The sequence below is a fragment of the Manis javanica genome, chromosome 16 (assembly GCF_040802235.1).
Source record: "Manis javanica isolate MJ-LG chromosome 16, MJ_LKY, whole genome shotgun sequence".
Lineage (NCBI taxonomy): Eukaryota > Metazoa > Chordata > Mammalia > Pholidota > Manidae > Manis > Manis javanica.
Window position 1 is genome coordinate 58,124,939 of NC_133171.1, and position 136,433 is coordinate 58,261,371.

General features: G+C 43.6%; 4 protein-coding genes across 17 annotated transcripts; 3 read left to right on the forward strand and 1 right to left on the reverse strand.

Moving 5' to 3' along the window:
- Nucleotides 1-3,949: 3,949 nt before the first annotated feature.
- Nucleotides 3,950-15,646, reverse strand: BRD2 (bromodomain containing 2). 5 transcript variants are annotated; one of them, XM_073224939.1, is made up of 13 exons: nucleotides 15,280-15,646; nucleotides 11,374-12,683; nucleotides 9,579-9,882; nucleotides 8,862-8,999; nucleotides 8,249-8,387; nucleotides 7,953-8,161; nucleotides 7,487-7,861; nucleotides 6,849-6,977; nucleotides 6,419-6,664; nucleotides 6,049-6,314; nucleotides 5,140-5,444; nucleotides 4,789-4,911; nucleotides 3,950-4,679 (listed from the first exon to the last, which is right to left on the reverse strand). In XM_073224939.1, the coding sequence occupies exons 2-13, from the start codon at nucleotides 11,397-11,399 to the stop codon at nucleotides 4,543-4,545; spliced, it is 2,397 nt and encodes a 798-aa protein (XP_073081040.1). In that variant the 5' UTR covers nucleotides 11,400-12,683; nucleotides 15,280-15,646; the 3' UTR covers nucleotides 3,950-4,542. The 5 variants fall into 5 exon arrangements, with proteins under 5 accessions (XP_073081040.1, XP_073081042.1, XP_073081041.1 ...); XM_073224941.1 differs by lacking the exon at nucleotides 15,280-15,646 and adding an exon at nucleotides 13,926-13,950; XM_073224940.1 differs by lacking the exon at nucleotides 15,280-15,646 and adding an exon at nucleotides 13,640-13,858.
- Nucleotides 15,647-27,497: 11,851 nt separating this feature from the next.
- LOC108396399 (HLA class II histocompatibility antigen, DM alpha chain) lies at nucleotides 27,498-31,170 on the forward strand. 2 transcript variants are annotated; one of them, XM_017659247.3, is made up of 5 exons: nucleotides 27,498-27,666; nucleotides 28,903-29,187; nucleotides 29,888-30,166; nucleotides 30,400-30,525; nucleotides 30,899-31,170. In XM_017659247.3, the coding sequence occupies exons 1-5, from the start codon at nucleotides 27,513-27,515 to the stop codon at nucleotides 30,901-30,903; spliced, it is 849 nt and encodes a 282-aa protein (XP_017514736.3). In that variant the 5' UTR covers nucleotides 27,498-27,512; the 3' UTR covers nucleotides 30,904-31,170. The 2 variants fall into 2 exon arrangements, with proteins under 2 accessions (XP_017514736.3, XP_017514729.3); XM_017659240.3 differs by having other exon boundaries at nucleotides 27,499-27,666; nucleotides 30,400-30,528.
- A 6,883-nt stretch (nucleotides 31,171-38,053) lies between these two features.
- LOC108396410 (HLA class II histocompatibility antigen, DM beta chain) lies at nucleotides 38,054-43,256 on the forward strand. 2 transcript variants are annotated; one of them, XM_017659270.3, is made up of 6 exons: nucleotides 38,063-38,323; nucleotides 38,968-39,249; nucleotides 40,520-40,804; nucleotides 42,246-42,362; nucleotides 42,526-42,561; nucleotides 42,914-43,256. In XM_017659270.3, exons 1-6 carry the CDS (start codon nucleotides 38,269-38,271, stop codon nucleotides 42,928-42,930), a joined length of 792 nt encoding a protein of 263 aa, XP_017514759.1. In that variant the 5' UTR covers nucleotides 38,063-38,268; the 3' UTR covers nucleotides 42,931-43,256. The 2 variants fall into 2 exon arrangements, with proteins under 2 accessions (XP_017514748.1, XP_017514759.1); XM_017659259.3 differs by lacking the exons at nucleotides 42,246-42,362; nucleotides 42,526-42,561; nucleotides 42,914-43,256 and adding an exon at nucleotides 41,369-42,239 and having other exon boundaries at nucleotides 38,054-38,323.
- Nucleotides 43,257-44,019: 763 nt separating this feature from the next.
- LOC140846858 (anthrax toxin receptor-like) lies at nucleotides 44,020-112,703 on the forward strand. Of its 8 annotated transcripts, XM_073224960.1 has the most exons (15): nucleotides 44,020-44,611; nucleotides 45,109-45,152; nucleotides 93,131-93,202; nucleotides 94,375-94,446; nucleotides 95,645-95,726; nucleotides 95,837-95,870; nucleotides 96,867-96,946; nucleotides 97,029-97,097; nucleotides 97,467-97,547; nucleotides 97,634-97,694; nucleotides 100,214-100,283; nucleotides 100,850-100,940; nucleotides 102,428-102,649; nucleotides 104,990-105,076; nucleotides 107,791-112,703. In XM_073224960.1, the coding sequence occupies exons 3-15, from the start codon at nucleotides 93,156-93,158 to the stop codon at nucleotides 108,007-108,009; spliced, it is 1,215 nt and encodes a 404-aa protein (XP_073081061.1). In that variant the 5' UTR covers nucleotides 44,020-44,611; nucleotides 45,109-45,152; nucleotides 93,131-93,155; the 3' UTR covers nucleotides 108,010-112,703. The 8 variants fall into 8 exon arrangements, with proteins under 8 accessions (XP_073081061.1, XP_073081062.1, XP_073081060.1 ...); XM_073224961.1 differs by lacking the exon at nucleotides 45,109-45,152 and having other exon boundaries at nucleotides 44,020-44,647; XM_073224959.1 differs by lacking the exon at nucleotides 45,109-45,152.
- The last annotated feature ends 23,730 nt before the right edge of the window (nucleotides 112,704-136,433 follow it).

The following is a 136,433-nucleotide window of genomic DNA, read 5'->3' on the forward strand; positions in this document are numbered from 1 at the left end:
TGTGAGCCTGTTTCCTCACCTGTAAAAGGATGATGAGCCTCAACATTATTGTGAGGGCTTAAGTATAAAGTTGCTCCTCAGTGTCTGGCACATTGATGAGTTCTACATGAGTGTGTTATACAAATAGATAAATCACAGAGAGATGTCTTTGGGAAAAAGCATAGCATCTTTTCTGGACATGTGTACTGAGTACCAGGAATCTATGGGACATTGCCATTAGGCAGTTAAAAAACAGATGTGGAACTTTGGAGTGAGGTCTGGACAGATTTTATGGGTGGGAGTGGCTTCCAGAGGAATGGGTAAAATTGCTTAGAAGTTCTGTGCAAATAAGAAGAGGATCAAGGACGGTAACAAGAGGCAACAGCTCATGGAAGGCTGAGGCAGAGACTTTCGAGAAGCAGACTAAGGGGCTGTCTGAAAAGAGCAAGTGCTAGGACCAAGAGGTATCCCAGAAACCAGGGGAAGCCATAGGTGATGCATTAGAGGTCAAGGGAGACAGAACCTCTGCATTATAAATGGAAGCTCACCTTTCAAGAAGAGAAGTATAAGAAAGTAAAGAGAAGGGAAGAAAAGAACCTGAAGGCACAAAAATAGAACAGATTCAGGAGGAAGTCATAAATAACATGCTTATTAGGTGGAGCCAAAGACCCCCTGTGGCTGCCCACAAGTGCTTCAGAGCTCCTGCGCCTTGGGCAAGCCTGGCTGGTTTTGTTCACACCTGCCAGGTGGCCCTGATTAGTCCAGAAGCTAACTTCCATTACCAGAAAGCTCTGGGACTCTGAGGGATATAAAGGCATATACAACTGCTTTTCTGTTGATGTGTGGAGCTAAAATAAGTAAACATAAGAGATCAGTCCCATCCATTTAATCTCCAAGCACTGCTTTCAAATCTACCTCATCTACAGTGCTGCCTCTCCATTCCAACCATTATCCTCACTTGCTGGGACTGTCTACAGCAGCTGCTTTCTAAATCATCACTGCATCCATTCTCAACACCCCACAAACCCAATGATTCTCCTTCCTTACTCTGGTTTCTTTGAAGTATGTATCTCCTAGCTCCCCACCAGCCCACAGTATTGGAATTCTAGTGTAGTTCTTGGGGCTAGACTGCTGGGTTCAAACCCCACCTCCAGCACTCACTGGCTGTGTTGGGACCTTGGGCAAGCAATGTTCCTTAACCTTTCTTTGTGGACTTATTTCAACTGTTAACTGGAGATAACTAACTTAAAGGATTTATGAGGATGAAATGAGTTTATAGCTTTTAGTATGGTGCTTGACCTAAGTGCTCAATAAACATGAGCTATTATCAAAGTTTTCAGGATAAAAATTCAAATCCTTATGGCCTAAACCCCCTCCTTGATCTGGCTCTGCCCAAATTCCTAACCTTCATTCTGCACTGCTTCAGCACCACCTGCATCGTTTGCTGTTACTACGGGGGCAGCAAGCTGACCCAGTGCTGGAGAGCAGCTGGTAGGATTTTGCAGTCTGAACTAGAGGTGATAGAACAAAGTGGGTAGAAGCAAAGATGTGAGATCATGGAAATATCAGATCAGTTCCTTTCTACCATTCCCACATCTTTCCAGCTCCCTATCAGTCCCTCTCTCATGGTTCAGGGCTCAGTATGTAAGGATAGAACTGAAAGTTACTACAATAGCTTTTAGCTCTAGTGGAGTCCTAATATGCAATGTGGGTTGACCATCACTGCTAGAACTTAATTTATTGCTACCTTCACTACCATCTCCACCAGATTCCACTGAGTAATTTCTTGGAGTTGGTTTTGTCCTGGGAGCCCTTCATGCTGGCCCCTCAGAGAAGCAGGACTTTCCAGTCACAGTAGTCCTGAGGGAATTCAAGAGCAAAGGCGGCAAGACTGGGACAGGGTCCACAGTGCCATCAGGGTGAATATCTGGGAAGATCAAGTCACTGTACCATGACAGCTAATGACCACAAAGTTTTCTGACAGAGCAGGCTTCTTGCAGACAGGGCCTCCCTTGTCTTCTATTTTTATCCCATACCCTCTGATTTAGCAGAGCTTGGTGGTTTCTAGGTCTATTGATCTGGTTAAAAGTGTTTGTGAAAAAATGAAAGGCTATCAGAGGAACTCATACGTGTTGACTGAGTAACTGCTTCCAAAGGATGTACTGAGCACATGGCAGAAGGAAAAAAAAGCCAAGGCTGTGGAACCTGTGATGCCAAGAGCTGGGAAGAGCACACAAGAAATCAATGCCCACAGCAGGACCCAATAGCTACGTCCTTTCAGTTGTGCTTTTAACTATCCCAATGCCTTAAGGGCACAGGATGAGACACAGCTAAGGGAGATAGTAAATCAAAAGGACGGCCTGGCCCAACTGTAACTCTAGGGCCAGGGGCCAGGGCAAGAGCTACTGACGGACTGAAGGTAAGGCTATCAACAGCCCACACACTGCCTACACAGATGTACCTATACACTGCCTCCTAATGTGGCAGGGCAGCTGTACCACAGGCCCAACACCATTCTTCCCCAACCTCAGCTATTCTGCAACCAAGGGGAAGAGCCAAGCCTCTTCCTCACAGAATTTAGGGCTCTTCTCAGTTCAGATACCAAAGTGCCTCAAGGATACAATGTGAGAAACTCATCTTTTGATAGTTGAAATTTTTCCCCAACTACAATAAAAGATTATGTGAACAGATGGTGATGCAGCCACAGACTGTTAGGATTCTTTAGCCTCAAAAAACTGACTTTAAATTCCTTCCGAGATATACTGCTAGAGACAGAAATGAATACAAATGAAATTGTTTATAAATTTAAGCAAAAACAATCCCCATCTCACCCCCACAGCAAAACTCAGACCATTTTCAGAACCTCTTACCACTCGAGTTCTCGAGGACAGACTCAAAAGGAGTGTAGTTTACTCACTTAACTCCCTCAATTTGGCCAGAGTCCAAAAAGGGATTTCCTCCTTGTAGAATCTTAGGACTTTGCAAAAAGTTTTAACAAGTGGTTCTCACCCGCTTGTGCATAACCACCCCAACTTGGAAACTTGTTGCCCAGGCCCCAGTTTGCAAATAATTCACTAAGAACCCAGAAATCATTGCAGTAGTTTGAGCCACACTGGAGTCCTCACATGCCATGGGGACTTAAGAATCACTGCTGAGCTCAATGTATTGCTCCTTTCAAAATCTTCACTACAGTCACTGCCAGATGCACCCTGCACCTTGTTTCTGGTATCATTTATGGCAAAATAGACCATGTTTCACATTCCCAACCTTTATTTCAAAATTCAAGTGTCCTACTATGTGGTCCACTGCACAAAGCTCAATGTCTTACTTCCAGTCTGAGCCCCAAATTTCAGAACCCATATTCCAGCTCCTTTAACTACACAATCACCAACCCCCTTAGCAAAACAAGGGGTCAACCTTGGGGAGATTTTCTTTGTGATTTGAACTTAATTGCTGAATTTGCTCTCAATTAACTGACACTCTACTATAAACCATACAAAGTCCTGTAAAGCTGTGGCTGGAGGCTGAAGCTGCTAACTGTAAAATTAGGCACCACTGCCCTCTCAGGGCAGATTCCCAGCTCAAATACCTGCTGTTGGCCACCCCCACCTTTCCTGTTTTGGTGTTCAGGAGACAATCCACACAAACATCCAGCAATAGAGGAAAACTAGAACGTACTGCCAGTCTTAACTTCTTAACTTTGGCATGAATGACCCAGAAAAAGGGCTTTTTTCTTCACCTAAACCAGAGCAAACTATTAACCTCAAGGCTATTTTGAGATTCACTTCATAAACGACAGACTTAGTTTTCTTACCACAGAAACAGCCATACTGGCTTAAAAACTAAGGCACAATCCAACTATAGGATGGCTCTTCCTTTTTCTCACCTTTCAAAATTCTCTTAGCCAAGTCTACCACATTCTTTTGAAGCACCACAGAAACAAATTTTATTAAGGTGATTAACTCAAAACTTGAATAGTATCTTCTTTATTTACAAGTCAGAATCAACAATGACAATCCAGGGGACCAAATGGGGAGATGACTGAAACCCCCCGAGACCCCAAATGGAGAAGGAAAAGGGAAAACAGAGTAGAAAAAAAAGTCAACGTAAAAAAAGAGCTCCCCCTTCTTCCCTCCCCATAAAGGCTGAGGGGACCATAGCCCCACACTACTCAGCCGTATCTAGCTTAAAATAAATTAGAACAACCAACCTCAAACAAGGCCTTTACAACAAGTGAACAGGGCAGCTATGGCCTCAGGCAACCCTTTATCATTAAGGCCTTTCCCCACTCCCGCTACCCCTGCCCCACCCATCATTTTGAATGGCGGCTCTACACCCAAGAGATCACTCTTCAGTGGGACTAGGAACAACCTTCTGTCCATTTATGCCTCTCCTTCAGTGAATGTCCCTGCATCCCTCCCCGCTGCAGAGCCAGCTCTCCTACAGTGGGGGGAGGGGGGTTAGATGACGGAAGTGTCACAGCAGGGGAGGGGATGGGTGGTGGGGCAGGGTGATTTAGGGGTCCGGTCCTGCGGAGCCTCCTGCCCCATCTGGCCCGGTCCCTTAGCCTGAGTCTGAATCACTGGTGTCTGAAGAGGAGGAGGATGAAGAGGAGGAGCTGGAATCTGAGCTGGAGCTGGAAGCACTGAGGCGAGACACTGCCACTTGCTGTGCTGACGAGGACTCTGTTTTCTCACTTGCTGCAGAACAAAAGTGAAGGAAGGGTCAAGATATAAAAGTCTTACCTCCAGTAGTCAAGAAAGGTGGTGGGATGTGGTAAATTTGCAATGTCTTATTTAGGATACTCACCTTTCTTTGGGGGCTTTTTGGTAGAATTGAGCTGCCCACTAACATCTTGTAACCGCTTTTCTAGTTCCCGCTTCTTCTCTAAAGCCAGTTCCTCCTTTGTCTTTCCCACAGGTTTCTTAATGGCTAAAAAAAATGAAATGTATCAAGACTAAGACTGCTGTAAGCACATTCATTTTATTGCCCCCCAGTGTCACCAAGTTCCTTCTTGAGCACCAGGACTAATGCATCACACCATCCCGGGAGCTGACAATCCCAAGTCCATCAAGCACACCCTTAATATTGTTTCCTAAATCATCCTAAAAACATGAGGATTGCTTTATTAACAACTAGTAGACCTCATTTAATACTTACTGTAGGGCTTCCGAGGTTTCTTTCGGAGGCAGGAAAGGACGTAACGCTCAAGCTCTCTAAGTGTGGATGGCTTGAGTGTTTCAAAATCAATCTCAATCTCCTCTGGGTTTGAGTCACGTAGAGAGGGCTCCCTGGCTTGGATTATGTGTACAACTCGACCCAGTTTCTCTCCAGGCAATTTGTTGATGTCTAGGCTCAACTGCCGCTTCTCATCATAACTCATGGGCCTGCTTTCCTCCTCCTCCTCAGAATCATAGCCTGTTGGCAAGGCTGGTGCGGCTGTCTTTGTGGCCTTTTTGGGCAGTCTGAGGGCAAAAGAGAATTGTCAATTGAAGAAGCATCATTCATCTGTCCACACACATTCTCCCTGTTCCATCTGGTAATTTGGATTTCCTACTTGGAGTGGTGCTTTTCATTAAAGCAAATGGGTTTTGTCAGAAATGGGCTACTAGGATATACCAGGCAAGCAGAGCTTCTTACATGCCAAGCATTTCAGTTTACTTTCGGTTTTGAGAACCAGATACAGGTATATTGGCATGGGTCAATCTTTTTGCTTACCCATCACACTATGGGAAACAAAAGAATAGTACTGGTTCATTGCCTTAGAGAAAAGGTAAGCAAGCAATGGCCCGGGGGACAAATATGGCCTATCACTTGGTTTTGTAAATAGTTTTACTGGAACACAGCCACATTCACGTTTACACACTGCCTATGGCTGCTGATGTACCATCAGTTGGTAGCTTGAGACCCAATGGTCCTCCAGTTTCCCCACCTGGCCATTACAGAACTTGCTTGCTGGCCCATGGGTTAGGTAAAACTCTGCCAACCAAGTAGGAAAAAATACCCTCTCCTGAAGAGTTCATAAAAATCGCCAAGCTTGTCTCTGCTTCCTACCCTGTTAGAACTCACTTGGCGCCACTTCCTCCAGGAGGTCCAAATCCAGGGGGCCCTAGTGTAGCAGTACTGCCACCCCCACTGCCATTTGCTTTCTTGGACTTTTTTGGCTGAGATGGACGGGGTGCCCGAGGCCCCTTGTCATCTTCATCGACCCCAGATCGACCTCGGTGCTTCTCTGCCTTTCGTTTCTTCTTTTTCTCTTTTTTTTCTCTCTTTCGCTTGGGTTTGGATATTGGGCCTTGGGACAGGGCAGCCAGTTGTTCATGTACTGCCCGAAGCTAGAGAAGAAATGAATCAGATATGATATGGAAAAAACAACAGAAGAGTCAGGGCAGACAGGGTACGAATGCCTTACCCAGTGAACTGAGCAGTGACAGAATACCTGTTCCTGCAGTTCAGCCAAGCGATGAGCTCTTTCTTCCTCAGAGTCAGAGCTTTCACTCTCTTCCTCCTCTTCCTCCTCCTCCTCTTCCTCCTCTTCCTCAGAAGAACTCTCACTGCTACTTTCCTCACTGGAGGACTCTGACGATGATTTGGCCATGCCAGGGGGCAAGGCAGTAGAGACTGGTAAAGGACCTGGCTCCAGTGGTTCATCTGGCATCTTGGCATAACGGAACTCAAATACATCCTAGATAAGAAAGGCAGACTCAAAGCCATGCTGGTAGACTGCACCCCAACTACACCCAGCCACCTGTTGGTGTAGTTCCAATTTATAACTGTATAACTGTATGGACTGGGAGATTATCACATTAAAGTTTGTGCATTCTCTCCCCACATCAGTTCATTCTTCAAACTCCAACCCTGAAACTCACCTGTAGCTTTCGTGCCATGGCCACAACATCGTGGTCCGGGGGATTGTACTTATAGCAGTTGGAGAACATAAGCCGCACATCAGCAGCAAACTCCTGTGCATCCCGGTAATCACGATTCTCCATCTTCCGCTGCAGAAGGAGGCAGCATCAGAAGCTGCACAGGCAGGGAGACTCACCTTTCCTGCCAGCCCCAGAAACTGCAAGAGTAGCTCTCTCTTGAGAGCACAGTGAGGATGACCTTAAGGATCTATGCTCTGGGGTTCAAGTTTGAAGTCAAAGGAATTTGGGTGGGTTGAAGAAATATCTATGTCTAGAAAAAAAAATCATTTCTAAGTGATGGGGAGGGTGGGTGACTTCTATCCTTCCACAACCCCTTTAACTTCTCTAACCCAACACTCCCAATAACTAGAAGTTAAATGTAGATGAACAGTTTTGTGTCTTAAGACAAAACCCACCAGTTTCGAACTCCAGGAAATATGGACTCTTATTATACTCTACCCTTTGCCCCATTACTGTTTCTTAAAAGTAAAATACCAAGAATCAAAGATTGCAGTATGCCCATAAGAAGTGACTGTTTTATTGATCCCCAGTGCTCCAATCACTGCCTGAGCGTCCCATCTGCCCCATGCAGTGGGTACCTTGACAGTGCTGAGGTCCATGGGGTGCTTAATGATGTCATGGTAGTCATGCAGACCAAGAGCAGAAGCATCCACTGGTTTATAGAAAGGCCAGGCATAGGCAGCATGCTTCTTAGAGAGTAACTCCTTCAAAATGCCATTGCAATGTTTTAACTGTTCTGATAGCTTTCCTTTCTTGGAGCTCTGGTGCTGCTGCTGAGAGTCAGGCAAGTCTTTGCGTGGGGGTTTGATGGGGCGGCCACTTTCTCTACGCATAGGGGGAAGCCGTGCTGCCTTAGGCTCAAGACCCCCAGGAGGACTAGCTGGAGAACCAGGTGCCAGGATAGCTGTAGGTGTAGGGGTTGTAGTATCTGCTTTCCGCTTCACTCCTTTTTTCTGAAGAAACAAGATGGAGCTTTTACCACAAGTTCACTTCATTCAAGACCTTTCCCTCCCCAATGCCCAAAAGAAAAACACAGATCTGTACCTTGGCAAGGGGCTGGGCTGGGGGAGCTGCAGAAACAGCAAGGAGTGGGGGTCCAGCAGAGTGCAAGGACTTGAGAAGGGGAGAAGAGATGACCGATGGGTGGGGAATGTTTAGGACAGTCGTAGGTATCTCAGGTGGTGGAGTATACAAGTGAGAGACAGAAGAAACAGCAGGCACCTGGTGGGCAGTGGTGATACTGCCCTGGAGTGCTAGAAAAAGAAAAAAAGAAAAAAATTAGTTTGATAGATCTTTCCCACATTTTGGTCTCCCATCAGCACAACTCCCACTCTTCCTACCTGCCAATTTGGCCCCCTTCTTGTGGCTGTTCTTAGGGATGGTCACGACAAGCTCTTGTTCCTCTTGTGGCATTGATGCCACTTTCTGTAGGAAGATTTTTTCCAGTGTTTGTGCCATCAGGACAATATCATCAGTGGGCTATAGCAAACAGAAAAGTTCAAAATGCCAGCAGAAGACAAACCATTTATTTTTCTGAGAACCCCTAGCCCTAGGCATCGTCACTACCACCCCCTTAGACAACTTTGTCGTTAAGTTCCTGCACTGGGTCACTTAATTCCCACTTTCTCTCCCTCAAAATACAACAAAAATTTCAGAATATTGAGAGCTGATCAAGAAAATAGATCACCCTGTATTCAGGTCTCTGGAAATTTCTGAGGAAAAGGACCCCCACCCACAATGAAGTCTTCTACTTAAATTAAGCTTTAACACTGGATCTCTTACGCCACATCACTGTATTCAGTGGTACCCTTTGGAGCTCAGGTTTTCTAGATCTTGACTAGTCTTGAGAACACCTTTACAAGTAAAATACAAACTTCATGTGGACAGGACATGCAGCAACAATAGAAGCACTGTCTTTCCCCATCTACTAGTAAATGCACACAAAAAACTCACCTTATTGTAGATGTAACAATTGGTAAACATGGTATTAAAATCCTGCATACACTCTGAGGCAGCCCAGTAATAGTTGTTTTCAAGTCTTCTCTTAATAGTACCCATATCCATAGGCTGTTTTATAATTTTGTGGTAATCCTAAAAACAGAAACACTAGGTCAGAACTACTGAAAAATGTCTCTTCTACAGAAAACTACTGACCCCCACATATACACACACACCCACACACACCCTCTAAGTGAACTGAACTGCGGCCCCAATTCAAAACAAAAAACAAAAAAATGGAATAGGATTCTTAACACCCACTGGGAGGTCCTACTGCCTTTCTCTAAACCACCCACCTCCCGCCCACTCTGGAAGGTTTCCCATCCTGTGACATTACCTCTGGGGCTGGCTATCCATGGGCTGCATGTGGGAAAGGAAGAAGCTAAGAATTTTGGCCACCGTGGTCCTCTCCCAACCTGGGGTGGGAATCTGTAAAATGGAGCCAGGGCACAAAAGTTAAGGACACATGGAGGGTGCAATGAGATGCCAAGATAGCAAGCGGTCAGATCAATCATAAAGGACCAAGAATCCAGAAATCTGGTGGCTATCTGCCCTTCAAGAGAGATGGGAATTCTAGGGGCCGCAGCACCTATACTAGGCAGCCTACTTCTCCACTCACACATCCTCGCTCATTCCCATCCATGCCTTCCCCACTCCAATCTCTCTACTCACCGGCAGACCCAGTTTGACCGCATCCACAGGCTGCCGGAAGGGCCATGCAAACTGATGTTTCCACAGCGCCTTCATCACCACCTTGTGCAGATATTGCAGCTGGTTGGTAACTCGTCCTGGCTTTTTGGGATTAGACACCTCGGGGGGGGGTGGGTTGGCAGGGGTCAGTTGTAAAGCTGGCACCGAAGCCATTGTGGGGCTCTCAAATCCCTCATACAACAGGGAGGGTTTTCGAATCCTTTTTCCAGGTGCTGCTGCCTCTGGGCCCAGCCCCAGTAACCCTGCATTCCCCTCCCCAGGAAGCCTGTGGAGATGGAAAATAAAATTAGATGTGGTAAGCTTACAGAAATCAGGAATGCAACTTATACTACATACCCAATAAATTCAGGCCTAGAACCTGATAAAAGGCAGTCAACTTATTAAGTAATCTTAATTACAACCAGTATCCAGACAATCTGTGAAGCTTTTGCTCTTGTCCCCCCCAACTTTCCCCGGTTTTACTTTCAATATACACCCGTCTAGGTCTCACCTTTTGCAATCTGATACACTTACTACTTAATGGTTGCATATAAGACATAACATCTCAGAAACATAGGCTTAAGGGAATGGGACTCAAGCAAAATGGGTGGAAGTAAGAAACTCAGCCCCAATCTTCCTCACTAGGGGCTTTCATGGTTGCCATGGTGGTTGAGCCTGAGGGAAGGTAGCTACTGAAAAAAAGAGGAAGGGAACAAAATTGGGAGAATACTTCATAAAATGCTTGAGACACCTAATAATTCATCTGGGCAAAAGAGACCAGTATCCTCCATAAGCTCTGCATAAGTTCAGTTAGAAAATACACCAGAAATCTAATGGAAAACCGTACCGACTTGAAAAAAAAAAATCACACAAGGGGGCATTTGTTAGACTTCGCAGCCTGGAATAACAGCTGCCAGCCCCCCAAAATCATTCGCAAATTCAGTCTCCTTCCTTACAAGGGACAGCAGTCACAACAGTCAAGGTCACCAAATTCCTTCAAGAATGAGATACCACCTTCCCCATCCCCCTAGCCGAAAAGACGTGTGATTTCACTAACAGCTCCCACTGCAGCTCAAAGGCCAGCAGTGGTTCAAGTTTACATTCTCTCTGGTGCTCCTCAGTACCAGGTGTTTCTCAGACCCTAAAACTGAAGACACTACACCTCACCTTAATGTTTACACCCGCAGCGCCGGATTAGGGGATCCTCAGCTCCACCCTCCTGCCCTGCAAGAAACTATCAAAAATACCCCCTCACACAACAAAACCTCTTTAATCCAACACAAAACCGACCCAGTCACTGAAAGACGAACAGGTTTAATGACCTACTAGACACTGGGAAGATAATCCCCCTGGCCCTACTCTGGAAATCCCCGTTGCCAGTCCTTGAAGGTCTATCACCATGGCAACTCTGTAAGGCACTAAATGTGGCCACGAAACCCCCCAAAAGGCCAGGGACAAACGGCCACTGGACACCAAACCCACTACCCCCAAGACCTGCTGCCTCATCACATCCCACCGCCAACGGTAAGAGCGGATCGCAACGAAGTGCAACATACAAACGGGCAACCTGTACTCCCTCCACACGCAGCATCGGGGCCACTACCACCGTTCCAAAACCGTCACTCCACCCCTCCGTGAACCCCGAGCGCGAACAGTCGCGCAACGAAATGGCAATGTGCCCCAGTCATTCCCGTACTCCTCCGAACCCGACGTCCCATACGCCCGGTGCCGCAGTCCCCCAACGCCCCCTTCCCACATGCGCCTCGCGAGGACATACTTATGGGGAGTCACGTTTTGCAGCATCTTGACCGCGGGGAACCGGCGCTGCCCTCAGCCGCGAAAAGCCCAGGTGGCTTCGGTTCCCCTTACCGTCCGGTCCAGCATAACACGGTAAAGGGGGGCGGGGTGGGCTGCAGCCCTTGGCCCTCGAGGCGACAACCCCCGTGCTGGGCCGGCACGAAAAGTCTTCTCCAGTGCTTCTCGAAAAGCTCTCGGGAGCTTGGCGCGCTCCGGGAGGACAGCAAGAAAATGGCGGCGGCCTCAGTTGAGGCGGTTGAGCGCGGGGGGACGGACTCTTCAAACCGTAAGACGGCTCCAGATCTCAAACAGAATCGTCAATGTTGCCCTCTGTTGATCCGCAAGGATCCCCTTTTCCTGCTGGGACCGTCCGGATAGGACAAGGTCCCGTTTCGATCTCGGATGGAGGCGGATGAACACAAAAAGTGGTTTAAGGAGCCGCTGCCACCATCTTTGAAATCCTCTCGAGGGCGGAGTAGAGGGAGTGGACAGACTCCGAGGATTGGGCGGGGCCCGAAAAAGGGAAGCTTCGGGGGCTTCTATGTGGTCTGTACTGTCCGCCGGGACCGATCATAGGCCGAGACGCAGGCCATATCCAAACGGATGGACGTGGATTGCAATGGCGGCCGCTGGCGACTCGAAGGCTCTCTACCAGCAGGCAGAATTCTCCAGCCCGTTCTGGACGTTGCTCTGCTCCAGCGCGAAATGGCGCCGCCGAGAATCGCGCCAGCCCTTTATATATAGGCAGGAGGGAGGAGCCTCGCCGCTCATGCGCGCCACCGTGCTCGAGATTTCCCCCACCCCCTCCGCGCGCGCACGCTCGCTCACGCGCGTGAAGCAGCACAGTCGAAGGGGGAGGAACACCTCTCCGCGGGAGCGTTTCCTATTGGTCGGCAGAAACGATGACGTCATAAACCTCATTTCCAAGGCGTCGGTCACCAGGCAGAAGACTGCCGCAGAGACCCATAGGGAAGCGGCTACCAGCCACATCTCTTGAGCCAATTGGCTGCGCCGTGGTACGGTGACTCCAGGGGAAGAGGGAGGTTGGCAGGGGCGCAACACTCTCTCCCCGCCTCCTCTTCTAACAAAGTCTTCCCAAGCGTCCAAGCCCGGTGCGACTGGCGACTGCCAAGCTCCGGCAGGTCGTGGCATCCGCTGCTCCTCCATTGGCCAGATCGGCAGAACTGGAGGGGGCCGCGTGGGCGTAGTCAGCCTGGGCCCGCTAGGGTGTGGCTGCACGACGCCGGACGGGTTGTTGTTCTCAGCAGGGAGGCCGCTGCAGTGAAGAATCTGAAAGGAGAAGACGCCATCTTAGAAGCAGCGGCCTGTAACTGGCAAAACAGCTAAGGGCTCCCGAACGTAGCAAAACAGGGAATCTAACTTTCCTACGCTCCACAATTAAAGATAGAGGCTTGCAGGTGTTTTTAAGATTCTCCCCGTCCTTCCCCAGGCCAATCGAAAGACAAAGACGAAACACAAAAGAATCTACAATCTGTTAGGATCCCAAAGGATTATCAACAACAAGGCAATCAAACCTAGCCCACGTTCCGACACTTGTATCCCAAGCACCTCTCCAATCCCTCCCCACTCATACCTTCAATTACCAATACAAATGACCTGGCTCAACAAAACCTTGGCAGCCCTAAGTGGAAGCAAAAATCTCCAAATACTCCTAATACTCTTAAGATGAAACCCACCTCCTTCCCAAAGTTCATCCCGGTGTCTGGCTCAGAGCGGAAAAAACAAGTCCTGCGAGGGGCGTATCAGGGTGAACACCCTCCCCCTCCTGGCGAGCTCAGACCTTTCCCCACGCTCACCGCCCTCCCCCAATCCCGAGGGCAGGCCTGCACCGCCCCCCAACAAGGGTCCCTCCGCCGAGGGGGCGGGAGAGGGCCCCCCCCGCCAGGGTCCGGAGTCCTCCCCACGGAGCGGCTGGTCCGTCGGTCAGCGCCAGGGAGGAGGGCAGGCGGAGGCGGCAGCAGCTGCGGCTCAGACTAGCCCTCCTCCTCCTCCTCCTCCCCTCCCCCCGGGCTGTCCGCCTCCGAGGAGGGGCAGGAGCCATTTTGGGAGCTGTTTCGCCCCCTCCCCCAACCCACTCATTTCTTGTCTTCTCCAGTCAAAAGTTATCAGAATAGGGTTAGATTACATTTGACTAAAGAGCTGGAGCACATCAAGGTCAGGATTTCTAACGCCTGGGATGACCCTGCTCCCGTCCCCTTACCGGCAAGTTAAAGAATTTACCCCACCTGGGCTTTAGCGGGAGGTCTCTTCCCCATTTTCCCCTTTCTGGAAACCAAGAAGGAACACAAGACTATGCTGAGAGGAAATAAATCCAAGTCAGCGAATTCAAGACCGCCCCCGCCCCCACGCTGGAAGGGCTCATGAGGGTCCATGAGCTCCACAACCACGTCACCCTCCCAACTTCGCAGTAGCTCTTGGGCCCTAACTCAGTTACTGCGTCTAAAATGGCCGTCAATCTCCCCGTCTTCTCGACAACCCGAGTCGGCAAACCCTGCGGGGGTAAGGGCGCACCGGGAAATCAGTCTCTCCGCCTTCCTCCCACCACCCCATCGCCTGGCAGGGATCAGGCGTCGGCCGCGAAGTACAAGAGGGTCCGACCGGATGGCTGCCGCAAAGAAGGCAATGACACAGCAACTTTGCAGAGGCCCTCTCCTCTCCCCCCACTCCCCTCCCCCTGGTGGCCCAGCCTCCCAAATCTGATTTTCGCCACCCAGGGCCTTGCAAGTCTGCACAGAGGGCCCATCAGGAGGCCAGCCAGGGGAGAAAAACCTAAGCACGTCGACAAAATACCGGGCCTTCGAAAGCGAAAGGGCAGCCAGACGTTAACTCTGGCATATTTCCCTGCATTCCGGAAAATCACTGCTCCCAATCCCTCCAAGTCCTCCCTTCCCCCACATGAGTCACTGGGGAGGCTACTGCTAGTCAGTAATTTGGAAAAGTAACTCTTCCCTCCTTTCCGTTCCCTCCCCCGCAGTACACAAGGAGAGAACTGTTCAGGAATGGGGGAGGGGATGAGCCAGGCAAAAGTGACACCCTGGAGAAACCCGAAACCCGGTGAGCTGAGAAATCTTATTCCAGGTTCTAAGCTTCACTCCCTCCTGTCTCGTACCACGCTTTATACCATCCTCCCAGCACCCACCTTGGGCCTGGTTTCTGCGTTCAAGCGGATCCCTAGCTTTCAGTCTGTAAGCCCTCCCTAGCCTGGGATAGACACAGGCTCAACCAAAATCCCACAGGAGCAACAAAGGTTTGTGCAGAAGGGTCCGTAGGCCGTGTCCACGTGAATGCACACATTTGGTAAGTGACTCGAGGCATATTCTCCACCACGCCATGTGATTAACTGCTAGTTTCCTACCGCTGACACAAAGGAAGCACAGAAATGCTCCTTCCAAAAGTCTCTGGGGAGAAAGGGAGTGGGCACCCGGAAATAATCTCAGTTCACTACCCCGGTTGCCCATTCTAAACATTCACGTCCATGAATACGAACTACGGTCACCACTTCCACTCCTCAGCCCACTGTGTCACCCTTCCCTCCGACCGCCAAAAAGGAACCTTCTCACCTGGCTCCGGGCTCCTGTACCCCCCAGGGGACGAATGGAATGGAGGGGGAACACAGCGCCCCAAGCCCTTTTGCCCTCCAATTGGTATGGAGGCAAGAGGTTGGGCATTCCCCTCCCCCACCAGAGGAGCACTCTCCCGCTCGCCCCCCTCGACGCTCCCATTGGCTGTAAACTGTTTGAAGGACGAACGTTCCCAACCTCAAAATTCTTTTCTGAACCCCAAGAATCTCCTCGGGCTCCCCACCATTAGTTAAGCACTTCAACGAGGGTCAACGTCCCCGTTCCCCCCAAGGGCCCCTTCTCACCTGGATGCAGGAACCTTCCAAGGGGGCTCCAATGTTCCCCTCGACTTGGTGCGGGGGGAGGATGTAATCCGGGGTGTCACCCTCCTCCCCCACCCCGGAAACCGAAACTGGGTTGGGGGAGGGGGCGTAGCCCCCAGCCCCTCCCTTCACGACTGAGCTGGGGGTGGGGAACACATCGGGGCCGCGCGGCCACGTCAGCAACACCCAGATTGGCTGACGTGGTCACGTGCCGCTGCCCTCTCTCCCTCCCCCAACACCCCCACACTGCGGGGACCAGTTTTCCGAAGGTTCCTGGGGGTCGCAAAAAGGGTCGAGGGGGTCGCATAGCCCAGGACTATCTCCAGAGACCCAGAACACCTTAATGCCATTGCTTCTCCATATCCCCGCCTTCCTATCCCATTGTCTTCAATCCTGTCCCCCCCCACTCGCCTCTCCGTACGGGTTCAGCATGGCTGCCGCAGCCCGGGAATACGCACTGCGCAGACGCAAAGCTGCGACCGGATGGAGGGGTGTAAAGGGCGCCAAAGGCCGCGGGGAGAACAGCAGTACGCAAGCGTCCGGGGCCTACCCGCAGCTCCCGCGGCTGGGCTCCGAGCGCGCGCAGTGGGTGGGGCGGAAGTGGGCGCGGCGCGCCGACCTCCTGCTCTGCAGCCCCTCCCCCACCGCTCACGGTTTCGCGCAGCGGCCTACGGCGGCTTGACTTGGTTCTTTTTCCACCGGTGTAAGGGGGCAGCTTGGCACGTCGTGGCCAGGAGTCTCGTGGAAACGCGCGCTGCCGAGCTGTCTTGAAGGAAAATGGGGCCTGAACCTGGAGCTGAGAGGGTTTGTAGGGGGGCGCCCCTCCGCCGGTGCTGTATGGTTCAGCCCCGGGAGAGGGAGTTTTTCACCTCTCGGTGCCTACAGCGGGGATATGAGGTGCGGACGGTAGATGTGGGCGTTTTGTTTAGCATCTGTGGTAGGCGTTTTTATGACCTTTCATATCCCCTGAAACTACCTAAGCTACGTTACTTAAGGGCTTCAAATCTCTGGACTCCTCTGCCTCCCACAAAACTTACCAGTCTTTTCTGGTATCTTTTATTTCTTCACTGATCTTGTGCTCAACCATTTAAGTTAAAATTCGTCGACTTTTGCCTTAGGGAAATCAATCTTGAATCAATCCCATAAAAATCTAGGGATGTTACCGTGATTCAGTTGTCACCTAAAGCAGAGCTTTTGTTCATAGCCAATAATCCCTCCCTTGACTCTCCGCATGGTCCAGATTTTCGCTGTAGTCCATAACCCCCATTCCCCACTAACAGAACAGAAATGCCAACTTGCAGGAGAATTCAAAATTTTCCATCCCCTTTCTAGAAACTGGGCAATGCCTGTAACCTTTTACTGCTGTTCTGTAAGTCCTTTCTTCGGTTTAAGAAAATTACTTTTTTTTTTGTCCTGGCCAACCTTAACTATTACTCCAAAGCTGTCCTCCGTTATTTGCCCTTTGGCATTTTTAACTTATCCCTTCTGCTGGTTTCCCAGCCCCTCAAACAGGAAAAAAAGAAAACAACCTTATCAATATTCTGTCGCCTTGTAGACTCTCTTCACCTCTCAGCTGCCTTGCACTGTCAAGACCTGAAATTGTCATATAAATTTTCCTCTCTCAGCCCATCCTCACTTGTCAGCCCATTTCTTAACATTACTGAAACTGTTCTGGCAGATGTCACTAGGGACCTCTTAATTGGCAAAGTCAGGAAGCACTTTTCAGTTCTCACCTTATTTGACCTCTCTGAAGCATTTGACATTTGATGGTGTTTCCTCCCTAAAATTCTCTACTCTCTTGATTTCTGTGACCAGGCTCACCTGTTACTTTTCTTCTTGTCTAACTGTTCCTCTCCAGGCTCTTTCCTGGACTTCTTTATTCTCTTTCTATGTGTTGTTGATGTTGCCAGGATTTTGCCTCAGTTTGCTTCTAGTTCTATTCATCTTTAAGTAATCACTTAGTGGCTCAAAGCTTCAAATCTGTGTCTTTAGTTCAGATAACTCCTGTGCTGGTCTTGCTACTAAATAGTAATTACAGTTTAGACAACCCTCCAAACACTACATGTTCAAAATTGATGCCATCTGTATGCATGTTAGACCTGCTCCTTCTATATTGCTGGCTCATAGTAGCTTTTCAGTTGCAAAGCCTGAAATCTGGGATCCCATTCTCGATTTTTTTTCTCATGTTATATACACTTACTTTGCTTCTGAAATATCCTTTGAATCACACTCTGTCCTAGTGCTGTCACCTGATTTACACCAAAAGCATCCTAACTGATAGTCCTATCTCTAAAGCTGCACTGTCCCAACACACTAGCCACTAACCAGCTACATGTGGCTATATAAATTACATTAAATACAATTTCAAATTTAGTTTCTCAGTCGCACTAGCCACACTTCTTGTTTCTTTTTTGTTGTTGTTATGGTTTCTAATTAGCCACATTTCAAGTTCTCATTGGACAGCACAAATTATAGAACATTTCTGTCATTGCAGAAAGTTCTGTTGAACAGTGCTGCTCTAGATTTTCCTCTCTGCCTCTGTGGCAGTACTTCCAGGAGTGAGCTTTCCAAATACAACTCTGGTCATATGCTACTGTTTAAACCCTATATTAATTTCACACTGCCTGTGTGATAAAGTCCAAATTCCCAGGCTTGCCAGAAAGGTATGCCTACCTCTCCAGCCCTGTGTCTAGCCACTTCCTCTTTTACTTAGAGAAACCGTTTTGTTTTATGTATCTCTGCTTTATACACACTGTTCTCTTACGTGGAGTAGGCTTTTCCTCAATTCACCTAATCCCCAAACCATCATCTGAAAAGCCTCCTCTTGCTCCCAAAGTCAGCTGACCCCTCATTCCCTGGTGTACTTCCCTCTTACGATTGTGCCTTTCACAGTGAATGCCATTTATGTGGTCGCATGTTTCTTTCCCCTATTAGATTCTGATCTTGAGAGGAGGGTTTTATTTTACACTTAAATATATATATATTCCCAGCCCCTAGTAAGCACCTTACCAATGTGAGGTATTCACAAAGGGAGCAAATGTTGAATGAAATTGATGCTAAAGTGTGTGACTGAGGTAAGATTGTAATGTATATGTTTCTGGGCACCGTGCAAAGTATTGGGGGAAATAATCATAGTAAGATGTAATCTGGTCAAGTACATATTTGAGACATGGAATGGTGTGAGGAAAGACAGAAGCAGAATAGCACAGGTCATTTTTACAGAGACAGTGCAGTCCAATAAACTATTCTTATATAACTAGAGAGGCAGAGAGAAGACTGGTAAGTACATTATTTGAAACAATATTGTGAAGAATTCCCATTGCCATTAAGTTTGGACCCAGTGAGGAGCCATTGAAAGTATTTGATCAGAATTATGTAATTAGATAGGAACTGTATCTTCATATCCCCAGTGGCTAGCACTGCACCTGTTAATAAATGCCAAATAAAAATGTCAGGGGTTGGAAGGAGATGAGACTGATGATAGCTAACATTTATTGAGTACTTGCAATGTATCAGGTTCTCTTTCAAGTGCTTTATATGTATTAACTCTTTTCACTCATAACCCTATAGATATTACTGTTTTCATCCCCATTTTTCAAGTGAAACAACTGAAGCAAGAGACGTTAAATAATTTACTCATGATCACACTTTTAGTGAGTGACCAAGGCTGGGATACAAACCCAGGTAGTCTGCCTCTGGATGATATGTTATTCTGGTTACTAGACAGCAGGTTGTTAAAGATCTAGGATCAAAGTTGAGGAAAAAAGATTAGGAGTAGACCTGAGAGGCATCTTCGAGTTGATGTTTCAATCAGTCATGCAGGTAGGTGACATTAATAGGGGAGGAAGTTTAAAACAATTTAGTTGTGAGTCAGGGATTGAGCTGTGGGTTAGATCCTCATACTGGGAGCGAGAATAGGAAGTGGAACCAGTGGAAGAGCATCAAACAAGAAGGAAAAGAACAACATACGGGTAAGCCAGAACCAGAGAGGGCTCCAGTGAGGACTTCATGTTGGCTGAATGAATGACTGAGCAGGATATTTTAAGCTTGTTTATACGATGGGACTTCTTTGGCAGTTTGATGAACCCTTTATACTTTGATAATACAAGTAGTAAATGTGTATATGTACAATGACCAAAATATTTTAAAAGATGATCTGGTAATATGTGTTTCCACATGAATACAATTCCTATGTTTCTTAAAAGTATATTAAATAAAATGACTTGTTGGCAGGTCTCACAACTCTCATAACGAGATATTTTGAGATGTCTGTATATGTAATAGGAAATATTAATTGATGACTTCTGTTGATGACATTACAGGTATTGCTAGTACTACAAAGATTTATTTTCCACATTCATAGACTTAAACTTCAGTTATATGTTACTAAAAATAAAGGTGACTTTTTAAATTCTGTCCAAGTTCATAGACCCCTGAATTTTGTGACATGTGGATTTCAGGTTGAGAACCCCTGTTCTAATTGAATGAGGAAATGAGATCCTACAAATACTTGTGAGAGAATGAAGAAAGGGGAAAAACTTACTGGGTTGGTAATTGGAAGTCATTACTGATAATGGAGAGTAGTTTCTATAGCTGGGGATAGAATTCAGAGTACCTGAAAAGCCAGGCCAAGTAACTTAGACCAAATATGTAGACAGGAGAGTTATGTTTTTGAGGGGGAAAGTGAGACGCTACAGTGAGATGTAGGAAGACGTGTTTGGCAATGGTGTGCACTGGGGTTTGGTTTTGAAGAGACTGGAGGTGGGTCAGCTAAGCATCTTAGCACACATTCATGCATGAGATGAGAGGAATAAAGTAATTGCTATGTCAGAACTGATTGTGCTTAGAACCCACAGGGTTCACGAACTGGATGAATGATAGACCTTGGACCTTATCTGACAGTATAAGTGGTGGTCCACGAGCTCCACATGGTCGTGCTTCTACCTGACTATGGCCTCATCTGTACTGTCCTCTTCTACTCACTAATTATGCTCCAGTCATACTGGTCTTCCTTCACTTCCTTGAAGGAGGCAGCCTTTTTTTTGCCTGTCTTTGGTCTGTAATGCTGAAATGCTGTTCCCCCTGCTGGAGCATTCTTCTCACTCTGCCTGCCTAACTCCTACTGATCCTTCAGATCCCATCTCAGTATCAGAAGGTTCTCCACTCCAGTTAGTCTCTATTGAGATTTCAGTTCTTTTCCATCACAGTACCTTTTATAATTTGCTTTTATAGATTTGTTTGCTTGTTTAATGTTTGTTTATTTTCATTATAAGTTTGATGATGGTAGGTATTTGGTGCCCAGCATACTTCTAGCATATAGAGGGTGGTCAATAAATACTTAATAAGTGAATGAATCTCTTTGAGCTACAGTTTCTTTTTATATAATAGGAAACAAATTCCAGCCTTGGAGATTAGTTGAGGGGATTGCCACATCCTAATAATGTAGCTAAAAGGGAAGGATGAATATGGATATGAAGAGAGATACTGAGCCAGGAATGAGGGTAAATGTGGGGGCTGGATGACTAGGTTTGCTGGCTAAAGTACGAAGGGAGTAGGAAGAACATGGCTGTTGGCAAGGAGCTTGGGAAGGACCTCGCTTGGAGTGGGAGAAGTGGTGGGATACACAGGGGAAGGCAGTGGGGGTGAAGGTATTCTTATAGCAGCCCACAGACATGCATGGTAAGATTTACTGTTGAAATATCTGTTGGAAGGGACGGTCCATCATTCACCTAGTGCCTAAAGGCTCTTCAATGCTCAGGTTTCAACACCTTCAGTAACAGCCCATTTACCCAACGAGCAGTCACTTGGTAGGCCTTCTTGATGGGTACTGAGAAAATAAAAAAGAATAGGACATGATCCCTTAAGGATCTTGTAGTGGAGGTGAGCTAACTGTGAGGCAAACATACAAATAGAAATAATATTAAAATGATGGTAATGACAATGATGGCAACACAGGTAACTGGTAACATAACTGAAGAGAGTTACTCATCTCCACTCAGGGTTCCAAGGCGGCCTAAGGGAGGTGAGATTTTGCCTCAAAGGACATACAGAAGTAGGTTAAGTAGAGTCCAGATCATTAAGGATTATGCAAGGAAAGCAGATTTCAGAGAACCTTGAAGATTGTATGAAACTATAATTTGATCAGATATGCATAATAAGATCCCTTTAGCAGCACTGAAAAGAGGAAGATTGGAGAAAGATCAAGTATCAGAAAATTGCAGTAATCCAGGAAAAAACAAGCATACCAATGAAGGTGTGAACCATTGGGGATAGAACGAAAAGAGAAGACAGATTCAAGAAATATTAAGGAAGTAGAATTGAGAGGACTTGGTAAACAATTGGATAAGATCTGAGGAAGATGAAGTCCAGGCTGACTCCCACATTTGTAGCTCAGCTAATTGATGGGAATTGTTTATTGAGATCTTGAATACAGGAGTTCAAACATATTGGGAAGGAAAGTTGATGAATCTAGCTTTGTAAGTTTTGAAATAGAGGTGTATTCAGTAGCAATTCCTAAACTTAATTTGCCTAATTAGTATTCATTATTGAATCATCAACAGGGCTTATGAGACAATGTGAAATAGAAAACTCACCAGTTTTTTTAAATAAAGGCACATTCTGTAAACCATAAGATGCTGCTTTTCATTTAAAGCTCTTTTCTCTTAGACATTTTTTTTAGGTAATTGGGGGAAAATGAACACAGATTGACTTAAATGAAGTTAAGTAATTGTTTTTCATTTTTTTGGTTGTGGTGATAGTATTGTATTATGTAAAGTGAAATGTTTTTAGCTACTGTAGATAACCTTAGAAATATTTTCTGGTGAAATAAAATGACAGAATTTGTTTAAAATACTCCAGAAAAAAAAAAAAAAAACCAAAGTGTATGGAGCAGGAAAATAGATAAAGCAAGAATGGAAGACTTAGAATATTGAAAATTGAAACTGATGAGAGTACATGGGGTTTTTTAGATTCTTCTCTTTTGTGTTTGAAGTTTTTCATAGTAAAATGTGTTTAACTTACTTTAGTTATAGATCCAAAGGAAATCAGTTAGTGAAATAAATATTTTTTATTAATAAATCAACATTGAATCATATAAATATATTCTGAGATTGTGCCAAGACTTATGGCAGAGCAGAGATCATCAGGTAAATGCCATGTTGCACAGTTAGTTGGGAAACACTGTCTGAGCAGTAATGCACAGATTTAACCTCATGTGTATGCCTCAAATGATCTCATGTAATTGTGTGGGATGCCATATATTGTAGGTGGTAGTCTGGTTTGTGATGATTCTCCCTTCTGTCCGCAATAGCTCTCATACATAGAGGTGATTTTGTGCCTGGCCACAGCTAATTGATCCAGAGGTACTCACCCACTACAAGCTGAGCCAGTCAGATGGTCTCTCCCAGCAATGTGAAACTTGAAAGATAGAGTCTGGAGGCCTTTGAAGATGAAACAATATGGCAACTTAACCCTTGCTGCTAAGGGGCCTGAGCTCCCCTTCAGAGGCCAGCTTATTCCACTCTTTTTTTTATTTCATGAGCTGGCTCAGTATGCTTCCAATAAATCACCATTTTAAAAGTTAAGTGATCCAGAATTGGTTTCTATTGCTTACTACCAGAATATCCTTGTTATATAGAGTAAATTATATAATAAAAATTATTAGGTAAATGTGTTTGGTGTTTATTATATCTGTGTTGAAATAAAATAAAATATTGCTACTATCAAGTTTACATTTTAAACAATTTCTTGAGGGACACTTTTGTGAGAAATACAGTTTGAAAATTGCTGTCATGCAACATCCAAGTGGAGATGCCTAAAGGCAGTTGGTCATATGGATCTGAGTTGAAGGGGTGATTTTGGAAAATGTCAGCAAATAGGTGGCATCTGAAGGCATGCGAGAGTAAATGCCATCTAGGACAAGTATATAGTGTAAGAGAAAAAGTTTAGGCCAAAGATCCAGGAACACCGACACTTTAGGGGTAGCTGAAAGGAGTTCAAGAAGGAGACTCAGAAGAAGATTCCAGAGAAGTGGTAGGAAAAGCTATGAGAGAGTGCCATCTGGGATGCCAACAAATAGGCCATTTTCGGAAGGAGGGCGTGGCCAACTATCAAATGTGAAGACTACAAAGAATCCATTTGGTTTAGCAACACAAAAATACTGGTGAAAATTTCATTGTTGAAGGTTAAAGGTTAAATGGCAAGTATGAAAGTGGAGAGATGGTTTCCCATGACGTTTTCAGGAACTTCAGCTTTGTCGGGAAAAAGAAATGGGGCAGTACTAGAAAGGAATGGGGGAGCTGAGTGTTAGAAAGCCATAGCCTACTGGATTTACAGGTATTATGCCATTATTTTCAGACATTCATATCTAATGACCAAAATAGTTACTGGAATGCAGAACTGTCTGCCTTGCTCTTCTCGCCCACCATTACCACTTCCCCAAACTAAAGAACTATTTTTGAGATAATCTAAGATGCAGGTTGTTGGAGAATCCTGACAGGAGGAAGGATTGATTGCATGGAGGGAAGGGTAGTTATCAATGTTTGAACTTGTTACTATTCATTTACACTGGGAGAGAAAGGAGCCAACCACACCTCGCCATAGTCTTGATGATGGGTGGTTACATCTCTCCTCACTCTGGTCTTGTCTGCACTCTACTTGGTGGAGAACTTGGACCCCTTGTCCTGGTTCCTCCCACCCAGAGTGGTTGCTGTGTCTGCTATACCTGTCTGTGTCTAGCCCGCCCACTGTTTTCCTCCAGACCTCCTACATAATGTATTAATTAACCAATTGCAACCCCCAAGGAGGAATGGAGATTTTCTTGGAGGGTGGGCTTATTTTGGGTCCCCCCATCCCAGTTCTGACCACGCGCATAGAATAGTATTCAGCAAACTATGGTCTGAGCAAAATCTAGTCCACAATCTGTTTTTATATGACCCAAGAACTAAATGATTTTTGCATTTTTAAATGGTTGAATAAAAATGAAAGAAGACTTATGTTTTGTGGTTCATGAAAATTATATGAAATTAAGATTTGAGTGCCCATAAGTAAAAAGGAGGTTAAGAACAAAGCTCCAGGGAACACCAATATTTAATGAGGAACTAAAAGTAGTCCACAACAGACACCCTAGAACTGGGAGGAAAAGCTGGAAGGGAAAGCAGGGAGGGAACCAGGAGCACAGCCATGTTCTTTCACTAACATGTTGCTTGTGGCTGTTTTTGTGCCGCAGCTGAGTACTTGTTACAGGGATGAGTGGCCAGCAAGCCTAAAATACTATCTGGTCCTTTACAGGAAGTTTGCTAGCCACTGGTTTAGAACTCTAAGTGGCTGTGAACCATGTATCCCCCTACAGTCCTGGTGATATAAACCTTCCTACTTCCTTCCCTAAGGACCTGAATCTTCCCACTACTGGAACTACAGATGGGTTAGTTCACAAAGAGCAGGATACTGGGAAAATGCTATTTTTTGGAGTGTAACACAATGATATCCAAACCCGACTCCAACCCTGACACTGCCCACCGCAGCACACACCACACACACACACACTAGCGTTTGAGAAGATTATGGAGTTTGGCTATTATTGCTGCTGTTAGTTTTTCAAAAGGGAGTATGGGTTTTGAAAGTCTCAGAAACTGATGGACCATATCTACATAGATTAATTTCCGAGATTACTTAATTACCACACTAGCTCTTTCCCACTGCCTCTTCCCCCACCCCTTCTGTCTTTCTTTCTCTTCTCTATCAAACCTGCAGCATATACACTGACAGTTTCTTCCTCACCTCCCACTTACTTCTCAGCCCACCACAATCTGGAGTTGACTCCCACTATGAAATTGAAACTGCTCTCAATAAATTTGTCAAAGATTTAACAATTACCAAATCTATGGACCCTTTCCAGTCCTTCCTTGACTCCTGAGCAGCATTTGATAATGCTGACCTTGCCCTTCTTCATGGAACTCCTCTATTTCTCTGAATTGGCTTCTTCCTTGTTCTTCTCTTAGCTCTCCAGATTCTCCGGGTGCACCAGATTCTTACAGATTAGTGCATAGCAGTGTACTGGTTACTCTCTAGTGTCAGTGGGATGCCCACCCTCTGTACTATGCTCTGGATTGCTCTGCCTAGGAGTGTTCAAGGTGTGTACTTCCCAGCCCTCCTGGCAAGTTGGCTTCCTGCTAGATTCTCTTAATATGAGGCACTGGCAGGAAATTAGAAGGTAGGAGAAACAGAAGCTTCCTGCCTTAGTTTCTAACAGAGTGACAGTTGCTGGTAGATCCCACTACAGCAAAAATGGGTGATTCTGGACTCCAGCCTCCTGTGCAGAGGAAGAACCTTCTCAGTGATCCAGCCTTGATGGAGATGGCACCTTTTCAGTAGATCCAGAACCAACTATAACACTATCTCTCCCAGGGAAACAATAGGTGTAGACATGGATTCCAGCTCAGGGGGCAATAGCAACTTCTGATTCCAGGCATCCCTCTCCCGATTTGTACCTCCAGCCACTCTCTTTTTTCCTTTTGCCCTTTTTGCCCTCTTCACACCTTTGTAACCAATTTTCTATATTCAACTTTCTCAGTCTGAAATACCTAGGGTAGTTATATGTTCCTGACTGGATCCTGGATGACAACTTAAGAGGTTTGAGGTTTGAACCCATGCAGATTATGTCCTGGTGTCACTTCCCGCTGCCTCTGCACGGTCTACATGGGTGCTCTCATCCCCAGCCTCTGCTTCAACATTTGTGCTGATGACTCCCAAACTGAGGTTTTTGAGCCCATACTCAGAAATCTCGTGCCTCCTGCATGGCTGTTCCACTGGCATTCTGGATTCAACATGTACAACACTGAACTCATTCTCTTCTTCATCAAACCTGCTTCTATGGCATTCATTTCTATTTCAGTTAAGTCCATCACTGACCATCACCCAGCACCCAATCTAGAAGCCTTGGTGTTTTGTTTTCCTTGGCCACCCCCCACATCTAATCAGAAGCCAATCCCTTTAGATTTTACTGCCTAATTATCTCAATATTCTATTCCCTTTATCTCTTCTGTTCATGATTTAACTCAGGCTCTTTTATTTCTCACCTAAATTATTGCTGTATTGCTATAAGAGGGTGATGTGTGTGTGCAACTTTTTATTTCGATTCACTATCTTGTATAGACTCTTGACCAGCAGTTTTGCCTTAATTCTTTCCACACTCTTTAAATCCATTGTTTGAAATGCCAGAACACTTTTTCTAAAATGTTGAAATGATTATGTCGATCCTCAGTTTTAATATCTAAGTCATCTGCTAAGTGAAAGGCAAACGTGCCTTGTGGCATAACAGGGCCTATGTGATCAACTTTTGACCTCCTCTCCCCTCCCCTCCTCACCAATCACAGGCACATGGGCAGCCTCCACAGGATTCATGCATCTACACAGAAGGTCTTTAAAGGAAGGAGCTTGGAATTTGACCTTCATATATTTGCCTACCCCTCGCCCTGGAAAGCTTCTCTCTTCACTCATGGTCTATTGCTCACATTGTTTTTCCTTCAAGATTCTCAGAAGCCTTCATTATGTCCCACCTATTCCTCCATCCTCATAAAATTACTACTTCCAAAACATTTGGCATATTCTTGTTTGAATACATTACATTGCTATGTAATTGTTTATTCACTGACACTCCCCCTGCCCTCCTCCCTCAACTGTGCACCCCATCTAGACTTTAATCTCTTGGAAGGCAGGAATATGCTTTATTGGTCTTTGTATTTCTAGCACTGATTCCAAGACCTGCACTTATTGTTTCAATATTATTTCTGCTGAATGAATTAGAGCTCATGCCTGAAGGAGACTACCTCTCTGAGACAGAGGAGCGGGGCTGGAAGGAGGAGGCCCGGTCTAAAGAGCCCCAGGGCTTTGCTGGGGAAAGATGAGCTTCCCCACTGCAGCATTCCGCCACCCGGCGGCATTGCTCCGAAGAGCCGGCTGGTTAGGTTACAGGCCGAGGCTGACAGCCCAATTGATACTAAAGAGAGATCCCCAGCAGGAGGCAGACATTCCTCACTGCCTACCCAGCCCAGTTACACACCCAACTCTGGCCTTGTAAAAGAGCCAAGTCTTTAGGAGGTTGCTGTCCTCAGGTCTCTCCCCAGCAACTGATGATGTCAAACCATACTCTTCTGTGATTGATTTATCTAAAATGACAATGGCAACTATTGGAAGAAAGCGGCGGAATGTGATCTGGGATGGGAGTTTGGGGTCTGGGGATCGTCTGGTTGGTGGCTCCCAGCCCACTTGTGTGGTATGAAGATATGGATCCTGGGCAGAGCCAGGGAGCTGCGCTGCTAAGGCTGTTACACCTTCTGTGGCTGCTGCCCCACTCCTGGACCGCCCCTGAGGGTATGACAGTATCCTCCTCGTTACTTCAATCTTGATGGGGTTAGCGTCTGGGGAACCAACTCAGAGCTTTTGAAGAAGAGCTCTGTGCTTTGTAAGTGGTGGGAAATAATGGGATAGTGGAAACAGTAGCAGAACTGGGGAAGAGATCAACTATGGATGGTTGATTGCAAACAATGTCAGAGGGCTTCATATATTTTGTTTAAGACAATCTTTTGAAGAAGAGATTTTTATAAAGAAGAGATTTTTATATCTATTTACAAGAAAAAAGAGAGTTTAAGTGCCTTGTGCAAGTTCACACATTTGGAAAGTGGTAGAGCTTGGATATGAATAAAACAAATGTTAAGTCCATTGTTTTACTTAGTGGTCTCCTCTGCACTGTCATCAAGTCACCTTATGATTCCTGAGAAGTCTCTTAACTTTATTGGTCCTTAGTTTTCTTTTCTGTAAAGAATGGGGCAGAATGGAAAAATAATCTAGAAGATTCCCCTTACTCTAAACGTCTGTTTTTCTAGGTATTAGGTGGAAGGCTTTCTGCTGGCTGGGGGATTCCTGCTAGGATTTTTGAAGAATAGGGATTTTTTTCCTACAGCTATGGGATCACCTTCCCCAGTCCTGTCATTGCAAGGAGGATTGAGGGAGGGGAAAATTTCTCAGAAGAGGTACTGATGAAGTGGCAGAAAAAGCAGCCTGGAGACTATTTTTTCAGTTTACCATGTTGTGTTGGGATAGGATGGGCAGGGTCATCTATGGCTTGAGGAGGCCAAGACCATTTCTTCACTCTCCCTTCTAAGACTGGGGAACCAATCCGGGCCCTTCATAAGACAGTATGATGGCCCTCTGTGAATTAGACAGAGGTACCCCCTTTGGCAGGATGCGGCCCTGAACCAGGATACATGGTGTGGTGAGCAGGGTGCAGGTTAGATTTCAGCCTCCAGTGACCTCCGTGGCTGGAAGCCTCTGTGCAAACATACAACCAGCACTGTGACTCTGAATCTGTCACTTCAGACAGTAGGCCTTTTTACCTTTTGACAGGTGGTCTTTTTATGGGCAGGAGAAGTTTGGAGAGGTCCCATAATTTCTTCTTCACCTCCACTGGGAGAGAGATCCTAAATAAGAGATACAAGAGGGGGTCGTGCCCCACCCCTACTCCCCTCTCCCTGGATCAGGCTTGCTGTTTTCTAAGCTAAAGAGAAATAGGGGGCTCTCACCTCCCTGAACTCCCTGTTTCCTTTGCAGCTCCTCCTCTGGCATGGTGGGATGACCTGCAAAACCACACATTCCTGCACACAGTATACTGCCAGGATGGGAGTCCCACTGTGGGGCTCTCTGAAACCTACGATGAAGACCAGCTCTTCAGCTTCGATTTTTCCCAGAACATCCGAGTGCCTCGCCTGCCTGAATTTGCTGACTGGGCTCAGAAGCCTGGAGATACTTCCACCATTTTCTTTGATAAAGGGTTCTGCCAGGCAATGATCCAGGAAATAGGTGTACAACTTGAAGGGCAAATCCCAGTGTCTAGAGGTTAGGGATGTTTCAGGGGGCTGGAGGGAAGGGGCTGCATTCTTAACTTCATTAATCTATACACTGAATTAGTCCCCTTCACACCATCACTAATGTCTTCTGGTTCTCCCCCAAGACCTTTATTTTTCTACCAGCCATGGTCTGCATTCTGTTTAAGTGGTGGGGATAAGGGAGCACATACAGGCATCCTTAGGCTCTTGGGTGGGAAGGCCTGTAGTGGGCACTGTGGGGCCAAAAGGGTATAAGACAGGTGCCTAGGATATAGTGGGCATTCAAAACTTGATTTATTGAACCTGATAAATTCAGTGGGGACCAATTGATGCCTACTGAATACAAGAGCTCGTGTTACTGTGCTCAGTGAGATGGAAGCAGAGAATGGTATCTGATGGTTTGCCTGTGTTTTAATGAGAAGACAGCATGTGATAAGATGCCCATGTGAGGTCCAGACAGGAAGTGCTGCAGGAAGTCAGGGTGGAGGGTCCAGAGTGGCCTGGCTCTGGCACTGCTTCTAGGTCCAGCTCTGGTTCCTGCCTGGAAGAACAGCTCCGTCAGAACCTCACTTCCTCCTTAATTTCTCCTACCAAAGCCAGTTCCTGCTGACTCTGTCTCTGCCTTCTCCTCCTTTAGCATGCCCCCTCCAAACACAAGGCTACCATTTAAACCAGCTGCTGCTTTCCCTCACACCTCAATCCTCCTCCAGGGTTCCCTGTTGCTGAGGTGTTCACGCTGAAGCCTCTGGAGTTTGGCAAACCCAACACGCTGGTCTGTTTTGTCAGTAATCTCTTCCCGCCCATGTTGACGGTGAACTGGCAGCATCACTTGACCCCTGTGGAAGAAGCTGGACCCACTTTTGTGTCAGCCATTGATGGACTCAGCTTCCAGGGCTTTTCTTATTTAAACGTCACACCATCACCCTCTGACCTTTTCTCCTGCATCGTGACTCATGAAATTGATGGCTACACAGCTGTTGCCTATTGGGGTGAGACCTTTCTGGCTGAAGGCCTGGTTCCTTTGGGGCCAAAAGGGCACAGGGCCAAGGATGGCCCTTCTGTCTGTACTTGGACCTTGTGTAGTCCATTCGTACTCTGAGCCAACCTCCATCTTTTCTTCGATGCCCCAGTTTTTCCCTTGTCATCCCAGACACTCACGTCATTTCCCTGGGTGGGGCTCCCCAACCAAGTCTCCAGGCTGACCTGCTCTCCTTTTTTCCAGTGCCCCAGAATGCACTGCCCTCAGATCTTCTGGAGAATGTGCTGTGTGGTGTGGCCTTTGGCCTCGGTGTGCTGGGCATCATTGTTGGCTTAGTCCTCATCATCCACTTTCGGAAGCCTTGCTCAGGTGGTATGTCAGGGTGCCCGGAAGGGTTGGCCTAGCCACGGGAGCCAGGCATGGTGGGTGTGGGTGCTCCAGGATTATCCTGTGATGCAGGGAGGACATACAGGCATCCTCAGGCCCGTGGGTGGGAAGGCTCGTATCGGGCACGTGGGGCATCCTCCTTGTTGGGGTCCTGGTAACACACACAGTTATAGGTCACAGGAGTGTGGCTTCAAGTGGGAGAGGAGTGAAATGGGGAGCTGTCAGAAGGGTGCTTGGAGATGATGTGGGAATGAGGAGGGATCAAGTTCAATAGCGTGTGCTGCAGGCAGGGAGGGGCCTGTGAGCAGGAGAGGGATTCCCCTGATAGCTTCCCTCCATCCTTCTCTCGCCTCAGACTGATTCTTCCAGACCAGAGTCTGATGCCAACGGCTGTGGTCTCCAATAAGGGGGTGCTCAAGTTTCTCACATCCTGCCCAGGATCTCTGCACCTCAGAGCAGAAGTCACTGGGACTCCGCCCCGTATGTGTGTGTGTGTGCACATGCTTGTGTGTGTGTGCACATGTTCTGCTGTCCCTGGGCTTACCTCCAGGGGAACTCAGAGTGACCTTCCCAGCATGACCACATCCCTTTCCACTTCAAGGCAATAAATCTCATTTCTTAATATCAGCGTGGCTTCCTTTTGAATTTATGATACTTGTTTCTAGCTATCTCAACTTGACTGGCTTGTCATTTCAAATTCAAGATGCCTTAACCTGAACACAGCTTGCCCTTGTTAGGGAGGGAAATGGGGGGAAAGTTGTGCAAAATATGTGAGAAATGAAGGCAGGGTTACTTGCTGATAATCTGCGTACAAAATGGAGGAAGCTGCTTGAGGGGTTTTTGTTGTTGTTGTTGTTTTTGCATTTTATCATTTGTGAAAATAATGCCTAGTTTACACCTAGTATAAGCTGCCTTAAGAAATATACAACTTCCTTCAGCCTTTGCCATGGCTGGAAAAACAAGAGCTCAGAGACAGAAAATAAGCCTTCAGATGCAGTTGGCATGTCCTTCTAAACAATCTGTTTGGAATGAGGACATTGTCCCACCATCTCATTTTTAAGAGCAGCATGTGTGCTGGTTAAGAGTATGGGCTTTGGAACCAGACTGCTTGGAATTCAGCTGAGACTGTCAAGTTTAACTGTGTGTCCCTGGGCAAGTTGCTTACTCTCTCTGTGCCTTGGTATCATTTTCTGAAAGAGAATGATACTAAAAATGGTGCCCACCTTAACAGAGCTGTCGGGAAACTTAAGTTATTCTCTGTAGAATGTTTATAACAGTGTTTGGCACATAGAAAATGTGTCCAGTAATTTAGCAAGGATTTTCACGGGGAACTTAGCAGCACCATTGACTTTCTCTTTTCTGGAACCTACTTTGCATCTACCTTCAAGTATTGTGTTTTCTCCTTTGGGAATGTTTCTCTTTTCTTTTCACTTTGCCGTTCTACATTGGTCTCTTACTACTTTCTAATTCTTCCTGATTTCTCTCTATTTTGCAATTTATCCAGAAATTTCCTGCCAGTCACAACTTAAACTGCTTTTATTATGCTGTTGACCTTAGACGAGTCACATCCCCTCTCTGGGCCTCAAATTCCTCTCCTGTAAAATGATGGGCTTAGGTAAGATGCTCTCTGGTTAAGCATTCCATGATACTCTGACATAAAACTCAAGAAGCATTCAAGACCCTTTCTAGTCTTGTGTCCCCTTTCTAATAAAACATGTTACCCACCCTGCCTAGCAGGAATCTTGCTCTTCAATGAGTCAGTTTCGACCACTCTTCCTTGATAGTATCATATTTGTCTTTACTGCAGGATATTTGCCCTGGCTTTTTTCTCTCACCTCCTGAATGCCTACTTTATCCTGCTCAGCTTCTTTTCAACTTAACCAACACTCGATCTAACCCAAGTTCAACCTCTTCCATGAATCTATCCTTAATCCCCCAGCCCTAATTGATTCTTATCAAACTTTTGCAAGACTAATTAGTACACTCCAGCCTCTACTTTCAAGGACAGGCTGCCTCCTTTCACATGTAAATTTTTTTCACCCAACTGATTTGTAATTTCTATAATTCAGGGATCATAAACAGTTTACACTCTCACCAACAGGACAAGGTAGCTCTCAGTTGCTTTTATCATCACTAACATTTGAAATTATTTGACTTTCAAATGTTGGCAAATGTGGTGGGTGTAGAGCGGTATTTTGTTTTAATTTGCCTTTCTCTCATTATTCATGAGGCCAGGCATCTTTTCATAGGTTTTTCTCTCTCTGTGAATTGCTGATTCAGATTTGTTTGTCTCTTTTAAAGCTTGCATTTTTTCTTCTTGTGAATTGGGAGGAATTTCTTGTATATGCTATGTAGTGATCTTTTTGTCAGTCTAAATATTGCAAATGCTTTCTTTCAGGTTATTGCTCATAGATTAAATGTGCATACAGTTCCTTTTCTGAATAGAATTATTTCATTTGATAGTCAAAACACTTACAGTTTGTGTTTTTATAATCTTAAGAAACCCTTTTCAACCCCAAGGCAGTAAAGTTATAATTTTTGCTAGAATATAAAGGAATAGGTGATACTCCATTTCTCACTGAGAATATTTAAACATTTTTTGCCCAGTTTAAAGATGTAAGGTTTTATGGATATATAAATTATAGGGAAACAGTCAAATGTCTGCTAACTATACTTGTTCAGTTACAAACTCACAAATTTAAAATCAATATTTTATAACATTTGTGTAGGCATATTTGTTGCTGTTTCCATGCTCACATTTCATAAAACAATTTTATTCTAATTCTCATGTATTTTTTATTATGCTAATTTCATTCACTCATTTATTTACTTTTAAAAAACTAATCAAGATATTTAAACTAAAAAAAACAGAACAAAAAACAGCTCTACCATTTCTCCAATCCTTGACCTGCAGACTCTGGCAACCACCAATCTGTTCTCTGTATCTATGCACTTGTTTTTCATTTTTATTTTTTTCCTTTTAGATGCCACACATATGAGAGATCATACAGTATTTGTCATTCTCTGTCTGACTTATTTCACTTTGCTTAATGCCTTTGGGGTTCTTCTATGTTATCATAAATGACAGGATTTCATTCTTTTTTATATATGTCACTACTCCTTTATCCATTACTCTAATAGGCACAAACGTTGTTTCCATATCTTGGCTATTGTAAATAATGCTGCAATGAGCATATCTTTTTGAGTTAGTATTTTTGTTTGCTTCATATAAACACCCACAAGTGGAATTACTGGATTGTATGATAGTTCTATTTTTAGGTTTTTGAGGAACCTCCACAGTGTTGGTGAGTGCTTGCGCACTGTTGGTGGGAATGTAAATTGGTGTAGCCACTATGGAAAGCAGCATCGAGGTTCCTCATGTATTTATTAATTGAGATCATTTTAGAATAAGGTATCTTCTCCAAACAACTTTAATAGAGTGGCCATAAGTTGGAAAAAATACCTAAGGACTTATGTATAAGGTAATTCCTTCTTTTCTGTTGAATAATTTTGGGTAAAAAAGTTTTGCTTTATATTTATCTGGCCACATATGAGATTTTATTATGCTTTCTTCTATTAGTGTTCCTGTTTTCTTTTTACATTCAGATCTTTATTGATCTGGAATTAGATCTAATTGATCTGGTGTGCATAAAGATACAACTTTCTTTTCCTTCAAAAGTAAACTATCTTTTTAATACCACTTACCAAATATTTCACTTATTCCCAGGAATTTTATACCAAGTTCCCCTATATTCAGGGATTTGCCTCTGATTATTCTGTTCCATAGGTTCATCAGTTCCTGTGTCAGTATCATATTTTAAGATTATTATGGTTTAAAATATGTTTTAATATTTAGTAGGGCTAGTTTCCATTCCTTTACAACCTCAACCCATAAAACTTCATTTTGCTTTTCTTTACCAAAATTTTCTAGCATACTCATGGACTTATTTCCATGTACATTTTAGAATCAATTTATCAACTTCTCCCTAAATCCTGCTATGATTTTGGTTGGGACATTTAGGTTAGAGATATGGGGAGAAATTGAGTTTATTTTTTTAGGATGCCTCATCCATGAATATGGTATGTCTCTTTACTTCTTGAGGTCTTCATTTATGCATTTTAATAAATTTTTCTTTCTTCCTATATAGTTCTTATACTTTTGTATGTTAATTTCTAAATATATTATAGTTTTTATTGTTATTTTAAATGGTTAGTCATTTTCAATTATTTTCTAATCAATTATTAAGAATATAGATTTGAATCATAAATCCTGAGTTCAAGTCATGGTTCTATTACTTTGTAACTGGGTAAATCTGGGACATCACTAACCTCCGTTTACTTCCATGTAATCATAGTAAAGATGGAGATAGTAACATTACTGAAGAGTTGTGGTGGCAAATCAGGTAGACTACCCCTTAGCAGATCAAATAATTTGACTGCAGAATGGAAGGATGATGGAAAAGTTACAGCAACTGTAACTCACAGGTCAGGGTCTAGTGTAGTGAATCCTGATAGAGAAGAAGGAGTGGGAGGGAAGTAGTGGGGGTGCAATGAAGGCCAGGTTAGACTGACTGGAAAGTAATGTAATCCTGCCAGGGTGCAGGTGTGTGTGGTTTTGAAAAGATGTTGAAGGAAGTCACAAATGTGACTCATGCTGTTGGCTTTAGATTACCAATGATTGACGGGTTAAGCAATTTTTGAATTTATAAGATGGAGACTTGAGTTGAAACCATCTGTCTAGGCAAGGAACCTGAGGACTTAAAGGAAGTAACATTAGGAAGTACCTAGAAAAGCTTTATTATTATGGCCATGCTCAGGGAAAGCATGAGACCACATTTGTGACTTCCTTCAATGTGCCATGGCAGTGACCTTATTGTAGTTTGTTTCTGTTTTAGCCAGCCGAGGCTCCTGGTAGACCCCAACAGCACCTTATAACATTGCCAAGCCTATGGAGTTACATTCCAGGACTGTGATGACAGCTGCCTTCCCCTCTTCTAACGTGACTCCAGCCCAGTATCCAAGGCTCGCTTCCAGGTCCCCTAAGTGGAAAGGACTCAGACCTACAATGATTTATCTTTTCAGTCCATTGCTTTTATTGCTTGTTTGCTGTAACATAAATCCTTCTCTTTATAGATGTTTGTTCTCACTCCCTTAGTGACCTATAAGCAAATGACATGGAGCAGAGTCCATATCTCCTAGTTGGGCGGTCCCTGTAATGCTCTGCACATGAACCCCATGGTTATACACTTCTGGCATGTGGTGGATACCCTAGGGTAAGAGGCAGTGGGAAAGAAAAGTACTCTTTGGGACCCTGGGTGGTGGCAATCAAAGAGGGATGATATGTGTGAACCTGGCTGGGGTTTCCCCACATCTTCCATCCGTGTGCTACATAGCGAGCCAGTCAACAATGGACTGGGCAGGTGAAAAATTCTTTTGGGTCGACTGGAAGTGAGGGGCAGGGCTATCTCTATAAAATGTATAGGGAGAGGGGAAGGAAGAAACAACTTCGCTGAGCACAGGTCTCTGAGTTTTTCTGTCCTGCTTCATTCTAAAAGTACCCTCTGTTTTCTCACTAATAGAGAAGTGAAAACTTGTACATTTCCTGCTGCTGCCTCACAGAAGATTTCACACCCCCTTTGGCTGCCAGAGCAGAGACGGAGACATGAGAGGGAGCTCAGCTCAGCCTCAGTGCGCTGGCCACACCTGCAAGGCACAGGACAGCACTGGGAGAATTCTCATGCCAGGGCAGTCTTTGTGGACATCAAAAAAGCCCCTGAGTCCTGGTTCCTGCAGGGTTAGGCTCACTGTCTACCTGGCGAGCCTAGCCTCCTCGGGAGGGTGTTTTTAAGGGGCAAGTGCGTGTGTGTAGGAGAATTCACACAATTTTGAAACTGTTGAAAGAGAAAGTGGAAGAGACCCTGGCCCTAGGAATTCTGAGAACATGAAATTCTGAGAACTGAGCAGAAGGAATTCTGAGAACATGAAAGAGAAGACTTGGATGATCAGGTGGCTTTTCCTTTCCTTTCTCCTTTTCTTAGCAGAGGCCACCACTAGCTACCTTTATGTGGGTCATCTCAGCCCCCGAGTGTGTGGGCAATGTGTGTGTGTGTGCGTGCACCACTTAACAGGTCTTCTAAGATTAAATGAGCTAGTGTGGAAAGGGTCTTCCTGGTATAGCATCTTTCATGAAGTAAAGCCCAACAAATTCTGGAGTCCCCACCCCGCTTTCTGCCTTCTCCACCTCACCTGATGGTTCATTAGAGGAGCTAGAATATAGAACAATCTTATAAACAAGGTGCGGCTGAGTGAGGGGGTGACTGGGAGACGTGGGAAGAGCTTCAGTTAATTTAATTAGTCACAAAACTATGTCTTTTGTTTCTGATATTCACCTTTGTCTACATCTTTGTACATGCTTTTTTTTTTATTTTATAAATATCCAATTCTCTTGGGGTCAGGGACTTTGGGGAAGGACAGATAAGTGTGGTGGCAAGGGGCTCTCTCTTAATCCTCTTTCTTTAGCTCACTATCAAATAAAATCCAAGAGCTTTCAGAAACTAAGGTGAGGAGAAGCAGCTCTGAAAACTGTTGGGGAACATAGAGAAGCCAACTCAAGGTTTTAAATTTGTGATGGAAAAAACCATCTAACTGAGTACTTCACGGTGAGATAGGAGACTGAATTACCATTTGAAATCTGTCTTTTCCAGGGGAAGAAAAATAGGGAAGTTTATCTTACTTTTCCAGTGGCTTCATGGTGGCTTCTAATGGACCTGCCCTGGGACAGATGGGACCAGTGGAGGAAACACAGGGGAGTTCCCGTCTTGGGGCATACAGGTGGGCTTTTGGCACTGTCCATCACCACTGTTCATCAGGCCATTCAGTGGAGTTGCCCTGCAGCCTGCCCTGAAATGGCTTAGAGCATAGGAGGATAGGGTTTCCTGGCTCTAGAAAGCAGAAAGGAGGAAATGAAGTTCCATTGGCTAGAACAAAAAAGCAATGGAGGCCGGGGTCGGGGGCTTGTGTGTGAGGGGCGTTGAGGTGGGGCATTTTCCAGGCCCTGTCCCTGACCCCTAAGGGGCACTGCTTCCCTCATCCTGCAGTCTCGTTTTGAGGCCAGATAACTGCACTGTTCTTGTGCCTCTCTCCTTCTCAGGAGCCCTGCCTCTGCCACTCCTCTAGAAGGGCCCGGCCTCCACCTGTCTCCTGGGTGACGTGACAGACCAAAGGTTATGTGCTGTCTTCCTGGAACCCCCTTTAAGGATCAAGAGAAGTTAGCTAGTCCCAGTCTTTTTCAAGGATATTGAAAAGAAATAGTTAAACTGGCGGGCTGCCCAGGCTACAGATATGCTGGGAATATTGGGATTATTCTCTCTAGTGATGTAGGGAAATGCACCAATAGTGAGGGCTTGTTTAAAGCCTAGGGTAGGATGATATTTACCTAGTAACTGATGATGCTAGCTGAGGCACTCAGCAATTGGTCTCTACATTTGTCCCCGCCTACCAGCCCATCTATCACCTCCCAGTTTGGAACACTTAGATAAACTGGTAGGAACAGGTCTAGTAGCTAGGGGTGAGCAACTCCAAATCACTTAACAGGCAACACCAAATTCTGCTCAGGGGCTGGAGATCATTTACCCAGGCTGGGGCTTCTGGAGCAGGCAAGGACCCCAGGACCCTGGAAGAGCTGGTCCAGGGGACTGAATTTCCCATATCTCCCCAGAGCAGAGCATGATCACACTTATGCCCCTGCTGCTGGGCCTCAGCCTGGGCTGCACCAGAACAGGTAAGGACACTCCTTCCTGGGATCCTCCCTTACTCTGCTCCTTTGGGGTAAGGGGGTTCAGTTTTGTTATTGAATTTGGACACACCAGACTAGTTTGTCTCCCTGTTATATAATCCAGATAGCATTTTGTACTGTACCTTCATAGCAATTTTAATAGTGATTAAGCTACATAATTATTTGTGTAAATGCATCTCCTGCTGGAATGTAGGCAACCACAATATCTGTCTTGTTTACTGCTGCATCCCAGCTACTAACACAGTGCCCCGCACACAGCGAGCACTTCCTGTGTGTGTATGGTGTGGATATTTAATAACATACCCAGCATAGAACAGGCTGACTCTTTCCCTTGACTCCTTTTCTCACTCAGTAACTTGCCTTACTAAAGGTCTTGTCCTGGTTAAAGTGTTTAAACATGCTAATAATTTTGGGACCCTCCTATCTCCTCGCTTAGTCTCACATAAAGAGAAAGCAGGATCTAAAAACTTCTCTGCTACTACTATAAGTGCTCTCAGAGACTCCAGCACTTGAGTGTGGTCAGTAGATGCTGTGTGAGGCGGGAACTTTGGGCCCTGCTCCCCGGGTGTAACTGAGATTTGGTCTCCCTGCCGAGGACTCTGACCTCCCATCTTCTCTGGCTCCCATAGGTGGCTTTGTGGCCCACGTGGAAAGCACTTGTCTGTTGGATGATGATGGGACTCCAAAGGATTTCACTTATTGTGTCTCCTTCAACAAGGATTTGCTGACCTGCTGGGATCCACAGGAGGCCAGAATGGCGCCTTGTGAATTTGGGGTGCTGCATGTCTTGGCCAATTACCTCTCAGATTACCTCAACCGACAGGAAAACCTGATCCAGCGCTTGTCCAATGGGCTCCAGAACTGTGCCACACACACTCAGCCCTTCTGGGGAGCACTGACCCACAGGACACGTGAGGACAGGGGTGCAGAGGGGCTATTAGGGAGCACAGTTAGGAGAGGGGAGGCCAGGGGTGATCCTTCTGTAGGCAAGGGCTGAGATCTGGGTAGGAGAGGAACAGAAAATGCGTGGGCCTGGGATGCAGAAAGAGGGAGGTTGACCCTCACAGAGAAATGAGATGGTTGACGGGGGTAGAGCAGAGATAAAGAAGGGGTTGGGGTGGATGTTTCAGCCGGTGAGGAGCGATTATGGGGAGAGAAAGCCTATTTCCCTCCTATGCAGGACATCGCAGGGTGTAGAGACAAGTTCAAACAGGAGTTTGTCAGAGTGACAAGAACAGCTTTTCCCAAATGCTTTTTTATCCCAGGTTCTGAGGTTCTAGGTCTGGGAGGGCCCCAGGCATGGGAATATTTGGGAAATCTCTCAGGGGATTCCTATGCATGCCCCTAATCCCTTTCATTGAGAATAACTTGAAATTGGTAAATAAAACAAAACAAACAAACAAACAAAAAACAACTTTCAGCACAGAGTACTGTGTCTTAATATGTGATTTCTGAACAATCTTTCTCAAAATTGCTTGTGAAAATGCAAAATTGTTAAAATGCATGCATTTGAGTACCACCACAGATCCATTGACTGGAAATATCTGGGAATGCAGCTGGGGAATCAGCATTTTAACACAATTGCTTGGATTTTTATTTAATATTTTGTTTGAAAAGCAAGGTAGAGGCAAGCAGGAGGGTCACTTAAGAGAATACACTAGTAAAAGATGGCAGTATTAAGGATCTCATTGATTTGGGCTCCCTAATTTAAATTTAAGGGAGTTAGGCTGAGTTAGGCTTGTTTCCTTAAACTATCGAAGGAAAAAGGAGGCTTTATTTAGCAAATTAATTTGTTAAATGAGATTTGAGGACAGATGCCTTTTCCTACCTTCATAAACCCCAGCTTACGACTCTGGACAACTGTTAGCTTATGTACCTGAGACAAACACAATATGACTTCTGAAACGGTTTGCAGTTCAGATCCGGCTTCTGTTTACTGTGACCAAACATAACTTTGGAAAAGAAAGAAAGGAAGAGGCTGTGAGGGAGTGGGAGGAAAGGAAGAACAAAGCAGGAGCAATTTCCAATTCCTCCTTTTCCAAGGGATGTGTAGCAGCACGGGGTGAGGATGGGGAGGGCAGGTTGGCAAAATCTGTAAAGAATTCAAGTAGTAAAGAAGTCAGGCTAGAGAAGAAGCCAGAAGGTTGCTGTCCTTTACGATCATGTTTTCCTCCTATGCAGGGCCACCATCTGTGCAGGTAGCCAAAACTACTCCTTTTAACACGAGGGAGCCCGTGATGCTGGCCTGCTATGTGTGGGGCTTCTATCCAGCTGATGTGACCATCTCCTGGTGGAAGAATGGGCAGCCTGTCCTCCCTCACAGCAATGCCCATAAGTTTGCCCAGCCCAATGGAGACTGGACGTACCAGACCCTCTCCCATTTAGCCACAACCCCCTCTTTTGGGGACACCTACACCTGTATGGTGGAGCACATTGGCGTTCCTGAGCCCATTCTTCAGAAATGGAGTAAGTGCATGGCTGGGAGGAGGGATTACGGATAAAGCACAGAGATCTCGTGAGTGGATGGTCAGAAAAGAAACACCAGTGCTTTGGCAGAGGAAGTGAGACATGGATAGGGCCACGGCACATGGTTGACAGGAAGATGCTGAGAATGAGAACTGGGTCTGCAGGAACTTATGAAGAGCTGATGACCGAGAGATACAGGAACAGGAAGAGTTAGTTGTTGCTGTGGTGGTATGGCTGACACTACGCGTGTGTCTGAGGGTGGGAGGGGAGTGTGACTACTGTGGAAGGAGGATACAGGTTTGCTAACTATATTTTTCAGAACCAACAATTGTGACGCAATATTTTAGGGTCCTTGGATTTCAGCTCTTCTGTTGTCAGGTCAGGAATGGAAATTGGAGAAGTGAGGAAGATTGCTCAAGAAAGTGGACTCTTTCTTGGTGTAGGGGCAGTACTGAATTTGGGCTGCTCCCTCAAGAGGCAAAATGCCATGGCTTATAGATACTTTGGTGTGCATGCTTTGGGGGCTAATGAACAAGAAACCAGTCACCATTGTTTGAACTGCAGGATTGGAAGGAGTTAAAGGTAATGAGAGAAGTTGCACACAGATTTGGGGATTCTTGGGACAGAGAAGAGGAAGAAATCAGAAAGCAGAAGAGTTTCTACAAAGGGCCAGAGAACAGGATCCCAGACAAGCTGCTGAGACCAGGCATCCGTGCGGAGAGCTGAATCTTGCTCGGCAGCTGGAAAGGGCATGAGGAGCAGAAGGTGGAACCCGCAGGTGCACCTGAGCTCCCTGGGGAAGTCTCCTTCCCAGCACACACAAAGAGCTTGCTTTGGTGGTGGGATGTTTATTTTAACATGGGAAAGGAATCCAGGCAGGATGAAATTCAGAGCAGGACCTGCTTGGGAAGTGGGGACTACGCTGTGGGGGTACGGACAGTTCTGGTAGGACATGTGGGAAATCGGGATGTAAAAAGGTAGGAGACATGTAAGTACTTGGATAACCCATGGAGTGGGACATTGGATGTTAGGAAAGTGGAAAGACATTTTAATAGGAAAATGCTCAAAACAAGTAAGGGAGCAAACTGTCACTATGGCATGTATGGAGCAGGGGAATGAGGAACCCTTTATTCTTTAGTGAGGGTGCTTTTGGGGTGAAGGAAGACAAGATGATGCCATGAGAGGCCGCATTGTATTGGAGAGGAACGGGGAGCTAAGGCACTAACTCTGGGGAGAGAGTTCCCCAAGGTTGCTCTAGGAGTAGAGATCCACAGGATGGGGCTTTTGAGGAAGGGCTGTTTCCTTGGGCGTGCACTGGGATGATCTAGACCCTTGGGGCTGGGATAAAGCACCCTGACCTGCTAGGTGAAGATCACAATAAATTAAGTTGCTCTGGGAATGAGCAACTGAGATTGGTTCTAGTAAGTTTCTATTTTTGCAGCACCTGGGCTGTTCCCCACGCAGACAGTGAAGGTTTCTGTGTCGGCAGTGACTCTGGGCCTGGGCCTCATCATCTTCTCTCTTGGCTTGCTCAGCTGGAGGAGAGCTGGCGCCTCTGGTGAGTGACCCTCCTGACCCCGTCCCCGCTCTTACTCTTACTCCCCAACTCTGCTCACTTCCTATTGGTGTCTGGCTCTCCCATTGCTACCCCATTTTCTGTGAGTATTGCCAGATGCTTTGATTCACAGGCTTTCCTCTGATCAGATATTTTCTTCTCCTAGGCTATATTTTCCTCCCTGGGTCCAGTTATCCAGAAGGTAACATCTTTCTTGGTCTGTCTGCTTAGTGATCCTTCGGAGGGGGTAAGAGTTTGAGGGGTCAGTGTTGGGCTCAGCCAATGGTGCTTAGAGCAGGGGTAAGCTTCCACCATGTTCTAGCCAAGAGCATGATTGAAACTGCCATTGGTGGGATTAGAAGCAAAAAAGAGGAGAGCCTACACCCTCCTACCAATCAAGTGTCTATTGGGAGGAGGCTGAAGGTGGCTCTGTAGTATCACTCCTTGGTGATCTAGAATTTTCAGTATCACTCTATTGAGGACCTGGCTTGAAGACAGACCACTAGGTAAAGTTGGTTTGAAGCCTTAATATCTACTTTTTATCTCTTCTGCAGGTCATCACATTTCCTAGAGGCAGAAGCCTACAATGTCCTCTCCAAGTGAGAAGGAGATTCAAACTCATAGTGATGCTTCTGTTCCCCCAACATCTCAGATCCGAGGGGTTCTTGGCTCCTATGGTTTCTCTGTCCAGGTCTTTGAATTTCCTAGTTTCCCCTATATAAACATTGGCTATTTGGGGGAACTCATTCCTGGGAATATTCTGAAACAAGCTATTATTCTCCAAGACTATATTTCTGGAGTGAATATAACCTGGAGAGGGAGGTAAACGCCCTCTGGGAGACCCCACTGTGCCACAGAGGATATTTCTGAGGAATAAACTCTGGTGGAAATACTGTTTTTCCATGCTTTTTCCTGAGGCCCTGAGAAGGGACTATGAGCAGGGTTAGGGGCTGGGCCCAATTCTCTCCTGCTTGAGTGGAGGAGTCAGTGCCTCCTCCTGTTTTCCCTTCTAGACAGGACAGAATTTGAGGCAGTTTTCTTATTTACAATCCATAAGAAGAAATTAAATGGTGGTGGGATGGAGTCACAGAGTAAGGGAAAGGAAGGGGATCAACAGTTTATTTACCTCATAAATAAGGATTATATCCAAGAACGTTGCCTGGCACACTGTGATTGCACAGCAGTAAGGTCAGCTTTCTGGACCAGGCACTGTACCGGGTGCTTTACATGCATTATTTCATTTGCTCCTCACTGCAACCCTGATGTAGCCCTGCAGACAGACAGGATTCAGGGTCCAAGCCCGACTGCAGATCTGAGTTCCGGGCAGTTATTTCTTCCACACCTTCGTGGGGAAGGGACCACGGCCCCATTGCTTCTCGTGACCTAGGCACTGGCCTAAGTGCTTTACGTCTGTGTCTCACTCACTTCCCACAATAACCCCATAAAGAACAGATGACCTCCTCCTCATAAACCACGAAGAAAGCAAATTTCAGAGGGTTTAAATAGTGCCCACGGTCAAGTAACGCATTCTGTAAGGTGTTAGTGTACATGAGCTGGAAGTACGGTGATTGCTTAATTCTGAGGCCCCTCATGCAGGTGAGCGCACCACTCCCAGAGCCAGCCGGCTTCCTCCCAGAGAGGCGTCCGCGGCTGGGGACAGTTCTCCCTATAGGAGAGAGAGGGGCGGTCTGTGGCCAGTGAAGGGCGACACCTGCTGGACACAGAGAGCTGGGTCGCGGAATGGTGTCGGAAGCTGAGTTGCATACTGAACTTCGGGCGAAGAAGAGAAACCAGAAATGAAGAGAAACACTGGAGGGACTTAACCTAACGGGGTTGTGGGCGGAAAATAAGGGGTTATGGGTGCAAAACCCCCCCCAAAACCCCACAAGAGTAGAATCTGATGAGCTGGGGAGGGGCCAGAAAACAGGCTGTGCGGGACCTTACGGTGCGCTGCTCCGCCGGGCTGTGTTTGCGTGGGATGAGCTGGGCACGGGCTCCGACACGTGCTCCTTAAACTGTTTCTACCGGGGCCTGCAGAATAGTGGGGGTGGCACTGTTACCACAGGCTTGATGCCCAAAGTAGGTGCCCGGTGTTTGCCCACCCGATGAGTTGATCGCATCCGCGGTGTCCTTGGAAGGACCCCATGGCGTCAGGACCACAGGCGTCTCTGTGGGAGTTTACTTAAGAAGTAAGGGGCGGGGAAAGTGCTCACGAATTCCAAGAGGTTCTGGGCTGAGGACGGCCATGTAAGGTAGGAAGAGGAAGCTGCTGTGCGCTGCGCTAGTCGGTAAATGTAGGCTCAGAAATCAGTCTCTCAGTTGTATCAGTTTTATGTTTCCTTTTGAAAAGTTTTCATGTAGCATTTAATTAATTAGCTTCTGCGTGATGTAAATAACTTCCACTTCTACTTGCCTACGGGCTTTCTTTAATAACCTGCTCTTTGAAGTCTTGTCATATTGCTTCATTGTCATTTTCCCGATCACTGTTCTTGTTTTTGTTTGACGAAGCAAATACCTTTTGAAATTCTAGTCTAGCCTTGGGAGTGTGGCTTTGGGTCTTGTCTACGGCCAGTTTTGGAGGAGAAGATGCACATTCAGAGGGTCTGGGTCTGGTCACAGTAAGAGGAATTAAAGTGACAGGACCGCCAGGGAAGGAAGGGGAGCGTCAGCTAATTGGATTGTTATCAGTCCTCCGGACAGCCACAGGAGGCGTTTCTCTGCCCCAGCCTTGCAGGTTTTTGTTTTACAGGAAAGGCTGTCCCCTTCCAGATGGGGAGTAGGATAAAGCGCCAGGTAGGTCTCCTGGGTTCCAGGAAGCCAGATTACATTAGGAAGAAAAGGGAGGCCCTGTGAGTCCTTAGACCGGGGAATGAGTGGTGCCTGGGAGGAAGGATCAGGTAATGGTGGGCCGGCTCCAGGACTGTGTGAGGGGAGTAGAATGTTAAACGTAATGAAATGCCAAAAAGGGTGTGTGTGTGTGTGTGTGTGTGTGTGTGTGTGTGTGTGTGTGTGTGTGCGCGCGCACATGTGATTCCCACCCTTCAATCTTTTGTTTGTTTTAAAAGCTGAACTTGGAATGAAATGCCTGTGAATGTGACTGTGTAAAGGTGTGTGTGTGTGTGTGTGTGTGTGCTTCCCACCCTTCAATCTTTTGTTTGTTTTAAAAGCTGAACTTGGAGCCTTGTCCAGGAGGGCATGGGTGATGCAGGGAGTCCCTTCAACCCCTGGTGGAGATGCCAGTACTTTAGAGAAATGCGACCTTCAGTTTAAGGGTTTTCTTTTGACCATTACAGACAATGGAATGAAACCCAAACCCTGCAAGGGAGGGTGAATTCTCAGCATTTTGTCCTGAAGGAGTAAAGTAAGCACCTGCGGTCCAGGCTCTCTTTGTTTCCTTACCCATGCACACATTCATGTGAAAGGAGCAGAGAAGCGTTGGTATTTAATCTCAATGCTTATTTAGGAAAATTATTTTTAGTTCATCTCCTCAATTCTGTTTCCACAGTAAAATCAGGCAAATCAGATAACAAATGAGGGTGTAGTCTAACCCCACCCCCACTTTGGTTTTGGTGGGAGAGCCTGCCATTCCCAGGCACCCTCAAACTGCCTTGAAGCAGGGCACAGGGGATTGCTCCTTGGTGCTTCCTGTCACCCCTTCACCACACCAGTCCCCAGGGGCTGCAGAAAGTAGAGAGGCCCCAGACTCAAAAAGATTGCACCCAGACAATGGGCTCTTCTCCTCTCCCCATCCTTCCTTCTCCAAGTTTCAATTGTAAATGAGGTTTGCAGGAGCCCCTGGCCAGACTGGCCTGAAGCATGGAATGAAGACGTAAGTGACTTTCATTGTATCAGGGCCTCAACAGAAAACAGCATATTCAAAAGAGGCTAGTTCAAGAAGAGTCTTTAGAAGGAATTATTCCAGTGGAGTGGGTGGAGGAGAGCACAGTAACCTGTTACTACCCCAAGGCTGGGAGAGGCAAGGGAAGGAGAGCAAGTCCTGTGGAGTCACCACCTTGCCCACAGCGTGCCCCTTCAGTCAGGCGGCACTGTGGACCCCAAGTGACCTTGTGGAGAGGGAGCCTAGGGAATAAAAACCCAGACTTTACTACCCCCCTCCCTCTGCTCCCCGGGCAAGGCTGAAAGCATGAGGAAGCCATGCAGCTCAGGAACCTGTGATGTAATACAGGTCAGCACCCAGGCAGACATGAGGTGGAGAATGTGGACCCAGAACGACAGATGTAGGGCTGTTGGCACACTCACAGTGTGAGGGAAAGAAGCCAGGTTCGGGGAGTGGGAAAGAAAGATGTAAACCTATGTAAACCTTGGGCATCCTGTGGTCTTGAACAGGGACAAGATCTCAGTAACAACAGAAGATGAGGTTTGTAGTTTCCTGCTAGGGGACCAGGGAGAATATTCATTTCTAGCACCCTTCTCCTCCCCCCACCACACCCAGGTTTATTTAACTCTTTGTGGATCTTTATTTTTACATACCTATTTTACAGTAACTTTATTGAGTTCTGCAAAATTAAACTTGCATCTTGATTGAAGTTATACTGAATTTATAGAGCAGTTTGGGGGTACTTGATTTCTTTTTAATATTAAGTCATCCCATGCAGAGGATAGTTCCCCATTTATTCACATTATGTTGTTTGTTCTTTATTATGCTTTTTAAATTTTACTTTTTCATACTGTATGCTGAGCTAATTCTTAGGCATTTTATAGCTTTTGCTGTGGTTGTGACTGTTACTGTAATTTTCTTTTTCAATCCCATATTTCTGGTGTAGAGAAATGTAAGTTTTTAAAAAACTGTGGTAAAAAACAGAAAATATAAAATTTACTGTCTTAATCATTTTTAAGTGTACATTTCAGTAGCATTAAGTATATTTACATTTTTCTGCAACAAATCTCCAGAACTTTTTCATCATGCAAAAGGGAACCTCTGTACCCATTAAGTAACAACTCCCTATCCCCACTCCCCCTTCCTAACCACCATGCTACTTTATGTTTCTATGAATTTGACTACTTTAGATACTTCATATAATGTAATCATACAGTATTTGTCTTTTTTGTGACTGGTTTAGTTCACTTTAGCATAATGTTCAGCCGTGTTGTAGCATATAACAGAATTTCCTTTCTTTTTCAAGGCTGACTAATATTCCTTTGTATGTGTATGTGTGTGTACCACATTTTATTTATTCATTCATCCATCAATGAACATTCCACCTCTTGGCTATTGTGAATAGTGCTGCTATGAACATGGTTGTGCAAATCTGTTCAAATTCCTTTTTCCTTTTTTTGATAGTAGCCATCCTAATGGGTGTGAGGTGATATCTCATTGTGGTTTTCATTTGCATTTCTCTAATGATTAGTGATATTGAACATTTTTTCATATGCTTGTTGGCCATTTGTATGTCATCTTTAGAGAAACGCTTATTCAAGTCCTTTGCCCATTTTTAAATTGTTTTTATGTGTGATTTTATTTGTTGTTATTGAGTTGTAGGAATTCTTTATGTATTCTGGATACAGACCTCTTATCAGATAAATGATTTGTAAATATTAGAAATTAACTAATTTTTATATGTTGATTGTATATGGGATAACCTGGATGGTCTCTCTTACTGGGTTCAGTGGTTGGTTTATTATTGATATTCTCTGTCTCTCACTCTCATTTGTCAGGTGGATAATAATATCATCAGCAAACACTGAGAGTATTCCCTTCTCATCCCTAAAACTCTTAGTTTTCTTTTTTCATAGCATTGACTGGAACCTCCAGTGCTTAAGCTGTAGCAGTGACAATGAACGTCATTGTTAAAGGACATACAACTAAATGTTCTTCATTAACTACAGTGTTTGTTTTTTTTTAATTGAAGCTTTGATTTGAGATAATTGCTGATTCATATGCAGTTGTAAGAAATAGTACAAACAGATCCCATGTACCCTTGACCCAGTTTCCTCTGATGGTGGCATCTTGTAAAACTATGGGACAATATCACAACCAGTATACATTGATACAGTCAAAATATAGAACATTTCTACCATCACGGTCATCCTTCACATTGCCCTGTTGTAGCCACACCCACTTCCCTGTTGCCCCACATCCTTCTTGACCTCTGGCAGTTGCTAATCTGTTCTCCATTTCTATAATTTTGTCATTTCAAAAATGTTTTATAAATGGAAACATACAGTATATAACTTTTTGGCATTGGCTTTTTTCTCACATATTTTTCTGTAGATTGGATTACACAAGGTTGTTGCAAGTTTCTTATTATTGAGTTGTATTCCATGGTATGGATACAGCACAGTTATAGGACATCTGGGTTGTTTCCAGTTTTCGCTAATATGAATAAAGTTGCTATAAACATTTATGTACAAATTTTTGCTTGGACATAGTCTTCATTTTTCTGAGACAAACACCCAAGAGTGTAATTGCTGAATTGTGTGGTAGTTGCATGTTTAGTCTTTTAAAGAAACTACGGAACTGTTTTTCAGAGGGTCTGTACTAGCAATATATGAGTGATCCGGTTTTTCTGCATCTTCACCAGCATTTGGCATTACCACTATTTCTTTCTTTCTTTTTTTTCCCAGCCATTCTAACAGGTGTGTGGTGATATACTGTTTTAATCTGCATTTCCCTAATGGCTATTGTTGAACATCTTTTCATGTGTTTATTTGCCATCTGTGACATGTCTCTTCATTTCTTTTTCCTATTTTATAATTAGAGTGCTCATTTTTTACGGTTCAGTTTTGAGTTTGTTAAATATTATAGATACTAGTTTTTTTTTGGATACATGGTTTGCACATACTCTCTTCCATACTGTAGCCTTTCTTTTCATCCTCTTCACAGGTCATTCGCAGAATGAAAGTTTTTAATTTTGGTAAGGTCCAATTTATCAATTTTTCTTCTATGAATCATGCTTTTGGTGTCAACTCTAATGAATTCCTTGCCTACCTCTATTTATCCTGAAGCTCTTCTATTTTAAAAACATTTTTATATTTTATTTTTAAGTGTATGACTCATGGTGGGTTGAGCTGCTGCTTCTCCTCCTTCTCCCTCACCTTGCCCTTCTCCCCTTTCTCCTTCTCTGCCTGTGGATGTTCATTGTTCCAGCACAATTTTTAGGAATTGAATTGCTTTTGCACTTAAAAAAAAAATCAGGTATATTTGTGTGGGTCTGTTTTGGGGTTCCCTGTTCTGTTCAAATGGTCTGTATACCTGTCCCTTGCCTAATACACACAGTATTGGTTACTGTAGCTATATAGTGAGTTTTGAAATCTGATAGACTGAAACTTCCCATTTTATCCTTTCTCATGATTGTTTTAGCTATTCCAGTTCTTTTGCTTTCCCATCTAAGTTTTACTATAGTATTCTCTAGATCTATAAAAAATCTTGCTGGGATTTTGATAGGAATTCCATTGACCCTGTTTATCAACTTGGAGAGAAACAGCATTTTACTATGTTGAGTCTTCTAATCCATTGTGGGTAAAATTGCAGTATTTCCAGAATATCTTGCCTGGCCTTAGTGCATCTCCATATCAATAGGTGTTTCCAAGGGGTGGAGAGAAGTAGTCGTCTCCATGTCAATAGGTAATTACAAGGGTGGGTGAGGGCAACATATCTGGACCAGAGAGGTTGGGTGGGGTCCCTTTTTGCAGCCGGGGCAGAGAGACATGGGTGAACAGAAGTGGATGACTGCTTGTAAGCATAAACGGTTTTCTCCCACTTTATTTCTCCCTTTGACTGATTTCAGCTTCAAAGGTAATTTACCCTGGCTGGGAACATATTTTCCCACTTGTTACATCCATGAAAGTGATATGTATCTCAATTTATTTAGATATTTTTTGGTATCTCTTATCAGTGTGAATAGTTTTCCGCATAGAGTTTTAGCACATTTTGTGAAGTTGATACCTAAATATTTCATTTTTGAACAATTTAAACTGTTAGTGATTTTTAGTTTTGGTATTCATGTGTTCATTTTTTTTTTTTTTAGTAGCAGGATCAATCAGTTATTTATTAAGCACCTATACATGATTTAAAGAAGGATAAGGCATGACCCCTACCCTAAAGGAGTTCATGTTCTAGTTGTCCATAGAAGAAACACACACATGAAAATACACTATATGAACACATTCAATTTGTGCTAAGGTCCATGGTTTCAGTGAACAAGTATTTTCTTTCTTGTTGCTTCATCCATCTGGACTTCATTTCCAAGGTCACCTCATTGTCCAGAATAGCTGCTGAAGTTCCTCTGCATTCCGAACAGATGGAAGCAGAAAGGAGAAAAGGGTATACTGCCTCTTTTTATTTAATGACACTCCTTAGAAGTTGTACACATTGCTTCTACTTGCATTCCACACAGTCACACAGCCATACCTGAATGCAAGGGAGGATGAGAATTGTATTAATTGTGGGCTGCCAAATACTTAACTGAACATTCAAGATTCATTGCTAAGGATGATGATAAGTTGGGGATAAAAAGCAGGTCTTTACCATATCATTCTTCACATGGTTATGCTTTGTAGCTCAGAAGAGGGGCTGATTATTCTAGATTGGGTAGTCACAGAGCTGTTGGATTTGGGGCAGGTAGTAATAAGTGGGGATTCAGAGGATTGGGTAAACATCAGTTACAAGCAAATCCTATGACAGGAGTGGCTTTTCCAGGAGAGAGAGTCTAGGAGAGGAGGCTGGTCAGAGGTGCTGAGGTCAGCCCACAGAGATTCTTACCTCTGAAGCTCTTTCTTTTATTTTTTTTTATTTTGGTATCATTAATCTACAATTACATGAAGAACGTTATGTTTACTAGGCTCCCCCTTTCACCGAGTCCTGCCCACATACCCCTTCATAGTCACTGTTCATCAGCATAGTAAGATGCTGTAAAATCACTACTTGTCTTCTCTGTGTTGTTCATGTGTTAATTTTTAATACATAAAAATACAATTGATTTTTAAAATATGTTTATTTTGTGACCTGTAAACTTGCTAAACCCACTTACTAATTCTAGGACTGTTTTTGTAGATTCCTTGGGATTTTCTACATATAAAATCTTACATGAAGATATGGGTATTTTTTATTTCTTCCTATCCTGTCTGTTTACCTTTTATTTTATTTTCTTGCATTATTGTATTGGTTAGAATTTCTAACAATATTTTGTATAAGAATGGTAAGAGCAGATGTCTTGTACCTTGTCTTAGGGGAAGAGCATTCAGTCTATCACCATTAGGTATAATATTAGCTCTAGGTTTTTTTTTTTTATGATGCTTTTTATCAAGTTGAGAAAGTTCCCTTTATTCCTATTTTTTTCTGAGTTTTTATCATGAATGGGTGTTAAATTTAATCAAATGTTTTCCCTATATTGTTTGATATGATCATGTTGATGTGATCACTTTTCTTTCTTAGTCTGATAATATGGTAGATAACATTAATGAATTTTCAAATATTGAACCAGCCTTGCATCTCTGGAAAAATCATGATTTTAGTGTATACAATTTTTTTTTGTGTGTGTGTGTGTGAATCTGCCATAATTTATTTAACCAGTCATCCCTAGTGGACAATTTGGGAGGTTTCTGATCTTACCAGCTGGCCTTTTTTTTTTTTTTTTTTTTTTTTTTGAGAGGGCATCTCTCATATTTATTGATCAAATGGTTGTTAACAACAATAAAATTCAGTATAGGGGGGTCAATGCTCAATGTACAATCATTAATCCATCTCAAGCCTAATTCTCGTCAGTCTCCAATCTTCTGAAGCATAACGAACAAGTTCTTACATGGTGAACGAATTCTTACACAGTGAATAAATTCTTACATGGTGAACAGTACAAGGGCATTCATCACAGAAACTTTCGGTTTTGATCATGCAATATGACCTATAAACCATCAGGTCAAATATGAATATTCATTTGATTTTTGTACTTGATTTATATGTTGATCCCACATTTCTCCTATTATTATTATTATTTTTATTTTTAATAAAATGCTGAAGTGGTAGGTAGATGCAAGATAAAGGTAGAAAACATAGTTTAGTGCTGTAAGAAGGCAAATGTAGATGATCAGATGATCAGGTGTGTGCCTATGGACTAAGTATTAATCCAGGCTAGACAAGGGCAGCAAGACATCCACGGATGCAGAAGATTTCTCTCAAAGCAGGGGGGGTGAGGTTCTGAGCCTCACCTCTGTTGATCCCCAAATTCTCACCTGATGGCCCCCCTGCGACTGTGCCTGTCTTAGGTTGTTCCTCCCTTGAGGAATCTTACCCGTCTCTGGCTAACCAGTCATCTTCCGGGGCCATACAGGGAAATGTAAAGTTGGTAAGTGAGAGAGAAGCCATATTGTTTGCAAAGGTTAGCTTTTTACTTCTTTGCAGATTTATGCCCTGTGGCTTCTATGCCCAGCACTTGTCTCGAGGTATCTTTACCACCTGGAGGAATTATGATACTCAGTAAATTCGATATGAGGCACGAATTCTATTTAAGGTTTGTAATTAGGAAGGAAGAAGAAAAGCTATAGATGTAGCATATGAAGGAAACTTGGGAGGATTGATTATTTCTTTGACATATCTTCTTGTATAGTACCTTAAGTATGTATAGGTTTTAAACTACCAACTAATTTGCACACACATATTAACATAATAGGAATACGGTGACATAAACAAAGCAAATCTATAATTACCAGCCATCTCCAGTGAAGCCAAGAAAACCATTTAGGCACCCTAGGCATTTGTGAAAATTTATCTATGATATGATGGATATTTTCCAACTGTACTTGAACCATCAGACAAATTAAAGCAGCCCATTTCTGGCATCTGTTCACATCCCATATGTTCTTTTAACCATAGATAGTCTATAGTCATGAGATTTTGGGGTGCTACAACTTGCACCCCTCCCAACTCCTGGTTGAGTTCCAACAGTACAGATCCAGTCAAATTCGTTGTCTCACTGTATGCACATGCCAGCCTAGACATCTCCCTCCTCCTTCTTATGGCAAGTCCAGGAGACAGTGGGCTGGATGCAGCCACAACTGCAGCATCGTCCGGATCCCTGTGGAGGCTTTTTGATGATCATCCCCCGGCACGAGTCCTCCAGAGAGTGCTGATGCCGGAAGCTCCTCCTCATATCGTATCTTAGTTCATTTTCTGGGTATCCAAGCTAGGCCTTGATCTTCTGCGTAGAAACAAACAGACCCTTTGCCCACACTTTGACATGCCCTCTATACCACTGTGCAGAACTCATTGGAGGTCAGCACACAGAAACTGCTTTTTTTTTTTTTTTTTAATTAAGAGAAAGGAATATTATCAGAAAAGAGTACCTCCATAGCTGATCATCTGACACCCTTTAAGTGATCAACATTAAGGATATTTAAAGCATGCGTTGATCTTTGATTTACCAATAGTTTTATCCTGTTAAGGAGTAATCCCCCTTTTCTTTCTTTCTTTCTTTTTTTTTTAAAATTTTTAATCTACACTTACCTGAAGAATACTATGTTTACTATGCTCTCCCCTATATCAGGTCCCCCCTAACAACCACATTACGGTTACTGTCCATCAGCTTAGCAAAATGTGGTAGAGTCACTACTTGTCCTCTCTGTGTTGTGCAGCCCACCCTCCCCTTTCTCCCTCCCCCCCATGCATGCTAATCTTAATACCCCCCTTCTTCTTCCCCCCCCTTATCCCTCCCTGCCCACCCATCCTCCCCAGTTCCTTTCCCTTTGGTACCTGTTAGTCCATTTTTGGGTTCTGTAATTCTGCTGCTGTTTTGTTCCTTCAGTTTTTCCTTTGTTCCTATACTCCTCAGATGAGTGAAATCATTTGGTATTTCTCTTTCTCCGCTTGGCTTATTTCACTGAGCATAATACTCTCCAGCTCCATCCATGTTGCTGCAAATGGTTGGATTTTTCCACTTCTTATGGCTGAGTAGTATTCCATTGTGTATATGTACCACATCTTCTTTATCCATTCATCTACAGATGGACATTTAGGTTGCTTCCAATTCTTGGCTATTGTAAATAGTGCTGCGATAAACATAGGAGTGCATCTGTCTTTCTCAAACTTGATTGCTGCGTTCTTAGGGTAAATTCCTAGGAGTGGAATTCCTGGGTCAAATGGTAGGTCTGTTTTGAGCATTTTGATGCACCTCCATACTGCTTTCCACAATGGTTGAACTAATTTACATTCCCACCAGCAGTGTAGGAGGGTTCCCCTTTCTCCACAGCCTCGCCAACATTTGTTGTTTGTCTTTTGGATGGCAGCTATCCTTACTGGTGTGAGGTGATACCTCATTGTAGTTTTAATTTGCATTTCTCTGATAATTAGCGATGTGGAGCATCTTTTCATGTGTCTCTTGGCCATCTGTATTTCTTTTTTGGAGAACTGTCTGTTCAGTTCCTCTGCCCATTTTTTAATTGGGTTGTTTGTTTTTTGTTTGTTGAGGCGTGTGAGCTCTTTATATATTCTGGACGTCAAGCCTTTATCAGATCTGTCATTTTCAAATATATTCTCCCATACTGTAGGGTTCCTTTTTGTTCTATTGATGGTGTCTTTCGCTGTACAGAAGCTTTTCAGCTTAATGTAGTCCCACTTGCTCATTTTTGCTGTTGTTTTCCTTGCCCGGGGAGATATGTTCAAGAAGAGATCACTCATGTTTATGTCTAAGAGGTTTTTGCCTATGTTTTTTTCCAAGAGTTTAATGGTTTCGTGACTTACATTCAGGTCTTTGATCCATTTTGAGTTTACCTTTGTATATGGGGTTAGACAATGGTCCAGTTTCATTCTCCTACATGTAGCTGTCCAGTTTTGCCAGCACCATCTGTTGAAGAGACTGTCATTTTGCCATTGTATGTCCATGGCTCCTTTATCAAATATTAATTGACCATATATGTTTGGGTTAGTTTCTGGGGTCTCTAATCTGTTCCACTGGTCTGTGGCTCTGTTCTTGTGCCAGTACCAAATTGTCTTGATTACTATGGCTTTGTAGTAGAGCTTGAAGTTGGGGAGTGAGATCCCCCCTACTTTATTCTTCTTTTTCAGGATTGCTTTGGCTCTTCGGGGTCTTTGGTGTTTCCATATGAATTTTTGAATTATTTGTTCCAATTCATTGAAGAATGTTGCTGGTAATTTGAGAGGGATTGCATCAAATCTGTATATTGCTTTGGGCAGGATGGCCATTTTGATGATATTAATTCTTCCTAGCCATGAGCATGGGATGAGTTTCCATTTATTAGTGTCCCCTTTAATTTCTCTTAAGAGTGAGTTGAGTTTTCAGAGTATAAGTCTTTAACTTCTTTGGTTTGGTTTATTCCTAGGTATTTTATTCTTTTTGATGCAATGGTGAATGGAATTGTTTTCCTGATTTCTCTTTCTATTGATTCATTGTTAGTGTATAGGAAAGCTACAGATTTCTTTGTGTTAATTTTGTATCCTGCAACTTTGCTGTATTCTGATATCAGTTCTAGTAGTTTTGGAGTGGAGTTTTTAGGGTTTTTTATGTACAGTATCATATCATCTGCAAATAGTGACAGTTTAACTTCTTCTTTACCAGTCTGGATTCCTTGTATTTCTTTGTTTTGTCAGATTGCCGTGGCTAGGACCTCCAGTACTATGTTAAATAACAGTGGGGAGAGTGGGCATCCCTGTCTTGTTCCCGATCTCAGAGGAAATGCTTTCAGCTTCTCGCTGTTCAGTATAATGCTGGCTGTGGGTTTATCATATATGGCCTTTATTATGTTGAGGTACTTGCCCTCTATTCCCATTTTGCTGAGAGTTTTTATCATGAATGGATGTTGAATTTTGTCAAATGCTTTTTCAGCATCTATGGAGATGATCATGTGGTTTTTGTCTTTCTTTTTGTTGATGTGGTGGATGATGTTGATGGATTTTCGAATGTTGTACCATCCTTGCATCCCTGGGATGAATCCCACTTGGTCATGGTGTATGATCCTTTTGATATACTGTTGAATTCTGTTTGCTAATATTTTATTGAGTATTTTTGCATCTACATTCATCAGGGATATTGGTCTGTAATTTTCTTTTTTGGTGGGGTCTTTGCCTGGTTTTTGTATTAGGGTGATGTTGGCTTCATAGAATGAGTTTGGGAGTATTCCCTCTTCTTCTATTTTTTGGAACACTTTAAGGAGAATGGGTATTATGTCTTCTTTGTGTGTCTGATAAAATTCCAAGGTAAATCCGTCCGGCCCTGGGGTTTTGTTCTTGGGTAGTTTTTTGATTACCGTTTCAATTTCTTTGCTTGTAATTGGTTTGTTTAACTTTTGTGTTTCTTCCTTGGTCAGTCTTGGGAGGTTGTATTTTTCTAGGAAGTTGTCCATTTCTTCTAGGTTTTCCAGCTTGTTGGCATATAGGTTTTCATAGTAGTCTTTAATAATTCTTTGTATTTCTGTGGAGTCTGTCGTGATTTTTCCATTCTCATTTCTGATTATGTTGATTTGTGTTGACTCTCTTTTTCTCTTAATAAGTTGGGCTAGAGGCTTATCTATTTTGTTTATTTTCTCAAAGAACCAGCTCTTGGTTTCGTTGATTTTTGCTATTGTTTTATTCTTCTCAATTTTGTTTATTTCTTCTCTGATCTTTATTATGTCCCTCCTTCTGCTGACTTTAGGCCTCATTTGTTCTTCTTTTTCCAGTTTTAATAATTGTGATGTTAGACTATTCATTTGGGATTGTTCTTCCTTCTTCAAGTGTGCCTGGATTGCTATATACTTTCCTCTTAAGACTGCTTTCGCTGCATCCCACAGAAGTTGGGGCTTAGTGTTGTTGTTGTCATTTGTTTCTATATATTCCTTGATCTCTATTTTGATTTGTTCATTGATCCATTGATTATTTAGTAGCATGTTGTTAAGCCTCCATGTGTTTGTGAGCCTTTTTGTTTTCTTTGTAGAATTTATTTCTACTTTCATACCTTTGTGGTCTGAAAAATTGGTTGGTAGAATTTCAATATTGTGGAATTTACTGAGGCTCTTTTTGTGAGCTAGTATGTGGTCTATTCTGGAGAATGTTCCATGTGCACTTGAGAAGAATGTATATCCTGTTGCTTTTGGATGTAAAGTTCTATAGATGTCTATTAGGTCCATCTGTTCTAGTGTGTTGTTCAGTGCCTGTGTGTCTTTACTTATTTTCTGCCTGGTGGATCTATCCTTTGGGGTGAGTGGTGTGTTGAAGTCTCCTACAATGAATGCATTGCAGTCTATTTCCCTCTTTAGTTCTGTTAGTATTTGCTTCACATATGCTGGTGCTCCTGTATTGGGTGCATATATATTTAGAATGGTTATATCCTCTTGTTGGACTAAGCCCTTTATCATTATGTAGTGGCCTTCTTTATCTCTTGTTACTTCCTTTGTTTTGAAGTCTATTTTGTCTGATACTAGTACTGCAACACCTGGTTTTTTAGGGGTCCTCCCATCTAGAGCAGTCCCTGTAGGATGCCCTGTAGAGGTGGTTTGTGGGAAGCAAATTTCCTCAGCTTTTGCTTGTCTGGGAATTGTTTGATCCCACCATCATATTTAAATGATAGTCGTGCTGGATACAGTATCCTTGGTTCAAGGCCCTTCTGTTTCATTGCATTAAGTATATCATGCCATTCTCTTCTGGCCTGTAGGGTTTCTGTTGAGAAGTCTGATGTTAGCCTGATTGGTTTTCCTTTATAGGTGACCTTTTTCTCTCTAGCTGCCTTTAAAACTCTTTCCTTGTCCTTGATCCTTGCCATTTTAATTATTATGTGTCTTGGTGTTGTCATCCTTGGATCCTTTCTGTTGGGGGTTCTGTATAATTCCATGGTCTGTTCGATTATTTCCTCCCCCAGTTTTCAGAAGTTTTCAGCAATTATTTCTTCAAAGACACTTTCTATCCCTTTTCCTCTTTCTTCCTCTTCTGGTATCCCTATAATACGAATGTTTTTCCTTTTGTATTGGTCACATATTTCTCTTAGTGTTGTTTCATTCCTGGAGATCCTTTTATCTCTCTCTATGTCAGCTTCTATACGTTCCTGTTCTCTGGCTTCTATTCCTTCAATGGCCTCTTGCATCTTATCCATTCTGCTTATAAATCCTTCCAGGGATTGTTTCACTTCTGTGATCTCTTTTCTGACATCTGTGATCTCCTTCCGGACTTCATCCCACTGCTCTTGCATTTTTCTCTGCATCTCATCCCATTGCTCTTGCATTTTTTTCTGCATCTCTGTCAGCATGTTCATGATTTTTATTTTGAATTCTTTTTCAGGAAGACTAGTTAGGTCTGTCTCCTTCTCAGGTGTTGTCTCTGTGATCTTTGTCTGCCTGTAGTTTTGCCTTTTCATGGTGATAGAGATAGTTTGCAGAGCTGGTACAAGTGACCGCTGGAAGAGCTTCCCTTCTTGTTGGTTTGTAGCCTTTTCCTGGGAGAATAGCGACCTCTAGTGGCTTGTGCTGGGCAGCTGTGCGCAGACAGGGCTTCTGCTTCCTGCCCAGTTGCTTTGGGGTTTATCTCCGCTGCTGCTGTGGGCTTGGCCTGGCTGGGGCTGTTCCTCCAAAATGGTGGAGCCCCGTTGGAGGGGGAGCAGCCAGGAGACTATTTATCTCCGTAAGGGGCCTCTGTGCTCCCTGCTGCCCAGGGGGTTAGAGTGCCCAGAGATCCCCAGATTCCCTGCTTCTGGTCTAAGTGACCTGTCCTGCCCCTTTAAGATTTCCAAAAAGCACTCTCCAAACCAAAACAACAACAGCAACAATGAGAGAGGGAACAGAAAGAAAGAGAAAAAAAAAAGGAAAAAAAAGGAAAAAACAAGCGATTTTTTTTTTTTTTTTTTTTTGTCCTCAGGTGCCGGTCCCAGGCACCCGCTCACTGGTCCTGCTGCCCTGTCTCCCTAGCACCAGGGTCCCTGTCCTTTCAAGGCTTCCAAAAAGCACCCACCCACCGGTCCCGCAGGGAAGGAACGCTCAATATTCTTTGTCCTCAGGCACTGGTCCCACGCACCCGCTCACCAGTCCCGCCGCCCTGCCTCCCTAGCACCGGGGTCCCTGTCCCTTCAAGGCTTCCAAAAAGCACTCGGCAAAAAGAGAGAAAAAAAAGGGGAAAAACGCGCGATTTCTTCCGTCCTCAGGTGCTGGTCTCAGGCACCCACCCACCGGTCCCACAGGGAAAAATGCGGGATATTCTTTGTCCTCAGGTGCCGGTCCCAGGCACCCGCTCACCAGTCCCGCCGCCCTGCCTCCCTAGCACCGGGGTCCCTGTCCCTTTTAGGCTTCCAAAAAGCACTCGCAGAAAAGAGAAAAAAAAAAGGGGAAAAACGCGCGATTTCCTCTGTCCTCAAGTGCCGGTTTCAGGCACCCGCCCACCGGTCCCGCAGGGGAAAACGGGGGATATTCTTTGTCCTCAGGCGCCGGTCCCAGCCACCCGCTCACCAGTCCCGCCACCGTGCCTCCCTAGCACTGGGATCCCCGTCCCTTCAAGGCTTCCAAAAAGCGCTCACCAAAAAGAGAAAAAAAAAAAAGGGGAAAAACGCGCGACCTCCTCCGTCCTCAGTCACCGGTCTCAGGCACCCGCCCCCAGGTCTCGCAGGGAGAAACGCGGGATATTCTTTGTCCTCCGGCGCCGTTCCCAGGCACCTCCTCACCGGTCCCGCCACCCTGCCTCCCCAGCAACGGGGGCCCGTCCCTGTCCCTCTAAGGCTTCCAAAAAGCGCTCGCCAAAAAAAAAAAAAAAAAAAAAAAAAACCGCTCCGGTTTCTCTCCACCCGCCGGGAGCCGGGGGGAGGGGCGCTCGGGTCCCGCTGGGCCGGGGCTTGTATCTTACCCCCTTCACAAGGCGCTGGGTTCTTGCAGGTGTGGATGTGGTCTGGATGTTGTCCTGTGTCCTGTGGTCTCTATTTTAGGAAGATTTTTCTTTGTTATATTTTCATAGCTCTATGTGTTTTTGGGAGGAGATTTCCACTGCTCTACTCACGCCGCCATCTTGGCTCCCTTATCTGTATACAATTTTTTATATTGCTGAATTGTATTTTCTAATAACTTGTTAAGAATTTTTGTGCTTATATTAATAAGGGATATAGGTATGTAGATTTCTTTTTCATCTGGTTTTGCTGTCAGAGTAATATTAATTTCATGAAATGAAATGGGAAGTGTTTCCTCCTCTTTTATTTCCTGAAACAGATTGTGTACAATTGGCATTATTCTTCTTTAGATGCTTGTTGAATTCTCCATTGAAGCCATCTGGACCCAGGTTTCCTCTTTGGGAGTTTAAATTTCAAATTCAATACCTTAATAGTTATAAGGGTATTCAAATTATCTACTTCAGATTGGGTGAGTTCTAGTAATTTTCCTTTTTGGGAGAGTTGGTGCATTTTGCCCAAATTGTCACATTTATTTTTGTAGAATTGTTTGTGGTATTCCCTTATTATCCTTTTGATGCCTGCAGGGTATGTAATGATAGACCCTGATTCATTTTTGATATTGGTAATTTCTATCTTGTCTTTTTTTCTTTGTCATCTTGCTAGAGCCTCAACTAATTGATATTTTCAAAGAACCAGCTCTTGTTTCACTGACTCTCTTGCTTTTCTGTTTTCAATTTCCTTGATTTCTGCTCTTTATTAGGTCCTTTCTTGTGCTTGCTTTGGGTTTATTCTGATCTTTTTTTAGGTTCTTGAGTTAGGAGTTTAGATTTTAATTTGAGACTTTTCTTCTTCTTTAATGTATGCATTTAATACTATAAATTTCCCTCTCAGCACTGTTTACATTATGTCCCATAAATTTTGATATATTGTATTTTCATTTTTATTCCATGCAATGTATTTTCTATTTCCCTTGAGACTTACTCTTTGACCTGTGGATTATAAAAAATGGCTGCTTAGTTTTCAAGTGTTTGGAGATTTTCCTGATATCTTTCTGTTATTGATTTTATTGTGGTCAGAGAACACATTTTGTATGATTTCAATTCTTTAAAATTTAGTGATGTTTCTTTTTGGCCCCAGATACACATTCCATGGGCACTTGAAAATAATGTGTATTATACTGTTGTTGGGTGGAGTGTTTTATTAATGGAAATTAGATCCTATTGGTTGAGTATACTGCTGAATTCTTCTATATACTTGCTGATTTTATGTCTAGTTGTCCTACTAATTTTCAAGAGAGTTATGCTGAAGTTGCCACTATAATTGTGGATTTATCTATTTCTCCTTTCAGTTCTATCAATTTTTGCTTCACATATTTTACATGGTCTTTTATTTTGTGCATAAATGTTTAGGATTGCTATGCCTTCTTGGTAGGTTGACCCTTTTAATGTTTTAGAATGCCCCAATCTGTCTTTGACAATTTTCTTTACTCTGAAGTTTATTTTATCTAATAGTAGTATGCTCACTCATGTTTTCCTTTGATTAATGATTATGTGATAAATTTTTTCTATCCTTTCACTCTTAACCTGCCTATATTGCTATATTTGAACTGAATTTCTTAGAGATAGCATATTTCTGGTTCACCTTTTAAAAATCCACTCTACTAATCCCTCTCTCTTAATTAATATATTTAGATCATTAACATTTAACGTAATATTGATCTGTGTATTAGTCTACTTGGGCTGCTGCTATAACAAACTAACTAAAGGGTGGCTTAAGCAACAGAAATTAATTTTCTTATAGTTCTGGAGGTTGGAAGTTCAAGATCTGAGTGGCAGCATGGTTGGTTTCTGATGAGAGCTCAAGATCTGAGTGGCAGCATGGTTGGTTTCTGATGAGAGCTCTCTTCCTGATTTGCAGATGGCTGACTTCTGATTGTGTCCTTACATGGAAAGGATGGGAGAGAGAGAGAACAGATTGGTCTTTCTTGTAATTGTTGTAAGGACAGTATTCCTATCAGATCAAGGCCTAACCATTATGACCTCATTTAACCTTAATTACTTCCATAAAGCCCCTATCTCCAAATATATTAGGGGTTAGAGCTTCAATATATGAGTTCTGTGGGGACACAATTCAATCCATAGCAATATGGTAGTAGGGCTTAAATCTGCCAATTTAGTTTTTGTTTTCTATTTGTTCTGTTTACTTTTTTCTGCCTTCCTGTGGTTTACTTGAACATTTTTTTAATAATCCTATTTTTATTTATCTATAATGTTTTTGAGCATCTCTTTATATAGCGTTTTTAGTGGTTGCTGTAGGTATTACATTATACATACATAACCATCACAGTATACTGGTGTCATGATTTACCAGTTTGAGTGAAATATGGAAAACTTTCCTCTTGTTATGTCTTTTTCCTAACTTATTTACAATATAATCTTCTTAAATATTTCCTCTACATACATTTAGAACCACATCAGACAGTGTTATAATTTTGATTTAACCATCGAATGCAATTTAGAAAACTCAAGAGAATTTTACCCATATTTTTTGCTTATCTTGTTCTTTCTTCTTTCTTGGTGTTCCAAATTCCTATTTTATCATTTTCATTCTGCTAGAGAACTTCTTTTAGCCATTATCATCATTGCTGGGCCAGTGTGGGAGGTGCCCCTCCAGCTCTCATCTCCATTGACATCTTGGGAAGGAGGCTTCATTACTAGTCTAATTCTAGTCATACTAGAAGAAATTAAATTTTGAAAAAAATGTTAAAATTTTTTTGAGGTACATACAATAAAATGTACAAATTTTAGTGTACAGCTTGATGAATTTTGACATGTGTGTACACTCATGTAACCATAATCCAGATCAAGATATGAAACATTCTTACTAATTTTTTTTCCCTTTCACCTATTTTGCCCATCCCTCCAGATCACTCCCTCGTGTTAACCACCAGTCTGTTCTCTGGGTTTATGAGTCTATTTCAGTTTTGTTTGTAAGAAATGGAATTCTTGACATCTTAATTGGTCTTCTTGGACATTGCTGCAGGGTGATATTGGGGTGTCTCATTACAGTTTTAAGAGGGTAGAAGTCCAGGCATCCCATTTAGTTTTTCTGGTGTGATAGGAATGGGGCCACAGTTATTTCTGTGATATTTTCCTGAAATGGAGTGGTTATTTTCTAAGAGTTTTCTGTCTTGACAGCTTGCTTCTGTCCTGGTCTTTTGGCTAGTGATACCAGACATTTGTTGGGGCCTTTTTGTTTGTGCCAGTTGCCTTTCCAAATTGCCAGATTCTTTAGCTCCAAGTCTGGGATGTATGAGGCAAAAAGAAAGCCCAGGAAACTCACCATTGCATCATTCCTCAGATCCTGTGTTTCAGATGATCTGCCTTCTTATCTTTTCCTTTCAGAGTCTCATGTTTTATATATAATGTCCATGGCTTTTAGTTGTAATTAGTGGAAGAGATAAGGAAAAACAGGTCCCCTCTATCTTCTAAGAAGCAGAAGTCCCTGCTGTAGGTTTTTATGTGCAACCTTTACTAAGTCAGGTAGGTTTCCTTTTTTTTTGAGAGGGCATCTCTCATATTTATTGATCAAATGGTTGTTAACAACAATAAAATTCTGTATAGGGGAGTCAATGCTCAATGCACAATCATTAATCCACCCCAAGCCTAATTCTCGTCAGTCTCCCATCTTCTGAAGCATAACGAACAAGTTCTTACATGGTGAACAAATTTTTACATAGTGAATAAGTTCTTACATGGTGAACAGTACAAGGGGAGTCATCACAGAAACTTTCGGTTTTGATCACACATTGTGAACTATAAACAATCAGGTCAAATATGAATATTTGTTTGATTTTTATACTTGATTTATATGTGGATCCCACATTTCTCCCTTTATTATTATTATTATTTTTATTTTTAATGAAATGCTGAAGTGGTAGGTAGATGCAAGATAAAGGTAGAGAACATAGTTTAGTGCTGTAAGAGAGCAAATGTAGATGATCAGGTGTGTGCCTGTAGACTATGTGTTAATCCAAGCTAGACAAGGGCATTAAAACATCCACGGATGCAGAAGATTTCTCTCAAAATGGGGGGTGAGGTTCTAAGCCTCACCACTGTTGATCCCCAATTTCTCACCTGATGGCCCCCCTGCAACTGTGCCTGTCTTAGGTTGTTCCTCCCTTGAGGAATCTTACCTGTCTCTGGCTAACCAGTCATCTTCTGGGACCATACAGGGAGATGTAAAGTTGGTAAGTGAGAGAGAAGCCATATTGTTTGAAAAGGTTAGCTTTTTACTTCTTTGCAGATTTATGCCCTGTGGCTTCTATGCCCAGCATTTGTCTTGAGTTATCTTTACCACTTGGAGGAATTATGATACTCGGTAAATTCGATATGAGGCACGAATTCTATTTAAGGGTTGTAATTAGGAAGGAAGAAGAAAAGCTATAGAGGTAGCAGACGGAAGAAAACATGGGAGGATTGATTATTTCTTGGACATATCTTCTTGTAGAGTAACTTCAGAATGTATAGGTTTTTAACTACTAATTAAATTGCACACACACATTAACATAATAGGAATACAGTTACATAACCAAAGCAGATCTATAATTACCAGCCATCTCCAGTGAAGCCAAGAAAACCAGTAAGGCACCCTAGGCATTTGTGAAAATTTGTCTATGATATGATGGATATTGTCCAACTGTACTTGAACAGTCTGACAGAAATCAGACAAATTAAAACAACCCATTCCTGGGAACTGTTCACATCCCATATGTTCTTTTAACAGTAGATAGTCTGTAGTTGTAAGATTTTGGAGCGCTACAACTTGCACTTCTCCTAATTCTTGGTTGAGTTCCAACAGTATAGATCCAGTCAAATTTGTTGTTTTACTGAAAGCACAGGCCAGCTTAGATATCTCCTTCTTCATTCCAATGGCAAGTCCAGGAACCAGTGGGATGAATGCAGCTACAACTGCAACAGCGCCTGGATCTTTGTTGAAGTTTTTTGATGATCATCTTTTCGAATGACTCTTCCAGAGAATGTTGATGTTAGAAGTTCTTCTTCATATCATATCTTAATTCGTTTTCTGTGTAGCCAAATTAGGCTTTGATCCTCTGTATAAACACAAACAGACCCTTTGCCCACACTTTGATATACCCTTTATACCATTGTGTAGAACTCATTGGAGGTCACCACACAGGAACTGCTTTTTTTTTTTATTTTTTTAAGAGAAAGGAACATTATCAGAAAAGTATACCTCCATAGCCGATCATCTGACACCCTTTAAGTGATCAAAATTAAGGATATTTAAAGCATGCATTAATCATTCATTTACAGTTAGTTTTATCCTATCAAGGAGTAATCCCTCTTTTCTTTCTTTCTTTTGTTTATTTATTTTTTATTTAATCTACACTTACATGAAGAATATTATGTTTACTAGGCTCTCCCCTATACCAGGTCCCCCCTATAATCCACTTTACAGTCACTGTCCATCAGCATAGCAAAATGTTGTAGAATCACTACTTGTCTTCTCTGTGTTGTACAGCCCTCCCCTTTCTCCCTCCCCCCTATGCATGCTCATCTTAATACCCCCTTTCTTCTAGGTAGGTTTCTTTTTAGTCCTTACATTTTAAGAGTCTTTTTTTAAATACAAAATCAGAAATAGATCCTGAAATTTTAAAAATAATTTTCCAGCATTGGAAATTTCTAGTATTTTCCCTCTTAATCTCCTAATATGTTAAATTATGTTGAGAGGCTTTTGAATGTGAAACATCTTTGCATTTCCGAGATAAGCCTTATAGTAACATATTTACTGTTGGTTTTATTTAGTTAATATTTTACTTAGGGCATTGTATACTTTTATAAAGCATGGACATACAACTTGCTTTTCTTGTATTTCCTTATTTACTTATGTAATAAAAATTCCTCTATCAATGACCTGGGCAGACTTTGTTCTTGATTCTGTTTTCTGGAACAACATATATGCATATCTTTTCAAAGGCCAGCTTTTGTTTTCATTAATTCTTTTATTGGTTTTGGTTCTCTATTTCATTGATCTCTGTTCTTATCTTTATAATTTCCTTCCATTTTTCTTTGAGTTTGTTCTGTTCCTCTTTACCTAACTTTTGAGGTGAACACTTAGCTCATTTCATATACCTACTTTCTTTTTAGTTTCCTGGTAACTGTATTTAAAAGTAAAAATTTTCCTCTAAGTTCTGCTCTAATCATGTCTAGTAAATTTTGATATGTAGTGTTTTACTTTCTATTCAGTTTTAACTATTCCTTATATTCTTTGTAATTTTAATTTTAACTCATTTATGAAAATTTAAACCTTTTATTCTGCAATAATTTCAAATTCACAGAAAAGTTATGAGAATATTACAAAGAATTTGACACTTTGCCTAAATTCAGCAATTTTAAACATTTTGCTATCTTTGCTTTCCTTTTTTCTCATTTTGGTCTCTTTCTCTCTAATGTTTTCCCCTAATCATTTGAGAGTAAGCCTCAGACATCATGCCTTTCAGTTTAGCATGCCATTCATGCTAAAATATTTCAGTGCCTTTCTTACAAGCAAGGACATTCTCTTATTAGAAACATAGGAGAATGATAATACTCAGGAAATTTAATTTAGGTATAATGTTATTATCTCATCCACAGTACATATTCAAATTTTGCTTATAGTCTCAGTGAAGATCTTTGTAGCCCCTCACTGCCCCTAGCTTCCTGCTCTGTAATCCAGAACCACACAATTCAGTAAACTGTCTTAGATCTTTAGTCATTTGTAATTTGGAAGAGTTCATCAGTTCTTTACTTACTGAGGCTTATTAATAGAATTGAGCTTAAATAATTTTATTGTTCTGCTCTTCAAGATTTCTGCCTATTTTTCTATCCATCAGTTTTTGAGAGGGGGTTTTGTTAAAACCACCAACTGCAACTTTTATTTTTGATGTCATTAATGTACACTTACATGAGCAACATTGTGGTTACTAGATTCCCCCAATTATCAAGTCCTCACCACATACCCCATTACAGTTACTGTCCACCAGCATAGTAAGATGCTATAGAGTCACTACTTGTCTTCTCTGTGCTATACTGCCTTCCCTGTTCACCCATCTACATTATGTGTGCTAATCGTAATGCCCCCTTTCCCCTTATTCCTCCCTTCCCACCCATCCTCCTCAGTCCCTTTCCCTTTGGTAACTGTTAGTCCATTCTTGGGTTCTGTGAGTCTGCTGCTGTTTTGTTTATTCAGTTTTTGCTTTGTTCTTATACTACGCAGATGAGTGAAATCATTTGATACTTGTCTTTCTTTGCTTGTATTTCACTGAACATAATACCCTATAGCTCCATCCATGTTGTTGCAAATGGTAGGATTTGTTTTCTTCTGATGGCTGAATAATATCCCATTGTATATATATACCACATCTTCTTTATCCATTCATCTACTGATGGACACTTAGGTTGCTTCCAATTCTTGGCTATTGTAAATAGTGCTGTGATAAACATAGGGGTGCATCTATATTCATCAGGGATATTGGCCTGTGTTTCTTTTTTTGTGGTATCTTTGCCTGGTTTTAGCATTAGAGTGATGCTGGCCTTGTAGAATGAGCAAAAGTTCCTCCTCTTCTACTTTTTGGAACAGTTTAAGCAGGATGGCTATTAGGTCTTCACTAAATGTTTGATAAAATTCAGCAGTGAAGCCATGTGGTCTGGGTGTTTTGTTCTTAGGTAGTGTGTTGATTATGAATTCAATTTTGTTGCTGGTAATTGGTCTGTTCAGATTTTCTGTTTCTCCCTGGGTCAACCTTGCTGGGTTGTATTTTTCTAGACAGTTGTCCATTTCTTCTAGGATATGCAGTTTGTTAGCATATGATTTTTCATAGTATTCTCTAATACTTTTTTTTTCTGTGGCATCTGTAGTGATTTTTCATTTCTCATTTCAGATTTTGTTTATGTGTGTAGACTCTCTTTTTTTCTTGAGAAGTCTGGCTAGGAGTTTATTTATTTTATTTTCTTGAAGAACCAGCTCCTGCTTTCATTGATTATTTTCTATTGTTTTATTTTTCTTGATTTAATTTTTTTCTGCTCTAATCTTTATTATGTCCCTCCTTCTGACTTTGGGCCTCAATTTTTCTTCTTTTTTAGTTTCATTAATTGTGAGTTTAGACTGTTCATATGGGATTGTTGTTCTTTCCTGAGGTAGGCCTGTATTGCAATATACTTCCCTCTTAGCATGACCTTCGCTGTGTCCCACAGATTTTGTATTGCTGAATTATTGTTGTCATTTGTCTCCATATATTGCTTGTTCTCTGTTTGTATTTGGTCATTGATCCATTGGTTGTTTAGGAGCATGTTGTTAAGCCTCCATGTGTTTGTGGGCTTTTTCATTTTCTTTGCATAATTTATTTCTTGTTTCATACCTTTGTGGTCTGAGAAGGTGGTTGGTACAATTTCAATCTTTTTGAATTTACTGAGGCTCTTTTTGTTGCCTAGTATATGATGTATTCTTGAAAATGTTCCATGTGCACTTGAGAAGAATGTGTATCCTGCAGTTTTGGCTGTAGAGTTCTGTAGATGTGTGTTAGATTCATCTGTTCTAGGGTGTTGTTCAGTGCCTCTGTGTCCTTATTTTCTGTCTGATTGATCTGTCATTTGAGCGGTGTGTTGAAGTCTCCTAAAATAAATGCATTGCATTCTGTTTCCCCCTTTAATTCTGTTAGTATTTGTTTCACATATGTTGGTGCTCCTGTGTTGGGTGCATAGATATTTATAATGGTTATATCCTCTTGTTGGACTGACTCCTTTGTCATTATGTCATATCCTTCTTTGTCTCTTGTTACTTTCTTTGTTTTGAAGTCTATTTTGTGTGATACAGGTACTACAACACCTGATTTGTTCTCCCTATTGTTTGCATGAAATATCTTTTTTCATCCCTTCACTTTTGGTCTGTGTATGTCTTTGGGTTTGAAGTGAGCCTCTTGTAGGCAGCATATAGATGGGTCTTGCTTTTTTATCCACTCTGTAACTCTGTGTCTTTTGGTTGGTGCATTCAGTCCATTTACATTTAGGGTGATTATCGATAGATATGTACTTACTGCCATTGCAGGCTTTGGATTTGTGGTTACCAAGGTTCAAGGGCAGCAGTACCTGCAGGGTCTGCTGCACACCCCTAGGGGGCGAGACGTACGGGAAGCCGCCCGGGCTCGCTAGTCTGTGTGAAATTCCAAGAGGGCAGGTCGGTGAGTCAGAAAACAGGCGAGGAGGTGGGGGTGGAGCGCGGGGGTTGTCCATGAGCCACCTCCCTTAGGTCAATCAGCTGCCACGGTGGGTGTCTGTGGGGCTGCACTTTCTCCTCTGCTCCGGGTGGGGAGAACGCTGGAAGTGGCGTCTCCTCAGCTCCAGCCGATGCTTTGGCTGCGGGGCCGCTGAAGGCAGTCTGACAGGCATTTTCATCCTGACAGCTTGGCCACCGCCACTGTGCCCGTCGAGGCCCAGCGCTGCCCGTTAACAGGGCACTCCGCAAGTACGTGAGGGCCCCAGGGCAGGGGCAGGTGGTGGTGGCCCCTCAGTGTGGCCCGCGGGGGTCCCTGCCCGGCCCAGAGCGGCAGTGGTGGCTGCACTGCGGAGCCCGCACAGTGCTTAAGAGCCCTGGCCAGGATGCGGGGCTGCGCGGCCGGTGGCTGACTCCAAAGTTGAGCGCAGGCCGGCGGCGCGGGTGGTGACTGCTCCTGAAGCTCCAGCTGCACCTGCTCCAGGTGCTGGCTCAAGGTAGGACGGGGCGTGGGCGTGGGCACAGGGTCCCCCTGAGGAGCCGGCCGATGGTGCGCAGGTTCCCCTGAGGTGCGGGCCGGTGGGTTTACTGGGATGTGGCCGTCAGGCGGGGGGTTCTGTGAGTCTGCTGCTGTTTTGTTCCTTCATTTTTCTTTGTTGTTACACCTCACAAATGAGGAAAATGATTCGGTACTTGTCTTTCTCCACCTGGCTTATTTCACTGAGCATAATACCCTCTGGCTCCATCCATGTTATTGCAAATGGTAGGATTTGTTTCTTTCTTATGGCTGAATAGTATTACATTCTGTATATGTACCACCTCTTCTTTATCTATTCATCTAGTGAGGGACACTTAGGTTGCTTCCATATCTCGGCTCTTGTAAATAGTGCTGCAATAAACATAAGGGTGCACATGTCTTTTTGAATCTGAGAAGTTATTTTCTTTGGGCAAATTCCTAAGAGTGAAATTCCTGGGTCAAATGGTGTTTCTATTTTTAGTTTTTTGAGGAACCTCCATACTACTTTCCACAATGATTGGACTAGTTTACATTCCCACGAGCCGTATAGGAGGGTTCCCCTTTCTCCACATCCTCCCCAACATTTGTTGTTTGTATTTTGGATGGTGGCCATCCTAACTGGTGTGAGGTGATAATATTATTGTGGTTTTAATTTGCATTTCTCTGGTAATTAGCATTGTGGAGCATCTTTTCATGTGCCTTTTGACCGTCTGAATTTCTTCTTTGGAGAAGTGTCTGTTCAGATACTCTGCCCAATTTTTAATTGGATCATTTGCTTTTTGTTTGTTGAGGTGTGTGAGCTCTTTATATAATTTGGATGTCAACCCCTTATCAGATATGTCATTTATGAATATATTCTCCCATACTGTAGGATGCCTTTTTGTTCTATTGATGGTGTCCTTTGCTGTACAGAAGCTTTTCAGCTTGATATAGTCCCACTTGTTCATTTTTACTTTTGTTTCCCTTGCCTGGGGAGATATGTTCATGAAGAAATCGCTCATGTTTATGTCCAAGAGAGTTTTGCCCATGTTTTTTTCTAAGAGTTTTATGGTTTCATGACTTACATTCAGGTCTTTGATCCATTTCGAGTGTACTTTTGTGTGTGGGGTTAGACAGTGATCCAGTTTCATTCTCTTACATGTACCTGTCCAGTTTTACCAACACCAGCTGTTGAAGAGGCTGTCATTCCCCCACTGTTCTATTTGCTGTCTTTTCAAAATATATATGGTTTTGGGAGGAAATTTCTGTTGCCCTACTCATGCCGCCATCTTGAGAAATAAATGTGAAGATATGTGTTTAAATAAGAGAAAGTATAAAGAATGGGAATTCGTTTTGTTGAGGGTAAAAGAAAGTAATTCTTCTAAAGTACAGCTATTTATTTAAAGAGGAAGAACTCTAAATGTAAAAGGAAAAATTGTAGAAACTTTGTGGAAAAATTAGAAAACTTTTTGCAATTTTTCAACATTAACAGCAAATTAGAATTTTGTTTTCAGTGAAAAGGACAAGTTTTCTTAAACTGTTAGTTGGCTCTTAGTTTTGAAAAATCGCAGAAAGTTTTTTAATTGTTTTATCAAAGCAGTTTCTCATGCTTAAAGTCTCAATGAATTGTCTGAGTATTTAAGAAAATGAGATCTCAATATTAAAAGGACTAAAAGCTAAACTTTGCTAACAACTGTGTGATCTTCTGTATCTGCCTTTGAAGTATTTCGTTGTCATTCTAGTTAAATGGATAAGTATTGCTTCATGTCAACCTATAATCTTATTTAACCAAGTGCCAAAGAAACTTTCTTCTGACAACTTTGCAAAGTCAAATTCAAGAAGGTGCTTTTACCTCTAGTTAACTCTGATATTTTCTTGAGGGCCCCTGGGACACGTCAGAGGAATTTTTTCTCCTCTTCGGGGAAAATATTTGGCTGATTTGGCTTATTTATCTGATATATATTTACCTGGAAAGCACTGTCAAAGGGAATGATGCTAAACTTTGTTACTGAATATTTTGTGTTACAGAAATATCCAAATTTCTTATGTCAGCTGTCTTAGAGTAAGCTCTCATCAGATCTTTCACCATTGTCATTTGTAAGTCTTTTGTCACTTATAGTAACTTTTATTACTCCTAAACTAATAAAGAACTAGATTTCAGAAGAACAGGTATTGGTTACATAGGATTAAGTAAACTAAGGAAAATGATTTTGTGGCTTTATGTTTCAAATGTTGCTGATAAAGTGTTTTAAGCTTTTTCTCTTAAACTGACAACAGTTTAGTAAATGACAATATCTTTATAGGCAGCATTGAAACTTTTATCTTTCTCTCTACCTAATCCCTCCAGAATTTAAAAACTCTCAGTGACTATTTTCACATTTCATGGCAGTATGTTTATTTACATAAGTTCAATAAGAATCTGCTTTCCTTGTAAGAGGACCAATTAAAGACACAGGTTATATTACCGAGGCTTTGACTGGAATGTCATACCTGAGAGACACGTGTGTAAACTCAGATATGAACAGACAGCTTTAAGGAACTAAGGTTGACTTTATAAAGCCAACGAAGCGCCTTGGAAGAACTGGCCTGTACCTTGTTTACAGGGTTCCCAGCAGCCTTACCAGGTGAGTTAGGAAGGTCACTTCCTGGCAGGTGCAGGAACCTCAAGATGGCTTGGGGACTTCGGAAAGAGAAGAATTCACCCAAATGTACAGGTACTGCAGGCAAAACCTGAAGGCAAGTCTGACTTGGCTTTCTGGCCTCAAGAGGCCTTCAAAAGTCCAATCTGAAATTCCTTATAAAAAGTTCCTTCAAAGCACATTTAAAGGATCCTATGTAATCAATTGTTCTTCTTGCTGCACTTATGCAAATAGTCAAGCCAAGAGTTAATTATTATCTTAATCTAGTTACTTCTAATAAAAATGAGGGTGATTTTAGAGAAAAGTATTGTTTCAATAATGCAGCCTTATCTATACTAAATCCTAATACTAGTCATTGAGACGTAGACTAGATCCAGAATTCTAGTTTCCCCAAAATATCTAGCTATGATTCTCCAGATGTTTTAGTTTTCTCCCATCATTTCAATTAAAGTTTTACTGTTTCTAGTTCTCATATTCAGCCATGCATTCTTGATCTTGTCAAGTTGCTCCAAAAAAGAAAATCCAACTCCAGATGTTGCTACTTAACCTAATAACATGATTTGTTCTATCTTGCCTAGAAGCCATAAAACTGCGAATAGTAATAGAAATGGAACCCGGAATAGAAGTGCCAATCTTCCAAGGCTCTCTCAACTGACCATTTATGGAGACCTAGCTGTACCCCTTACTGCGCCCCCTCTCAGCATGAAGCAACTAGAGCAGTCATGGCCCCTTTGCCCTAACAGCAGCTAGGGTCTCTATCTGTAGAGGGAGGAATGAGACAGGGACCTTCAGCTTAGACAGAATAAGGTAAGGGTCTCCGGAAAAAGCAAGGCAGGATATTTGCAGTCAGAGCAATGTAATAACTACATGCAAGGAAACCCCCTACCAAAACCCTGGGTTAAGCATTAAGCTCTAGAGTCATTCTTCAGTGACATCAGTTAAAGCTCAAAAGGCCCAGAGAAACTTGGCCTGGAATGTTTGAGTGTATCTCAAAAAAAGAAGGGTATCTCAGCATAACCCGTGACCTCACTGTAAGCAGCCCTAGCAAACAGACACAACCCAGCCTACCTTAGGGGCTGGGCAGGTGGTACAAGTCACACCCTAAGCTCTCTCTTCACATTATCAAGGTATATGTGGTGTGGGATGCATCCTTCTTACTCAAATAGATTATCCCGGAAATAGTCAAAAGATTTCTCTGAGCTCTGCTGTCTGATTGTGACGACAGCTTGAAACTTTTAGGTCCCACCTCTGTTGCAGTTGCAGCGGCATTCATCCTGCCAGTTCCTGGACCGGTTGGTGGAATCCAAAAAGAGACATCTAAGCTGGCCTGTGTGTATAGTAAGACAACAAATTTGACTACTTCTGTATATCTGACCTCAATCAAGAGCTAGGAGAAGTGCAAGTTGCTTCAGAATCGTGCTGTTAAAAGAACATATGGGATGGGAACAGTTTCCAGGAATGTGTTGTTTTAATTTGTCTAATTTCTCAAACTATTCAAAACCCATTAGACAGTATTCATCATATTATTAATAAGTTTTCACAAATGCCTGGGTAATCTGACTGGTTTTCTTGGTTTCATTGGATATGGCCAGTAATTGCAGGTTTACTTTTGTTATGTATCTGTATTCCTGTTCTGTTAATGTGTGTACATAATTTAGTTAGTAATTTGTTAAAACCTACACATGCTTACATTACTCTATAAGAAGTTATGTCAAAGAAATAATCAGTCTTCTCATATTTTCTTCCTTTGCTGCTTCTATATCTATAGCTTTTCTTTTTCCTTCCTAAATACAGCCCTTTACTAGAATTCGTGCCTCATATTTAAAATTACCATGTTTCATAATCCTTCCAGCTGGTAAAGATACCTCGAGACAAGTGCTGGGCATAGGAGCCACGGGGCGTAAGTCTACAAAGAAGTAAAAAGCTAATCTTTTCAAAGAATATTGCTTCTCTCTCACTTACCAACTTTAACATCTCCCTGTATGGCCCTGGAAGCTGGCTGGTTAGCCAGAGACGGGTAAGATTCCTCAAGGGAGGAACAACCTAAGACAGGCACAGTCGCAGAGGGGCCATCAGGTGAGAAATTGGGGGTCAACAGAGGTGAGGCTTAGAACCTCCCCCTCCCCCCAGTTTTGAGAGAAATCTTCTGCACCCATGGCTGTTTTGTTGCCCTTGTCTAACTAGGATCAATACCTAGTCTGTAGGCACCTGACCACCTACACTTGCCTTCCTACTGCACTAAACTCTACTTTCCATCTTTATTTTATATCACAAGATTTAAAAGATAGATTATCTTTTATGAAAAGGTAAAGAGTGTTAAAAAGCTTTCCATTAGAAACTGTAATCTTCATTATGTCTACCTACTACTTAAACATTTTATTAAAAATAAGGGGGAGATGTGGGATTAATATATAAATCAAGTATAGAAATCAAATGTATAATCATATATGACTTGATTATTTTCCTGTAATTCCTGGTACATGATCAAGAACAGAACAAACAAGACCAAAACAGTTTATGTGACCTAACTGCCCTTGCTATTGTTTCAGTACCATGTAAGACGTCACACCCCAGGAGACTGGAGACTGCAGAGGATTAAGTTTCAAGTTAGTTAATGATTGTGTATTAAGTCCCCTCCACAGAATTCTACTGTTAACATCTATTTGCTCAGTAAATATGAAGGGTGCCCTCTCAGCACCACTCTTGCGCTGTTAAGTCACAAGTCCCCTGGCTGGTCCTTTCAGATCTTCCATATCTCATCGTGTCTCCTCCCTTATCTGCGGGTCAGAAGCAGGGAGGGACTGACACTTTTTTCTACATTAACTGAGATGGTCATGTGTTTATTTTCCTTCATTTTGTTGATGTGGCATATTACATTGATCAATTTTCATATGTTCAGCCATCCTTGCATTCCTGAATAAATCTAACTTGCTCATGGCATATAATCCTTTAAATATACTGTTGAATTCTGTATGCTAGTATTTTTTGAGGCTTTTGCATCAGTGTTCATAAGTGATATTGGTGTGTAGTTTTTTGGTAGTGTTTTTGTCTAGCTTTGGTATTACTGTTGTGCTGGCTTCAGAGAATGAGTTAGGAAGAGTTCCTTCTTCTTTACTTTTTCTGGGAAAATTTGAGAAGGTTTGGTATTAGCTTTTCTTTAAATGTTTGGTAGCATTTACCAGTGAAGCAGTCAGATCCAGAACTTTTCTTTGTTGGGAGATTTTTATTGAGATATAGCTGACATATAACATTGTATTAGTTTTAGATGTACAACATAATGATGATATATATATATGTGTGTGTGTGTGTATATAGTGTGTAGATATGTATACATGCACATATTTTTTTACTGTATACATAATGTGTATTTACTATATAGTATCTCTCTTTCTCTCTATAAATCATTACTTTAACAAGTTAACATCTATCACCACACATAGTTACAATTTCTTTTGATGATGAGAATTTTTAAGATTTACTTTCTTTGTGACTTTCAGATATATAATAAAATATTGTTAACTATAGTCACTATGCTGTACATTACCCCCCAGGACTTATTTATAAATAACTGGAAATTTATACCTATTGCCCACCTTCACCCATTTCACCTCCCCTTCCATCCTTGTCTCTGACAACCACCAACCTGTTCTCTGCATCTAAGAGTTCTGCTTTTTGGTTTTTGTTTTGATTCCACATATAAGTATGCTGGTTCACAAGCTCTTTGGGATCTTCTCAGGTATAAGCTGAAAATGGTCCCATACTTGGAGGGCAGGGAAAGACCTACAAAGATGCAGGCCATTCCAGAATGATAGGTAGCAAAGTTAATAAGCAAAGGAATTTACAGATGAGGCTTGTCTTGGGCAGCCACAAAATGAGTAGATATCCATACCCACCCACCAAATCTTGAAGTTTACATAAAAGCTGTAACTGGGTTCGGTCATGTATATAGTCCAGATGGTATCAAACCTATATCACTGTCTCAAGGTTATAGCCTCAGGCAGCTTCTAAGAGCAGAGAAGGCAGACAAAACCCACATTTTAAGGACAGGGCAGGGGTGAGGAGCCTCCAGTTGCCTGGGTCACAGGTCAGTTGGTGGTCATGTCTTTTTTATTTTATTTTATTTTATTTTATTTATTTTATTTTATTTTATTTTAATTAATTAATTTTATTTTATTTATTTTATTTTATTTTGTTTTGTTTTGTTTTGTTTTGGTTTTTTATTTTATTTTATTTTATATTTTAATTTAATTTAATTTAATTTAATTTTTATTTTATTTTACTTTACTTTATTTTATTTTATTTTATTTTATTTTGTTTTATTTATTTTGGTATCATTAATCTACAATTACATGAAGAGCTTTATGTTTACTAGGCTCTCCCCTTCACCAAGTCCCCCCCACATACCCCTTCACAGTCATTGTCCATCAGTGTAGTAAGATGCTGTAAAATCACTACTTGTCTTCTCTGTGTTGCACAGCCCTCCCCGTGCCCCCCCCCCCTATACATGCTAATCGTAATGCCCCCTTTCTTTTTCCCCGCCCTTATCCCTCCCTTCCCACCCATCCTCTCCAGTCCCTTTCCTTTTGGTAACTATTAGTTCATTCTTGGGTTCTGTGATTGTGCTGCTGTTTTGTTCCTTCAGTTTTCCTTTTTTCTTATACTCCACATATGAGTGAAATCATTTGGTACTTGTCTTTCTCCGCCTGGCTTATTTCACTGAGCATAATACCCTCTAGCTCCATCCATGTTGTTGCGAATGGTAGGATCTGTTTTTCTCTTATAGCTGAATAACATCCCATTGTGTAATGTACCACATCTTCTTTATCCATTCATCTACTGATGGACATTTAGGTTGCTTCCATTTCTTGGCTATTGTAAATAGTGCAGTGATAAACATAGGGGTGCATCTGTCTTTTTCAAACTGGAGGGCTGCATTCTTAGGGTAAATTCCTAGAAGTGGAATTCCTGGGTCAAATGGTATTTCTATTTTGAGCATTCTGAGGAACCTCCATACTGTTTTCCACAATGGGGTGGTCATGTCTTCTTGATGACTTCCTTCTACACTCCATCCCTTGTGATTGGCTTTTAAAATCTCATATGCTCCCTCCCCTCCCCTGCCCCTTGAGTTGTGCCCTGAGTGGTCAACAAGGGGTTTCACTAGCACAGAGGTGGCTCCTTTGACAGCTGTCTGGCTGTATTGGAGACATATGCTGCAACAACAGCACGGGTGTGTGCAAGAAAAAACACAGATTAGGACAATGACTCCCAAAATCGACTATGATTTTTTCCACCAGGAGCCCCATAATCCAAACTACTGACCTATTAAATCTCTTAGACTGGGTGTTGGATCACTTAGGGCATTCAACTGTGTCCTCAGTAAATGTCATTAATAAAGATGATATAGTAGACTCATCAGGTATAAATACACAACATTCTGCTTGGATAATGGCACAGGTGTCTCCTTGTGAAGCCCTAATAATATGCAAATCCATCCCATTTTGGAGGACAGCTTATCTCTTAAAGACACATCAATGTTCACTAAGGACAGGCTTTGTTGGCTATCGCTTAAAGCTTGTTGAATAAATTTCGTAAGAGCTTTTATATATGCTATAACATACTCCAGGCCAATGTGTGGAGCAAAGAGGCCAAATGATCATACCAGTGAAAGATAGATTGTGCTCATCTAGCTTAAAAGAGAGGGACTTTGGCAACTGTGGTTACACTGGGGTTGATTCTCCCCTGTGCTCAGGGAAAACCCAGGTACAGCAGCCCAACCACCTGGGTGGAGGCTACGGGCAAAGATCTGTGCCACATAACCATGGCTCCCACTTGGGGCTGCCTAGTATATACCTGGGCAGTGCAATCAGTCAGCCCCAAACCAGTTGCCATCCCTTAATGTGACAGAATGACTGCATAGGTTCAGTGATATCCATCCCAGATTCTTGGTACAGTTGTGCTGGTTTTCTTTAGAGTGATTTTATTCTTTTTCAACACCCAACATAAGGGGGATTTGGGGCTCAAATTCCATAACCTGGGGTAAGCCACATAAACTCATCCCACATCTGGGCATAGCCACAAGTAGTCCTGATGGTGGTATTTTAGGGCCCTTGTGTTCAGTGAGTTGATGGGCTGTGTCTGCAGTTTTAGTAACAGGAAGAGTATCCATGCCCAGTGTTATTGATAGTGTGTGTACCCCAGGCCATGTTTCTGGATCAGTATTGGTGACATCACATGATTTAGGAGTACTAGTTCTAGTTTATTCCTTCTTATTTATTTATTTACCTTTATTTTTTGGCATCATTAATATACACTTACATGAGCAACATTGTGGTTACTAGATTCCCCCCATTATCAAGTCCCCATCACATGCCCCATTACAGTCACTGTCCATCAGTGTAGAAAGAAGCTTAAGAGTCACTGCTTGTCTTCTCTGTGCTATACTGCCTTCCCCGCGCGCCCCCCGCACCAATGAAGGCCGAGACTTTATCTTTTTACCTCTTATGGAAATGATGCTGTCTTAGGCTGTCACCCTGAAACATTGCACAGTTTTTTTAAAAAATTGCTGCTGAAATTTCAGAGGTTCCTTGGCACATGAAATCTAGAGCCAGATAACTTCTTATTTGAAGTTTGCAGTGAGTTAACTTTTGGACATGTAAAAAGATTTGTGGTGACAAATCACTTAGGACAGGAAGGAATCCTTCCAAGGTTAATTATGTGTTTTCATGTCCTTTTTAAACCCGTGTAAGACGTTTAATTTGCTTTAAATGGTTTAATGTCACCTCCAGACACATCATAGTTAGTTGTGAAAACCTGAGTGGTGCCCTCAACAGCCATTGAAGTGTGCCGGCTGCTGGCTGCAGTGTGTTGTTTGAGTTTCTGTGTCTGTGTAGTTTCCTTGACTCTTTCCTTCCTGGCCACTACTTACTTGCAGAGCTTTCTTGAGTTTCCCTTGTCTGCTCCCAATTATTTCTAACTTGATTTTCTCCTCCATTTGTTGTTGGTTTGTAAGTCCTGTAATTTGCAGCCATCTGCACAGCAGTCCGTTATGTTGAAGGACCAAATTAATTTCATTGGTCTTCCTTCAACAGTAAGATTGTTCTGAAGGAGATGCTACTACAAGCTGCCCTGTGGGGTCTTCCCAAGCGTCCCTCTCTGCAGGCATGGGGCAGGGTTCTCCTGGGATCAGTACCAGCAGTAGAATTGCTGCAGGCAGGGGACACAGGTGAAAAGTGGGTGAGCGGTATGGGAATTCTCTCCCTGAGCCTGCGCTGGGCAGCACATGGTGTCCCCGCCCCTACCTGGCCGCCCCAGGGCAGTCACCTCCCATTGTGCCCCTGCCAGTCCTGGTGGTCAGCCACCCTTCCTCACTGCCCAGCTCCACCTGGCCTTCCCAGGGAGCTGCCCGCCTTCAATCACCTGTCTTTGGGTCCCAGGCAGCCTGGTATATAACTTTTCTCCCAGAAAGAATGCCCTCTCTTCCACAAAGGATCTGCCTCCTGTCCTGGGGCTGCAGGTCCTTCTGCGCTCTCAGAGCTGGTGGGCAGTGGGAGTGTAGGGGGGCAAGTACAGCTCCCTGCAAGCTGGCTGTGCTCACTCTTGGATTCACTTTCTTCTTGGGGTTTTTACTGTTGGAGGAACAGGGTGAGGGCAGATAGAATGTAAAAGGAGCAGCTGTCTGGGCAAAGCACAGCCCTTTAACTCAACATCTCTTCTGCTCAAAACCCTGAAACCATCCTCCTGCCCCCACTTGCCTACAATTCCCAGAGTAAACCGGACCCCTGAGAGCTGTAGTTCCTACGAGAGGACAAGTGATCAAGAGCAGGGCCTGAAGGGCAGCAGGGACACAAGGCAAGGTACGATGCATGGAGCAGAGGGGCGCTGTGCACATTTCCCAGGAGTGCCGGCTCCTAGTGTGCTCTGGGCTCTCAGCCCTGTCCTGGGCTGCCACACTCCCTGCGTGTCACAGACATGGGAGTAGAGGCTGTTGCCAAACTTCCCCACAAGGCTCAGGCCAGCTAGGTCCCCTCTAGGGTTTCAGGCTCAGCAGTCACAGCCCCATGAGTTGAAAACCAGAGCCCAGGCGTTCCAGAGGAGCTGCGTGATAGCTGTTCAGCTGGGTCTAGAGCAGTGGTGGCATCCTCTGTGGCCCTGGATTGGGCACTGACAGCAGATCCTGACCCTCTGACTGCCAGGTGTTGGGGAAAGCCACGTACCCTATTGAAACCCCACATTATCTTTCTGCAACAACAGGCCTGGCTTCTCTGGTTTCCATTCTGCCATAGGCCCCCAGAAAGACAGCTGGGAGGAATAGAGAATTGACTCCAGGTGGCAGAAAGTCCCACAGGCCCCCAGGTGTGTGCGTGCAGATCAGACGTGACTCAGGGCTGACTCACCAGGATGTCAATTATGTCAGAGTTGCCTGGTCCCTACCTGTGCCCATTAGGGGGCACCTTGGTATTTCAGATCAGAAACCTGTGGCTGGGTTTGCCCCTAGGGATGGAAGTAGGTCAGGTGCCTTTAACAGGCTTCCTGGGTCATGGGAAGTGGGGAGGGGCCCCTGAGTGCTCTGGGCCCAGCCCAGGCTCCTGGGAATGGGCCCTCAGTGACCCTAGGGGAGGATCCAGCCAGAGGGCTGCCCAGATGTTGGTTCAGATGCAGGCCCATCCTCACAAGTTCCTGGGAGTTCTGTCTTGGGGGCGGCCTGCCATAGTTGTGATCTGAGGAAAATACCTCAGCGCTTCCTCACACAGACACATTGATGTTACAATTAAGAAGAAATTGAAGGTCATTAGAAAAGGCTTTCAAAATGTAGACAACACGGAGGAAGTTATTTGTCAATTCAGATTTGGTAACAAGAAATCCCCAGGTAAGTAGGCCCTCCTTCCCTCCAGTGACAATCGTCCCACATCAGGCTGCCTCCCCACAGTAAACCAAGCCTAGACACCTGCCGGTGACACCCAGGAATTAATCCATCCCCAGCACCACCACACACCTGGGAGTAGCCTTTACTGCAGCCCACACTGGTTTTTGGGGCAGGGTGTGCCCTCAGAGCTGCGTCCCCCTCTGTGCGCCCCTGCCCGCACCCATTAGGGGGCACCTTGGCATTTCAGATCAGAAACCCATGGCTGGTTTGGCCCCTAAGGAGGGAAGTAGGCCGGGTGCCTGATGTTCACTGGTAGGAGAATCCAGATAGCAGATTCAAATCCCTCCAAATGTATCTACATATTTTACTTTATTTTGCTAAAATACTAAGAGAGGTTTAGGTGAGTGGAGAGTTTATGTTATGATTCCAAAATTTACACGAAAGAGCAAGTGGGGTTTCCATGGAGGAAAGTCAACCCATGCCTGCTCAGACATCTCTGAATTTCTAATCCACAGAACCTGTGAGCATATGAAATTTTTGTTTTATGTCCCTACGTCTGGGATGGTTCAATACACAGCAGCCGATAACTAGAATGTCCCTCATTCACAAAGGACACTGGCCTGCTTTCACAACCTTCTTCTAGATCCTTCTATCCTATGGGTGACTTCAGTGTCCCCACAAATAAACTTTACAGCACTCTTGTCTCCACCTGCTCACACTCAGTGATGTCCGTATGTAGGCCCCCTCAGCTGCCCTCTGTCAGTTTACCAAAGGGCTGGCTTTCCTTGAAATTGTAAAGACCCTGGGATGGTTTGGGATAAGGGACAAATGGAGGCCTCATCTGACCACCCCTTCAAACTCCTGCCTGGGGTTGCCCACAGTTCACAAGGTCACAATGGCAACCTATTGTCCATCATAATGGACATACCTCACCAGGGTGGGGTGAAGGTGCATAAGTAGTGGGGCCGTCATCCCACAGCCAACCACTTGCTACTTGGACCCACAGGGCAGGTATCAGGTGGCAGCTTGCGGGTGCAAGATATATTGATTAAAGCGTGAGTAGAGCTGGGGTTGGGAGTGCTGAGGCCCCTGAGCACGGGAGGAAGCAGAGGAGGTTTTGGCTTGAGGTGGCCTGAAGTTTACTGGGACGAGACAAGAACAGCGGTCCCAGGATGCTGGGTCCCATGCTCGTCGTCTTCCTGCTGCTGCTGCTGCCATCTCCGCTCCTGACCACCAGGAGCACCCTCCACCACTACCTCACCCAGGACCAAGGTCACCACCCCAGCTCCAGGCTCCAGGGGAGCCCAGCAGATGGGGAATCCTGCTGGAGCACTTACGACGTGTACTTCGTCTTAGACTCGTGAGTGGCCCACCTGCTGTAGTCAGTGCCATAGAACAGTGCTGTCCCTGGGGTCAGTATGGGGCCCCAGGCTCTGAGAGAGGGAAGCAGGACTGTCTTGGTCACATTCAAGGAACAGACTCTCTGTGGCCTCCCTGTTCCTGGGGCAGAAAGAATGCCCCAGGCACTTGTTCTCTGGGACTTTTTCTCTTGAACAGGATTGAAGGCCACCATCTGGTTTCTAGATGATTCAGTCCCTCCAACCACATGGCCCAGATCTGTGACCTGCAGGCCCCTTAATCAGCTGGCGGGGAAATAACTGGGAGCAAACTTCTCAGCAGTTAGCGCCCTCTGGGCTTCGGCTTTTGGTTTTTGTCTGTTGGCATGTTTTGTTCTGTTTTGTTTTTCACAGCAATGACTATTGTGTAAATGGGCCCCAGGGAGATGGCCGGGTTGCTTTTGGGCATCCCCAGTGTCACCCTTTGCTTTCATGCTGCCAAGTGCTTTGCTTCTTTCTTGGACACCTTGGAGACCCAAGTTGCAGTGTGTGTGTGCACTTCCAGGACACTTTGGTCCAGAGCCTGGGGGAGCTAGGCTGTGGGTTAGGCACCTGCAAGCCCTCAAAGAAGGAGGGGATTTGGGGGTCTCAGTCTTTGGGGGAGATGACCTTGCTTCCATTTTCACCTCCTGTGTTGGGCTGGGAATAAGTGGTACTTATTCAATGTGAACAGTGGTATAACTGTCAATATATTTAAAGGATTCTTTAGTGTCCAAGGACTTTCTTGGCCTTTCTGTCATCCTCAAAACTATCCCTGGAGGGAGAGCAGGGCAGGCCTGTGATGTGCAGTCTCCTGAAGTGGGCAGCTCCTGGAGGCTGGAGGAAGCAGCCCAGAGGCTGGAGGGGCTGCAGGACCCAGGATCCCTGAGCTGCCTCATTCCATTCCAGAGGGGACTGCCTCTGACTCCCCCTGGTCTCCATGGAGACTGCTGATTGGGGGTGCAGGTCCAGCTGAACCCGCAGAGCTGGGAGCCTCCCCTGCCAAGGAAGATTTAGACTCAGCTTCTCCAGGAACTGCGTGTGCGCCCCCTCCAGTGCCATAGCCCCGTTAAATCATTTGCAAACATATTATCCCATTTGGTAGGTTGCCTTTTTGCTTTGTTGAGGGTTTCATTTGCTGTGCAGAAGCTTTTTAGTTTGATGTAGTCCCACTTGTTTATTTCTTATTTTATTTCCCTTGCCCATGAGACATATCCAGAAAGAAATTTCTCATGTTCATGTTCACGAGGTTCTTGCTTGTATTTTCTTCTTAGAGTTTTATGGACTTATGCCTTACATTTAGGTCTTTAGTCCATTGAGAGTTTACTTTTTTTTATGGTATAAGACAATGATATATTTTTATTCTTTTACATACAACTGTCCAGTTTTCCCAACACCATTCATTGAAAAAATTGTCTCTTCCCCAAAGTGTATTCATGGCTGCTATGTCATATACTGATTGACCATATCTGTATAGGTTTATTTCTAGTGGGCTCTCTATTCTGTTCCATTGGTCTATGGGTCTGTCCTGGACTTTTGTTGGGAGGTTTTTGATCACCAATTCAATGTCATTACTGTTAACTGGTCTGTTCAGATTTTCTGTTTCTTCCTGGTTAGTCTTGGGAAGTAGCGCTTTTCTAAGAATTTATCCCCTTCTTCTAGGTTGTCCAATTTGCTGGCAAATAATTTTTCATAGAATTTTCTAATAATTTGGATTTCTGTGGTGTCACTTGAACTCCTCATCTTTCATTTCTGATTTTATTTGTGTCCTTGCCTTTTTTCTTGTTAAGTCTGGCAGGGGGGTTATCTATTTTCTTTACCTCTCAAAGAACCAGCTCTTGGTTTCATTGATTTTTTTTCTATTTTATTATTCCCTATTTATTTATGCTCTGATTTTTATTATGTCCCTCCTCCTACTAACTTTGGGCTTCATTTGTTTTTCTTTTTCTGATTTCTTTAATTGTGAGTTTAGACGGCATGTTTGGGATTGTTCTTGTTTCGTGAGGTAAGCCTGTATTACTGTGTACTTCTCTCTTAGAACTGCTTTTGCAGCATCCCACATATTATGAACTGTTATATTTTTCTTTTTTGTCTCCATGTGTTATTTGACTTACTCTTTGATGTGTTCATTGATCCACTGATTATTTAGAATCATCTAGTTTAGCCTCCACGTTTGAGTGTTTTTTTGTTTTGTTTTCCTCATGTAACTGATTTCCAGTTTCATACCATTGTGATCTGAAAAGATGCTTGATACAATTTCAATCTTTTTGAATTTATTGGGGCTCTTTTGTATCCTGTGATCTAGAGAATGTTAGAATGTTCCATGTGAATTTGAGAAAAACGTGTATCCTGCTATTTGGGGGTGGAATGTTTGGTATTTATCTGTTAACTCTATCTGGTCTAAAGTGTCATTCAGTGCCTTTGTTTCTTCATTTGTTTTCTGTCTGGATGATTTGTCCATGGATGTAAGTGTCCTGTTAAAATTTCCTAATATGGCTGTGTTAGTATGTCTCCCTTTAGGCTTGTTAGTATTTGTTTTGTATATATATACGTGCTCCTATTTTGGGTGCATAGATATTTACAATTGTTACATCCTTTTGTTGGACTGATCCGTTTATCACTGTGTAATATCGTCTTTGTCTCTTGTTATTTTGTTTTGAAGTCTATTTGCCTGTATTGGCATAGCTGCTCCTGCTTTTTTCTCACTTTTATTTGTATGAAGTATCTTTTTTCATCCCTTGATTTTAAATATGTGCATGTCTTCAGGTCTGAAATCAGTCTCGTAGGAATCATACAGATCAGTCTTGTTTCTTTATCCATTATTGACATTTTATTGTTTTCTGGCTATGTTTATAGTTCTTTTCTGTTCCTTTCTTCCTATCTTATATTATTCTCTTGCTATTTGATGGTTTTCTTTAGTGTTCTGCTTGGATTCTTCTGTTTTACTTTTTGTGTGTCTATTATAGCCTTTAGGTTTGTCATTACCATAAGGTTCATGGATAGTTTCTAAAATATGTAACAGTCTATTAAGTTGATGGGCACTCTGTTTCAAACAGTCTAAAAGTACTACTTTTTTATTCTTTTTCCTTTTCCACTCTCTCTATGTAAGATGTCATCATCTCCATCTTTTATGTATCCCATGACTGATTTTGTATATAGTTGATTTACTACTTTTGTTTTTCTTTTAACTTCATATTTGCTTAGTAAACAATTGGTCTACTACCTTTCCTGCAGGTTCATCTTCACTGATGAAAAGTATTTAGGCTTAAGAACACTTCCACCTACAGAAGTCCCTTTAACATGTCCTGTAAGGCTGGTTAAATGATGGTGAATTCTTTTAACTTTCATTTATCCTGGAAACTTTTAATCTCTCCTTCAATTCCTAATGATAACCTTGCTAGGCTGAGGACTCTTGGTTGTAGGTTCTTCCTTTCAATACATTAAATATTTCATGTCACGGCTTTCTGGCCAGTAAAGTTCCTGCTGAGAAATCAGCTGATAGCCTTATGATGTTATCCTTATAGGTAACTGTCTGCTTCTCTCTTGCTGCTTTTAAGATTCTCTCTTTATCTTAATCTTTGCCGTTTTAATTACTATATGTCTTGGTGTTGTCTTCCTGGGGTTCTTTTTATTAAGCACTCTCTGCACTTCCAGAACCTGGGTGTCCATTTCCTTCCCCAGATTGGGGAAGTTTTCAGCTATTATTTCTTCAAAGAGACTTTCTTCTGCTTTGTCTCTCTCTTCTCCTTCTGGGACCGCAATTATGCCAATATTGTTTCCTTTGGAGTTGTCACACACTTTCTCAGCATCTTAGCTTCTTCTCATTTTTAGAAATCCCCTTTTCTCTCTGTTCCTCAGCTTGGTTGTTTTCCTGTTCTCAATTTTCCATATCATCGACTATTTCCTCTACTTCCAGCAGTCTACTATTCATTCTCTCCATTGTATTTTTTAATTTCAGTTATTGTATTAATCAGTTCTGAGTGACTTTTTTTCAGTTCCTCTCTCTCTTTGTTGAAGTTCTCACTGAGATCATCAATTCTTTTCCCTAGATCAGTAAGCGCCTTTATGACTATTATTCTACCAAGAAGATTGGTAATGTCTATTTTATATAGCCCTCTTCCTGGTGTCTTATCTTGTTTTACTTGAAGCATATTCCTCTGCCTTCTCATTTTGTCTGGGTTTCTGTGTTCCTTCTTTTGTGTGAGACAGATCTGTTCTGCTTCCTGGTCTGGAAAGTAGTGACTTTGTGAATAAGGTATATACTGTGGTGCCCAGAAGCTCAAAACTCTTTACTCATCAGTGTCTGGTTCTCCTTTGCAGTGGAACCACAGTTGTTGGTGGGCTATGGGATGGTTCACCTTTCTGCCTGTCTGCTGGCAGTGGCTGACAGCTCGCCTCTGCATGCCCTGTGTGTGCCTTCTAGCACTTCTGCTGGGGGTCAGGCAGGGCCACTTTCTGCATGTCAGCAATTTTCCAGCACAGGGAAGTGTGTCGCAGGACTGAGCTACCAGTGAAGAAGATGGAGCATTTGGAGCTCCCACATGCACCAGACCACTTGGGCTGAGGGAGGCCTGGGGAAGCATCATCCTTGTGCATGGGATTCACATATAAATCAAGTATAAAAATCAAATGAATAATCATATCTGACTTGATTGTTTGTAATTCACCAATCAATAGTTCATGATGCATGATCAAAACAGAAACAGTTTCTGTGATATGACTGCCCTTGCATATTGTTCACCATGTAAGAACTTGTTCGTTATTCTTCAGAAGATTGGAGACTTTTGAGAGTTAGGCTTGGGGTTGATTAATGATTGTATATGGAGTCCCCTATACAGAATTTTATTGTTGTTAACAACCATTTGATCAATAAATATGAGAGGTGCCCTCTCAGCACCATTCTTGCGCTGTTATGCCTTGAGTCCCCTGGCTGGTCCTTTCAGATCTTTGATATCTCATCACGTCTCCTCCCTTATCTGTGGGTCAGAGGCAGGGAGGGATCGACACTCCTGCTCTTTCTCCTCCAGGGAGAGCTCCCTCCAATCCCCACTCCTCTGGCATACTTCATCCTGCTGGTAAATCTTTCAAACTGTTGCCTGTCTGTTGGTTCTCAGCAGGACCGCTGGAGCATGCATGTATTCCAGAAGCAACAGGAGTCACAGCCTTCCCAAGTGCTCCAACTCTCCCTGGTGTCCAGCCCCATTACTCATCAAAGTCCAGTGCAGTGTGGGCTCGTGTTCCCAGAGCTGATCTCCAGGGCCACGTGTACAGGATTCTTGAACACTTATCCCCTCCCCGCACCATTCCTCTCCCTCCTACCTGTGGGCTGGGATGGGGGAAGGGCATAGGTCCCAATTCATCACTGCTCTGCCACTTTGCCCTTGTCGGTGTGGTTTTCTCTTCTTCACCAGGTGTAGATGGTCTGTTCTGCAACCTTCAGGTCATTTTCAGGCTTAGTACTATTTGCTGTAGTTACTTCAGTGGTGTGCATGTAGGGGAAGGTTTGTGCCATGCCTTCCTACTCTGCCCCCTTTTCCTGGTTCTCCACACTGTCTTTTGATTGGAGCATTTAGGCCATTTACATTTACAGTTATTGATCTATATGTACTTATTGCCATTTTGTTAAATATTTCCTGATTGTGTGTGCTGTTGTTCTCTGTTCCTTTCTTCCTTTCTTGCTCTCTTGTGTTTTATGACTTTCTTTAGTGTTATGGTTGGGTTCCCTTCCCTTTATTGTGCATCTGTTATGTGTTTGGTTTATGGTTACCATGAGATTCTTATATGACTTCCTATGAATATAACAATCATAATAAGCTGATGGTCACTTAAGTTTGTATGCGGTCTAACAGCACTACATTTCTTACTCTCCCTCCTCCACATTTTATGTATGTAACACCTTTTTATTAAGTAGTTTCCCCAATTTTGAGATGATTGTTTTGTCTAGTTTTGTCCTTTTGACGTCCATGCTAACTGATCTACTGTCTCTTTTATAAAGTTTTCTTTACCAGTAGAAATTTTTTCCTTTGTTAAATATCTTGTTTCTATTTAGAGTCTTTTCTTTTCCTCTTAAAGAGGTCCCTTTAACAATTCTTGTAAGGCTGGTTTAGTAGTGGTGAACTCTTTTAACAAGTTTATCTGTGAAGCTCTTTATCTCTCCTTCAATTCCAAATGATAACCTTGCTGGCAGAGTATTCCTGGTTGGAGGTTTTCTTCCATTCAGCACTTTGAATATATCATGTCATTCCCTTCTGACCTGTAAAACCAGCTGATAACCTTTTGGGGTTCCCTTATATGTAATTTGTTGCTTTTCTCCTGCCTCTTTTAAGATTCTCTCTGTGTCTTTGATCTTTGACATTTTAATGATGATGTGTCTTGGGGTGGACCTCCTTGAGCGCATTCATCTTGCGTGGAGCTCTCTGTGCTTTCTGGGCCTGCTAGACTGTTTTCTTCCCCAGGTTAGGGAAGTTTGCAGCTCTTATCTCTTCAAATAAATTTTCTCCTCTGTCTCTTCTAGGATTCTTAAATGTGGATGTTATGATGTCTGATGTCCAATGCTTTCTTACCCTATACTCATTTCTTTTCATTCTTTATTCCTTCTGCCATTCAGCCTGAGTGCTTTCCATTACTCTGTCTTCCAAGTCACTAATCCATTCTACTGCATCCTTTAGTCGGTGTTTCATTTCCTTCAGTGTATTTTTTTATTTTATCAGTGAATTCTTCATCTCTTGATTGGTTCTTTTTCTAGACTTTCTGTCTCCTTGTTGAGGTTTGCCTTGGGTTCTGCTATTGTTTTCTCCAGTCCAGTGAGTATCTTTATAACCATTGTATTAAATTCTTTATCTGGTAAATGGTTGACTCTGTTTCATTTTGTTTTTTGTTTTTTTCTGTTTTTTATTTTCTTGTTTGGTTACTTGAAGAATATTCCTCTGTCTCATCATTTTCTATGATTTTTGGCACTTGGTTCTATGAATTAATTGAAAGGGCTTGCTTTTCTGGTCTTAAAGGATTGACCTTGTAGGAGAGTGCCCTGTGTAGACTGCATAGGCCTCATGGTTTTGGCAAGCTGGGGGCTGTGAGATGAGCTTTCCCTGGTGCTGGAGCTCCCAGGGCATGGTCCTGGGGGTGCGGCTTTGGGACCCCATTGGGGGGGATCCTGGATTCTGCATTTGTTGAAGAAAGGGTGGTGTGCCAGTGGCAGATTGGCGGTGCAATTCTAGTAATCTGGTACCAGCTAAGTCCCCCTGTGCACGCATATGCCTGTGCACACTCTGGACTGCTAAAGTGATTTCTCACATCGGGGCCCATCAGGCCCCTCTGGCAGCATGGAATCACTCTGCACTTTTCCCCCACAGCCGCTGCCTGCTCTGGGCTACTCCCAGGAATTCCCACCTCAGCACCCAGGGTTCTGCTGGTGGCTGGGATCAGGCACTGTATGGGCACATATCACCCCACAGTCCCTGCACATTCTTTCATGCTGCAGGGAATTCTTACATTGGTGCCCACCAATCCCTCTAGCAGCCAGGATCAGACATCATTCACACACATTCCCCTGTGGCCCCCATGCAGTTGAGCTGCTCCAGGGAATTCCCACATAGGTGCCTGCCAGTCCCACTCGTGGCCAGGATCAGACACTTTGCTCTTATTCCCTGTGGACCCTGTGCACTCTGGGCTTCTCTGGAGAATTCCTACAATGGTGCCCACCGGGTCCAGCTGGTGGCCAAGTGTCAGCCCCACAAATGCATTCTTTTGCGGTGCTCTGGGGAAATGCCTTGGTGGGACCGGCCCACATATTTGTGCACCCTCCCTGTGGGTGTGTGGAAGAAGTGCAAACAGTGGTGCTGGCCAGCTCTCCTGATCCCAGATGGCCTCCAATGTTTTCCTTCTTAAGCAGTGGGTACTTAGTGCTGAAACTTAGGTTCTTTCACTTGTGATCTAGTTCCTTTTCTCTGTGCCCTAGGGCAAGGATTCCACACCTGGCTCTCAGCTGGACCCCTTCCCCTTCCCTCTGCCAGTTGCTGTGCTGGGATTGCGGTTCCTGTGGTTCCTGGGTTTCTGTCTCTCCTCCTGCCTTGGGTTTTTTGTGTGTGTGTGATCTTTCTGTCCCTCCTTGTATAGAAGGTCGTGTTCACTTCAGTCTCCACTCTTCTTCAGGGTGAAATACTCTGTGTAAGTGTAGATCTGGTGGAAGAAGGTGACTTCAGGCTTTTTCTACTCTATGATTTTCCCAGAATCCTGTTTCTCTGGCTCTTGTTACCATTTTTGGCTTAAAGGCTATTTTATCTGATTTAACTATGGCTGATTTCTTCTGATTTGCATTTGCATGGAATTTCTTCTTCTATCACTTCATTTTTAACCTACATATATCTTTAGAGCTGAATGAGTCTTTTGTAAGAAGCATATATTTGGGTTTTATTGTGTACCCAGCCACTTGGTGCCTTCTGAATGGTGAATATAATCTATTCACATTTAGAGTGATTCTTGATAAGTGAGGACTTGCTATATTATTTTATTGTTTGCTTTCTGGTTGTCTTATATTTCCATTGTTTCTTTTGCCCTAGGTTTCTGCCTACCTTTGTAGATTGTTTTCCATGGAAGTATACTGTTGCCAATTTAAGCTTCTGTTTGTTCAGTGTTTCTTCGTGGAAACTAAGGCTTAGAGCTTCCAGGTCTGCCATTTTCACGCTTCATGCCACTAGTTTGTGTGTAATTTCATTTTTTAATTTATCAAGGAAATGCTTGAACATAAATTTAAGATAGAACACTATTACAAATACACTATTACAAATACATATGAGTCTCTTGCCCCATACCACCCCACTTCTGATCCTACTCCTCAGAGAGAGCCATTTGCAAGTATTCCAGATTTTATTTTTTTGAACATATATATCTAATATTTACTGTGACCATGTATCTAATAATGTGTTTATACACTAAGACATGTTTATACTTTATGCTGTTTCTTGCTGCTTAAGGTTACATATTCTCTGTTAACTTCTTACTGTGGAAGAAAAGAATTTAGCTTTGTTATATCTCAGCTCCCTTACATGATTCTGCTCTATGCATCCATTCTCCCAGAATAGCTATATTACTAGAATGTTTGGCCTCAAGGTTTAATTGTGGAGCTGTGTATTGATGCCCATCTCTCAATTCTCATGGAAGAGTGGGGCACTAAATCAGGACTGGAGCCGAGTGCCAGAAGCCCACGTGTCTGCTCTGTTCCATACTGCCTCCTTGCTGGGGACTGTAGGTCCCTGTGGTTGCCTGTGAGCTCTCACAATCAAGGGTTTCCTTCAAAATTATCATAAATTAACAACTATCCCAGAGTAGATAGGTGGGTTGAAGACTCTTGTTTCCTATAAATTGTCTTTGGAGTGTGTCCTTTTCACTCAATGGGATAACAGAGGAGAGAAGTAATGGGGAGGAAAAGGGAAAGTGTTACTATCATTAGTAGGAATGGTGTTGTCTTGCACTTCAGTGTGGGTCTGAGAGAAAATCTCTATTTAAGTAGGTAGACAAAGTCTGCTGCTTTGCTACCCAGCAGCTGGCAGACTCAGGGTCACCCTGACCTGCCAAGTGCGATGGGTAGAGTGTGGGGTTTGCAGCCAGGGCTGGGTTCACATCCATGCTAGCTATTGAAACTGTGTCACATTCTATGACCTGTGGAATCCTGTTTTCTCATCTGAAAAGTGGGAATAATTGTACTATCATAGGGTTGTTCTGGAATCAGAAATCATGTATGTAAAGTGCCTGATAGATATGTACTCACTGGGTAATCTTGATATTGGGGTCATCTGTCCTTAGTTTCCTCACTATTTGCTGACGGTTTGAGATGTAGCCTTAGAGGCAGAAGGAATGGCGGGGAGGGAGACCTGAGAGCCATGACCCACCCCCGTGTTCAAGGGCTGGAGGAGGAGCAGAGAGCTGGGAATGGTGATTCCCAAGGGGAAATGGGGGACCAGGAGAGCCAGCATATCAGAATTTCTGGAGGCTTTACCGACCAATGCATCCTACCTCATTTCCTAACATTCCCACGTGGCATGATCAACCATCCGTGTTTGCCGCCAAAAGCTCCTCATCTGAGAAGTCCTTCAGCCCCTACCACAGAAGTCTAACTGGTCAATTGCTGCCCCTCACATTGACTAAAGTCACCACGAGGGTAACCCACTGATTTCCCTCCAGGAGCTGTGGTGGGCTTTAGCTATTTCAGGAGCTGGGGGCGCTCATGGAGGAGCTTGCTAAGGGCCTGCAGGAAGGCAGGGAAGGCAGAAACTATGCCAATATGATACATGCACCTCCGTCTCTGACTCATGTCTTCTTCTTTTTCAGATCACACAGTGTAAACAACAATTGGATGTTCACACGGAGCTTTGTGCAGGATTTGGTGAACAGATTTAAAAAGTATGGCTTTTCAGCTCTGTGTTGTGGGGCGTTTTCCTCTCTGACTAAGTACATTGCTATTTAGATGCAGCGGACATGGGACTGCCTCAGGTCGAAAAGCTCAGGGCAGTGTTCTGAAGCAGGAGAGAAGGACAGATCCCATTTGTTTCCTAAGATCTATGCAGCCTTGCTTGGCTCCTTCCTGGGAGTCAGGCCTTGTTTTCAGGGGCACAGTCTTCCCCGGAGGACCTCACAGATTAGGAAATAGGCAAACTCCTTAACACTGTAACTAAGCATCTGGTTGTGGAAATTTTATCTAGATCTTGAAGGATGAGAAATAGAGGGTGACAAGAACCATGAAGGTCATTTGAGCAATAAGGGGTCTATTTGGCTGAACATGGTTAACATGGGAAGGTGGGAGATGAAAAGAGAGGTCAACTTGTGGCCAAGGCAAAGAGGCCAATAATGCCAGGAAGCAGGGCTTGGATTTCCTGCTGTGAGCCATAGGGAGCTCTGGACGATGCGTGATCAGAGGGGCTGGTGGGACTCCAGAAAGACAGGACTCCAGCTGTACTCCAGGCAGAGAAGTCTCATAATGGTGGGCAAGAGCCAGGACCAGTGGGGAGCTCATATAGGGACCTGTGGGAACAATGTAACTAAAGGATAACGAGGGCCAGGTGATCAGAAGAAAGGGGCCAGAAGGTGAAAAGGGAGGGGAGAATATGAATGGCTGATGAGGGAGGATAATTTCTTTGAGATGAGGGGGAGGGAATTGGGGAAGATCGTCCAGGGAGGAGAAGAAGTGAAAGTACAAAGAATTTGTCAGGAGAGGAGAAGCCAGCTTGGGAGGGCCCTCATGGAAGAGCATGTAGCTGCCTATCTCCTTGTGCGTGCAGCAGCCCTGTGTGCATGTGTGTGTGTGAGAGAGAGGGAGGCAGAGAGAGCAAACAGACTTTTGGGATTTGGGTCTACAGGGTGCTATGCCGCACTCTGACAAAAGGGCTGCACGCCTTCCAGGCCTCATAATCCTTCACTAAAGTGATGAGAACTTCTGGAGTCCAGGAAATGGACTCCACACTAAAAGAGACAGAATGGAGAACAGGGAACTTGGTGGGTACCCCCTCCCTGTCGCACATCAGCATCACTTTCCGCCTGTGTGTATAGTTGCTCACAAGCCCATGTTTCCTCCCAAGCCCCAAACAGCGTGTGTCCTTCATCACCTACTCCACACACGGCCGCATCAACATGAAACTGACCTCGGACAGGTAAGTGTTTCACTGATCCCCTAAAGCAGACCCAGCAATCAGGCCACAGGGAGGGCCAGGGAGCAGAGGGGGCCCCTGAGCCCACACTGAGGAACCCACTGGTGTGCAGGCACGGCTGCCCTGGACCCTCCCCTCACTGCCTTCCCTGACCTTCAGCCCTGGCCCCCTGGGCCCCACTGCGCCTCTGCACTGGCGCTGCCTGGACCCTGTGCTAGTAGACAGACTCCTCCCCTCAAAGCCCAGCCCTCCACCTGACCCAAGTCCTTCCCTCCGTGCTCTGCCCTTTCCCTAGAACAGGCTGACTGTGAAGATTCCCAAATCAGGTGGAGCAGATGTGGGGGGCCTTTTGGGACATAGCCCGGCACCTGCTGTTGTGTGTCACTTTCTGCCCTGGGCCACTGGGGAAAGGGGGAGACAATCAGAACCAGGGAGGAAGGGATGGGTATCATCCAAGTGTGGGTGCTTCAGTGGAGGGGAGCATGTTCCCCCTGAGTCTGGTCAGGTGAGCCCAGGAGTGGGTCCTGGAGTGGGGCTGGAGGAAGGCACCGTGGGCCTGCATCCCAGGAGGGTCTAGGTGGGAGGTGGGAAATTACGGAGCTTCTGAGTAGCAGTGAGGTTAAAATTCTCATGGAAGAAAATGACTGGAACCCCCCTGAGGAGCACCAGACAGAGCCTGAGGACCCTGCACTGGAGGGTCCCAGGGCCTGTGGACAGGAGGGGCCAGGGTGGGCATGGTGACCTTGGCAAGCTCTGCCTTAAGTGTGTGAGTACAGTGTGCCCTCTCCAGGGCCCCCGGGGGGCGGTCGTGCTGCCAGTCACACTGTGATGGAATTGCAATTGGGATCCCCCTGTACTCACCATGGACAGTCAGAGTATATCCCTGGGTGAGGCCCCCAGTTCTGCACAGCTTAGACAGAGCTGAGCACAGAGAGGACCAGGCCATCCCTATGGGCCCTATGGGCCTAGAAAGCAGCGTCCCCTTGTCACCCTACTCACCCGATAGGGACTGGGAAGGTGGGAACCAGGCCAGCCAATGCCAAAGGCACAGGACAGAGGGCCGGGACAGGGCTCCTTGACTTGGCCCTCTCCTGTCCCGGCAGGGCTGCATGCAGTGCAGATGGACAAGGACAGCCTGGGGCTGGTTGTAATAGGCAACCTCTCGTTCCATCTCCCACCTGCTCTTATTTTTTTTTTTCAGAGAACAAATAAGCAATTCTGTTATTGAATTGCTCAATGTACTACCTACAGGAGCCATAAATATGCAGCACGGATTGGAAAAGGTACAGAATCTAGATTTCTGAGATGTGGCTCTGCTTTATCAAGTTCTCAGAGGGTCATCATTGGGTCATCTCACTGTCCCCCCCAACAATTTTCCTTCATTTTGTTGCAGGCAAACGAGCAGATAGAAAGAACACGTGCTGCAGGTAAGTGAGCTGCTTCCTGCCTTCTTGGCGATGGTGTCCGGGGAAAGAGCCAGGCCTGGGCCTCAGTGAGGTCGGTGCAGACCATGCCAGGCCGCGTCCAAGCACTGACTCCTGGAGCCAGCTGCTTGCCCTCTCTGAGCGGCAGCCTCCTGCTTCGAGCAGTGGGGATGAAAACCACCCCGGTGATGTTCCACAGCACACAAGGGGTCACGTGTGCGACTTCATGGTTCCTAGGAAATGTGAGGCGCTGACCCTGGAGCTGGGCTGCATGAAGAAGAAAGGGGGATACCTAGGGGGTCCTAGAGCGGTGGGACTTCAGTGTGAGAAGGGAGCCTGACCTTCCCCCTTGCTGAGCACACATTCCTCCCTGACTCCTTCTCCCTTCAACTCCTTCCCTTGGGCTGATGCTCCTGCTCTGTGTCTCCCATAATGTAAAAGACTGCGCCTGTCACAGAACATCTTCATCTTGGCTGTAGGGTCTAGGAAAGGTGTGTGGCCCAGGGAGAGGCATTGAGCTGGGGAGGGGGTCTACTGCTCACCTGCCTCTGACCTAAAGCCCTGAGCCTGGGTCTACAGGTGCCCACGGGAGAGCTGTGGGTGAGGTCCAGAGCTGGACCAGGCCTGCATGGACCTGCGGGAGTCTTGCACAGTAGGTGTGCCCACTCCTGCTTTTGCTCATCTGGAAGGCTGATGCTTATCCTGTGAAATTCCTGGAGTTGCCTTTCAGGGCAAAGATTGCACTGTCTGGTAGAAGTGACAGTTCTGCAGGAAGAGCCCTAAGCTGGGCTCAGTCTCCTCATCTGCAAATTGGGTCCTGGGCCAGGGGCACTTCTTGTTGCATGACAAGCTGCAAAGCCTTCCAGGCATTTGGGTGGCAGGTGCTCAGGTCTGGGTGGCCTCTCTCCAGGAGGGTGAGGTGTGGCAAGCAGTGCTCAGGTCCTGGAAGCCTGTGGCAGTTGCTCTCATTGACCCCGTCACTCCCTGCCTCTCCCACAGGAGCAGAGGTTCCCAGCCTCATCATCGTGCTGACAGGTGGAGAACTGCTGCCAGAATCCTTGGCAGAGACAAAAGTTGAAGTGAGTCAAGCCCATTGTTACCAGCCTTTTGGTCCACATATTTGGACCAAATTGATTATACCCACCACTTCCTCTTTCTCAGGCTGCAAAATCTAAGCAGTTGGGGGCAAGTCTTTTTTTTGTCGGAGTGCAAAATTACCAGAAATACCAGGTAATTCTGAGCAGGTAACGAGGGGTCACTTGTGAGCCTAGCTGGGGAAAGCTTCAAAGACAGCTCTATGAGGGTCGCCCAGAGGATGGGCCTCTACCCACCAAAAAGTGCCTGGGGAATGGGGTTGGGCCCTCTCCACTTAGGCTGGGTCCAGGGAGTTGAAAGATGTACAAGGTGGCCGTTCAGAATGAATAACAAGTGTTGTGTCAGACCTGCACAGCAGAGGTGAGGGTGGAAGAGCTTTCCCTCCCCTGAGGGCAGGCTGCTGGTGGATGCCAGGGTCTAGCCCCTGGTGTCTGTCTCCTGGGATGGGGACCTCTGCATCATCACCCCTGGCTGTGGGCCCAGGCTGTCTCCTCTCCCTTTCAGCTGTTGGAAATTGCTGGCGAAGAGGATCATGTGTTTGGAGTGGACAGTGGATACCCTGGACTGGAAGACATCGTTGACCCAGTGAGTGAGGGGGGATGAAGGGGGCTGCACACCGTGCCCCCGCCGTTCACTCCCATGACCCTGCTACTCCTCTCTCTCTATTTCAGCTCGTAGCAAGGTCTTGTGTGCAGATTACATCTGTGGATTTCTCCCGTATCTGCTCTAGAGGTGATAACTGGAGTCGCTGTTGTAAACGCAGAAGTGTGTGTGTGTTTGTTTTGTGAATGTGCCATGTGTGTGGTGGGAGTGGTGTATGTAGTTCCAGTCTGCGCAGTGTGTTTGAGCCCACCATGTGTGTGTGTGGTGCGTGTGGTGTGAATGTGTATAATGTGCTGTCTGTACGTGAATGTGGTGTCTGTTGGGGGATTGTGGTTTAGAATGCACATTGGGTCCATAGAACGTTTTTGTCAGCTATGTATGTAAGTCTGTGTGAGGTACGGGTGCCTGAGGTGTCCTGGGGGTGGGCATGTGATGGCATCTTTGCCCAGGTTTGTAACGGGCTCCCTATCACTTTAGAGCACACTGCACAATGGCTTGGTGACTGTACTGCAAAATAACTGCCACATAAGTTTAGTGTAATTATTTTCTTTAATCTCACATCCAAAAGATTTATGAGGAAATTTAAAAAACTGTTTTAAAAACCTGAATGACACTACCAAATGGGACCCAACCATATATAACCACGACAATACGTCAAACTATTTACAAATCACCCCAGAAATCCAAGTCTGATTAGTATTTGAAATGTAATTTGAGTGGGTAAGGGACCTCCGGGATGACAGCTTCCAGCTGAGCCAGCTATTGGGGGCAGCTGTCTGACTCCCCATCTTCTGAACATGGGGGGGGAGCCAAGCAACTCCACACCTGGGGGCCTTCCCTGCTCCTCCTGGGTTAAGCGCTCAGCCGTGCAGCCAGTTTGACATCTCATTTCTATAATTACCTCTGGTTTCTGCTCTGCCATAGGCCCCCAGAAAGACAGGGGTTGGGGGGGGAATAGAGAATTGACTCCAGGTTGCAGAAAGTCCCACAGACCCCCAGGTGTGCGTGTGCAGCTCAGACGTGACCCAGGGCTGACTCACCAGGATGTCTTGGCTCCTCTCTCAATTATGTCAGGGTTGCCAGGTCCCTGCCTGCGCCCATTAGGGGGCACCTTGGTATTTCAGAGCAGAAACCCGTGGCTGGGTTTGCCCCTAGGGAGGGAACTGGGCGGGGTGCCTTTAATGGTTGGACTTCCTGGGTCATGGGAAGTGGGGAGGGGCCCCTGAGTGCTCTGGGCCCAGCCCAGGCTCCTGAGAGTGGCCCTCAGTGACCAAAAGGAGAGGATTTGGCCAGGGGGTTGCCCAGATGTGGGTTCAGCTACAGCTGCGTCCTCCCAAGAGTTCATGGGGATTCTGTTTTGGGGCGGCCTGTCATAGTTGTGGTCTGAGGAAAGTAACTCAGCCCTTCCTCACACAGACATTTGGATATTACTCTTGCAGATAAAAATGAAGTCAAGGTTATTGGGAAAGGTTTTCAAAACATAGACAAGGATGAGGTTATCTGTCAGTTTCGACTTAGAAAGGAAACCATACGTAAGTAGCCCCTCCTTTCCTCCAGGGACAGCTGTCCCACGGCAAACCAGGCCTTCAGAGCCCGTGCTGACCATTCACTATGTACACACTGAAAACAAGCAACATGGGCAGTGGAAGGGATAACTGGTTGGGAGCCTGGCCACCTGCCACTCGTGCCCAGGACTTAATCGATCCCCAGCACCATCATACCCCTGGGAGCAGCCTCTCCTGCAGCCCTGGCTGGGTGTGGAGTGGGGTGTGCCCTAAGAGCTGCATCCCCCTCCCTTTCCTGGGCTCTCACTTCCATTGAGAGGCAAGGACTTGAGTCCATTAGTCTGTGGGAGGGAAGTTGAGGCAGCCCCGGGGCTCTGAATCTCTGCCAGGTCTCCCAGGATGGTGTGTTCACTTGAGATTGAAAGATGATGCCATAAAAAATCCTGAAGAATCCACTCCAAAACTACTAGAATTAATGTCTAAATTCAGCAAAGTTGCAGGGTACAAAATTAATACACAGAAATCTGTTGCATTCCTATACACTAAGGATGAACTAGCATAAAGAAAAATCAGGAAAATAATTCCATTCACAATAGCATCAAAAAGAATAAAATACCTAGAAATAAACCTAAGGAAGTGAAAACTACAAGACACTCTTAAGAGAAATTAAAGAGGACACCAATAAATGGAAATTCATCCCATGCATGTAATATTGGTTTGAAAACTCCTTTCCAGTCAATCATGCTTGTCCAGGCCCCTCTGCATGCTGGGCTACCATTACATCATTCTTCTCTGGACTGTGAATATCCAACGGGAAAGTCAGTTTGCACCTCTTTGGGGATTTTTTCCCCATTTAATCCTAACCATTCCACACCCAGACACAAATCCTTTCCCCTAACCATACTTAGCATTTAGTTTTCATTACAAGCTCCAACAAAGGTAATAATGTTCAGAATGTCGTAGCTAATCTGACAGTCAACTCAGCAGCCTGGTACTTGGTGTGAGGTAGGTGCTCTGAAGAAGGCAGAGAACAGAAGCCGACATCTGTCAAAGGGCAACCTCTGCTTGCCAAGGGCCACAGGAGGGGAGACGCGGATGTGGGGCCTTGTCCATTCACATTATTTGCGTGTAAATTTCTTCCAGGAATAAAGGCTGTATCTGTGCAAGACACCTCCATTACCTGCCCAGGACTGAAGATGAATAATCGGGGCTGGTAAGTGAAAAGCTCAGGGAGCAGTGGTGAGATTTGGCATTATGCGTGACCAGCGTGGGGGATGCCTCCTCTTGGTGGAGCTGCTCACACCTGTTCTGGGAGGGCTCAGGGCTTCCTCTGCACCCACCTGTGCGGGTGGTCCCCTGAGGGGCTGTGATCCCCTGTCACCCAGGTTCTATCAAGGAGGGCAGGATGCAGGAGGGGATGGGCCCCAGGGATGGTACCTTTGGCCCAGGCAGCCTTTCAGGGCCAAGCCAACATACTCTGTCATAGAAAAGAGTTTGGCAGGTGACACCAAACAGCCAGCCTGGCCACTTAGCCCATGGCCACGAGGGCATATGGGCCATGCAGGGCTCCTCACGGCCCGCTCAGCCTTCATTGCAGAGGTTGACCTCATCTCACCTGGGATGGGCTCTCCTGTCCTGTGCTGCCTTCTATATGGTGTCCTGAATGCCTACTGATCAGAGCCATTACACTGAGGACCACTGCTGGGCTGCAGTTTGAGCCAAGTGCATGCACTGTGCCATCTGGGCTGCTGGTCACTGTCTGCCCTTTCTGTGCTTTAGGGCCATCTTCATCGATATCAGCCTGAATAATGGCCTCACCTTTATCAGGACGGATTTAGATGTCAGCAGGAGGAACTGTGTCACTTCCAGGGTAAGACTGCAGCCTCCCTCTGGGACTATACTCAGTCCATTCACTGGACGGAGAGACACACTGGGAAGCAAAAGGCAGGAACAGTGTCCAGGGCATCTGTGCAGTACCTCACAACCACTACAACCCCTTAGCCCTTCCCTGGGGAGCTCTACCCCACTCAGGCTTCAGAAGTGCCCTGGGAGTACCTCTGTAAACGTGTCTGGGGCCGTGCAGCTCCTCTGCTCTGTTGCAAGCCCAGGGTCCCTGAAGGCACATGGCACCGACCACTTGGAGCTCTAAGCGGACTCTGAAACAGTGCTGAGACCGGCCCCCTGACTCCCACCTTGCCGCCTCCCTGGCCTGGTTCTCCTGGTGGGGAGTTCAGAGCTCCAGATGGGTCTGGCTTAGGTGAGGGGTGGAGGCTGGAGGCTGTGTGCAGGGAGCTAGAGTCCAGGCCCTCAAATCTGGGGTCCTAGGCCCAGGAGCCCTGGAGGCTCGGACCACCTGTGGCTCTGCGTAGTCGAGGGGAATTTCCACTGCACTGGTGCTCCGGCCAAGCCCTGCCCCCAAGCCTGGCTTCCAACAGCACTGACATTCCTGTGCATGTCTGTTTATACTTATCCCGGGATGTCTGCTCACAGATCAGCACACAGAGCTGACCCATTTGCCCATCAGGAGTCCCACCCGGTGACAACCGCCCTTCAACATGCACATTTGGAAAAGAACTCAGGAGCCAGCTTGTGTCTACTCCCAGCACAGTGGCTTCTCCCCCAGCCCTGGCCTGGCCTCTCCTTTCCTCTGCCCTGTCTCCTGGGCAGTGAGTCAATCTCACCCTGTCCCTTTCCCACTTCTCTGAAGCATCTCACTTGGTTGAATGGTTCAGGACTTGCAGCACCTGACTGCACAGATGCAGTGAGCTTCTCCTTGGCCATGAGTAACAACAGGACAGGAGCCCCCATTCCTTACGGGCCTGCCCTGTACCAGGACAGGCTGTGAACTCTAAACCTCACAGGTGTCCAGTCACTCACTCCTACTGATGTGGAAGTGCAGGCTCAGAGGGCTGAGCAGCTCTGTGGAAGGGGGCAGGGAGGGCAAGGTGTGGGGAGATAGACCCAGGGTGCTGCCCTGATCCTGCAATCCCCCTTCACTCGGGCCCCAGCAGCCCCCTCTGCACCCCCTGTGTGCCTTCACTGGTGTGCTCCTCACCAGGCCCCTGTGCTGTCAGCCCAGGCGTGCAATGGGGGCTGCCTGTGGCCCAGCATGGAGATGCCGGACTCCCTGACAGGGCTCCGGGGCAGAGCCTCTGAGCAGGGTCTGTGGCCCTGGGCTCTTCAGGGGCCCTCAGGGTCCAGCCCTGGGCTTCTAGTCCAGCTGTGCCCTCTCAGAGTGGGGCAATCTGAGTGTAAGGCGGAAAGGTGGATTTGGAGTTATGGGGTGGGAGCCAAGTGATAGGCACCACAGGAAGCTGCCCAGGTGCACAGAGGCCTTAACACGTGTGCTTTCTTCAGAAGGGGTCCCCACCTGCCCTGCTTGGTGCCATACCACCAGCTGCCCAACAGCGTGCCCTTCCAGTTGCTGTGCCGGAAGACACACAGGATATTTACCCGGATGAAAGGTCTTCCAGTCCAGTTTTCCCCAGTTTCAACACTCTCTTCTGGGCTGTGCCTCTCCTGGTGCTGCTCTTTATCCTGCTGCTGTGCTGGTGTATCTGGCGACGGTACCCTAAAAGTGTGAGTGACCCCCGACTACACAGCCCTGTGGCCCAGGCCCTCCCCAGCCCCCCAAAGTATCGGGACTCCTGGCTTCCCCAGGATTCTACCTGTGGGAAGGTTCCCGCCAGTTCCGAGGTCATCACCTGAGCACATGGAGGCTCAGAGCTGCCTTCCCATTCCTGGGCACACAGCCTGGCCTCTAAGGAGCTTTGTGCCTCAGGCTTCCCTCAGAGAGGGGACCTGTGGACTGCCCTCTGCCTGAGGAGAAGTGACCCCAGGCCCTGACTCAGGCTTCTGAAGGACTCCAAGGGACAAAGGCCAGGGAGAGACCTCTACTGTGGATTGGAGTAAAACACAGAACCTGCATGGGCAATGATGGCCCCAAAGGGAGGGCCAGGTGCCCCAGGATTCCTCTCCTCTGGGGCAGCTGTGCCTTTAAAAACAGACATGGCCTCTGCCCATCTCTAGAGCCCTGTCCTTCCTACCCAGTCACTATTCAGGACCAGGGTGTGCTGGGCCCCTATTGGGCAGGGGACAGAAATGAAGTGGCCCCATTCCTGCCATGGCAGCTCCAGGTCTGGTGTCTTGACTGGCCTTGGTCCCTGGGGTACTGGGGGAAAATGTCACCTTCATGGCTGTGGCCAGTGTCCTGCCTAACCAGAGCAACAGCAAAGGGCAGAGGCGGGCCCCGGGGAGGGCGGGCGCAGAGGCCTGGCTAGCTGGGCTCCCCAGGACAGGTGTGGGGGCTCTGCGGGAGGAGGGACCCCTGGAGGTGTGAGCGGGCAGCCCCAGCAGACGCCTGCAGGTCTGAGGTCTGCAAACTGGGGGCATGAGGACAGGAAGCCAGGGTGCTGGGTGGACTTCCCTGAGGGGTGAGCACAGGGGCGGTTCAGGGTTTGTGGAGGAAGGGGAGGGAGGAGCAGGAGGGGAAGGGGAGGAGCTCTTGTCTTCATACGACCTAAAGGCTGCTGATGAAAACCACCTGGTTAGACACCTGTTCCAGCACCAGGCATCCCAGGCTGAATGTCCCCCCGGGGACCCACAGGGAAGTGTGACTCAGCTTAGGCAGGTGGAGCCAGCTGGCCACAGACCCGCATGCAGCGAGCACCCAGATGGACACCCAAAACCCTGTTCTGTCCCTGTGCTGCAGAGCAGGTCCCTTCCTGTGTGTATGGCTGAGCCAGAGCCCTTCTCACCCTGTGTTTATCACTCCATCTTTCTATTTCCCAGAAGCCGCCACCAAAACCAGAGAAGGTAGCTCATGTTTGGTTGTGATGGTGCCAGAGCCTGAGGGCACACTGGCCTTCCCAAGGAAGCCTCCTGCAGCCCAGGGCGATCTCCCTGCACCCTCCAGCTCTCATGCCCTGAGCAGAGAGAGCTGGCAGAAGAGGGGGACAGGGCCATGGTGGGCCCCCTATAAGATGTGGGACTCACAGTGTCACACAGAGGACACCCCTCTCGTGTTCCCATCAGAGCCTGACCAAGGGCCTCTGTCATTGAATTAGCAACTCAGGGGCATGTTTCAGCAACAGCTATGATTCCCACTGAAACAAAGGGGCTTTTGTTCAATCCCCAAGGGCCTGTTCGTAGGAGGCTCCTCCGTAGGACTCAGGGAAGTTATGGTAAAGAGGCTCGGGTTTCAGGACCCCGTCCCCTCCTCTGGGCTCTCATGTATGTGGCGCTGCATTTCACAGGCCTTCATCCCTGAATCCTGGCTGAGAGAGGGGCTACGGTGGGGTTGGCCTTTGGGGGCAGCAGGGCTGGGGAGAGTGGTGGGCATCTTATGTGGCATTAGGCTGTGAGGGAGGCCCAGCCCAGGTGCGCACAGAGCCCAAGTGTCAGGTGAGCAGGCATGGCTCCCCTGGGGCGGTGCCCTAACCAGGGCCCATAGCTGGAGCACAGTGTCCCGAGGCAGGAAATGAGGGTCTGGGGTTAGTGGAAGGTGGGGGCCTCCCTGCCCGGGTCAGTACCCTGTATGGATGCACTGTGGCCTGGGGAGGCCAATCTGCCAGGGTCACGTGAGCACAGCCCTGTCCTTGTGAATGCTCTCACCCTGGCCACCCTCTCAGTCACAGAGTCCCAGGACCAGGTCTCTAAGGAGAGCTGCATCAGGGAACGAAAGCAATGTGATAGAATTTCTTGCCCTTTTGGGGAACAGCCTTTTTTGCAAGCTAAGAGTTTGCCAGCTTTTCACCAGGATGGCTCTCTCCTAAGGGACAGGGTGCTACTCCTTGGTCCTGGAGTTCTCCCAGCAAACATTGCGGAGTGGCCAGGAAGTGACAGGTGCAGGGCAACAGCTACAGCGTCCCTATCCAAGGAGCTGCTTGCAAGGAAGCAGACACTATTTTCTCTTTCTAGAGCCCAGCGCCACTGGCACAGAAGTGCCCCATGGTGATCATGTCATGCTGTGGGAATCATGATAAAGAGAAGACAGAAGAACTAGAGGTGAGAAGGGCCCTAGAAGGTGCTGAAACCCCAGGCTCGGCTGAGGCAGGACAGGGGCAGCCGGCTCCTTCCCCACAGACACAGGCCCAGGAGGCCGGGCTTCTGTGGTGGTGAGGTTATGGGTGCTGGGCTTCGATCACCTGGCACCACAGTACAAGACCCCATCCCGGCCCTAGAGGCCTGGGAGAGAGAAAAGGCACAAGAGCCCATATTTCCCCCACCACCAGGCTGGTCCCAGCCCCCGGGGCTCCCCCTTGGCACGGGCCCAGCCTCTGGATGTGGGTGGCTGCCCGACAGGTGCCCGTCCGTGGTTCTGGCAGAGCTTGTCATCCGTTCCTGCAAAGCTCGGGTTTCACTGGCGCTCAGGGGATCAGTGAGAACAAACTGAATGGCACAGGCTTGCACAGGGCAGGGAAAGGCAGGGAAGTTCTGTGCCAAGTTCTTTCTGCCATTAACACTCCCCGGAAATATGAGTGTCACCTGCTGCTCTTGCAGAAGTCCCTTCAGCAGAGTGAGGGAGAGAACCTAAGAGTCCCTGTGACCCACTGAGAAAGGGTGACAGGCACCTGGAGGAGGGGCCTGGAGGACCCCCCCCAGCCCAGGAAGAATCAGGGCCCCACCCAGTGAGGAGAACCCAGTCCTGCAGGGCCCAGAGATGGCAGGGGTGGACGGGCGCCCGGTCGGCAGGTGTTGAGGAAGAAAGAGCCCCACAGTGTCAGGCCCTGCCACTGTCTCCCTGATTCTACATCTATTTTTGACAGATCCTTTAATTCCTCCTAAGCTTCAAACGGCAGCTGAGAGCCATTCTGCTCTACCTGCAGGCAGTGTGGGGGCTCAGGGAACCCAAAACACACCTGCCAGAGATAGAAGCCCCTTGCTGGGGATTGTTCTGCCCCAGTGCCTGCCCCATGCTTACACCTGTCAGGGCTCAGAGGGGCCTGAGCCACAGGGTCCGACATCTATGATGCCACCTGCCATTGGGCCACTTTCTGGTCTGTTCTCTGCCTTCCTCTGGGCCCCACCGAACTACAGTATCATGAACCTGCCCCCTGAGCAGAACAAGGGTCCTCTTGCCTTGTGTATGTCCCTGAGATGCAGGCCCTGTTCCCCACCTTTCCAGCTCCTGTGCTGTGGCCACCCCATGTTTCCCCCTCACGTCCTCGCTGTGGTCACTCTGTTTTGCCTCCAAACTTTGACCTTTTCCTCTAAATGTAGCCCATGACTCTCCTACACCAAAAATGTTACCAAGGAGTGGCCTTGCGGCCTTGCACCTACTAACAGAGGCAGCCTTGTTCACTTCTGCTCTGGCAAACAGGCCGTGTCTCTGCCCCACTGCCTTCAAATCCCAGAGGAGTTTCTCTCCTACTGCTCCCTTACAGGGCATCCCTCCTACACACACACACTCACACACAGTGACCCAGCTAGAGTCAGTCTAGTTCCTTAGTCTTGTGCCAAACCCTGACTCCCATCAGGTCCTGATTCTCTTCCCCGTTGCCTGAGTCCAGGGCAGCCCACAGTTTATGGGAAACGACCCTCGTAGATCCATCAGGAGAGTCAGGTTCAGGATGGAAATCTTACCCTCTCACTGAATGGGGCGCCCATGGCAACAGAGGGCTCCCAGCGAGGGTGACCTGTGCCACCCTCTCTCGAGGTCCTTTTTAGACAAAATGGGTGTCATTTCCTCCTACAGCTCCCTGCAGGGACCAAAGCTGCTGCTTACACACATTTAGGGAATTTGATCAAAATGATTCTAAAGTTGATCTGAAAAAATAAATAGTTAAGAATATCCCCAGGAGAGGACAGTTAATCTCTTTGGGACCTCCCTGTGGGCACAAGAAGACTGAGTCAGTGCTGAGAAGGGAGATCCAGGTCCAGTGTTCTGGGGCTGTAGGGCCAGAGTGCCCCCAGTTTGGCCTTAGGAATGTGGCATGACAGACAAGGTGGGGGTGGGTGGGTGAGTAGGGTCTGCAAATGTGCAATGGGCTTGAGAGGACAGGGGCGGGGGGGTCGCTGGGCCCCTGTGGCCTTTCATGCACCAACATAGGCAGCCTTGTTTGTTCTGCTCCAGCAAAGAGGTCAGGGGCTAGGCCAGGGGAGTGGACAGTTCTCAAGTGGAAAAGCACCAGGGACAGTGGGAGCTTAGGGACACACAGGGCAGGGTCACAGGCTTTGCATGTAACAAGTGAGGGGCTTAGGGGTGAGGAGTCTAGCAAGCCAGCTGGGCCCTGGAGCTGGATTCCCAGGCAGAGGGGAAGCACAGCTGAAGGTGGCAGCTGCCAGGAGCTTCTTCTTGGGGAAGGTGATTTTGTGAGGCCTGGAAAGGGTAGACCAGAGCCAGGTGCCCAGGGGAGAGGAGACACTCAAGTAGGCCTGAGAAGGGAGGCCAAGGGCCTGGCCAGGCAGCAGGTACACAGGAAGGTGAGAGTGGACTTCCGGCCAGAGACAGAGGAGCCTAGGACGGTATGTGGGCAGAGTGTGCTCTGAGGCTTGATGCAGGAGAGACAGGTTCTCGGAAGCCTGATGTTAGCACGCTCCATGGTGCCCCTAGACAGACCTGGCAGGGGGATCAGTGGGGTTCGGACCAGCAGGACAAGGATGGGCTTGAGAAGACAAGGAACTTGGTCAACCCCAAGAGTGAGGGAAAGTACAGCCTTCAGCCCCTAATTCCAGTGGCTTCTCGGTGACTTTCTCTCTCTCTCTCTTCTTCCCCACAGAGGTGTCATTCTGCTGTGCCCCTAATGATGCCCCATTGTGGGTCGTTGTCCTGCGGCACGTGGATCTCCCATCAACCCAGCTGCCATTACTGCTACCTCAGCAGCACCTGCTCATGGAGCCAGGGTGCCCAACCCAGTTGCTGCCAGCTGAATGATGCCACTCATACCTGCTGCAGCCTGGACGCTCTGGAAAGCCGCTTTGCAGCTCTCACCCCATAACACTATGTTTACAGCACCAAAACCCCAATATTGTTTTTTGTTTGTGTTTTTTTTTAATTTTGGTATGATTAATATACACTTAAATGAGCAACATTGTGGTTACTAGATTCTCCCCATTATCAAGTCCCCTACATACCCCATTACAATCACTATCCATCAGCATAGTAAGATGCTGTAGAGTCACTGCTTGTCTTCTCTGTCATATACTGCCTTCCCTGTGTTCCCCCCACATTATATGTTCTAATCATAATGCCCCTTTTTCCCCTTCTCCCTCCCTTCCCACCCATCCTCCCCAGTCCTTTTTCCTTTGGTAGATGTTAGTCCATTCTTGGGTTCTGTGAGTCTGCTGCTGTTTTGTTCCTCCAGGTTTTTCTTTGTTCTTATACTCCACATATGAGTGACGTCATTTGATACTTGTCTTTCTCTGCCTGGCTTATTTCACTAAATGTAATACTCTCTAGCTCCATCCATGTTGTTGCAAATGGTAGGATTTGTTTCCTTCTTATGGCTGAATAATATTCTGTTGTGTATATTTACCACATCTTCTTTATCCATTCATCTTCTGATGGACACTTAGGTTGCTTCCATTTCTTGGCTATTGTAACAGTGCTGTGATAAACATAGGGGTGCATATATCTTTACAAACTGGGCTCCTGCATTCTTAGGGTAAATTCCTAGGAGTGGAATTCTTGGGTCAAATGGTATTTCTATTTTGAGTTTTTGGAGGAACCTCCATACTGCTTTCCACATGGTTGAACTAATTTACATTCCCACAAGCAGTGTAGGAGGGTTCCCCTTTCTCCACAACCTTGCCAACATTTGTTGTTGTTTGTCTTTTGGGTGGTGGCCATCCTAACTGGTGTGAGGTGATAATCTTATTGTGGTTTTAATTTGCATTTCTCTGGTGATTTGCAGTGTGGAGCATCTTCTCATGTGTCTGTTGGCCATCTGAATTTCTTCTTTGGAGAAGTGTCTGTTCAGCTCCTCTGCCCATTTTTTAATTGGGTTATTTGGTTTTTGTTTGTTGAGGTGCATGATCTCTTTGTATATTTTGGATTTCAACCCCTTATTGAATATGTCATTTATGAATATATTCTTCCATACTGTAGGATGCCTTTTTATTCTACTGATGGTGTCCTTTGCTGTACAGAATCTTTTTAGTTTTATACAGACCCACTTGTTCATTTTTGCTTTATTTTCCCTTGCCCAGGGAGATATGTTCATGAAGAATTTGTTCATGTTTATATTCAAGAGAGTTTGCCTATATTTTCTTCTAAGGTTTTATGGTTCCATAACTTAAATTTAGGTCTTTGATCCATTTTGAGTTTACTTTTGTGTATGGGGTTAGACAATGATCCAGTTTCATTCTCTTACATGTTGCTGTCCAGTTTTGCCAACACCAGCTGTTGAAGAGGCTGTCATTTCCCCATTGTATATCCATGGCTCCTTTATCGAATATTAATTGATTTTATATGCTTGGGTTATTTTCTGGACTCTCTATTCTGTTCCACTGGTCTATGGGTCTGTTCTTGTGCCAGTACAAAATTGTCTTGATTACTGTGGCTTTGTAGTAGAGCTTGAAGTTGGGAAGTGAGATCTCCCCTGCTTTATTCTTCCTTCTCAGGATTGCTTTGGCTATTCAGGGTCTTTTGTGGTTCCATATGAATTTTAGAACTATTAGTTCCAGTTTGTTGAAGAATGCTGTCAGTATTTTGATAGGGATTGCTTTGAATCTGTACACTGCTTTAGGCAGGTTGGCCATTTTGACAATATTAATTCTTCCTAGCCAAGAGCATGGGATGAATTTCCATTTATTAGTGTCCTCTTTAATTTCTCTTAGGAGTGTCTTGTTGTTTTCAGGTATAGGTCTTTCACTTCCTTGGTTAGGTTTATTCCTAGGTATTTTATTCTTTTTGATGCAGTTGCGAATGGAATTGTTTTCCTGATTTCGCTTTCTGCTAGTTCATCATTAGTGTATAGGAAAGCAACAGATTTCTGTGTATTAATTTTGTATCCTTCAACTTTGCTGAATTAAGGTATTAGTTCTAGTAGTTTTGGAGTGGATTCTTTCAGGCTTTTTATGTACAATATCATGTCGTCTGCAAATAGTGACAGTTTGACTTCTTCCTTACCAATCTGGATGCCTTTTATTTCTTTGTGTTGTCTGATTGTCATGGCTAGGACCTTCAGCACTATGTGGAATAAAAGCTGGAGAGTAGGCAACCTTGTCTTGTCCTGATATTAGAGGAAAAGCTTTCAGCTTCTCGCTGTAAAGTATCATGTTGGCCATGGTTTTGTCATATATGGCCTTTATTATGTTGAGGTACTTGCCCTCTGTACCCATTTTGTTGAGAGTTTTTGTCATTAATGGATGTTGAATTTTGTCAAATGCTTTTTCAGCATCTATGGAAATGATCATGTGGTTTTTTTCCTTTTTGTTGATGTGGTGGATGATGTTGATGGATTTTCCAATGTTGTACCATTCTTGCAACCCTGGGATGAATCCCACTTTATCATTGTGTATGATACTCTTCATGTATTTTTGGATTCAGTTTGCTAATATTTTGTTGAGTATGTTTGCATCTATGTTCATCAGGGATATTGGTCTGTAGTTTTCTTTTTTTGTGGTGTCTTTGCCTGGTTTTGGTAGTAGAGTGACGCTGGCTTCATGGAATGAGTTTGGAAGTACTCCCTCCTCTTCTATTTTTTGGAAAACTTTAAGGAGAATGGGTATTATGTGTTTTCAAAATGTCTGATAAAATTGAGCAGTGAATTCATCTGGTCCAAGCATTTTGTTCTTGGATAGTTTTTTGATTACCCTTCAATTTCATTGCTGGTAATTTGTCTATTTAGATTTTCTGTTTCTTCCTGGGTTGGTCTTGGGAGGTTGTATTTTTCTAAAAAGTTCTCCATTTCTTCTAGCTTATCCAGTTTGTTAGCAAATAGATTTTCATAGTATTTTCTAATAATTCTTTGTACTTCTGTGGTGTCCTTTGTGATTTTTCCTTTCTCATTTCTGATTCTGTTTATGTGTGTAGATTGTCTTTATTTCTTAGTAAGTCTGGCTAGGGATTTATCTGTTTTGTCATTTTCTCAAAGAACCAGCTCTTGGTTTCATTGATTTTTTTCTATTTTATTCTTCTCAATTTTATTTATTTCTTCTCTGATCTTTATTATGTCCCTCCTTCTCCTGACTTTGGGCCTCATTTGTTCTTCTTTTTCCGTTTTCAATAATTGTGAATTTAGACTGTTCATCTGGGATTGTTCTTCCTTCTTTAAGTATGCCTGGATTGTTATATACTCTCCTCTTAGAACTGTCTTTGCTGTGTCCCACAGAAGTTGGGGCATTGTGCTGTTGTTTTCATTTGTCTCCATATATTGCTTGATCTCTGTTTAAATTTGTTCATTGATCCATTGATTATTTAGGAGCATGTTGTTAAGCCTCCATGTGTTTGTGAGCGTTTTTGCTTTCTTTGTACAATTTATTTCTAGTTTTATACCTTTGTGATCTGAGAAGTTGATTGGTATAATTTCTGTGTTTTTGAATTTACTGAGTCTCTTTTTGTGGCCTAGTATGTGGTCTGTTCTGGAAAATGTTCCATGTGCACTTGAGAAGAATGTGTGTCCTGCTGCTTTTGGGTGTAGAGTTCTGTAGATGTCTGTTAGGTCCATTTGTTCTAATGTGTGTTTCAGTGCCTCTGTGTCCTTACTTATTTTCTGTCTGGTTCACCAAGTGTAACTTAAAGTCAACTTCTAACTGCAGTTCTGCCAGTTAATGCTTTACAAATGTGAGGCTGTTTTGCTGATTTTATATATACTTATGATTATTCTATCTTACTGCTCCATTTTTTAAAATTATATAAAACTTCTTTTCTTTTGTCCTTCATGAACTTTTATTTAAACCTTAACTTCTATTTTGCTGTGTATTGAGATTGTTGCCCAACTTTCTTTTGGATCATATTTGCCATCTAGTGAATCTTTACACTTTTTAAAATTTCAACCTTTCTGTGTCTTCCTGCTTGTCTTGCTAATTGGCTTCAGCCCTGGGCAAGTTCACTATGAATTCAATGTGACCAAAGAAATTGACAGCAAAATGTTCTTTGGGGTGAAAAGGTTTATTACCCGCTTCTTCTCCCGTTGGTAGGTCAAGCACTAGTGTCTTGGCCTCCACCCAGAGCACTGGGCCAGCTCTCTATATAGCACAATAATAGGTATTGCCTAAAGGTGTGGAAGCGGCAGCCCAGCAACAGGCCGGTTACATCATGAGGTGGTTTAAGTTCAGTGAGGACCCTGGCCATAGGAACCATGACTTCCCCACACTGCTTTAAGTATATTTATTGTAAATAACACATGGTTTGGTCTTTCTGTTTCCTTCATTATGAGAGCCTCTGTCTTTTAATTGGTAACTGCTGACATATTAGGCTTATTTTTTCAACTCATTTCACACTTTGTATTTATTGTTTATTATTTCTTCCCTTTTCTCACTTTTCATTAAAAGTTATATATAGTGATTCTCTTCTTGAATGAGGTGTATACTCATGTTTACTTACATTTATTGATTTCTTAAACATTTTAATATTTATACCTTGCTCCCAAATTCTTTGGCATACTCTTATGGCCTTTTGATTTTCTTTTAAAACATATTTTGCTTCCAGGTTTGTTGAGGTATATGTGACAAATAAAAATTGTATATACTTAAGTGGTACAACGTGACTTTTTAAAAGGTGTAAAATGTGATGATTTAATATACATGTACATTGTAAAATGATTGCCTCAATCAATTAACACATCCATCATCTGCCCTTTTGAGTTTTTCCTTCTGTAACCCAAGTAAATACTAATCCCCTCACCAAATGGATATTATCTGGATTTTAAAATATGGAGTTAGACACACACACACACACACACACACACATGCACGTACTTACCCCTTTAATATGGTCCTGGATTTGTTGACAAATCACCCTTATTCCTACATTCTTTGTTGTAACTTCTTTAATTTGACTCTTACTGGAGTACTTCCTCCAAGATTGTTTTTAATATTGGTCTTTGGGTTCTAAGGCATTGTGTGCATAAGACTGTATTTATTATGCCATCTTATTTGAATAGCAATTTAGATGTATATAAAGTTCTAGGTTCAAGCTTATATTCTTTCACTAATAGAACTATTATTTTATTTTCTTCTTGCATCCACAGATGCTGCTGAAGAATCTTATGTTGATCTAATTCTTACTCTGTGATAGATGATCTGTTCTTTCTTTTGTGAGCTTTTGGCATATTTCTGTGTCTTATTATAATGAGCCTGGCTGTGGAATTTTTCTTATTGTTCCTATTCTGTACTCTTTGAGCACTTTATACTGAGGTCTTTTATCTTTCTGTAATATTGGTGAATTCACTACTCATTACTTCCTCGAATATTCTCTCTCTCTCACTTGTTTCTGTCCTCCGTTTTGTGGACTCTTATGTTTGTGATGTTTCTAGTCTTTCCCGCCCTCTGCAGGGAGGCTTCTCTCTTTACGTAGACCTCGCTGGTTATCCTTTAGCTCTGTACATCCTGCTGCTTCTCCCATCCCCGGTATTTGTCACTTATGCTGCTAACACTTTTAATAGCTAATATTACCTCTGTTTTTTTGAATTATGGGTTTTGCTTTATGTTGTTGATGATCTTTTAAGTGTATTTACCATCTTATTTTAAGTTCCTGATTCATCTTTTTCACTATTCTGTGTGATAGTGTATGGTGTTCAATTTGTTATCTGTGTTTCGCAGCGTTTTTAGTCCTTCGGTGTCTAATTCTGTGGGTCTGTGAGCTCAGGTCTCCATGAAGACAACAGCCGTTTGTGAGGTAATATGTAACGGGAGAGAGAGGAGTCAGGCCCTGACGGTCTGTGTCCTCCCAGGTCCAGCCTGGATCTGGTAAAGAAGCACTGTGGCTCTCCCTGTTTGCAGTTACTCTATCAGCCAGCTTTTAGGAAAAGCACAGCTGGTTGTATGTAATCTGTGTTTGCAATCCACCAGCTGAGAGGTGGCAAGAATGGAGAAGTGAATATCCCAAAGCCCTCACCTAGTTTTATCTGTTTCGGGACCTACACGGCGCTAATGCTGCTCTGATTCCTGTTCCTGTGTGAAGGGGAGGCAAAGATGGACCCAAAGAAGTGAAGGAGGTAAGAGGAGAATTTAAAAAGGTCTTCCCGCAGCCTGCCCACCCACTAGTTTCCTTCCCAGGATGCAGCCCTCCCCGCTCCCTGTCGACATACACAGTCCAAGGCAGCAATTCTGCCTCCTGGCAAATTCTAAATATTTCCCATTTGTTGTTTCATTGTTGCTAGTTTCCCAAATGCTTGTTTCCCTTTGCCAAAATTAATTTTGTGTGAGGGAACCAGGAGCCTGAATCTACCTCTTTGCTCTCTCAAAAAGAAACTGGAAGCTTTATTTCTGGTTCTCCAAGGACAGAGTGGCAGGTGACACTCAACAGCTCACAAGCTTCCTGATCCCCAGAGTCCTGCCCATGTGGCCTGGACTAATGGACTGCCATGCCCGTGCCTGGTGCCGAGTGGGATGATGAGTGGGAATTCTGATCTGTCTATGCTCCAGGGATAGGAGAGAACGGGAACTTGGAGATTCATGACGTAAGGTGTGTGGTACTGAGTAGGAGAGAGACATGTTTGTGTTGAGCCCTTTGTACTCCATTGAGCCCTTACTGGACGCACCTTCAGGAGGGTTTTAGTTCACAGAATCCAGGAGGAGTGCTTCCAGCTGGGGCCTCCAGGAGGTGATTAGGTCGTGGGGGTGGAGCCCCCCTGAATGGGATTAGTGTCCTTGTAACAGAGACCCCACAGAGATCCTCTGCCCCTTGCACTGTTTCAGGAGCTCGTGAGAAGGCACCACTGTGAACCAGGAAGGGGTCTCTCACCAGGAGACCATGCTGGCACCTTGACTTGGACTTTTCAGTCTCTGGAACTGTGGGAAATAAATTTCTGTCTACAGGCTGCTCTTTCTCTGGTGTTTTGTTATAGCAGCTCAAATGGACAAAAAGCTTTCCCAGTTAAAAGGTATTTAAGCACTTATATATGCACATGTATTTATTTATAAATATCATAAGTTATCCACATGTGCTAGTAATACAATTTGATTACACACACTATAACACATATCAATAGTTTAAAAGCTGCCAAGTAAATCTAAATGGAAATTCCAGTATTTCCTTCCCATACTCCAAAGGATCTCTTCTGCATGCCCTACAGCGTGCACACTCCATTTTGAAAACCGGTGCTTTAGAAAACAGTTCGTGCCTGTATATAATTAAATGTAAATGAACTGAATAAAATTCAGAAAATGAAATGTATTCAATATATAGTTCAAATAAAAAACATTTGCACAGGCTATTAAGAGGCAGACAACACAGGACAAAAGAACACAGTGGAAAGAAGCCCCGAATAAAATTTAAACACGACTTCCTCTGGGAAGCCGTTTTCCCGCCCTTGGATGGGTCTTTGCTGACATCTACAGGCTACAATTTGCCAGTGATTTTACTTGACCTTTACACTCGCTTGCTTCATCTGTTTAAATGGTGTCCTGTCATTGCTAAGGAGAAGCTAGAGCTTAGAGAAACCAGAAAAAGCTTGCAGAAGGCCACACCACTACTTGGGGGCCTTATTTTAATATGTAACAAATTGCGTGTGATTATTCTTTTCCAGAAGGAGTTATTACAGGCTTTCTTAAAGTAACAAGCCTCTCTCTGCTTTCCAGAAATTATTCAAGCCCTTGCCCTTCTTCTGGAGCAATTACTAAAACTTCCTAGGATTCTTCTCCTATCTATTCTAGAATTTTTGGGGAAGCATGGCAACAGCATTTTAGAATAAACTGTTGGTCTCTGGGCCCCGGAGACCCCTACCATTTCTCTATCCTTTTAATTTCCAGCTTCCCCTTTATTTCCACAACTCAGGAGTTCTGCCCAGTCACCATGTCATTTAATTCAAACTTGCTGATTTAGTTTTTGAAATGGTTTTGAAATAATTTCAAATCAGAAGTAATACCTGCTCATACCAAAAATGCAAACAATCTAGGCTAAGTGGGAGGAAATAATCACCTTGAATTCTTCCACTCAGAAACAGCTATTGTTAAATTATTATTATTCCTTAAAAAGGTGACAATTCTTTTGGGAATCCTCCCATGCCCAGGCATAATGAGAAGTAGGTATATAAATAGGCAGAAGTAAGTGCGTGAAAGATTGATTTTTATTTGGAGTTAATAGGAAAAGAATGGAATAGTACTAGAGGAATTGCTGAAATTCAGGTAAATGTTTCTTCATTTGAAAAGACCAGTTTCTGAATTATTTCTGAAGGCTAAGAAAAATGTAAACAAAAATTAACCTAATGAAATTCTCACAAATATGCTTAAATTGACATAAACATAAATGTTCATTGTGGCAAAAACAAATGAAACCAAACAAAATCAAGATAAACACAAAACACAAAGCACAATCAGGAAACCAACATAAACTCCATCAATAAACAAATCAGTACATTGTGGCACAGTCATATAATAGTACACAATATAACACTTTAAAGGGATGAACTTGAGTTACAGCTGTCAACATAAAACTATAAAATACAATGTTGAATGAATAAAAAGTAAAATACATAGATAACATTTTATTAAACTTAAAACTGTGTAATACTTTATAATGTTTAAGGATTCATGTTTAGCAAAAGTGTTAAGACATGCATAGTAATGATAAAATGGACTTCATGCTGGGTGGTCACTCACATCTGGGGAAGGAGAAAAGGAAGAGTCCAGGGGCACCAGTGGTATTAGAGTCATTAATATCTTAAAAATAGATTTGAAACAAATAAGACAAAGTATTAAGATTTAATAAAGCTGGGTGTTTGGGCAATGATGATCATTAATCTTTATGTTTGAAATAAAAAAATTTAAAAAATCACGAGATTGGAAAACTAATGGATTTTTAAAAATACGAAGCATAAGAATGAAGTCAGTTGTTGACATAATTAATAATAGCTGATTCTGTTAGATCTAGACAGAATTAATTAGAACTTATTCTGTTATGGATTATAAAACTACAAAGTGTGACCAGGAAGGCAGATATCCTATAACAGGAAGCATGAAGAACATGGAGTACATTTTATGTTGTGATAATTAATATTAAATATTTCTAGCATGCAGAAAATACAGGGAACAATACCCATGCACCTACTACTCAAATACAGCTGTGCGGTTTGCACCTGGCTTCAGTTCTACGTTTTTTCCCCTCCTCCATGCAGTCACCCGTTTAAAGTTAGTGGTATATCATTCTTTGTTATGTTTTGAGAATTGTCCTCATGAAATATGTACACTTAGTTTATTTTAATGGTTGTAAAATACAATATGAATACAACACAATGTTATTTACTAGTTTATCCACTGATGGGACATCCCCTAACTACTAAATACAAACAAGGCTGCAATGGACATCTTTATGCATACTTCTTGGGCACATCTATGAGAGATTCTCTAGGGCTATGGGGCATACCAGTAGAAATAGATTTGTTGAGTTGTATGAAATTTGCACGTTCAAATTTATTCTGCATTGTATATGTGAAGTAAGTAGTTTTAAAAAGCAGGGAAATGAATTAACTTTTCCACCAAGAGTATATGCAAACTCATGTTTCTCCATTATCTCTCCACTAGTACTTGGTATTGTCAGACTACCTACTCTGAGATAACGAAGTTATTCTCCTACACTGGCTTCCAACAGCTTTACTTTTTTATATTTAGACCTTTAATTCATCTGAAATTTATTTTTGTGATGGTGTGAAGTAGGGATCTGATTTTTTTCTTCTTCTGTGGAGACAGCCAATTTTCTTAGAACCATTAACTGACTTGCCCACCAGTTCTCAGAGTGTGGCCAGAGGATCCCTGGGGAAGTGAGGGCCATGAAATTCTTTGAAAGAGCCCACAAGGTCAGAACTATTGATGATACTAAGATGTTATTTGTCTAATCCACTTTCACTCCCAGGAGTAGACAGAGTTCTCCAGAGGCTACAGCGACATCTGATGACATCATTTCTCTAACAGTGAGTGAATTGTGTGCTGTATATTGTATTTACTAGGATGTTCTAAGGTAGTGAGTTTAGGATGTAAAAATGTACACTTTCAGATATGAACTCTGTTCTCAGTATTTCTAATGTGCTCCAACCAGCTCTCTTCAGTTACATCTGCTTTAATCTCTGTAATCTCATTATCTTTCAAGAAATCATTATTTTTAAATCCCAGTGTTTTTCCTGCTTTGATACAGAATTAAGTTTATCTTGTTTTACAATATCAAGATATTTTTCAAAAACATTGTTAATTTTATATTCAAAATTTTATATGAATTGTATTATTTTAGGATTGTTTTATTCTAAAATAAAAGAAAACATTATTATAATCCATTTTTCTTATGTATAAGGATGGATTGTTGGCTTTAAAAAGGAGGTTAGAAGACCAGTTCTCAACCTATGTCTATGGTGCCTGTGTCTGAAAAACATGAAACTGATCAGCACGTTCTCTAATTCATGGAAAGGAAGAATATATTTCAAAGAAACTGGGAAAACTTGTAAATATGAAAAAGAATGTCAAAAGGTATCTTTCCTTCAGCTTTACATATGTTAATAATTTATCTTTTTGTGCCTTAGACAAAAGAACATTTTCAAAAACGAATGTGGTTCTAGTTATGCTGCACCATAATTTGGGATCCAATCATTCAGGGTTTAAAGAAAAGGAATGAAATATTTTACATGTAGAGCTGACCCTGACAAACTCTTAGAAAGCTTTCACGGGGTAAGTTATCAAGTCGCGTCAGCCAGAGGAGCTTACCCAATAGAATAGCAGAGAGACGAATCAAGCCCTGTACAATGGCATTGCCGAACACCTGCTGGATGAAAAATCAGCATAAGGAGGCCTAGCACTGCCACTTCCCAATGATGCAGTAACTTATCAAATTAAAAATTCAACTGCAATCATAAAAGACTGAGTTAATATCTCATGTGAAAAATTGTGCCTTTGTCTTACCAATGGACTAATCTGTAGATGTGCATGGACGTGCTGTTTTGCTCACACTTATTTTGTCCCCAGCACCAACTAATCATTGCTTTGTAACAAACACAGGGGTGCTGAAACATTGACAGTATTGTATAATCTTTTTTGAATCTGATGGTTTCTTCCTCAACAACCGTGTTGAGATTTGCACTGATGGAGCAAAACACGTAGTGGGTAATAACCTTGATATGCTTAACACAAATCAAGATAATGGTATCAAGCTGTATTAATAGTCATTGTATTCTTTACCACCACATTCAGTTTTCAAAAAGGTGGCTTCACTAGAGGATGTTCTTGATCAATCAGTAAAAATTATTTTTGTTAAAACTCAGCTGTTGAGTCCGTTAAAAAATTAGTCTGTGTGATGAACTGAGAAGGGCCCGTGAAGCACCACACACAGTGGTTGTCTCTAGGAAAAACACTTTGAATCGCAAGCTGAACTAGCTAGTTTTTTCATGAAACACATTTTTCACTTGGAAAAACAAACAAATGACAGAAAACTGGTTATTCACACTTGCGTGTTTGGCAGCCATTTTCTTCAAAATGAGCACAGTAAGCCTGTCCCTCCAGGAAAATAACTAATCATGTCTGTGGCCAACAACAAAATTGAAGCTCTCACCTGAAAATTAGAACTCTGGGAAGCCTGCGTCTGCTGCTGTGGGACACTTAAAAACTTTTCTGATGAGATCAACAACAATGTTAATGAATGTGATCTTTTGATACTGTATAAGTTGTGTTACTATTTCAAATATCTGCCTAACTGTGAACTGATGTTTTCTAAAGACCCATGCATGACACTGCAGAATCATGCATGCACAAAAGATCCTCTCAAAGTGCAAGGCTGGCCAATAGATTTCAATAACTTCCTGTCATTTATTCCCTGAACCAGAAAGTATAGACTCATTCTACATTCTTACAACTCCCTTTCCCTCAGCTCTTCATTTTATTACTCAAAACTTTAGTGAAATTTCACCTCCCAGACAGCTGTAAGTATATTCTTTCCTCTTCATTACTATTCTAATGCCTTCACCCAGTACTTTGGTGATTTTACTTGTTCTATAATAAATGTCAGATCTCTCAACAGAGCATGCCAGGCATTTCTTGTTCTTGCCACTGCCCACTTCTCCCACTTCTGTTTCACTTTATTCTCCAATAAGTGGATCTAATTATAACTCTTTATAGAAAACATGCTGACTTATGACTCCCTGCCTTTACATTCATGTGCTTTCCTTTGCCTGGAATGTCCCCCTTCTGCTTAACTGGAAAACTCCAAGTGACATCCATCAGAATTCCATTCAGATATCTCACTTCAGGAAGCTTTTCCTGAGCTGAATCACATCAGTCAGGGTTCATCACTTAATTTTTCTGGATTACCTTGTTTTTTATTTTTTCTATTGTTGGACTCACTATTCTGTCATATGTTGGCTCTGTGGAATTCTTGTTACAAAATTATCTTTTGGGTTGAGGCTGTTTACCTTTATTGAGTAATACTATAAGAAACAGGTCTGTGAAATTCTCTTTTGGGTTTCCTAAAACAATATAGTTAGGAGGTTGTTCACTTAATTGTCAATTTCCTTTTTCATAGGGACTTGAGAAATATATTTCTGGTCTTATGTCAGTTACTCTTTGAATTTGTTTTATATGATCACTGCTTTTAACACCTTTTTGAGTTGGCTGCTGGAAATTTTTGAGCCAAAATTGTGGCCCACCTTTAGCAAACCCAAGATTTCATGCAGTTAGCCTCATTTCAGACTCTAGTGAGGCATCTCGCTTCCTGGGAAGTGAAGTGTGGCATAGCCGGGTTTTCCATATTGGCAGAGAACTGGGAAGCAGTGTGGGAACTACACAGGTGCAGAGCCTGTGGCCCGCGAGGGTCGCTTTTTCTGTCTGCAGTGCAGCTGTTGCCCTCTGGAGGCTGGACAGGTGGGGGACAGTTGGTGCTGGAGAAGCTCAGGGAAGCCATACGATTGTGCTTTCTCTTCTAGTATATGTTATTTTTCCCTTGGAAGGGGGTTTTTGGGTAATTTTCAACTTACCCAAGTTGCTAATTATTTTTTCCATTGTTTGATATGAGCCTTTTTTTCCTTCCTGTGTAAAAACCTGGACTAGTTGAGAAGTGGGAATTGAGGTATCCAGAGGGTCCAGAACCCCAAACTCCAGCTGTTTTGGTGCAGAAGCTGCACATTCCTTGATAAAAGAAAAGGGCCCTGGGAAGATGCCCAGGTGTACATTTTCCTCTAGAGGAAATGCAGATGGGTTTGAATGTCTTTACAGTGGGACATTTAAAGGCCTGGACTCTGCTTTGTGTTGCTCAAGGATTGGTGTGACTATACTATGGCTGTTGGGAAAGGAGCCTCATTTGGAAGGTGCTTCTAAATTAGGGTGAGGTCCTCATCTGCAGGATATTAGAAAATGAAAAACAGTGCCTGTCAGGTTAATGGAACTCCTGTTTTTATTGATTTCAAGAGATTATTATTAATTTATATAAATCCAAAACAGGAGTCTCAAATACATCCAAGGGCAAAAAAAAATTACATCAAGATTCCCAATTTAAATGTTCATAACATCTAGGAAAAACTCCAAGCTGCGTTAAAATCAAAGCACAGGATCTGTGAACCTGGATTCTACTGTCACCCTGTTTTCAAAAGACTGCAGAGGAAAGTTCCAAGCTGGAACCTACAAGATTAGATTAAGTAAGTTAGAGAAATTAGCCTTCAGGGGACAAAATCTTTTAATGATTTTCTGCCTGGAAAAACTGACTTCCAAATTTATAAAAAGTATATACTTATTATAAAACTTTGGTTGAAAAGTAAATATTATACTCTGACAAATGTAGGATGAAACAGAACAAATCTGTGTAAAAATAATTGTTATTAATGGTCTTGTTGTCCAGTATAAATATTTTCAGTCCCTAAAATGTTTTTGAATGAGAAAAGGGAAAATTTAATTCTGGTTTAATGGCCTCAGTATCTCCGCTAAGAGTCTCCGCTAAAAATCAAAGATATGCAACTTGACTGTAGACCAATAATTAGTGGTCATAAGAAGACTTAAAAAATCCCTCTGCATTAAGAATTTCAACCAGTACTTGGAGGATTACTCAGTAAAATAAATTCAAGAGAACTTAATTTTAATCTAAGTTAATTTAATATTCCTGATCTGGACAAACACTTCTGTAAATTAAGTTGTTTTGTGTATTTTGACTTCAAAAATATATCCCTACTCTGATTTTACCATGTATAAAATACAAATGCAATCATAGCAGTTTAGTCCATTTAAAACCATGCCACCATTAAAAAAAAAGGTTTATATTTTTGAGCAGGTTTAGGTTTACAGAAAAATTGAGTGAAAAACACAGCCAATTCCCATATGCCCCCTCACCTCCCACCTCCTTTCTTCTATTAAAAAACCTGGCATCAGTGTGATACACTTCTCCAACTGATGAGCCAGTATTGATACATCATTAAGTAGAGCATGTAGTGTATGTACATCAGGGTCCCCTCCTGGGGTGCACATTCTGTGCGTTTTGACAGATGCAGTCAGGTATCCACCATTCAGAAAAGCTTCACTGTGCTAAAAATAGTGCCCTGAATTTCACCTATTCATCCCGGCCCCCTCTTCCCCTGGCAATAGCTGATCTTGTTACTCTCTCCACGGTTTTGCCTTTTTCAGCAAGTCATATACTTGGAATCATAAAGTTCATAGCCTTTTCAAATAGCTGCTTTCACCTATCACTGTGCATTTAACTTCCCTCCCTGTCTTTTGGTAGCTTGACAGCTCTCTCTTTTTTAAATTGTGGAATAACATTCTACTATGTGAATAGGAAAAAAATGTTTATCCATTTATCTATCGAAAAACATCTTGGTACTTGCAAGTTTTGACCACTTCCCTTTCTTAAAATTGAAATGTTAGACTAAATGGAACATCCTAAATTTCATTTATTTCCCTTACAGAGAAGGCTATTTGTTATTTCTTAAATTAACATCTAAGAGTGTGTACATGCTGTCATGGTGGTCAGACTGAGATAGAATCTACATATTCAATATTACAGGTGATGTGGGCTCCTCAGTTATACCACTTACAGTATCTTGTAAAAGTTAAGTTGTCATTTTTCTCTGAAAAATTCTTAATATCAGTGTGACTATTTTTTCTTTAATAATACCCTAAAGTCATTTCTAAAATCTCAAATTGCCTTTGGGACCTTGGCCTGGCCAGACTTCAGCCTGGATTTTTGCTGCACCTGAGCGTGGGTTTCCCTTCTCGGATGTCTGCTGACACTGTAATGACTCTCAAGACTGAGTAGACTATTATAAAAACAAGAGAGGGAGAAGCTTACATTTCTAACAGTCCTGCTAAGGACATTGTAAAATGTTTAAATCTGGTTAATAGCACAACTAATATTTTTCTACAGAATTCAAAGACTCACTCATAATATTCACTGGACTGTTGTAACGATTCACAAAAGACTTAAAGTTTCTAGATGCTGAGGCTGCTGCCTGAGTCCACTGAGGATCAAGGGGGAATCGCTGTGCTCTGTGGGAGGGCTGGACAGGATGTGTCGAGCAGCTGGGCAGCTGGAGCGAAACCTCCCTCAGTGTTCAGGACATGGAACCGGTCTAACTTTAGGGTGTTGATACTTCTTTGGTTCACTTTAGGGAAAAACAAAACAAAACAAAACAGAACAGAGGTTCCTTCCTGCTTCTACAACTTATTTCTCTGCTTTACCCACCACGGCCCTGTGTTTGTACCAATGCTTGTAACAGTCCCCAAGAGCAGCAGTCTTCAAACTGGATTCCTGTATTTCTGGGGGTATAGGAGAACTGTCCAAGGGGTACATAGGCTAAGAAAGCTTTAAGGGACTCTAAACCTCCAACATCCACACACACACATTTTAAAAAGTGATGTACTTAATAAAAATGCTTGTTGTTTCAAGCCACTTTTAAAAAATGCGATGTGCCTGTGGCTGCTCTCAGGGTGCTCTTTCCCCACGCTTCCTTCACAGTTACTTTCCTCCCGCTTTACAGAAGAAAGGTGGGCCGCTCACCTATTACAAATATAATTACGGTGTTCTGACCTGGGAGTGAAATACTTCTGAGTACCAAAGAAAAGGGCACACCAAGCCTGTGTCCACGAAGCTTCCTTTAATCACAGCTTTGTGTCCTTGTTTGTCTTGTATGTCTCTCTCTGTTAAGGGCAATGATTCTCAACCATTTTGCCCCCTGACAGTATCTGGAGACATTTTTGGTTGTTATAACTGAGAGGCTGGGGTTGGGAATTGGTGTTACTGGCACCTAGTAGGTAGAGGTGGGGGATGCTGGTAACCGTCCTACAGTGGCCAGGCCAGCCCACCATGATGAGGAATTGTTCAACCCCAAATGTCAAAAATGGTCTGGTTGAGTAAACTTGTGTTAAGGGTGACATGTGGCATAAGAAACGGGGGAGCTTCAGCCCATGATACAACATTTTGGATTTAGGTAATCTCTCAGCAGAGAAGCTGGAATGCTGAGAAGTTTTCATCTGATGACCTTGATGCGTCCTTTCCTAATAACTGAAGAATGAATGGCTCCTTAGCTTTGGCAGGCAATGCTGATGGTCGTGGTTTTTTAATTTCATTTAGAGGATGAACTCATGTGAAGTTCCAGTTGTTACTTGTTTTAGAATGAAAATACTCTTAAATTTATAAAAATCATGTAAAGCAATACTAACTTGCTACAGAGCACGCTAAGTACGAACAAAGACCCACTCCCTCATGTCTCATCTGTACTCGCTTATTTTGCATGATTTCAAGGCATCGAAGGCAACAGTCTTGACATTTATTTCTGACAGATCAACATCATGTTTTACAGTAAAATAAACACATATTGGGGGTACTTTAATATATGTTTTCCTGAACTTACTCAGACTCATAGGAGTCTGAAAAAAAAGTTATAGCTTTTACCAAATATTACTGGATGATATGAATACATTTTTCTACTTGGGTACAGGTCCCCAATACACTGTTACTTTTCTGCACATTTGTTTATTTTTATCATATACCCCCTGGATTCAGAAGAATCCAATGGAAATGTTTTGTGGTTCTGCTGTAAATAATGCACATAGCAATCAATAAGAGGATTTTGTAAGCTTATTTATACTCATTGATAATCTAATACCTTCTCTTCATTTTGCTGAAATGTTCATTTCCACTAAGTAGATTAAACTGGATTCTTAAAAGCAGAAATCTACTTATGTATGTATTCAAAACAAAATGTTCCCAAATGCAATGTGGAGGTGATATTCTAAAGTTTAGAAATCCAGGTTCATTTATTTGGGATTAATTTCTCCTTGGATGTTGACACACTGTTCTACATCTGTCAAACACATAATTATAAAATTAATCATTTTCTACAAAGAAACAAAATCTCTCTCACACACACAAAAACATACTAGTTTCAAGGGTCCATCTCTTTGTCATACTTTGTAGAGGTAATTCCAGATGACATAAAAAATGGGAAAGAGGTCTTTATTCAGAACCAATTGATTTTTAATTTCCAATTTTGTGGGTCTGTGTCTTCCTAACTCGTTTCATCTAATTTGAGTTTCACAAACCAGGTATCTCTAAGTGAAATACGAACAGATACATTTACTTATTATTTCACTGGAGTCTGTAAAGCCATCTTGGTAGACTTCTAAGAACTGAGAGAGTGAAAGAATCTAATTTATGTGTAAAAACAGTTTGGCAAATCAGGTAGTTTCTAATTCTTGGCTTCAACGAAATTTAAGAACTCTACACTTGAGTTGTGGGATTATTAAAATAGAACTATAAAAATAGTTTTTAATAATAGCTTACTATGTGATTTTTTTTGGCATGTAAATAAGAAAATTTAAAAATTCGGTGGCTAAAACAAAGTCCTACTATAACAAAATTCTATTTCTATACTTACCTTGTTCTCATATAGGTGGACAAGATTCTCTAGTTCTTTCATGTTAAATTTTTTTTTTTTTGAGAGGGCATCTCTCATATTTATTGATCAAATGGTTGTTAACAACAATAAAATTCTGTATAGGGAAGTCAATGCTCAATGCACAATCATTTATCCACCCCAAGCCTAATTCTCGTCAGTTTCCAATCTTCTGAAGCATAACGAACAAGTTCTTACATGGTGAACAAATTCTTACATAGTGAATAAGTTCTTACATGGTGAACAGTACAAGGGCAGTCATCACAGAAACTTTCAGTTTTGACCACACATTATGAACTATAAACAATCAGTTCAAATATGAATATTCGTTTGATTTTTATACTTGATTTATATGTGGATACCACATTTCTCTCTTTATTATAATTATTTTTAATAAAATGCTGAAGTGGTAGGTAGATGCAAGATAAAGGTAGAAAACATAGTTTAGTGTTGTAAGAGAGCAAATGTAGATGATCAGGTGTGTGCCTGTAGTTTATGTGTTAATCCAAGCTAGACAAGGGCAATAAAACATCCACGGATGCAGAAGATTTCTCTCAGAACAGGGGGGGTGAGGTTCTAAGCTTCACCTCTGTTGAACCCCAATTTCTCACCTGATGGCCCCCCTGCGACTGTGCCTGTCTTAGTTTGCTCCTCCCTTGAGGAATCTTACCCGTCTCTGGCTAACCAGTCACCTTCCGGGGCCATACAGGGAAATGTAAAGTTGGTAAGTGAGAGAGAAGCCTTATTGTTTGAAAAGGTTAGCTTTTTACTTCTTTGCATATTTATGCCCTGTGGCTTCTATGCCCAGCATTTGTCTTGAGGTATCTTTACCACTTGGAAGAATTATGATACTCGGTAAATTTGATATGAGGCACGAATTCTATTTAAGGGTTGTAATTAGGAAGGAAGAAGAAAAGCTATAGAAGTAGCAGGTGGTAGAAAACATGGGAAGATTGATTATTTCTTTGACATATCTTCTTGTAGAGTAACTTCAGAATGTATAGGTTTTAAACTACTAATTAAATTGTGCACACACATTATTAACATAATAGGAGTACAGTTACATAACCAAAGCAGACCTATAATTACCATCCATCTCCAGTGAAACCAAGAAAACCAGTTAGGCACCTTAGGCATTTGTGAAAACTTATCTATGATATGGTGGATATTGTCCAACTGAACTTGAACAGTCTGAGAGAAATCAGACAAATTAAAACAACCCATTCTTGGAGACTGTTCACATCCCATATGTTCTTTTAACAGTAGACAGTCTGTAGTCATAAGATTTTGGAGCGCTACAACTTGCACTTCTCCTAATTCTTGGTTGAGTTCCAACAGTATAGATCCAGTCAAATTTGTTGTTTTACTGTATGCACAGGCCAGCTTAGATATCTCCTTCTTCATTCCAATGGCAAGTCCAGGAACTGGTGGGATGAATGCAGCTGCAACTGTAGCATCGCCTGGATCTTTGTTGAGGTTTTTTGGTGATCATCTTCTGGTATGACTCTTCCAGAGAGTGCTGATGTTGGAAGTTCTTCTTCATATCATATCTTAGTTCATTTTCTGGGTAGCCAAATTAGGCTTTGATCCTCTATATAAACACAAACAGACCCTTTGTCCACACTTTGATATGCCCTTTATACCATTGTGTAGAACTCATTGGAGGTCACAACACAGGAACTGCTGTTAGTCCATTCTTGGGTTCTGTGATTCTGCTGCTGTTTTGTTTCTTCAGTTTTTCCTTTGTTCTTATACTCCACAGATGAGTGAAATCATTTGGTATTTCTCTTTCTCCGCTTGGCTTATTTCACTGAGTATAATACCCTCCAGCTCCATCCATGTTGCTGCAAATGGTAGGATTTGCCCTCTTCTTATGGCTGAGTAGTATTCCATTGTGTATATGTACCACATCTTCTTTATCTATTCATCTGCCAATGGACATTTAGGTTGCTTCCAATTCTTGGCTATTGTAAATAGTGCTGCGATAAAAATAGGGGTGCATCTGTCTATCTCAAACTTGATTGCTGCATTCTTAGGGTAAATTCCTAGGAGTGGAATTCCTGGGTCAAATGGTAAGTCTGTTTTGAGCATTTTGATGAACCTCCATACTGCTTTCCACAATGGTTGAACTAATTTACATTCCCACCAGCAGTGTAGGAGGGTTCCCCTTTCTCCACAACCTCGCCAACATTTGTTGTTGTTTGTCTTTTGGATGGCAGCCATCCTTACTGGTGTGAGGTGATGCCTAATTGTAGTTTTAATTTGCATTTCTCTGATAATGAACGATGTGGAGCATCTTTTCATGTGTCTGTTGGCCATCTGTATTTCGTTTTTGGAGAACTGTCTGTTCAGTTCCTCTGCGCATTTATTTTTTATTTTTTTATTTATTTTTATTTTTATTTTTTTATTTTTTTGAGAGGGCATCTCTCATATTTATTGATCAAATGGTTGTTAACAACAATAAAATTCAGTATAGGGGGGTCAATGCTCAATGTACAATCATTAATCCATCTCAAGCGTAATTCTCGTCAGTCTCCAATCTTCTGAAGTATAACGAAAAAGTTCTTACATGGTGAACGAATTCTTACATAGTGAAAATTCTTACATGGTAAACAGTACAAGGGCATTCATCACAGAAACTTTTGGTTTTGATCACGCATTATGAACTATAAACAATCAGGTCAAAAATGAATATTCGTTTGATTTTTATACTTGATTTATATGTTGATCCCACATTTCTCCCTTTATTATTATTATTTTTTTTATTTTTAATAAAATGCTGAAGTGGTAGGTAGATGCAAGATAAAGGTAGAAAACATAGTTTAGTGCTGTAAGAGGGCAAATGTAGATGATCAGGTGTGTGCCTATGGACTAAGTATTAATCCAAGCTAGACAAGGGCAGCAAAACATCCACGGATGCAGAAGATTTCTCTCAAAGCAGGGGGGATGAGGTTCTGAGCCTCACCTCTGTTGATCCCCAATTTCTCACCTGATGGCCCCTCTGCGACTGTGCCTGTCTTAGGTTGTTCCTCCCTTGAGGAATCTTACCCATCTCTGGCTAACCAGTCATCTTCCAGGGCCATACAGGGAAATGTAAAGTTGGTAAGTGAGAGAGAAGCCATATTGTTTGAAAAGGTTAGCTTTTTACTTCTTTGCATATTTATGCCCTGTGGCTTCTATGCCCAGCACTTGTCTCGAGGTATCTTTACCACCTGGAGGAATTATGATACTCGGTAAATTTGATATGAGGCACGAATTCTATTGAAGGGTTGTAATTAGGAAGGAAGAAGAGAAGCTATAGAGGTAGCATATGGAAGAAAACATGGGAGGATTGATTATTTCTTTGACATATCTTCTTGTAGAGTACCTTAAGCATGTATAGGTTTTAAACTACTAACTAATTTGCACACACATATTAACATAATAGGAATATGGTGACATAAACATAGCAAATCTATAATTACCATCCATCTCCAGTGAAGCCAAGAAAACCATTTAGGCACCCTAGGCATTTGTGAAAATTTGTCTATGATATGATGGATATTGTCCAACTGTACTTGAACAGTCTGAGAAAAATCAGATTAAAGCAGCCCATTTCTGGGATCTGTTCACATCCCATATGTTCTTTTAACTGTAGATAGTCTATAGTCATAAGATTTTGGAGTGCTACAACTTGCACCCCTCCCAACTCCTGGTTGAGTTCCAACAGTACAGATCCGGTCAAATTCGTTGTCTCACTGTATGCATATGCCAGCCTAGACATCTCCCTCCTCATTCCAATGGCAAGTCCAGGAAACGGTGGGGTGGACGCAGCCACAACCGCAGCATCACCCAGATCCCTGTGGAGGCTTTTTGATGTTCATCCCCTGGCACGAGTCCTCCAGAGAGTGCTGATGCCGGAAGCTCCTCCTCATATCGTATCTTAGTTCATTTTCTGGGTATCCAAGCTAGGCCTTGATCTTCTGCATGGAAACAAACAGACCCTTTGCCCACACTTTGACATGCCCTCTATACCACTGTGCAGAACTCATTGGAGGTCAGCACACAGGGACTGCTTTTTTTTTTTTTTTTTATTAAGAGAAAGGAATATTATCAGAAAAGAGTACCTCCATAGCTGATCATCTGACACCCTTTAAGTGATCAACATTAAGGATATTTAAAGCATGCATTGATCTTTGATTTACCAATAGTTTTATCCTATCAAGGAGTAATCCCTCTTTTCTTTCTTTCCTTTTTTTTTTAATCTTTAATCTACACTTACATGAAGAGTACTATGTTTACTATGCTCTCCCCTATATCAGGTCCCCCCTAACAACCACATTACGATTACTGTCCATCAGCTTAGCAAAATGTTGTAGAATCCCTACTTGTCCTCTCTGTGTTGTGCAGGCCACCCTGCCCTTTCTCCCTCCCCCCATGCATGCTAATCTTAATACCCCCCTTCTTCTCCCCCCACCCTTATCCCTCCCTGCCCACCCATCCTCCCCAGTTCCTTTCCCTTTGGTACCTGTTAGTCCATTTTTGGGTTCTGTAATTCTGCTGCTGTTTTGTTCCTTCAGTTTTTCCTTTGTTCTTATACTCCTCTGATGAGTGAAATCATTTGGTATTTCTCTTTCTCCGCTTGGCTTATTTCACTGAGCATAATACTCTCCAGCTCCATCCATGTCGCTGCAAATGGTTGGATTTTTCCACTTCTTATGGCTGAGTAGTATTCCATTGTGTATATGTACCACATCTTCTTTATCCATTCATCTACCAATGGACATTTAGGTTGCTTCCAATTCTTGGCTATTGTAAATAGTGCTGCGATAAACATAGGGGTGCATCTGTCTTTCTCAAACTTGATTGCTGCATTCTTAGGGTAAATTCCTAGGAGTGGAATTCCTGGGTCAAATGGTAGGTCTGTTTTGAGCATTTTGATGAACCTCCAAACTGCTTTCCACAATGGTTGAACTAATTTACATTCCCACCAGCAGTGTAGGAGGGTTCCCCTTTCTCCACAGCCTCGCCAACATTTGTTGTTGTTTGTCTTTTGGATGGCAGCTATCCTTACTGGTGTGAGGTGATACCTCATTGTAGTTTTAAATTGCATTTCTCTGATAATTAGCGATGTGGAGCATCTTTTCATGTGTCTCTTGGCCATCTGTATTTCTTTTTTAGAGAACTGTCTGTTCAGTTCCTCTGCCCATTTTTTAATTGGGTTATTTGTTTTTTGTTTGTTGAGGCGTGTGAGCTCTTTATATATTCTGGACATCAAGCCTTTATCGAATCTGTCATTTTCAAATATATTCTCCCATACTGTAGGGTTCCTTTTTGTTCTATTGATGGTGTCTTTTGCTGTACAGAAGCTTTTCAGCTTAATGTAGTCCCACTTGCTCATTTTTGCTGTTGTTTTCCTTGCCCGGGGAGATATGTTCAAGAAGAGGTCACTCATATTTATGTCTAAAAGGTTTTTGCCTATGTTTTTTTCCAGGAGTTTAATGGTTTCATGACTTACATTCAGGTCTTTGATCCATTTTGAGTTTACCTTTGTATATGGGGTGAGCCAATGGTCCAGTTTCATTCTCCTACATGTAGCTGTCCAGTTTTGCCAGCACCATCTGTTGAAGAGACTGTCATTTTGCCATTGTATGTCCATGGCTCCTTTATCAAATATTAATTGACCATATATGTTTGGGTTAATCTCTGGAGTCTCTAATCTGTTCCACTGGTCTGTGGCTCTGTTCTTGTGCCAGTACCAAATTGTCTTGATTACTATGGCTTTGTAGTAAAGCTTGAAGTTGGGGAGTGAGATCCCCCCTACTTTATTCTTCTTTTTCAGGATTGCTTTGGCTATTCGGGGTCTTTGGTGTTTCCATATGAATTTTTGAATTATTTGTTCCAATTCATTGAAGAATGTTGCTGGTAATTTGAGAGGGATTGCATCAAATCTGTATATTGCTTTGGGCAGGATGGCCATTTTGATGATATTAATTCTTCCTAGCCATGAGCATGGGATGAGTTTCCATTTATTAGTGTCCCCTTTAATTTCTCTTAAGAGTGAGTTGAGTTTTCAGAGTATAAGTCTTTAACTTCTTTGGTTTGGTTTATTCCTAGGTATTTTATTCTTTTTGATGCAATGGTGAATGGAATTGTTTTCCTGATTTCTCTTTCTATTGATTCATTGTTAGTGTATAGGAAAGCTACAGATTTCTTTGTGTTAATTTTGTATCCTGCAACTTTGCTGTATTCTGATATCAGTTCTAGTAGTTTTGGAGTGGAGTTTTTAGGGTTTTTTATGTACAGTATCATATCATCTGCAAATAGTGACAGTTTAACTTCTTCTTTACCAGTCTGGATTCCTTGTATTTCTTTGTTTTGTCAGATTGCCGTGGCTAGGACCTCCAGTACTATGTTAAATAACAGTGGGGAGAGTGGGCATCCCTGTCTTGTTCCCGATCTCAGAGGAAATGCTTTCAGCTTCTCGCTGTTCAGTATAATGCTGGCTGTGGGTTTATCATATATGGCCTTTATTATGTTGAGGTACTTGCCCTCTATTCCCATTTTGCTGAGAGTTTTTATCATGAATGGATGTTGAATTTTGTCAAATGCTTTTTCAGCATCTATGGAGATGATCATGTGGTTTTTGTCTTTCTTTTTGTTGATGTGGTGGATGATGTTGATGGATTTTCGAATGTTGTACCATCCTTGCATCCCTGGGATGAATCCCACTTGGTCATGGTGTATGATCCTTTTGATATACTGTTGAATTCTGTTTGCTAATATTTTATTGAGTATTTTTGCATCTACATTCATCAGGGATATTGGTCTGTAATTTTCTTTTTTGGTGGGGTCTTTGCCTGGTTTTTGTATTAGGGTGATGTTGGCTTCATAGAATGAGTTTGGGAGTATTCCCTCTTCTTCTATTTTTTGGAACACTTTAAGGAGAATGGGTATTATGTCTTCTTTGTGTGTCTGATAAAATTCCAAGGTAAATCCGTCCGGCCCTGGGGTTTTGTTCTTGGGTAGTTTTTTGATTACCGTTTCAATTTCTTTGCTCATAATTGGTTTGTTTAACTTTTGTGTTTCTTCCTTGGTCAGTCTTGGGAGGTTCTATTTTTCTAGGAAGTTGTCCATTTCTTCTAGGTTTTCCAGCTTGTTGGCATGTAGGTTTTCATAGTAGTCTTTAATAATTCTTTGTATTTCTGTGGAGTCTGTCGTGATTTTTCCATTCTCATTTCTGATTCTGTTGATTTGTGTTGATTCTCTTTTTCTCTTAATAAGTTGGGCTAGAGGCTTATCTATTTTATTTTCTCAGAGAACCAGCTCTTGGTTTCATTGATTTTTGCTATTGTTTTATTCTTCTCAATTTTGTTTATTTCTTCTCTGATCTTTATTATGTCCCTCCTTCTGCTGACCTTAGGCCTCATTTGTTCTTCTTTTTCCAGTTTCGATAATTGTGATGTTAGACTATTCATTTGGGATTGTTCTTCCTTCTTCAAGTGTGCCTGGATTGCTATATACTTTCCTCTTAAGACTGCTTTCGCTACGTCCCACAGAAGTTGGGGCTTAGTGTTGTTGTTGTCGTTTGTTTCTATATATTCCTTGATCTCTATTTTGATTTGTTCATTGATCCATTGATTATTTAGTAGCATGTTGTTAAGCCTGCATGTGTGTGTGAGCCTTTTTGTTTTCTTTGTAGAATTTATTTCTACTTTTATACCTTTGTGGTCTGAAAAATTGGTTGGTAGAATTTCAATCTTTTGGAATTTACTGAGGCTCTTTTTGTGAGCTAGTATGTGGTCTATTCTGGAGAATGTTCCATGTGCGCTTGAGAAGAATGTGTATCCTGTTGCTTTTGGATGTAGAGTTCTATAGATGTCTATTAGGTCCATCTGTTCTAGTGTGTTGTTCAGTGCCTGTGTGTCCTTACTTATTTTCTGCCCGGTGGATCTATCCTTTGGGGTGAGTGCTGTGTTGAAGTCTCCTACAATGAATGCATTGCAGTCAATTTCCCTCTTTAGTTCTGTTAGTATTTGTCTCACATATGATGGTGCTCCTGTATTGGGTGCATATATAATTATAATGGTTATATCCCTCTTGTTGGACTGAGCCCTTTATCATTATGTAATGTCCTCCTTTATCTTTTGTTACTTTCTTTATTTTGAAGTCTATTTTGTCTGATACTAGTACTGCAACACCTGCTTTTTTCTCTCTGTTGTTCGCATGAAATATCTTTTTCCATCCCTTGACTTTAAGTCTGTGCATGTCTTTGGGTTTGAGGTGAGTCTCTTATAAGCAGCATATAGATGGGCCTTGCTTTTTTATCCATACTATTACTCTGTGTCTTTTGATTGGTGCATTCAGTCCATTTCCATTTAGGGTGATTATTGAAAGGTATGTACTTATTGACATTGTCCGCTTTAGATTTGTGGTTACCAAAGGTTCAATGTTAGCTTCTTTACTATCTTACTGTCTAACTTAACTCGCTTATTGAGCTATTATAAACACAGTCTGATGATTCTTTATTTCTCTCCCTTCTTATTCCTCCTCCTCCCTTCTTCATATGTTGGGTGTTTTGTTCTGTGCTCTTTTTAGGAGTGCTCCCATCTAGAGCAGTCCCTGTAGGATGCCCTGTAGAGGTGGTTTGTGGGAGGCAAATTCCCTCAACTTTTGCTTGTCTGGGAATTGTTCAATCCCTCCTTCATATTTAAATGATAATCGTGCTGGATACAGTGTTCTTGGTTCGAGGCCCTTCTGTTTCACTGCATTAAGTATATCATGCCATTCTCTTCTGGCCTGTAGGGTTTCTGTTGAGAAGTATGATGATAGCCTGATGGGTTTTCCTTTGTAGGTGACCTTTTTTTTTTCTCTCTGACTGCCTTTAATACTTTGTCCTTGTCTTTGATCTTTGCCATTTTAATTATTATGTGTATTGGTGTTGCCCTCCTTGGATCCCTTGTCATGGGAGTCCTGTGTACCTCTGTGGTCTGAGAGGCCATTTCCTCCCCTAGTTTGGGGAAGTTTTCAGCAATTATTTCTTCAAAGACACTTTCTATCCCTTTTTCTCTCTTCTTCTGATATCCCTATAATGTGGATATTGTTCCGTTTCAATTGGTCACTCAGCTCTCTTAAAATTCTTTCATTCCTGGAGATCCTTTTATCTCTCTCTGCATCAGCTTCTCTGCATTCCTATTCTCTGTTTTCTAGTCCATTAATGGTCTCTTGCATCTCATCCATTCTGTTTTGAAGTCCTTCCAGAGCTTGTTTTATTTCTGTATTCTCCCTCCTTAGTTCTTGCATATTTCTCTGCAAGTCCATCAGCATGGTTATGACTTTTGTTTTGAATTCTTTTTCAGGAAGATTGGTTAAATCCATCTCCCCAGGTTCCTTCTCAGAGGAAGATGTAGAAGATGTCAAAGCTGTCTGGGTTAGTCTTGTCTGGATCAGATTTTTTTGCCTTTTCATGCTGATAGGTGCAGTGGTATGCTATTGACTCATTGTCAGCTGGGAGAGCCAAGACTCCACTTGCTCCTGGCCTTTCTTTACTGGTACAACTGCAACCCCTAGTGGCTTGTGTTGGGCAATTGCATGTAGACTGGGTCTCTGTATCTTGCCCAGCCGGTATGGAGGAAGCTCCCTTGCTGAGGGCGTGACCAACCTCAGGCTGCTGCTCTGCTATGGCAGGGCCCCAGAGGGGTAATGGATGGGGGGCTGTTTGGCTGTTTACCTCCGTGAGGGGTCTCAGAGCTGTTGCCCAGGGGGTTAGTGAGCCTGGAGTTCCCTGGAATTTCCAGCTGCTGGACTGTGACCCGGGATGCTTCTGTCCAGCTGTGAGGTCCCTGTCCCTTAAAGACTTTCAAAAAGCACTTGCTTTTCTTTGTCCCAGGGGTGCCGGCTTCAGGACCTGCTCACAGGTCTTACTGTCCTGCTTCCCTAGTTTCCAGCACCCCACACATGCACTGTGTGTCTGCGCTCTGGTGCGGATGGCTAGGGCTGGGTGTTTAACAGTCCTGGGCTCCCTCTCCCTCCCTGCTCTGACTCGTCTCCTCCCGCTGGGAGCTGGGGTGAGGGGCCTCAGGTCCCGCTGAGCTGCGGCTTGTATCTTACCCCTTTCATCAGGTGCTGGGTTCTCGCAGGTGTGGATGTAGTCTGGCTGTTGTCCTGTGTCTTCTGGTCTCTCTTTTAGGGATAGTTGTATTTGTTGTTTTTTCAAAAATATATATGTTTTTGGGAGGAGATTCCCACTGTCCTACTTATGCCGTCATCTTGGCTCCGCCCCCTGAAACTATTATTTTAAACTTCAAAATAAATTAACTATCAGGTCTAGAAAGAACTCAAGGCTCTAGTAGTTTTAGATTTTTCTCCTCCCTCTGCATGCAAACACATTCCCAAGGGCATAGAATTGTTTTAGGGTACTTTGAACTTGT

Excerpts from the sequence above, each read along its gene's own strand:
- LOC108396399 (XM_017659240.3), top strand. The coding sequence starts at position 27,513 with ATGGGAGTTTGGGGTCTGGGGATCGTCTGGTTGGTGGCTCCCAGCCCA. Across the intron at positions 27,667-28,902 it reads CTCCTGGACCGCCCCTGAGG|CTCCTCCTCTGGCATGGTGG; the intron begins GTATGACAGTAT and ends TTTCCTTTGCAG. Across the intron at positions 30,167-30,399 it reads CACAGCTGTTGCCTATTGGG|TGCCCCAGAATGCACTGCCC; the intron begins GTGAGACCTTTC and ends CCTTTTTTCCAG.
- LOC108396410 (XM_017659259.3), top strand. The coding sequence starts at position 38,269 with ATGATCACACTTATGCCCCTGCTGCTGGGCCTCAGCCTGGGCTGCACC. Across the intron at positions 39,250-40,519 it reads AGCACTGACCCACAGGACAC|GGCCACCATCTGTGCAGGTA; the intron begins GTGAGGACAGGG and ends CCTCCTATGCAG. Across the intron at positions 40,805-41,368 it reads GCCCATTCTTCAGAAATGGA|GATTGGAAGGAGTTAAAGGT; the intron begins GTAAGTGCATGG and ends TTTGAACTGCAG.
- BRD2 (XM_073224939.1), bottom strand. The coding sequence starts at position 11,399 with ATGCTGCAAAACGTGACTCCCCATAA. Across the intron at positions 8,388-8,861 it reads ATTGTTACATCTACAATAAG|CCCACTGATGATATTGTCCT; the intron begins GTGAGTTTTTTG and ends TGTTTGCTATAG. Across the intron at positions 6,315-6,418 it reads TGGCTGAACTGCAGGAACAG|CTTCGGGCAGTACATGAACA; the intron begins GTATTCTGTCAC and ends TTTCTTCTCTAG.
- LOC140846858 (XM_073224957.1), top strand. The coding sequence starts at position 82,601 with ATGCTGGGTCCCATGCTCGTCGTCTTCCTGCTGCTGCTGCTGCCATCT. Across the intron at positions 82,789-93,130 it reads GTGTACTTCGTCTTAGACTC|ATCACACAGTGTAAACAACA; the intron begins GTGAGTGGCCCA and ends CTTCTTTTTCAG. Across the intron at positions 97,098-97,466 it reads AAAATTACCAGAAATACCAG|CTGTTGGAAATTGCTGGCGA; the intron begins GTAATTCTGAGC and ends TCTCCCTTTCAG.